This window comes from Convolutriloba macropyga, chromosome 1 (genome assembly GCF_964194025.1).
Source record: "Convolutriloba macropyga chromosome 1, txConMacr16.3, whole genome shotgun sequence".
Lineage (NCBI taxonomy): Eukaryota > Metazoa > Xenacoelomorpha > Acoela > Convolutidae > Convolutriloba > Convolutriloba macropyga.
In genome coordinates, this window is record NC_134468.1 from 54,886,022 (window position 1) to 55,030,200 (window position 144,179).

The 144,179-nt window shown below is 36.2% G+C and overlaps 1 protein-coding gene and 1 long non-coding RNA gene across 4 annotated transcripts; one reads left to right on the top strand and one right to left on the bottom strand.

Annotated features, from left to right (window-relative positions):
* Positions 1-43,610: 43,610 nt before the first annotated feature.
* On the bottom strand, positions 43,611-108,840 carry LOC142340425 (uncharacterized). 2 transcript variants are annotated; one of them, XM_075391010.1, is made up of 20 exons: positions 108,607-108,840; positions 106,348-106,642; positions 105,798-105,944; positions 100,065-100,811; positions 99,834-99,935; positions 99,479-99,736; positions 98,575-98,802; positions 90,719-91,180; positions 90,352-90,423; positions 89,783-90,283; positions 89,396-89,591; positions 89,035-89,200; positions 81,958-82,067; positions 79,212-79,394; positions 78,713-78,847; positions 78,426-78,626; positions 53,562-53,700; positions 52,893-53,178; positions 45,314-45,363; positions 43,611-45,082 (listed from the first exon to the last, which is right to left on the bottom strand). In XM_075391010.1, the coding sequence occupies exons 2-20, from the start codon at positions 106,549-106,551 to the stop codon at positions 44,914-44,916; spliced, it is 4,356 nt and encodes a 1,451-aa protein (XP_075247125.1). In that variant the 5' UTR covers positions 106,552-106,642; positions 108,607-108,840; the 3' UTR covers positions 43,611-44,913. The 2 variants fall into 2 exon arrangements, with proteins under 2 accessions (XP_075247125.1, XP_075247119.1); XM_075391004.1 differs by lacking the exon at positions 108,607-108,840 and adding an exon at positions 108,349-108,493.
* Positions 57,883-67,170, top strand: LOC142340441 (uncharacterized). 2 transcript variants are annotated; one of them, XR_012759070.1, is made up of 3 exons: positions 57,883-59,582; positions 64,578-64,969; positions 65,837-67,170. It is a non-coding gene; the product is annotated as an uncharacterized LOC142340441 (long non-coding RNA). The 2 variants fall into 2 exon arrangements; XR_012759069.1 differs by having other exon boundaries at positions 64,578-64,623; positions 65,689-67,168.
* Positions 108,841-144,179: the final 35,339 nt, after the last annotated feature.

A 144,179-nucleotide genomic window follows, 5' to 3' on the forward strand; every position in this document is an offset into this window, starting at 1 on the left:
CAAATTTTTACCCTTCTCGCTGCAAGTTTTCTCAATCGTTCGGCTTAGTTAAAAACCATTAAACACTTAAATTTTAAGTGCGGCAATGACATTTAAATCATTTTTTAAAAAAACACTCAAAAACAATCCATCAAAAGAACATAGCCCAAGGAGTTCCGGAACTAACTCTGCTAATTAGGAGCAAAAATAATCGCCGTCACTGACATGAAGGTCAACCTGCTGAGCAAAACTAATCATTAATAATCAAACCAGGAAATTGAACTATAGAAATGTATACATATGTATATATATATATATATATATATATATATATATATATATATATATATATATATATATATTTAAATATATATATATATATATATATATATATGACAAAAAATAAGCAATAAAAATTAGAAACCGTCAGATAAAAATTATCTTTAAGTTGTGATTCCGGAACAACCACTTGTATTTGCAACAGACAGGCCGATATAATTAGTTTTTATTCATTAACCAACTATCGATTGGCAGAAAAACCGACAGAAAAGTTTTTTATAGAGAAAATGATGGGAAGGGAAAGGAATTTGAGCACTATATCAAGAACTCTCAAAAATATCTCCAAAAAAACTTAGGCACAAAATTTGAAACGCTAATTCTCGGCCATTTTTTTTGTAAAAGTAGTGTTAAATGTTTCTGCTCAAGAATTGAAGAAATCCAACGCTTGGTAGAATTGAATTAAACAACAATAAAAGGAGCAAAAACGGAAAAACCTGAAGATTATTGAGGATTGACAGAGTTTGTTTCAACGAAAAGTGCCCTCTGTAGCCTCTATTGAAAATACGTAGGTGCAACACCTATAGAATATGTCTAAATATTTTCTGAACTCGAAAAACTAAAGCACGAAGGGGAAAAATAGGCAACAATATTGAAAAACAGAGGCCAAAAATGGCCAAAATTTGCAAAAAATTAATCAATTATCTTTTAAAAAAATAAAAATTAATTCAATCAAATGGCAACTAGAAAAAGTAGAAAAACAAATTGGAATGATAGAGCTCCCCAAGAGCTATAAAATTTTGAAGAAAAAAACACGGTTTAAATGGTGTTCGAAGTGGCAAAAATGCTGAAAATAGCTCTATTTTGAATCAATGAAATTAGTTTTTGCTTCAGATGGACAGAAATGCGTCCAAACGCACTAATGTTTGTAAAAACAACTGATACCATCACCTGCACCTGAAAAAAATGGATTCAAGATTTTCGATGTGCAAGAAGTTTCGGAAACGCTGCACGTGATGAAAAATCTTTGCTCATATAGAATTTGTTTCAGTTACTTTTCTCGTGTTCTCTCAAAATTGGACATGGATGGAAATCCACTTTCTCTTCTCTTCGGGTTTCTTTATCAATCGGGCCTAAATTCTTTGTTTTAACCGGCCGTTTTAATTACAATCCAAAAAAATAACCGATATAAAAGTCAAATTCCGGCTTGGACCTACTAAAAGCACTCATGCGAATAAACAAATTATTTGATGTCAATTCATGTAAAAATAAGCTCGTAACAACCTGAAAAAAACTCGAAAAAATTATGAAATTTTTGTTGAATAAAAGGGACACGTATAGCCAAAGAAAAGTTCCTTTGAGCAAATAAGAGTATTTGAACGCTTGCAATCTAATCGACGAGCCACAATATGATGAGAAATTATCTAAGATTTTCGAGAAAAAAACGAAGAACTGCATAAAATATTTTTAAAAAGTTAAAAACCAACAAAACTCTAATCAGTTGGTATCTAATCAATCCATATGTATTTGGAGTCTTCTGAAATCCCACTTAAAGATGTAAAACAAAACAATAGGCAAAAAATTTGCCTAAAAGTGAGTAACAATAGCTGCAAAACATCCAAATTAGCATAAATCTCATACTATTTACCAGAAACCTGCAGACCTCTATCAAAAGCGAGCCTAAAACTAATACAATGTCATATTAAAACTATTTAACAAAAAAAGTTAAAAAGCATTAAAAGCCGTACGCGAACAAAAACAAAAAAATTTTGGTCGCTTACGGAAATTTTTGTTCACAACTCATTTTTTGCTTGCTCGAAAACAACGATATGAACAAAAAATCCGCTCTTTTTTCGCTCCATTTTTCAGTTTTCTTCAGCAAACAAAGCAGTCCAAATGTTTTCACGATTTTGATTTACTGCTTCAGAATTCATTCCAATAAAATTGATGAAAAAAGACACTTCTCCAACAGTCTTTTTCGAGTCGTGAAAAGGCAGTGCCCAAATACATATTTGAACTGCCAAAAACCCATTGAAAAACCCTTGAATTATTATAAAAAAGTTGAGCAAATAGTTCCTCCTTCCCTTGCAGAAGTAGGGTCGGAGCAAATGCGACTCCAAAATTGGCTTCAAACTTCGATGAATGACATGTTCGAAGTCAGCTCTCATGCACAACATAGAACAATGAAACCATCACGAGCGTGCGCTATCACAAATAGGGAAGGAAACCAAAACTTTGGTAAGGTTTAGCGCAGCAATCCCTATACGACTGTTTGTTGTTAACTGCCACTAACATGATCATTCCAACCTTTTCTTTTCTTTAAAAAACGGGGTATCGATATGCGAGGCAGGCTTTCACTTTTGACTACGCATTGCGACGAAGAAGCAAAACGCAGTATTTTACCTATTAGATTAGATTGAAAAATATGTTTTATATTTTAAACAATTGAAGGAAAATTTTAACGGGAAAAGGACAACATATATTGAGGAATTAATTATTAAAATTTCCAAAGAATTCAACAACCAATTTGCTTTCTTTTTTGAAAAAGGAAAAAGGAAGTCAATGTTTAATAGCGAAGCAATAACGAGGGTATTACATGTCTCTTTGATTTTTACGAAGATGCGTGTTGAAATTTCTGTGCAACAGGATCAAAAAGTCAATTTCGCAAGTGATAACAAGTGTTCAGTCCAATCTACCGAACAGAAGTCAACAAGAGAAAAGTAGTAAAAAGAGTGACTTTTGACTCCTGCATTACTCTGAGATAGAGCAAGAAAGCTGTGTGAAAAAATCCGCTTAACTAGCATTTTTTTAACAATTTTTTTGTAGTTCAAGGAGAGTTCTCATATTTAAATTCGGTTTTAATGGATTTAATTCTTTTTCTTCTTGAGTGGTTTCAAGATAAGATTGTTTCTGTCGAAGAAAAGTTATTGAATCAAATTATTTTTCTTTGATTTTTCGAATTTATGATATTTCATGTAACAAGTCAGTAGTAGGGAGACAGTTTCTATTGATTTTAATGAGCAAACAAATGTCATTAATTATTTCTCCCTGGTCGATTTTGATAACCAAAATTAACTCAATGCAGATTAGTTTGGGTGCGGTCAACTAATTTTTGAAAAAAAAATTGTTCTCGCCCACTTTAGTGGGAGAACTATATACTCGACTGAGGTTTCGTTGTCAAATTTCTTGATCGATATATATATATTTGTCGTGCAGAGCTTTGAGTGATATCAATAGAAAGCGAATCCAACGTAGAATATCAAACTATTTTTTTTTTGAATTTTGCCCTTTACGAGGAGTAACGGTGGTCGAAAATTCTGTTAACAGTAGGCTCACTTCCGTTGTTTTGTTCACTTTCGTCGTATTTTTGTTAAAATTTTGATCTGGTGGGCTAGAAATATGTTGAATTTGCTAACAATAGTATCAATCGTTTTACGTTTATAAGAAAAACAGAGTTGAGTGTTAATGAATGGTTTGAACGAAATCTTTTAGCTAAAATTTTGACAAAATCTTTGAAAAATTAGCATAATTCTCAATTTTCATGATCAACGGAACCAAACATGCTTCTTTAGATCTCTTTGTCCAAATTGACCCATACTGCAGTCAAAAAACCAAACGATCTTCTTTTATTCTCAACAGGGCTAATTTAACAAAAATGCTTAATTTATTTCTGATATATCAACTTTTATCACCAAAACAGTTAGTACGCAATTAGTTGGAACAAAAACATTTTACAGCTGCCGAGTCACAGCAAAGCCAGTTTTGGTCTCACTCTTAATTCTTGCAATGCAGAAATAATTAGATTGTATTTTGCTCTGTCCCTTTCAAAAAACTTGTTACTTCATTCAAAATCCAAATTCCAGACAAGGTTGCTTTCATTTAGTGAATTTCCGTTGATGACAGGTTCCATCTAATTTAAAATGAAACCAAGTAAAAAATTTTTACAATTTTTGAGCAAAACTCATTGTATTTTTGGCTCCGACGAAGTGTTTTTTAAACTTTTAATAAGTTCGAGTTTTACCAACATTTGTTGTTATCATTGTAGTCTTATGGTTGAGTCTAATTTTTAATACTCTTAACTGCTATCCCTGCTATCTAGGAAAGCAACTATCTATTGCTCTCAGTTGATAACTAATGGTTGTTTCGCTAAAATAGCTGGATAAATATCCAAAATTTTTCATTTATATTTTGATATCGTGACTTTGTTTTTCAATTTAGCTATTTCGGTAAAATTTGAAACCTTTATCTATTCTAATGAATGGGCAAGAACAGCAAGAGTTTTGTGCTCTAATTGTTTTTCTGGTGTTGTGTCTACATGTTATTTATTCTCAATAAAGACGCTTCCCATATCTTTTCTGGTGAAATGCAAGTCAAGTTGCATAGTTTTTTTTATCTGATGCTTTTACTTTGTTATCAAGTTTTTTATAAATAGGTATACGTTGAGTTTTGGTAGTAATTAAAGCTTGCTGTTTTATTTGATTATGTTGTTTGTCTTATCGCCTACTCTCCTTAATAGCAGGTATCATCGCCCTTTAACGAGTAATTATTGTCTCTGATGGAGATATATAAAAATCTATCTAGTATTTGTAGTTGAAGCTGATGGTTGTTATGACTTTGCTTCTTTTTTGTTGTTTTTCTTAACTTGTTACCGAGACTCATTAAGGACATGCCCCATCTGTTTTCGAAGTGATGTACAAGTTGATTTTATCGAATGCTATTTTAAGTTTGTTAGTGATTTTTCTTCTTTCTCTTCCTTATTTGTTAGACCACTAAGTCTAAAATGTGCTTGAGCGGGCTGGGGACATTATGTGCGAACGCCCATCACCCAGCATCGTTGTTTTTTTTTCACTTTCTTTTCCTCATATTTTTAAGAGTTTCTGCTGTCTTGCCTTCTTTCATTTGAACAGTTGCAGTTCTAATTGTTCTTATTGTTCTAATTGAATTATTCTAGTTGGCACATTTTGTTTAACTATTTTCCAACTTCAGCTTGCCTTTGTTTAGTTGTTCAAAAAATATCACTAAATTTTTTGGAAAAATTTAGTCAAACTAACGGTTCCTGTAGCCAAAAATTTTTGTTTTCTTCATGTCAATAGATTAAATCAGTAGAAATGGTACAGACAATTTAGCATTCTGGTCTGGGTAATTCTTTTTCTCTGTAGCAAAGGCCTTTAATTTAACAAGCCTTATCAAAATTTATCAAGGTTTTCTTTCTGTTTGTATTGGACATCTTTCTATAAGTTTCCTCGTCACGCTACTGTCTCCATTTTATATTTTGTAAGTTCAATAGGTTTGTTTGAAAAAGCTATCAACTGTTTTGGCAGTATTTTGAAGTTCTATCCACGGGGCGTGCGTTGTCAGTCAATGATTTGTGTTGTCAGCAAATTAATTTACTTTTATTTCCCTCGAGTTAGTTCTTCTCAATTCGACCAAGTTGAAGTGGTTTAAGGATTGCAAAAGCAACCAGAAATTAGAAAGCAGTCCCCTTTTCACCCTTCTCAATAAGTACAAGCTCGCTCGCCATTAAGTTTCTAACATTGTGACTTAATTAGCAGATATATTCTGTCTGAATTTGATTTTGCCTAGTCATAAAATTCAAGTTAAAAGTTTGGATGTTGGCGGAATTTATGAAACAGATATGGGAACATGTTTCAGAGATCTGTTACCTCCCAAACATTTTCTCGGATTTGCTTTTTCTCAATTTTCACGCTGAACAGATACAGAAATCAGGTCAAACACTGTATAACTTCTGTCGGTGTGATCATAGAACTTTGTATCTTATACGAACTTCAACCAATTCTTTAACTCCTTTGATAAAATTTCAATCTTCATATGATGATTTTTATTTTCGTCGAACACGAGTCGAACACTATAGGATTGACAATCTTCTTGATAAGTTTTGAGACGTGAAGAATTTTCTTAAATTATCCCAGCTGTTCTTAATTTGTTCTTCTATTTTTGTTGCAACCTATTGATCATGGGCCAGGAAGCCAAAAATGGACTTTCTTCCTGGCACTACTTTTCTACAGCTTTAACCTGAGATTCTCAATTTCGTTGCCTTACTAACGATTACTATTTTGTACTCATTTTATGAACATTGATCAACACTGAAAACTTTAAAATGCAACGGAAATCGAGAAATAGCCACCAGAAAACGGTAATTGTAAAACTTTATGAAAGGCTTTGATGTATAATATTTGGTTTTAATAAAAAGATGGAATTGTTTCTCCAAATTATGGCAAAGGATTTTTTAACTCATCAGAATTTGATTTAACTAGGAAAAAAACACAGGAATAAACCTTCACCCGGGTCGAGGTGTCACAATCATTAAATGGAAAATTATGTAATATGAGCGGTGAATGTGGAAAACTTTGAAAGATAAGCGGTGAATGCGGTGAAATTACATAAATCAGGCGGTAAATGAGGTGAAAAACAACTTTATCGCTGGTAGTGGTGAAGTTACATATTTTCACCGCTCTGAAGAAAAGTGTCCAAATTATGTGAGATAAGCGTTGAATGCGGTGAAATTACATAAATTCACCGCTTAACTTAGTTGTGAAATGACATTAATTCACCGCTTGGAAAACGCTCCGAATTGTTTTTGTCCAACGATGTTAAGATAAATTTAAAAAAATACGCACGGAAAATTTACCACCAATAATAATACATTTTTGAAACTTTTTTATGCGGTCAATTTATGTAATTTAACCACCAGAGCAAGCGGCGAAGTTACAAAAAGCACCTTATTTTACCGCTAAAATTTGTAATTTCACCGCTAGTCTTACAACAATTCAACGCGCATGTTTTACAGAAAATAGAGTGGATTTGATTTAAATTCAGAACAAACATCATTGTTTTTTGTGAAGTGAGAGGTCCGAATCCGTGTAAGGCCGGTAATTTGTACTAAGTGTTGAAATGTGGTGACCTTTTGTAAGTTAACCACTTACTCTAGCGGTAAAAATACATAACTTCACCGCATTTCAACTCAAAATTATGTACGAAATTTGCGTTGAAAAAAAAAACAACTTTTCACCGATTATCTTATATATTTTTCCGCTATTTGATCGGGCACTTTTTTGCAACAATTCACCTTATCGAGTATTGTTAGGAAAACTGTCTGATTTCATTTATTTCAAAAATGTTTTTACCATCCGAGAATTAGAATGTATTGGTGCTCTTGGTTTGGTTTTTTTTAAGAAGTTTAAAGCTCAGTGGGCCTCATGTTTCATTAAAGGCCCTTAGCTGGCTTTAGTGGTCTTTCATTTGCTTAGAGTGATGCAGCTGTTGAGAAAGTTGTGTTTCAAGGTTCAAATGTCATTTTTAGGAGCATTTGAGCCAAAGCTGTGCAATTTTTCACGTTCACCTGTCTTAAATAAAGATTTCTGAAAACTGATAAAAGTCTTTTGCAAGACATAATTACTTTTCATGATCCTTTTGTGATCTATGTGTTTTGGTACTGCAAAAATAAACCGGCGTTTCTCTAGCCCCATTAACCAAAAAACTTTTTCTAGGGATTCGAAATAGGCTAATGTTTTTTCCTATTGCCAACAGAATGGTTTTCGACCTTTTTATATCACTAAATTTTTTTTACAAAACTGTGATAACATTTAATTTTTGAGTTTTTTCGAGCCCCCTGGGCAAAGCAATCTCCAATATTTTTATTATTTCATGCAGCTCAGTTTCTTTTGGTAATGGAATGGTTTTCAACATTTAAAAATTAAAACTTTAGGCAATTTCTTTAGGCGATTTCTTGCAGTTTTCAACAATTTTGTAGAAATGTTCGTCTTTTTGGTTTTTCCTGCCCCGTGGGCCAAAAAAACTTCCTCTGGACTTTGATAAGAGGCTACCGCATAATTTTTGGTGGCGAAAGAATAAAATTTTGATATAGCTATTATTAAAAGACATTTGAAGTTTTTTCCAATTCTCTTAAGCCTTATTAAAATTTATCAAGGTTTTCTTTCTGTTTGTATCGGAAATCTTTCTATAAGTTTCCTCGTCACGCTACTGTCTCCATTTTATATTTTGTAAGTTCAATAGGTTTGTTTGAAAAAGCTATCAACTGTTTTGGCTGTATTTTGAAGTTCTATCCACGGGGCGTGCGTTGTCAGTCAAGTATTTGTGTTGTCAGCAAATTAATTTAATTTACTTTTATTTCCCTCTAGTTAGTTCTTCTCAATTCGACCAAGTTGAAGTGGTTTAAGGATTGCAAAAGCAACCAGAAATTAGAAAGCAGTCCTCTTTTCACCCTTCTCAATAAGTACAAGCTCGCTCGCCATTAAGTTTCTAACATTGTGACTTAATAAGCAGATATATTCTGTCTGAATTTGATTTTGCCTAGTCATAAAATTCAAGTTAAAAGTTGGGATGTTGGCGGAATTTATGAAACAGATAAGGGAACATGTTTCAGAGATCTGTTACCTCCCAAACATTTTCTCGGATTTGCTTTTTCTCAATTTTCACGCTGAACAGATACAGAAATCAGGTCAAACACTGTATAACTTCTGTCGGTGTGATCATAGAACTTTGTATCTTATACGAATTTCAACCAATTCTTTAACTCTTTTGATAAAATTTCAATCTTCATATGATCAGATTTTTATTTTCGTCGAACACGAGTCGAACACTATAGGATTGACAATCTTCTTGATAAGTTTTGAGACGTGAAGAATTTTCTTAAATTATCCCAGCTGTTCTTAATTTGTTCTTCTATTTTTGTTGCAACCTATTGATCATGGGCCAGGAAGCCAAAAATGGACTTTATTCCTGGCACTACTTTTCTACAGCTTTAACCTGAGATTCTCAATTTCGTTGCCTTACTAACGATTACTATTTTGTACTCATTTTATGAACATTGATCAACACTGAAAACTTTAAAATGCAACGGAAATCAAGAAATAGCCACCAGAAAACGGTAATTGTAAAACTTTATGAAAGGCTTTGATGTATAATATTTGGTTTTAATAAAAAGATGGAATTGTTTCTCCAAATTATGGCAAAGGATTTTTTAGCTCATCAGAATTTGATTTAACTAGGAAAAAATACAGGAATAAACCTTCACCCGGGTCGAGGTGTCACAATCATTAAATGGAAAATTATGTAATATGAGCGGTGAATGTAGAAAACTTTGAAAGATAAGCGGTGAATGCGGTGAAATTACATAAATCAGGCGGTAAATGAGGTGAAAAACAACTTTATCGCTGGTAGTGGTGAAGTTACATAATTTCACCGCTCTGAAGAAAAGTGTCCAAATTATGTGAGATAAGCGTTGAATGCGGTGAAATTACATAAATTCACCGCTTAACTTAGTTGTGAAATGACATTAATTCACCGCTTGGAAAACGCTCCGAATTGTTTTTGTCCAACGATGTTAAGATAAATTTAAAAAAAATACGCACGGAAAATTTACCACCAATAATAATACATTTTTGAAACTTTTTTATGCGGTCAATTTATGTAATTTAACCACCAGAGCAAGCGGCGAAGTTACAAAAAGCACCTTATTTTACCGCTAAAATTTGTAATTTCACCGCTAGGCTTACAACAATTCAACGCGCATGTTTTACAGAAAATAGAGTGGATTTGATTTAAATTCAGAACAAACATCATTGTTTTTTGTGAAGTTAGAGGTCCGAATCCGTGTAAGGCCGGTAATTTGTACTAAGTGTTGAAATGTGGTGACCTTTTGTAAGTTAACCACTTACTCTAGCGGTAAAAATACATAACTTCACCGCATTTCAACTCAAAATTATGTACGAAATTTGCGTTGAAAAAAAAACAACTGTTCACCAATTATCTTATATATTTGTCCGCTATTTGACCGGGCATTTTTTTGCAACAATTCACCTTATCTAGTATTGTTAGGAAAACTGTCCGATTTCATTTATTTCAAAAATGTTTTTACCATCCGAGAATTAGAATGTATTGATGCTCTTGGTTTGGTTTTTTTTAAGAAGTTTAAAGCTCAGCGGGCCTCATGTTTCATTAAAGGCCCTTAGCTGGCGTTAGTGGTCTTTCATTTGCTTAGAGTGATGCAGCTGTTGAGAGAGTTGTGTTTCAAGGTTCAAATGTCATTTTTAGGAGTATTTGAGCCAAAGATGTTCAATTTTTCACGTTCACCTGTCTTAAATAAAGATTTCTGAAAACTGATAAAAGTCTTTTCAAGACATAATTACTTTTCATGATCCTTTTGTGATCTATGTGTTTTGGTACTGCAAAAATAAACCGGCGTTTCTCTAGCCCCACTAGCCAAAAAACTTCTCCTAGGGATTCGAAATAGGCTAATGTTTTTTCCTATTGCCAACAGAATGGTTTTCGACTTTTTTATATCACTAAATTTTTTTTTTACAAAACTGTGATAACATTTAATTTTTGAGTTTTTTTGAGCCCCCTGGGCAAAGCAATCTCCAATATTTTTATTATTTCATGCAGCTCAGTTTCTTTTGGTAATGGAATGGTTTTCAACATTTAAAAATTAAAACTTTAGGCAGTTTCTTTAGGCGATTTCTTGCAGTTTTCAACAATTTTGTAGAAATGTTCGTCTTTTTGGTTTTTCCTGCCCCGTGGGCCAAAAACACTTCCTCTGGAGTTTGATAAGAGGCTACCGCATAATTTTTGGTGGCGAAAGGATAAAATTTTGATATAGCTATTTTTAAAAAACATTCGAAGTTTTTTCTAATTCTCTGAAATTTGTCATCACGTTCCGAGTTTATCGATGTTTATTGCCCCATGAAACTTTTCTTAGGCTTAAAATTGGGTTATTGAATGGTGTTTGAGGACAGTGAAATGGTTCTGGAGATACTATTATTGCAAATTAGAGCAACCTTATTAAAAAAAAATTTCAATAATTAATAACATCTTTGTAATTTTCGGAGTTTATCTATTTTCAGGGGTAAATAACTTTCTATAGTATTGCCGATATAGGTACTTTGAAACGAGTTTGCAATTTTCAACTTCCTGTATTTGGCACATTTCTTGAGCTCTTGTCTCCTTAGTGGCCAATTAACTCCTTTCAAGATTTGTATCTCGGATAAAGAGTATAATTAAGTGGATGTAAATTGAACAGGACGGTAAAAGCAGTGATTATGTTTTTGTTTAATTTGTTTAATTGTTCTAGTTCCTCCAATTGATAAGCCCTACTAGTTTTCATTAGTTTGTTTGATTGGTTTGGTGTCTCCGATTTTGGGACTGTTTGTCTTTTTGGCTACCATTGTTCATTTGATCTGCTGTTCAGATGCAGTAAGTTAGCATTTACTTTTTTGGATTGTATTTCAGGTCTTGTCCTGTTATTTTTTTCTATTGAAAGCAAACATGTGTTCACTTCTTTGCATACAGAAATTGGATTCACGGACTGAATCAAAAAGTCAGAGCGAATGCTTTCTTGCAAGAGAGCCTAAGAAGTATGCTTTGAAATTCAATTTTCTGATTTTTTGACCCTCCATCATGCTTAAATTGAACTATGCAAACACAAACAATAGTACTAGAGAAATATGTATTTATTTCATTTTGTGAAGAAATCCAAACAAAAACAATTGTTTAGCTCAAGAAAGACTTATGTTAGGTTTGAATTGGCAAAATTGTAGCTCAGTGCCATAAATTACGAGTAGCACGATACTTCGCAAATAGGGATTACGGTTTAAATACTAGAACGGATTTGGCTCGGCAGAAGACTAAATTACTTCAGACCTTCTTTTTGCGGCGTCAGAATCAAAACAAGAAATGATTAACTGAATTCAAGCAGAGAATTGTAAATGAATGGAATTTTAAGTAGTTATCAACAAACCACATATATGAACAAACATTTAATCATATGCGAAATATTATTTGTAAAGAGACATTTGATCAGAAATCAAGAACTTAGACAACAAGGAATAAGATCAACAATTTTCAAAATGAGGATCAAATGAATTTTACCTAAACAATACATCAAACTAATTTTACAGCCATAAATTATGATTCATCGATACGTATGACAGACCACTTATTTCTTTTTTTATTAAAATTGCACAGACAGGAATTTCTCATTTTAACATTTTTACAAGATTATAGTTTTTACCGCTGTTAAATATGCCATAACAATATATTTACTGGTTATGAATAGTAGTGAAGATTACTAAAATAAAAATTGAAAACCTAATTTCGTAGTTTTTTTAGATTGAGTTATCATTTAGTTCTGCCTCATAAACAGTCATTGAGATGACATCACCGGATGTACGGATCCTATTTTCAGTCTAACAGCGCACTCGCAGTTCAGTAGGCGAAACTTTGCCAATGAGTGGCGAAATATTTCTTTCCTCAAAAACCTGCTCTGCGGCTGCTTGCACTGTTTCGACGACCAAAGTAGATGGGGGTTGCACGTTCTCTATATTCACTGCTCAACGTTTCATTTGTGGCTGGATGCCGGTCTTTAAAATGGAGGTTTTATCGAAATTACTGAAGTACGGGATTTCTTCTAACGCGTCAACTCCCTCTGGCTTGTTCGTTTCTATCTTCAGAGCGTGGAGCTGATACTTGTTGTAGGGCAGATGAGGGGCGGATGTTGTTGATGGAAGTACTAATCCGCCTGGCGGTTGCTCAGTCAAAGAGTACTCCGTTCTCGAAGGACAGAGAAATTGGTTATCTTTGAAACCGAAACCGCATTGCGCGTGTAATATTTGAACTCCACTGCTGTGTTCTTTATTTCATGGTTAAACTTCTTGACCCACTTATTTTCCTTGTAATTTTTTCGAGATGACTCTGAATAATTTTTCGCATAAATTTTTTTTATTTCGTGGTTCTCGTCTATCTGCATTTACTTTCAGGGGGGTCTGTTGTTCAAGTTGTGTACCAAATTTAACAATATCGTTGTTACAGACTGTCAAATCTGTTTTTCGAGGTTTCTTGGGTTTTTATGTAGTTGGGTTGACTTTGATATTGTTTGATCCTGGAGCCAGTACTTCGTAGCAACCTTCAAAAATATTTTGGATCTCCTTTTTCTGTGAACCTTTCTAGCCGGTTTTAATTGCACTGCCTAATTGATGCGGCATAATTTCTTTGGTAATGGAATGTTTTTCAACAATTAAAAATCAATACTTTTAGCAAATTCTTTAAGCAATTTCATGCAGTTTTCAACAATTTCTATAGAACTGTTTTTCTTTTTTGGTTTTGCCAGTCCCAGGGGCCAAAACACTTCCTCTAGAGTTTGATAAGAGCTTACCGCATAAATTTTGTTGGCCAAAGAATAAGTTTTTGATATTGCAAATATTAGCTAATTTTACATAATATTTGACGTTTTTTCTAATTCTCTGATATTTATCATCATTGTCCGATTTTATCGATGTTTATGGCCCCCTGAAATTTTTCTTAGGCTTGAAATTGGGTTATTGAATGGTGTTTGAGGACAGTGAAATGGTTCTGGAGATACTATTATCGCAAATTATGCAAACTTATAAAAAAATTTAAATAATTAATGACATTTTTGTAATTTTCGAGTTTATCGATTTTCAGTGGTCAATTTAACTTTTTAAAGTATTGCAGATTTAGGTATTTTGAACCAATTTTGCAATTTTCAACCTCTTGTATTTGGCATTTTTCTTGAGCTCATGTGTCTTCAGGGGCCAATTAACTCCTTTCAGTGTTTGCATGCGGGATAAAGTGTATAATTAAGTGGGTGTAAATTGACCAGGAGGATAAAAGCAGTGACAAATTTAATTGACTGTTTTAGTTTCTCCAATTGATATGCCCTGTATTTTTGTTTTGTTTGTTTGATTGGTTTTGTTTCTCCAACTTTGGGATTGTTTGCCTTTTTGGCTATCATTTTTCATTTGATCTGCTTTTCAGATGAATTAAATTTGCATTTTTTTGGGTTGTATTTCAAGTCTTGTCCTGCTACGTTTTTCTATTGGAAGCAAACATGTGTTCACTTCTTTGCATACAGAAATTGGATTCACGGACTGAATCAAAAAGTCAGAGTGAATGCTTTCTTTCAAGAGAGCCTAAGAAGTATGCTCTGAAATTCAATTTTCTGATTTTTTGACCCTCCATCAAGCTTAAATTGAACTATGCAAACACAAACAATAGTACTAAAGATATATGTTTTTATTTCATTTTGTGAAGTAATCCAAACAAAAACAATTGTTTAGCTCAAGAAAGACTTATGTTAGGTTTGAATTGGCAAAATTGTAGCTCACTGCCATAAAATACGAGTAGCACGATACTTCCAAATAGGGATTACGGTTTAATTACTAGAACGGATTTGGCTCGGCAGAAGACTAAATTACTTCAGACCTTATTTTTGCGGCGCCAGAATCAAAACCAGAAATGATTAACTGAATTCAAGCAGAGAATTGTAAATGAATGGAATTTTAAGTAGTTATCAACAAACCACATACATGAACAAACATTTAATCATTTGCGAAGTATTATTTGTAAAGAGACATTTGATCAGAAATCAAGAACTTAGACAACAAGGAATAAGATCAACAATTTTCAAAATGAGGGTCAAATGAATTTTACCTAAATAATACATCAAATTAATTTTACAGCCGTAAATTATGATTCATCGATACGTATGACAGACCACTTAGTTTTTTTCTATTGAAATTGCAGAGACAGGAATTTCTCATTTTAACATTAATACAAGATTATAGTTTTTACCGCTGTTAAATATGCCATAACAATACATTTACTGGTTATGAATAGTAGTGAAGAAACTTTGTAGAAAAGTTCGTCTTTTTGGTTTTTCCTGCCCCGTGGGCCAAAAACACTTCCTCTGGAGTTTGATAAGAGGCTACCGCATAATTTTTGGTGGCGAGAGAATAAAATTTTGATATAGCTATTTTTAAAAAACATTTGAAGTTTTTTCTAATTCTCTGAAATTTGTCATCACGTTCCGATTTTATCGATATTTATTGCCCCATGAAACTTTTTTTAGGCTTGAAATTGGGTTATTGAATGGTGTTTGAGGACAGTGAAATGGTTCTGGAGATACTATTATTGCAAATTAGAGCAACCTTATAAAAAAATTTCAATAAATAATAACATCTTTGTAATTTTCGGAGTTTATCTATTTTCAGGGGTCAATTTAACTTTCTATAGTATTGCCGATATAGGTACTTTGAAACGAGTTTGCAATTTTCAATTTCTTGTATTTGGCACATTTCTTGAGCTCTTGTCTCCTTAGTGGCCAATTAGCTCCTTTCAAGGTTTGTATCTCGGATAAAGAGTATAATTAAGTGGATGTAAATTGACCAGCACGGTAAAAGCAGTGATTATGTTTTTGTTTAATTTGTTTAATTGTTCTAGTTCCTCCAATTGATGAGCCCTACTAATTTTCATTAGTTTGTTTGATTGTTTTGGTTTCTCCGATTTTGGGACTGTTTGTCTTTTTGGCTACCATTGTTCATTTGATCTGCAGTTCAGATGCAGTAAGTTAGCATTTACTTTTTTGGATTGTATTTCAGGTCTTGTCCTGTTATTTTTTTCTTTTGAAAGCAAACATGTGTTCACTTCTTTGCATACAGAAATTGGATTCACGGACTGAATCAAAAAGTCAGAGCGAATGCTTTCTTTCAAGAAAGACCTTATTTTTACCGCGCCAGAATCAAAACAAGAAATGATTAACCGAATTCAAGCAGAGAATTGTAAATGAATGGAATTTTAAGTAGTTATCAACAAACCACATATATGAACAAACATTTAATCATATGCGAAGTATTATTTGTAAAGAGACATTTGATCAGAAATCAAGAACTTAGACAACAAGGAATAAGATCAACAATTTTCAAAATGAGGGTCAAATGAATTTTACCTAAATAATACATCAAATTAATTTTACAGCCTTAAGTTATGATTCATCGATACGTATGACAGACCACTTAGTTCTTTTTTATTGAAAATGCACAGACAGGAATTTCTCATTTTAACTTTAATACAAGATTACAGTTTTTACCCCTGTTAAATATGCCATAACAATATATTTACTGGTTATGAATAGAAGTGATGATTACTAAAATAAAAATTGAAAAGTTAATTGCGTAGTATTTATAGACTGAGTTATCATTTAAATCCGCCTCATATACGGTCATTGAGATGACATCACCGCATGTAGGGAGCTAGTGTCAGTATAACAGCGCACTCGCGGTCCAGTAGGCGAAATTTGGCCAAAGACTGGCGAAATGTTTCTTTCCTCAAAAACCTGCTCTGCTGCTGCCTGCACTGTTTTGACTACCAAAGTGGATGCGGGTTGCACGTTCTCTATATTGACTGCTCAACGTTTCTTTTGTGGCTGGATGCCGGTCTTTGAATTGGAGGTTTTATCGAAATTACTGAAGTACGGGATTTCTTCCAACGCGTCCACTCCCTCTGGCTTGTTCGCTTCTATCTTCAGAGTGTGGAGCTGATACTTGTTGTAGGGCAGATGAGGGGCGGATGTTGTTGGTGGAAGTATTAATTCGCCTGGAGGTTGCTCAGTCAAAGTGGATTTCGTTCTCGAATGGCAGAGAAGTTGGTTATCTTTGGAAACCGAAACCGAATTGCGCGTGTAATATTTGGTCGGGATGAGGAAACTTCACTGCTGTGTTCTTTTTTAATGTTTATATTTTTTGACCCACTTTTTTTCTGGTAAACGTTTCGAGATGACTCTGAATATTTTCAGTCATAAATTTTCGTTAATTCATTATTCTCGTCTATCTGCCTATACATTTAGGGTGGTCTGTTGTTGAAGTTGTGTACCAATTTTAACGATATCGTTGTTACAGACTGTCACAATTAGTTTTCGAGGTTTTTCGGTTTTTTTTTGGAGTTGGGCCGACGTTGATAGTTATTGATCCTGGAGCCAATACTTCGTTGCAACCTTCAAAACTCTTTTTGGATCTCCATTTTCCGTGAACCTTCCTAGCCGCTTTTAATTGCACTGCTTGCCCAGACAATGGGATCGGGCGGCAGAGATTGATTACTAGATAGAAAGAATCGTGGTTTGCTATCCTCACTGTTCTTTTCTCTCGCTCGCCTCGCGGTCTCTTTGTCTTCAGGAAGAATAGATTGTGGGGTGACTGTGTATTCACCTAAATAAGGTTTCATAAAACCCTTGTTGGCGACATTCGAAAGTTTAGGATTAGTACACATTAATTTTGCGTGGTATTAGGTTTTCTACCAAAGAGTGCTTCGAATTACAAAATTTTTTATAATATTTAATTACAAGCTTGCAATTGAAGTATTGTGGTCTCTAGCGTTTGATTCATGTTAAACAAATTGGTTGCTGACTTTTGATGCTTTCAAGTTTAACTTTTACAGTTTCTGTTAGTTTTTCTACTAGACCAGTTGCCCGATGATCGTTAACTGGTGCTTCAATGACTTCTGCTCTATTTTGTTAAACAATTTCTTACCTGATTTCCAACAAGGCATTTCGCTTCATCTAGACGGGTTGCTCGAGGTACCCAATCATTTTCAGTGCACATCTCCAAACATTTTGTTACATTTGGGCTATTTGCTTTACCAAATATACAAGCAGTAGTTCTTTTAGAAAATTTTAAAATTTTTCTACTTGCTAATAAATATATCACATTACCCCTTTCGTCCAAAATAGGCCCACCAAAATTTATTTGTAATTTTTTATTCGGTTCGGAATATTGTACCTGCGATGAGAACTGCTTGGCGGGAACAACTGATTTAGGATTCTTACTTTTTGTCGATTTACATTCCATTGATTTGACTATCAACTCTCTTTTCGTGTACGCCCATCCGCAATGCACAGACATACACATAGTTCCTCAGGTTCCGGGGGATAGTGTAAGTATCATCAATTAGAGCTTCTCGCAACACACTTGGAATGTATATCTTCTTTTCGATACAGAGATAACTGGAACGTACGTGGAGATCCCGTCAGTAAAAGAATGTATTTAAAGATTAATCTCCTTCAGTCGCTTTTCACTGTTAGTTGGTATGCAATCGTGTACCTCATTTAGAACAAAGTCTTTGCTTTTTAACGGAGCTATTAAAATTTTCCTAAACAATTTCACCACTGCATTATCAAACGATGGGATTAGTAGTTTGTTAATGCTTGGGATAAGCTGTTTGCAGGTGGATTTCCTATATTAGATGTTGCGCTCGGCGAATTGATTATTGGAGTTCAGGGAGAAAATGTGTTGTCTGTTGATTCCCCAAATCTGATTCTTGAAGTTCTTTTCCTGTTGGGTTTTGAAGTCATAGTGATTTTGTTGGTTGAAGTTATTTTAATTATAGAAGGCAAATGATCTGATCAACGAAATAGACAATACACTGAATTTTCTTTGGCTCTTTGACTTTTGCAAATATTTTTGGTATGTTTATCAATTTGCAGGTTTTTTTTCTGAGTTATTCGAGTTTCTCGGTTAGCGAAAGTACTAATTTTCTCCTTACGGAACATATTTTTATATTGGGATTTAATTCTCCGAGCGAGTGCTGCTTGAATTGTTTAATTTTCATTGGTATTTGAGACATGAATTTGCTGGGCGGGTGATAGTTTAATGTTATGCAAGTGTGAATGGGTAGCAACTGTATTGATTGTTTTGACTTAATTTAGTCCCGCTTTATTAAATATGTTGTCTTGCTGTTCGGGACCATATGTTTTAATTAATGAAAGAAGTTGATGTGCAGATTTTACTTAGTTCAAATCTAATTACTTTGCATATTCAGATAGTAATTCTAGTTGAGCAGTTAGGAACTCAAGCTGGTGCTTTTTAGTTTTTTGATTTGGATGCCTTGAATTATAATCCTCAAAACCCAATTTTGCGCCTGTCATTTTTTCAAAAGAATGTCGATCAACTCAACGTGTTAGACGCCTAATTTTTGACTTATTAAAAAATTTCTTCTTGAGTACCATGGCTCTATGATCAGTAATTACGTTAACTTTTTTTCCGTATAAATCAGGTTTAAAACAGACTACTCCTAGCAATTCCGACTCATTTACACTGTAGCCTTTTTTATATGACTTTAGAAATCTAGATAGAGAAAATGATGGAATTCCAACTGTCAGCTGTAATTTGCTCCAAAGCAGCTACAAGACCAGCTTTAGAGGCATCACATTTACTCGCGATTTTTATTTTTTTTCAAAGCAGTTTTAGTGTGTTTTACTCCAAGCAAACTTTAATGATCTGCATAGAAGGGGTCTTAGCGGGTAACTTATTTGAGCTGATTAAATATTTCCGTGTTCCTTTATTTAGAATCAGGTCAAATCATCACCATTTGAACAAATTACCCCGTCTGTTAATTCATGTTGCGAATTAAGACGGTGCAGCAAAATCTGAGAGCAAATTTGAACTAAATCATAAAAGCAAAGCTTTAGCGTTAGGTTTGGAATGAGTTTACAAATATCAGGTACTGCGCCAAGGAACAAACGAAGCTTCTTTAAATTTTTTGACGCTTCGAGTGATAAAATTGCAAATGATTTGCTTTCTATTGGCAGAATTACTGTCTGTGAAATGTGATTGCTAAGCTTGTCAATTTCTGATTTCTTAAAATGTCATTTAGGCATATAAAATCTGAAGTTTTCTTCATCTAGTCGACGCAATAAAAGAGGTATTTTTTGAGTTCTTCTCCTATGCCTTTGATGACTACCATTATGTCATCTAAGGAGCAGTAAGTATTTTTGGTCCGGTTAAAGTAGAGTCCATGGCCTTTCAAAATTCCTCCAGCATATCAGTAAGACCATAGAATCCAATTTGGAATATGTTTGCACCTGACATATCGCCGCCTTTTGCTGTGAATTTACAGTGTTTTTTTTTCAGTTTCTGTATGTAGTTTTAATGGACTGTGTGCATAATTTAGACCTATATTCAAGTTTATGTATGTAGTTTTAATGGACTATGTGCATAATTTAGGCCTATAGTTGAAAAGTAAGAATTCCTTTGCGGTGCGGGATCACTAATTTGTTGAGATATTGATTCTTTCAGCGTTTCTGTGTTCTGCAATTGATATTTTTTGTGAACAGCTTTCATAGGAATTTTTGAAACTAGTGCTACTTTTAGCGAAAAGTCTTTTTCAACGTTGACTGCAATAAGGGAAATAACTTATTGATCTGGACAACTGGTTAGTTCTACGATATGTTTTTCATCAGTTAATTTTGTAAGTTCTAGACCTAAATTTTGTTGTAATTTGATCGGAATTATTCTGGCTTTCTAAGGTCATGGTTGGAAATGTAAGTTGAATTTTGTTTTAGCTCCATAATTTTTGATTTTCCAATGCGAGAAACAAAATTAGGAAATTGCATTGCTAACTGTTCTTTGACTGGAGTTCTCTAATTGATTTGTAACATTGTTTATTTGATTACCTTTAGAAGATGGTAATTGCGTAATTGCTAGCCCTAGTTGTTAAAACAGACGGGTTCGATCAGTGGTTTCAGACCATCTTGGGACTTCTGTTTCTACCGTGTCCACACCAGGCCCCAGTTTAGACAATTGAAGGCAGGAAAATGGAGGCTGTTTTTTGGGTGTAATTCGTGGTTGACCATTCCGCGGAGCAAGTGATTGATGGGTATTGAATTGATTTTACGCTTGCCAGTACAAGTGTTTTGTTATGAGCTGAAATTTGGTGATGATTTCGCATGCCACGTTCCATGCTGATTGCGAGTTCGCGGGCCATTTTGGATCTATTAAATTTGTTACAATTACATTCATGATGAGGATCTTTTCATTGTTTCCGAAATTGCAGTTTTCTGCTAGTTCTTTTGGTAAACTGTAGAAAAGTTCAACAGTATTACCTATCAACATTTTTGTTATTTGAAAACATGTCTACCGAAAGTTATGTTTCGTGGCCTCATAAACGTTTCCTCGAGCAGAGGCCAAAAATCTGTTGTAGATAGTGTAATCACCAAGGTGTGCTTTACAGTGTTTTTTTTCAGTTTCTATGTGTAGTTTTAATTGACTGTGTGCGTAATTTAGGCCTATAGTTGAAAAGTAAGTATTGCTTTGCGGTGCGGGATCACTAAATTGTTGAAATATTGATTCTTTCAGCGTTTCTGTGTTCTGCAATTGATATTTTTTTTGCGAACACCTTTCATAGGAATTTTCGGAACTAGTGCTACCTTTAGCGAAAAGTCTTTTTCAACGTTGACTGCAATAAGGGAAATAATTTATTGATCTGGACAACTGGTTAGGTCTACGATATGTTTTTCAACAGGTAATTTTGTAAGTTCTAGACCTAATTTTTGTTGTAATTTGATCGGAATTATTCTTGCTTTCTAAGTTCGTTTTAGGAAATGTTTGTTCAATTTTGTTTTAGCCCCATAGTTTTTTTGATTTTCCAATGCGAGAAACAAAATTAGGTAATTGTATTTCTAACTGTTTTTTGATTGGAGTTCTTTAAATGAGTTGTAATATTGTTTATTTGATTACATTTAGAAGATGGTAAGATGGTAAGATGGTTCCAACCGTTGCTTGACACAGGTGTCCGGCTTTTTCCATCGTTTAAAATGAGTTCATTGGAGAATGTTAGCAAGTGTGGTTGGTCCGTTTCCTTCTTCTAAAATGCTATTGGATTGTTTTCTACAACTCGAGTTGCGAGTGACTTGTCCAAAATACTGCATGCACTTCCTTAGTCAATTAGTAGTGAAAAGACTTTTTGCCAATTTCTATTGCCATGTTGAATTTTTTAATTTTTCGACCCCATCAACAATCGCAGCAACCATATTGTCATCAACAATGCTGTAATATGATTCATACAATTTGTGCGTGGTAAAGATTGCATAAATTTTACAGAATCATCCATTGGGACTTCTGTTTCTACCGTGTACCGTGTTAATCGGTTATTTTTTTCTTGTTTTGCTTCGGGCCATTTCTTTGTTTGCGAGGTCTTCTGCAACTTTTTGCGAGGTGATTTCATAATCTTCAGTTATTGCATTGTTTGCCACGTCGAATAAATTTTTCTCTGTAAGCTGGTGTCCACGCCAGGCCCCAGTTTAGACAATTGAAGGCAGGAAATTGGGACGCTGGTTTTTGGATGTAATTCGTGGTTGACCATTCCGCGGAGGAAGTGAATGATGGGTATTGAATTGAGTTTACGCTTGCCAGTACAAGTGTTTTGTTATGAGCTGAAATTTGGTGATGACTTAGCATGCCACGTTCCATGCTGATTGCGAGTTCGCGGGCCATTTTGGATCTATTAAATTTGTTACAATTACATTCATGATGAGGATCTTTTCTTTGTTTCCGAAATTGCAGTTTTCTGCTCGTTCTTTTGGTAAATTGTAGAAAAGTTCAACAGTTTCACCTATCAACATTTTTGTTATTTGAAAACATATCTACCGAATGTTATGTTTCGTGGCCTCATAAACGTTTCCTCGAGCAGAGTCGAGAAATCTGTTGTAGATAGTGTAATCACCAAGGTGTGCTTGCTCTTGCGATTAAATAATTGCCAGCAATCCACTCCAAAACTTAAGTACAAGATGGAGACTGTCTTCTGTCTGCGTGATATATTTTGCCGGTTCCTCGTATGCTGTGCACTCCAGTAGTTTCTTTATCGTTCAGGTTGGGCTGTTGATCCAACAGTTGTTTCCTCATAGATTCAAATCCATTATTTCGTGTATAGGGCCCCGTAGAGTTTCCAATACTTTGTTTTCACTTGTTAACAAACATATTTTGTGTTGAAACCTCCCTTTTTCCCAATTTAGAGAAGACTCTGAATATTTTCATGCATAAATTTTCGTTAATTCAAGGTTCTCGTCTGTCTGCCTATACATTTAGGGTGGTCTGTTGTTGAAGTTGTGTATCAAGTTTAACGATATCGTTGTTACAGACTGTCACAATTAGTTTTCGAGGTTTTTCGGCTTTTTTTATGTAGTTGGGCCGACGTTGATAGTTATTGATCCTGGAGCCAATACTTCGTTGCAACCTTCAAAATTCTTTTTGGATCTCCATTTTCCGTGAAACTTCCTTGCCGCTTTTAATTGCACTGCTTGCCCAGAGAATGGGATCGGGAGGTAGAGACTGATTACTAGATAGAAAGAATCGTGGTTTGCTATCCTCACTGTTCTTCTCTCTCGTTCGCCTCGCGGGTCCCTTTGTCTTCAGGAGGAACAGATTTTGGGGTGACTGTGTATTCACCTAAATAATGTTTCATAAAACCCTTGTTCGCGAATTCGAAAGTTTAGGATTAGTACACATTAAATTTGCGTGGTATTAGGTTTTCTACCAAAGAGTGCTTCGAATTACAAAATGTTTATAATTTTTAATTACAAGTTTGCAATTGAAGTATTGTGGTCTTTAGCGTTTGATTCAAGTTAAACAAATTGGTTGCTGACTTTTGACGCATTCAAGTCTAATTTTTACGGTTTCTGTTAATTTTTCTACTAGTCCAGTTGCCCGAATTATCGTTAACTGGTGCTTAAATGACTTCTATCCTATTCTGTTAAACAATTTCTTACCTGATTTCCAACAAGGCATTTCGCTTCATCTAGTCGGGTTGCTCGAGGTACCCAATGATTTTTAGTACACATCTCCAAACATTTTGTTACATTTGGGCCGTTTGCTTTACCAAATATACAATCAGTAGTTTAAGAAAATCTTTCTACCTGCTAATAAATATATCACATTACCCCTTTCGTCAAAAATAGGCCCACCAAAATCTATTTTTAATTTTTTATTCGGTTCGGAATATTGTACCTGCGATGAGAACTGCTTGGCGGGAACAACTGATTTAGGATTCTTACTTTTTGTCGATTTACATTCCATTGATTTGACTATCAACTCTCTTTTCGTGTACGCCCATCCGCAATGCACAGACATACACATAGTTCCTCAGGTTCCGGGGGATAGTGTAAGTATCATCAATTAGAGCTTCTCGCAACACACTTGGAATGTATATCTTCTTTTCGATACAGAGATAACTGGAACGTACGTGGAGATCCCGTCAGTAAAAGAATGTATTTAAAGATTAATCTCCTTCAGTCGCTTTTCACTGTTAGTTGGTATGCAATCGTGTACCTCTTTTAGAACAAAGTCTTTGCTTTTTAACGGATCTGTTAAAATTTTCCTAAACAATTTCACCACTGCATTATCAAATGTTGGGATTAGTGGTTTGTTGGTGATTGGGATTAGCTGTTTGCAGGTGGAGTTCCTATATTAGATGATGCGCTCGGCGAATTGATTATTGGAGTTCAGGGAGAAAATGTGTTGTCTGTTGATTCCCCAAATCTGATTCTTGAAGTTCTTTTCCTGTTGGGTTTTGAAGTCATAGTGATTTTGTTGGTTGAAGTTATTTTATTTATAGAAGGCAAATGATTTGATCAACGAAATAGACAATACACTGAATTTTCTTTGGCTCTTTGACTTTCGCAAATGTTTTTGGAAGGTTTATCAATTTGCGGGAATTTTTTCCTGAGTTCTTCGAGTTTCTCGGTTAGCGAAAGTGCTAATAATCTCCTTCCGGAACATATTTTTATATTGAGATTTATTTTGCCGAGCGAGTGCTGCTTGAATTGTTTAATTTTCATTGGTATTTGAGGCATGAATTTGCTGGGCGGGTGATAGTTTAATGTTATGCAAGTGTGAATGGGCAGCAACAGTATTGATTGTTTTGACTTAATTTAGTCCGGTTTTATTGAATATGTTGTCTTGCTGTTCGGGACCATATGTTTTAATTAATGAAAGAAGTTGATGTGCAGATTTTACTTAGTTCAAATCTAATTACTTTGCGTATTCAGATAGTAATTCTAGTTGAGCAGTTAGGAACTCAAGCTGGTGCTTTTTAGCTTTTTGATTTGGATGTTTTGAATTATAATCCTCAAAACCCAATTTTGGCCCTGTCATTTTTTCAAAAGAATGTCGATCAACTCAACGTGTTAGAAGCCTAATTTTTGACTTATTAAAAAATTTCTTCTTGAGGACCATGGGCTCTATGATCAGTAATTACGTTAACTTTTTTTCCGTATAAATCAGGTTTAAAACAGACTACTCCTAGCAAATCCGATTCATTTACACTGTAGCCTTTTTATATGACTTTAGAAATCTAGATAGAGAAAATGATGGAATTCCAACTGTCAGCTGTATTTTGCTCCAAAGCAGCTACAAGACCAGCTTTAGAGGCATCACATTTACTCGCGATTTTTAATTTTTTAAAGCAGTTTTAGTGTGTTTTACTCCAAGCAAACTTTATTGATTTGCGTAGAAGGGGTCTTAGTGGGTAATTTAATTGAGCTGATTAAATATTTCCGTGTTCCTTTAATTAGAATCAGGTCAAATCATCACCATTTGAACAAATTACCCCGTCTGTTAATTCATGTTGCGAATTAAGACGGTGCAGCAAAATCTGAGAGCAAATTTGAACTAAATCATAAAAGCAAAGCTTTAGCGTTAGGTTTGGAATGAGTTTACAAATATCAGGTACTGCGCCAAGGAACAAACGAAGCTTCTTTAAATTTTTTGACGCTTCGAGTGATAAAATTGCAAATGATTTGCTTTCTATTGGCAGAATTACTGTCTGTGAAATGTGATTGCTAAGCTTGTCAATTTCTGATTTCTTAAAATGTCATTTAGGCATATAAAATCTGAAGTTTTCTTCATCTAGTCGACGCAATAAAAGAGGTATTTTTTGAGTTCTTCTCCTATGCCTTTGATGACTACCATTATGTCATCTAAGGAGCAGTAAGTATTTTTGGTCCGGTTAAAGTAGAGTCCATGGCCTTTCAAAATTCCTCCAGCATATCAGTAAGACCATAGAATCCAATTTGGAATATGTTTGCACCTGACATATCGCCGCCTTTTGCTGTGAATTTACAGTGTTTTTTTTCAGTTTCTGTATGTAGTTTTAATGGACTGTGTGCATAATTTAGACCTATATTCAAGTTTATGTATGTAGTTTTAATGGACTATGTGCATAATTTAGGCCTATAGTTGAAAAGTAAGAATTCCTTTGCGGTGCGGGATCACTAATTTGTTGAGATATTGATTCTTTCAGCGTTTCTGTGTTCTGCAATTGATATTTTTTGTGAACAGCTTTCATAGGAATTTTTGAAACTAGTGCTACTTTTAGCGAAAAGTCTTTTTCAACGTTGACTGCAATAAGGGAAATAACTTATTGATCTGGACAACTGGTTAGTTCTTCGATATGTTTTTCATCAGTTAATTTTGTAAGTTCTAGACCTAAATTTTGTTGTAATTTGATCGGAATTATTCTGGCTTTCTAAGGTCATGGTTGGAAATGTAAGTTGAATTTTGTTTTAGCTCCATAATTTTTGATTTTCCAATGCGAGAAACAAAATTAGGAAATTGCATTGCTAACTGTTCTTTGACTGGAGTTCTCTAATTGATTTGTAACATTGTTTATTTGATTACCTTTAGAAGATGGTAATTGCGTAATTGCTAGCCCTAGTTGTTAAAACAGACGGGTTCGATCAGTGGTTTCAGACCATCTTGGGACTTCTGTTTCTACCGTGTCCACACCAGGCCCCAGTTTAGACAATTGAAGGCAGGAAAATGGAGGCTGTTTTTTGGGTGTAATTCGTGGTTGACCATTCCGCGGAGCAAGTGATTGATGGGTATTGAATTGATTTTACGCTTGCCAGTACAAGTGTTTTGTTATGAGCTGAAATTTGGTGATGATTTCGCATGCCACGTTCCATGCTGATTGCGAGTTCGCGGGCCATTTTGGATCTATTAAATTTGTTACAATTACATTCATGATGAGGATCTTTTCATTGTTTCCGAAATTGCAGTTTTCTGCTAGTTCTTTTGGTAAACTGTAGAAAAGTTCAACAGTATTACCTATCAACATTTTTGTTATTTGAAAACATGTCTACCGAAAGTTATGTTTCGTGGCCTCATAAACGTTTCCTCGAGCAGAGGCCAAAAATCTGTTGTAGATAGTGTAATCACCAAGGTGTGCTTGCTCTTGCGATTGAAACATCGCCAGCAATCCACCCAAAACTTAAGTACAAGAGGGAGACTGTCTTCTGTCTGCGTGATATGTTTTCCGGTTCATCGTATGCTGTGCATTCCGGACGTTTCTTTATCGTTCAGGTTGGGCTGTTGATCCAACAGTTGTTTACTCATAGATTCAAATCCATTATTTCGTGTATAGGGCCCAGTAGAGTTTCCAATATTTTGTTTTCACTTGTTAAAAACTTATTTTGTGTTGAAACCTCCCTTTTTCCCAATTTAGAGATGACTCTGAATATTTTCATGCATAAATTTTCGTTAATTCGTGATTCTCGTTTATCTGCCTATACATTTAGGGTAGTCTGTTGTTCAAGTTGCGTACCAAGTTCAGCGATATCGTTGTTACAGACTGCCACAATTAGTTTTCGATGTTTTTGGGGTTTTTTATGTACTTGGGCCGGCGTTGACAGTATTTGATCCTAGAGCCAATACTTCGTTGCAACCTTCAAAATTCTTTTTGGATCTCCATTTTCCGTGAACCTTCCTTGCCGCTTTTAATTGCACTGCTTGCCCCGAGAATGGGATCGGGAGGCAGAGATTGATTACTTGATAGAAAGAATCGTGGTTTGCTATCCTCACTGTTCTTCTCTCTCGGTCACCTCGCGGGTCCCTTTGTCTTCAGGAGGAACAGATTTTGGGGTGACTGTGTATTCACCTAAGTAATGTTTCATAAAACCCTTGTTCGCGAATTCGAAAGTTTAGGATTAGTACACATTAACTTTGCTTGGTATTAGGTTTTCTACCAAAGAGTGCTTCGAATTACAAAATATTTATAATTTTTAATTACAAGTTTGCAATTGAAGTATTGTGGTCTTTAGCGTTTGATTCAAGTTAAACAAATTGGTTGCTGACTTTTGATGCATTCAAGTCTAATTTTTACGGTTTCTGTTAATTTTTCTACTAGTCCAGTTGCCCGATGATCGTTAACTGGTGCTTCAATGACTTCTATCCTATTCTGTTAAACAATTTCTTACCTGATTTCCAACAAAGCATTTCGCTTCATCTAGTCGGGTTGTTCGAGGTAGCCAATGATTTTCAGTACACATTTCGAAACATTTTGTTACATTTGAGCCATTTGTTTTATCAAATATATAAGCAGTAGTTTTCTTTGAACATTTTTCTACTTGCTAATGAATATACCTCATTACCCCTTCCGTCAAAAATAGGCCCACCAAAATCTATTTGTAATTTTTTATTCGGTTCGGAACATGGTACATGCGATGAGAACTGCTTTGCGGGAACAACTGCATTAGGATTCTTACTTATTGTCGATAGTTCCTCAGGTTCCGGGGGATAGTATAAGTATCATCAATTAGAGCTTCTCGCAACACATTTGGAATGTATATCTTCTCTTCGATACAGAGATAACTGGAACGTACGTGGAGATCCCGCCGGTAAAAAAATGTATGTAAAGATTAATCTACTTCAGTCGCTTCTCACTGTTAGTTCGTGTACCTCTTTTAGAACAAAGTCTTTGCTTTTTAACGGATCTGTTAAAATTTTCCTAAACAATTTCACCACTGCATTATAAAATGTTGGGATTAGTGGTTTGTTGGTGATTGGGATTAGCTGTTTGCAGGTGGAGTTCCTATATTAGATGATGCGCTCGGCGAATTGATTATTGGAGTTCAGGGAGAAAATGTGTTGTCTGTTGATTCCCCAAATCTGACTCTTGAAGTTATTTTACTGTTGGGTTTTGAAGTCATAGTGATTTTGTTGGTTGAATTTATTTTAGTTATAGAATGCAAATGATTTGATCAACGAAATAGACAATACACTGGATTTGCTTTGGCTCTTTGACTTTCGCAAATGTTTTTGGAAGGTTTATCAATTTGCGGGAATTTTTTCTGAATTATTTGAATTTCTCGTTTAGCGAAAGTGCTAATATTCTCCTTACTGAACATATTTTTGAATTGGGATTGATTTCGCCTAGCGAGTGCTGCTTGAATTGTTTAATTTTCATTGGTTTTTGAGGCATGAATTTGCTGGGCGGTTGATAGTTTAATGTTATGCAAGTGTGAATGGGGAGCAACAGTGTTGATTGTTTTGACTTAATTTGGTCCGGCTTTATTAAATATGTTGTCTTGCTGTTCGGGACCATATGTTTTAATTAATGAAAGAAGTTGATGTGCAGATTTTAATTAGTTCAAATCTAATATTTTGCGTATTCAGATAGTAATTCTAGTTGAGCAGTTAGGAGCTCTGCTGATCACAAGCTGGTACTTTTTAGCTTTTTGATTTGGATGCCTTGAAATCTAATCCTCAAAACCCATTTTTGAGTCTTGCATTTTTTCAATAGAAGGTCGATCAACTCAACGTGTTAGACGCCTAATTGTTGACCTATTAAAAAATTTCTTCTTGAGTACCATGGGCTTTATGATCAGTAATTACGTTAACTATTTTTCCGTATAAATCAGGTTTAAAACAGACTACTCCTAGCAATTCCGATTCATTTACACTGTAGCCTTTTTTATATGACTTTAGAAATCTAGATAGAGAAAATGACTGGCTTCGAACTGTCAGCTGTAAATTGCTCTAAAGCAGCTACCAGACCAGCTTTAGAGGCATCACTTTTTACTCGAGTTTCGGGGGACGGATTTTACGCGATTTTTCATTTCATTAAAGCAGTTTTAGTGTGCTTTACTCCAAGCAAACTTTATTGATTTGCGTAGAAGGGGTCTTAGTGGGTAACTTAATTGAGCTGATTAAATATTTCCGTGTTCCTTTAATTAGAATCAGGTCAAATCATCACCAATTGAACTAATTACCCCGTCTGTTAATTCATGTTGCGATTTAAGACGGTGCAACAAAATCTGAGAGCAAATTTGAAATAAATCATAAAAGCAAAGCTTTAGCGTTAGGTTTGGAATGAGTTTACAAATATCAGGTACTGCGCCAAGGCACAAACGAAGAATCTTGAAATTTTTTGACGCTTCGAGTGATAAAATTGCAAATGATTTGCTTTCTATTGGCAGAAATCCTGTCTGTGAAAAGTGATTGCAAAGCTTGTCAACTTCTGAGTTCTCAAAATGTCATTTAGGTATATAAAGTCTGAAGTTTTCTTCATCTAGTCGACGCAATAAAAAAGGTATTTTTTTAGTTCTTTTCCTATGCCTTTTATAACTACCATTATGTCATCTAAGGAGCAGTAAGTTTTTTTGGTCCGGTTAAAGTAGAGTCCATTGCCTTTCAAAATTCTGCCAGCATATCAGTAAGACCATAGAATCAAATTTGGAATATGTATGCGCCTGACATATCGCCGCCTTTTGTTGTAAATTTACAGTGTTTTTTTCAGTTTCTATGTGTAGTTTTAATTGACTGTGTGCGTAATTTAGGCCTATAGTTGAAAAGTAAGTATTGCTTTGCGGTGCGGGATCACTAAATTGTTGAAATATTGATTCTTTCAGCGTTTCTGTGTTCTGCAATTGATATTTTTTTTGCGAACACCTTTCATAGGAATTTTCGAAACTAGTGCTACCTTTAGCGAAAAGTCTTTTTCAACGTTGACTGCAATAAGGGAAATAATTTATTGATCTGGACAACTGGTTAGATCTACGATATGTTTTTCAACAGGTAATTTTGTAAGTTCTAGACCTAATTTTTGTTGTAATTTGATCGGAATTATTCTTGCTTTCTAAGTTCGTTGTAGGAAATGTTTGTTCAATTTTGTTTTAGCCCCATAGTTTTTTTGATTTTCCAATGCGAGAAACAAAATTAGGTAATTGTATTTCTAACTGTTTTTTGATTGGAGTTCTTTAAATGAGTTGTAATTTTGTTTATTTGATTACCTTTAGAAGATGGAAATTGCGTAATCGCTAGCCCTAGTTGTTAAAACAGACGGGTTCGATCAGTGGTTTCAGACCATCTGCAACTAGCGTGAATTCTGCATTTGGGATGTTCCAACCGTTGCTTGACACATGTGGCCGGCTTTTTCCTTCGTTTAAAATCAGTTCATTGGAGAATATTAGCAACTGTGGTTCGTCCGTTTCGTTCTTCCAAAATGCGATTAGAGTGTTTCCTACAACTCGAGTTGCGAGTGACTTGTTCAAAATACTGCATGCACTTCCTTAGTCAATTAGTAGTGAAAAGACATTTTGCCAATTTCTATTGCCAAGTTGAATTTTTTAATTTTTCAACCCCATCAACAATCGCAGCCTTCATATTGTCATCAACAATGCTGTAATATGATTCATACAATTTGTCGTGGTAAAGATTGCATATATTTTACGGAATCATCCATTGGGACTTCTGTTTCTACCGTGTTAATCGGTTATTTTTTTCTTGTTTTGCTTTGGGCCATTTCTTTGTTTGCGAGGTCTTCTGCAACCTTTTGCGAGGTGATTTCATAATCTTCAGTTATTGCATTGTTTGCAACGTGGAATACATTTTTCTCTGGAACCCTCATTGGTTTCTGAGGCATGAATTTGCTGGGCGGTTGATAGTTTAATGTTATGCAAGTGTGAATGGGGAGCAACAGTGTTGATTCTTTTGACTTAATTTGGTCCGGCTTTATTAAATATGTTGTCTTGCTGTTCGGGACCATATGTTTTAATTAATGAAAGAAGTTGATGTGCAGATTTTAATTAGTTCAAATCTAATATTTTGCGTATTCAGATAGTAATTCTAGTTGAGCAGTTAGGAGCTCTGCTGATCACAAGCTGGTACTTTTTAGCTTTTTGATTTGGATGCCTTGAAATCTAATCCTCAAAACCCATTTTTGAGTCTTGCATTTTTTCAATAGAAGGTCGATCAACTCAACGTGTTAGACGCCTAATTGTTGACCTATTAAAAAATTTCTTCTTGAGTACCATGGGCTTTATGATCAGTAATTACGTTAACTATTTTTCCGTATAAATCAGGTTTAAAACAGACTACTCCTAGCAATTCCGATTCATTTACACTGTAGCCTTTTTTATATGACTTTAGAAATCTAGATAGAGAAAATGACTGGCTTCGAACTGTCAGCTGTAAATTGCTCTAAAGCAGCTACCAGACCAGCTTTAGAGGCATCACTTTTTACTCGAGTTTCGGGGGACGGATTTTACGCGATTTTTCATTTCATTAAAGCAGTTTTAGTGTGCTTTACTCCAAGCAAACTTTATTGATTTGCGTAGAAGGGGTCTTAGTGGGTAACTTAATTGAGCTGATTAAATATTTCCGTGTTCCTTTAATTAGAATCAGGTCAAATCATCACCAATTGAACTAATTACCCCGTCTGTTAATTCATGTTGCGATTTAAGACGGTGCAACAAAATCTGAGAGCAAATTTGAAATAAATCATAAAAGCAAAGCTTTAGCGTTAGGTTTGGAATGAGTTTACAAATATCAGGTACTGCGCCAAGGCACAAACGAAGAATCTTGAAATTTTTTGAAGCTTCGAGTGATAAAATTGCAAATGATTTGCTTTCTATTGGCAGAAATCCTGTCTGTGAAATGTGATTGCAAAGCTTGTCAACTTCTGAGTTCTCAAAATGTCATTTAGGTATATAAAGTCTGAAGTTTTCTTCATCTAGTCGACGCAATAAAAAAGGTATTTTTTTAGTTCTTTTCCTATGCCTTTTATAACTACCATTATGTCATCTAAGGAGCAGTAAGTTTTTTTGGTCCGGTTAAAGTAGAGTCCATTGCCTTTCAAAATTCTGCCAGCATATCAGTAAGACCATAGAATCAAATTTGGAATATGTATGCGCCTGACATATCGCCGCCTTTTGTTGTAAATTTACAGTGTTTTTTTTTCAGTTTCTATGTGTAGTTTTAATTGACTGTGTGCGTAATTTAGGCCTATAGTTGAAAAGTAAGTATTGCTTTGCGGTGCGGGATCACTAATTTGTTGAAATATTGATTCTTTCAGCGTTTCTGTGTTCTGCAATTGATATTTTTTTTGCGAACACCTTTCATAGGAATTTTCGGAACTAGTGCTACCTTTAGCGAAAAGTCTTTTTCAACGTTGACTGCAATAAGGGAAATAATTTATTGATCTGGACAACTGGTTAGGTCTACGATATGTTTTTCAACAGGTAATTTTGTAAGTTCTAGACCTAATTTTTGTTGTAATTTGATCGGAATTATTCTTGCTTTCTAAGTTCGTTTTAGGAAATGTTTGTTCAATTTTGTTTTAGCCCCATAGTTTTTTTGATTTTCCAATGCGAGAAACAAAATTAGGTAATTGTATTTCTAACTGTTTTTTGATTGGAGTTCTTTAAATGAGTTGTAATTTTGTTTATTTGATTACCTTTAGAAGATGGAAATTGCGTAATCGCTAGCCCTAGTTGTTAAAACAGACTGGTTCGATCAGTGGTTTCAGACCATCTGCAACTAGCGTGAATTCTGCATTTGGGATGTTCCAACCGTTGCTTGACACATGTGGCCGGCTTTTTCCTTCGTTTAAAATCAGTTCATTGGAGAATATTAGCAACTGTGGTTCGTCCGTTTCGTTTTTCCAAAATGCGATTAGAGTGTTTCCTACAACTCGAGTTGCGAGTGACTTGTTCAAAATACTGCATGCACTTCCTTAGTCAATTAGTAGTGAAAAGACATTTTGCCAATTTCTATTGCCAAGTTGAATTTTTTAATTTTTCAACCCCATCAACAATCGCAGCCTTCATATTGTCATCAACAATGCTGTAATATGATTCATACAATTTGTCGTGGTAAAGATTGCATATATTTTACGGAATCATCCATTGGGACTTCTGTTTCTACCGTGTTAATCGGTTATTTTTTTCTTGTTTTGCCTTGGGCCATTTCTTTGTTTGCGAGGTCTTCTGCAACCTTTTGCGAGGTGATTTCATAATCTTCAGTTATTGCATTGTTTGCAACGTGGAATACATTTTTCTCTGGATTCTGGTGTCCACACCAGGCCCCAGTTTAGACAATTGAAGGCAGGAAATTGGGAGGCTGTTTTTTGGATGTAATTCGTGGTAGACCATTCCGCGGAGCAAGTGATTGATGGGTATTGAATTGATTTTACGCTTGCCAGTACAAGTGTTTTGTTATGAGCTGAAATTTGGTGATGATTTCGCATGCCACGTTCCATGCTGATTGCGAGTTCGCGGGCCATTTTGGATCTATTAAATTTGTTACAATTACATTCATGATGAGGATCTTTTCTTTGTTTCCGAAATTGCAGTTTTCTGCTAGTTCTTTTGATAAACTGTAGAAGAGTTCAACAGTTCCACTTATCAGCATTTTTGTTATTTGAAAACATGCCGACCGAATGTTTTGTTTCGTGGCCTCATAAACGTTTCCTCGAGCAGAGTCCATAAATCTGTTGTAGATAGTGTAATCATCAGGTTGTGCTTGCTCTTGCGATTAAATAATCGCCAGCAATCCACTCCAAAACTTAGGTACAAGAGGGAGACTGTCTTCTGTCTGCGTGATATATTTTGCCGGTTCATCGTATGCTGTGCATTCCGGACGATTCTTTATCGTTCAGGTTGGGCTGTTGATCCAACAGTTGTTTCCTCATAGATTCAAATCCATTATTCCGTGTATAGGGCCCAGTAGAGTTTCCAATATTTTGTTTTCACTTGTTATCCAACATATTTTGTTCGCTTTCATTTCATCAAACAAACGTAATTTGGCCTCTTTCATTATTGTCTATATTATTGATCTCATTCCTCGATAAGAAAAAAAATAACACTTAGATGATTCTTCTGCAAATGTTTCGATTGCAAACTTCAAATTGATGTTAAACAGGAATTTAAACTGAAATTGTTTCTACATATTCACTTAGACTTTCAAGAGAAAATTGTGACATTAGCATCCAATTTTAGTAAAGGTAAGTTTTGGTTGGCACATCTGGATTTAAATGTGTCCTTGAATTTCAATCAATTTTTTCTTACATTTCTCTCATGACGTTTAGAATGTATTTCTAAACAATTTTTTTACTAAAAAAAGTTCAACGAGCAGAAGACTTTTTTTATCAGCAAGACCTTTCCATATGAAAATCTCGAATGTGTATTAAATACGTTCAAAAAAATTTGACTTTTGTATCAGAAACTCTGAGAGAGTTTCGCACTCCGTTTCTCAAAATTTCATGAAAGAAGTGTCCGTTTTCGCATCGTGTTCACTACTCTCATAATAACTTTTATTTGGTTTGTTTTTTTGTTTCATGATAGTTTGCAAAGCGGAAAAACATAACGCATAGGTGATTAGGAGATCTAGAAAGAAATAAAAAATTGAGAACTGCACAAATTTTAGTAAGAGAGCACAAAATAAAAGTTGCAGTCAAATTTAGACGCTACTAATAAAGTCTGAGATCAAATCACGTCTGTTTGAAGTTCCCTTTTTTGGTTTTCCTCACTAAAATGTTCAACTTTTTATCTCTCTCCTCGTTAACTACAGAACGCTTTTGTTTCAACAATTTTTTTTGAAAAATTTTTGGATTTATTCATTCTTCGTACCTACAATAATTAGTTATCAATTCTCCAGAGCAATTTCAGAGCAAGCAAACAAGAGCATTTTTGCCCTTCAAACAGGTGGAAAAAGAACATCTGTTTACAAAGGATTCTTTGAGGGTTTCATTATTCAGGTTGGAAAATCTATATTCAGTTGCAAAACGCGTAGTATTATATTATTTGCTTGACGTTCTCACTGCATGTCAAGATCGCATAGTAGACTAAATAGACTGCTGCTAGTCTGACAGCTCTAACAATTCTCCCAATTTGTATTAGAAAGATTAAGTATGTTACCCACGTGATTTATCCTTAATATTATACTTTTAAGCCAACCGAGATTCCGACAAATTTGCTACGTTTTCCTTAGGGTAAATGAGAAAACTTTCAAAGTGCTTGAAATCAGACAAATACCATCCATATGGGCTGTTTGTTTGAATTTTTGCCGATTCACTAATAAAGCCCCAAGCTGTGTTAGATTTAGCTGGCTAAGGGTTTCCAATTTTGTAAATCTGTGTGCAACAAAAATGGATTGTCTAAGTTTGTGCAAAAGCTAAATTTTACTTTTCCTGTATTAATATTATGCACAAATGGAACAAAATTTTCAGTTAAGTCTGGATCTTTCGTTGATCTGACTTGATCTTTCCTGGACTATGTCCAATTTTATTGACTCTATCCGATTTTTTAGAAAGCTCCAGCTGGTTTTGGTGTAAAGTTACTGCGTAATTTGTAATGATAAATCATATCTTTTTTGAAGAAAAAAAGTTGAGATAACTTAAGAAGAAAACAATGCAGAAATGAATATCTTGAATGAAGTGTCAGTTATTGCAACTAGTTCTGCTTCTCGCGTATTTTTTAGGTTTGATTTCTTGGTTTCATGATTGTTTCTGGAACGGAACAGTAAAACGAGATATCAGTGTCTTGAAAATCTAAGAAAAAGCTGTTCTGTTTGAACGTTCCCTTTTTGATTTCCTTCAGATTAATTTTCATCTTATATCTCTCTCCTCGGCCACTAAGAAACCTTTTTACTCAAACGTCTTTTCGTGACAACTGTTTGGATGTATTCACTTTTGGTGCCTACATCAAATAGTTGAAAGTTATTCCCAAGAGTTTCGGAGCAGGTAAAAAATGACATTTTCCCCCTTTGTGTCGAACCTGTGGAAACAAAAATCTTGTTGGCAAAAGATTCTCTGAAGTTTTCATGTTTCAGGTTGACAATTCTAGATTGTTGAAGAAAACGTAGTAATTTATCATTTGGGTGGCGTTCTCACTGCAGGTCAAGATCGCATAGTAGATTAAAAAGACTGCTGCTTGCCTTTCAGCTCTAACTTTTCTCCCAACTTGTATTAATAAGATTAAGTATCTTATCCACGCGATTTATTCTCAATTTTAATATCTTAAGCCAACATCGATTCCGACAAATTTGCTACTTTTTCCATCGGGTAAATGTGGAAACTTACAATGCGCTTGCAATGAGTCAAACACCATCAATGTAGGCTGTTTGTTTCATTTTTCGCCGATTCACTAATAAAGCCCCAAGCTGTGTTAGGTTTGGCTGGCTAAGGATTTCCAAATTTGTATATCTGTGTGCAAAAATAATGGATTATCTAAGTTTGTGCGAAAGCTAAATTTTACTTTTCCTGTATTAATATTTTGCACAATTGGAATCAAATTTTCAGTTAAGTCTGGATCTTTCGTTGATCTGACTTGATCTTTCCTGGACTATATCCAATTTTATTGACTCTATCCGATTTTTTAAAAGGCTCCAGCTGGTATTGGTGTAAATTTACTGCGTAATGTGTTACAATAAATCATATCTTTTTTGAAAAAAAAGTTGAGATAACTTTAGAAAACAATGCATAAATGAAAATTTCAAATGTATTAAAAAATTCAAAATAGCTGAATTTTGTTTTGGAAATGCTCAGAGACCTTTGCACTCCATTATCCCTAAACATCTTGAATGAAATGTCAGTTATTGCAACTGGTTTCGCTTCTCTCGTATTTTTTGGTTTGATCTCTTGGCTTCATGATTGTTTGTAGAACGGAACAGTAAAACTAGATATAAGAGTCTTGAAAATCTAAGACACTTTTTTATTCCAACGTCTTTTTGTGAAAAATGTTTGGATGTATTGATTTTTGGTACCTACATCAAATAGTTGACAATTCCCCCCAGAGTTTCAGAACAGGTAATCAACGACAATTTTAGCCTTTGTGTCAAACCTGTGGAAACAGAAATCCCGTTTGCAAATGATTCTTTGAAGGTTTCATATTTCAGGTTTACAATTCTAGATTGTTGTAGAACACGTAGTAATTCATCATTTACATGGCGTTCTCCTGCACGTTAAGATCGCATAGTAGACTAATTAGACTGCTGTTTGCCTGTCAGCTCTAAAATTTCTCCCAACTTGTATTAGAAAGATTAAGTATCTTATCCACGTGATTTATCCTCACTATTTTTCTCTTAAACCAACCTCGATTCCGACAAGTTTCCTACCTTTTCCTTAGGGTAAATGTGAAAGCTTACAAAGTGCTTGAAATCAGACAAATACCATCCATATGGGCGGTTTGTTCGAATTTTCGCCGATTCTCTAATAAAGCCCCCAGCTGTGTTAGATTTAGCTGGCTAACGGTTTCCAATTTTGTAAATCTGTGTGCAACGATAATGGATTATCTACTTTTGTGGGAAAACTAGATTTTATTTTTCATGTACTAATATTTTGCACAAATGGAATAAAATTTTCAGTTAAGTCTGGATCTTTCGTTGATCTGACTTGATCTTTCCTGGACTGTATCCAGTTTTATTGACTCTATCCGATTTTTTAAAAGGCTCCAGCTGGTATTGGTGTAAATTTACTGCGTAATGTGTTACGATAAATCATATTTTTTTGAAAAAAAAGTTGAGATAACTTTAGAAAACAATGCATAAATAAAAATTTCAAAAGTATTAAAAAATTCAAAATAGATAAATTTTGATTTTGAAATGCTCAGAGACCTTTGCACTCCATTATCCCTAAACATATTGAATGAAATGTCAGTTATTGCAACTAGTTTTGCTTCTCTCGTATTTTTTTTGGTTTGATTTCTTGGCTTCATGATTGTTTGTAGAACAGAACAGTAAATTTAGATATAAGAGTCTTGAAAATCTAAGAAAAAGCAGGTCTGTTTGAACGTTTCTTTTTTGATTTCCTTCAGTTTAACGTTCATGCAACTTTTATTTCTATCCTTGGCCACTAAGAAACTTCTTTATTCCAACGTCTTTTTGTGAAAAATGTTTGGATGTATTGATTTTTGGTACCTACATCAAATAGTTGACAATTCCCCCCAGAGTTTCAGAACAGGTAATCAACGACAATTTTAGCCTTTGTGTCAAACCTGTGGAAACAGAAATCCCGTTTGCAAATGATTCTTTGAAGGTTTCATATTTCAGGTTTACAATTCTAGATTGTTGTAGAACACGTAGTAATTCATCATTTGCATGGCGTTCTCCTGCACGTTAAGATCGCATAGTAGACTAATTAGACTGCTGTTTGCCTGTCAGCTCTAAAATTTCTCCCAACTTGTATTAGAAAGATTAAGTATCTTATCCACGTGATTTATCCTCACTATTTTTCTCTTAAACCAACCTCGATTCCGACAAGTTTCCTACCTTTTCCTTAGGGTAAATGTGAAAGATTACAAAGTGCTTGAAATCAGACAAATACCATCCATATGGGCGGTTTGTTCGAATTTTCGCCGATTCTCTAATAAAGCCCCCAGCTGTGTTAGATTTAGCTGGCTAACGGTTTCCAATTTTGTAAATCTGTGTGCAACGATAATGGATTATCAACTTTTGTGGGAAAACTAGATTTTATTTTTCATGTACTAATATTTTGCACAAATGGAATAAAATTTTCAGTTAAGTCTGGATCTTTCGTTGATCTGACTTGATCGTTCCTGGACTGTATCCAGTTTTATTGACTCTATCCGATTTTTTAAAAGGCTCCAGCTGGTATTGGTGTAAATTTACTGCGTAATGTGTTACGATAAATCATATTTTTTTGAAAAAAAAGTTGAGATAACTTTAGAAAACAATGCATAAATGAAAATTTCAAAAGTATTAAAAAATTCAAAATAGATAAATTTTGATTTTGAAATGCTCAGAGACCTTTGCACACCATTATCCCTAAACATATTGAATGAAATGTCAGTTATTGCAACTAGTTTTGCTTCTCTCGTATTTTTTTGGTTTGATTTCTTGGCTTCATGATTGTTTGTAGAACAGAACAGTAAATTTAGATATAAGAGTCTTGAAAATCTAAAAAAAAGCAGGTCTGTTTGAACGTTTCCTTTTTGATTTCCTTCAGTTTAACGTTCATGCAACTTTTATTTCTCTCCTTGGCCACTAAGAAACTTCTTTATTCCAACGTCTTTTTGTGAAAAATGTTTGGATGTATTCATTTTTGGTACCTACATCAAATAGTTGACAATTCTGCCCCAGAGTTCGAGAACAGGTAATCAACGACATTTTTAGCCTTTGTGTCAAACCTGTGGAAACAGAAATCCCGTTTGCAAATGATTCTTTGAAGGTTTCATATTTCAGGTTTAGAATTCTAGATTGTTGTAGAACACGTAGTAATTCATCATTTGCATGGCGTTCTCCTGCACGTTAAGATCGCATAGTAGACTAATTAGACTGCTGTTTGCCTGTCAGCTCTAAAATTTCTCCCAACTTGTATTAGAAAGATTAAGTATCTTATCCACGTGATTTATCCTCACTATTTTTCTCTTAAACCAACCTCGATTCCGACAAGTTTCCTACCTTTTCCTTAGGGTAAATGTGAAAGCTTACAAAGTGCTTGAAATCAGACAAATACCATCCATATGGGCGGTTTGTTCGAATTTTCGTCGATTCTCTAATAAAGCCCCCAGCTGTGTTAGATTTAGCTGGCTAACGGTTTCCAATTTTGTAAATCTGTGTGCAACGATAATGGATTATCAACTTTTGTGGGAAAACTAGATTTTATTTTTCATGTACTAATATTTTGCACAAATGGAATAAAATTTTCAGTTAAGTCTGGATCTTTCGTTGATCTGACTTGATCTTTCCTGGACTGTATCCAGTTTTATTGACTCTATCCGATTTTTTAAAAGGCTCCAGCTGGTATTGGTGTAAATTTACTGCGTAATGTGTTACGATAAATCATATTTTTTTGAAAAAAAAGTTGAGATAACTTTAGAAAACAATGCATAAATGAAAATTTCAAAAGTATTAAAAAATTCAAAATAGATAAATTTTGATTTTGAAATGCTCAGAGACCTCTGCACTCCATTATCCCTAAACATATTGAATGAAATGTCAGTTATTGCAACTAGTTTTGCTTCTCTCGTATTTTTTTGGTTTGATTTCTTGGCTTCATGATTGTTTGTAGAACAGAACAGTAAATTTAGATATAAGAGTCTTGAAAATCTAAGAAAAAGCAGGTCTGTTTGAACGTTTCCTTTTTGATTTCCTTCAGTTTAACGTTCATGCAACTTTTATTTCTCTCCTTGGCCACTAAGAAACTTCTTTATTCCAACGTCTTTTTGTGAAAAATGTTTGGATGTATTCATTTTTGGTACCAACATCAAATAGTTGACAATTCTGCCCCAGAGTTCGAGAACAGGTAATCAACGACATTTTTAGCCTCTGTGTCAAACCTGTGGAAACAGAAATCCCGTTTGCAAATGATTCTTTGAACGTTTCATATTTCAGGTTTACAATTCTAGATTGTTGTAGAACACGTAGTATTTCATCATTTGCATGGCGTTCTCACTGTACGTTAAGATCCCATAGTAGACTAATTAGTCTGCTGTTTGCCTATCAGCTCTAAAATTTCTCCCAACTTGTATTAGAAAGATTAAGTAACTTATCCACGTGATTTATCCTCACTATTTTTCTCTTAAACCAACCTCGATTCCGACAAGTTTCCTACCTTTTCCTTAGGGTAAATGTGAAAGCTTACAAAGTGCTTGAAATTAGACAAATACCATCCATATGGGCGGTTTGTTCGAATTTTCGCCGATTCTCTAATAAAGCCCCCAGCTGTGTTAGATTTAGCTGGCTAAGGTTTTGCAAATTTGTAAATCTGTGTGCAACAATAATGCATTATCAAAGCTGTGCGAAAGCTAGATTTTACTTTTCCTGTATTAATATTTTGCACAAATGGAATAAAATTTTCAGTTAAGTCTGGATCTTTCGTTGATCTGAATTGATCTTTCCTGGACCATATCCGATTTTATTGTTTATATCCGATTTTTTAAAAGGCTCCAGCTGGTATTGTTGTAAAGTTACTGCGTAATTTGTTACGATAAATTATATCTTTTTTGAAAAAAAAAATTGAGATAACTTTAGAAAACGATGCATAAATGAAAATTTAAAATTTAGTAAAAAATTCAAAATAGCTAAGTTTTGTTTTGGAAATGCACAGAGACCTTTGCACTCCATTATCCCCTCAACATCTTGAATGAAGTGTCAGTTATTGCAACTAGTTTTGCTTCTTTCGTATTTTTTTTTTGGTTTGATTTCTTGTTTTCATGATTGTTTATAGAACGGAACAGTAAAACTAGATATACGTGTCTTGAAAATCTAAGAAAAAGCAGGTCTGTTTGAACGTTTCCTTTTGATTTTCTTCAGTTTAATATTCATCCATATTTTTTCTCTCCTCGGCCACTAAGAAACTTTTTTATTCCAACGTCTTTACTGAAAAATGTTTGGATGTATTCATTTTTTGTACCTACATCAAATAGTTGCCAATTCTCCCCAAGAGTTTCAGAGCAGGTAAACAACGACATTTTTCCCCTTTGTGTCGAACCTGTGGAAACAGAAATCCCGTTTGCAACTGATTCTTTGCATGTTTCAGGTTTACAATTCTATATTGTTGTAGAACACGTAGTAATTAACCATTTGCGTGGCGTTCTCACTGCACGTCAAGATCGCATAGTAGACTAAAAAGACTGCTGCTTGCCTGTCAGCTCTAACGTCTCTCCCAATTTCATCAGAAAAATACAGTATCTTATCATCCACTGGATTTATCAATAACTTAATTCTTTTAAGCCATCCTCGATTTCGACAGTTTTGGTAGACCGTTCTTCAGGGTAAAGGTGAAAACTTAATACTGGTAATCAAACAAATACCATACATATGCGCTAACTTGTTTGAATTTTTGTCGATTCAATAAAAAAGCCCCATCTGTCTAAAATTTAGCTGGCAAAAAGTATTGTAAATTTGTAGGCCTGTGGTCGGACTATTATAGCTCGTGGAAAGTTTTTCACGTTTCCTGGAATAATGACGCGTTTAACCAAATGGAATAGCTTTTCCATCATGTCTTAATCATTCATTACTGTGTTGCTCCTTCATTAAGTATTGACTGACTATACCAGATCTTTCAAAATTCACCAGCCTGTAGTGGTTGAAGGTTATTGAGTGTTTTAAGATAAATCATATCACAAAACACGCGTTTGTAAAAAAAAACTGAGCAAAATTATTGTCTACAAGAAACAAAGTACTCTGGCAAGAGCTCCTTTTTGTTCTGAGCATGTATTTCATCAACCTTACTTTGTCTTTAGAGCTCATTTTTTTGATAATTTTTATGTCCAGGGGTCTCGGGCATCTGTTAATATCTCTTGTTAGACTCGCGATTCCCAGATATTAGATCCATTATAAAGTACTGAGAGCTTGCAACTTTCAATTGAAGTGGCTTCAAAACGAACGGATGAGACTTGCGGTGTGGCTCTTTTGAGACGGGCAAGTTTCTGGTACGTTTTTCAATTAGCAAGGTTTTGGTATTCCCACAATCATGCGACAAAATTAATCCAACTTCTTTTGTACGTTCTTATAAGTACTTCCATTTTTGGCATCCTTTTATAAAAAAAGTTTATCTATTTCTCCCTATCACTACGGTGTACTTTCTACCAGTTAATTAAGAAAAGAATCCAAGAAATATTCGGCAAGTCAAACGGACATAACCTTGTGTCGAAGGCTTTTGCTATATCAAAGTAGACTAACCTTTGAGTGCCCCCTTTGAGATACAAAATCGACAACCACTCGCTCAAGTGAAAAGTGAGAATTTTAATTTTAATTTCTGAATTTATGTTTAAGGTATGTAGGTAGGTATGTACGTATCAGTATAAGTCACTTCATCAATAACAAACGGGAACTCACACTCTTGTTCAAACTGTCAAATAAACAACTAATGCTTTCTTTCATTAACCAACACATATAATCAACAGAAACAGAAAATAATTTGCACCAGTCGAGTATCATTCAAAAAGAAATCACTTTTGTTTATTCACTTTATCGCTTGCATTGAGGAATTTAAATTCACGGGTAGAAAAGAACAGAAATTAACATTACGTCTATCTCGACAAATTACTATGAACAAAATAAAATTAGTTCATAGCAATGTAGTATTTGCAGTGATATCAAAACGTCATTAACTTTATCAAATGCTCGATTCAAAAAGACTTAGCGATAGTACGCACATGCTCCAATTGCAATGTAAAGTAGTAGCACCTCTAAAATTTGCATCCAAATCATTGATCATTTTCAGGAGGGGGGGGGGGGGGGGGGGGGTGGGGGTATGAGAGAAAGGGGGAAGGGTTTGCATAACTAGACAATGATTCTTCAAGTTTTCCTGGTAATATACCTATAGCACAAAAAGATGTTTCGATAGGGTGGTTCTATTTTAAGGGTATTAATTGTTACTTTTAAGCTAATAATTGTACAGGACTCTACGTTAAGCTATTCGTTACACGAGCTATCCAAAACCAAAAGTAAAGGTTTTTCTAGTTGGTTGGTCGTTAACGTATTGTATTCTATGTTAGAAACTAATATGTTACATGAAAATCAAATCCTGAATAACAAATAGAGAGATTTATCATTTACAGTGGTATGTATGAATATAAAGGTAAGTGTTCCACAAGTTCTATTACATTTATAATAAGTAATATAAGCAAGTGTTTTAGGTTTTATCTTTTTAAAGCGGACAAAACACGGATATAATCTGTCCTCAATTTGAGATAAGATTGCACTGGCATTGAGACGAGAAATAGTTGAACAACGCTTTAGGTCATGGATGCCCTTTGTGTATCACTAGCGGCGGTTCCTGTGGGCACAACTGCAGTTACAGTATTTAATAGCCCCTCTGATTTGGAGAGAAAGGTTGAGCACCGAAAATAGGAAAGATTATAATTACAAGACCGTTTTTCCAACAGTCTGAAATGGTTTGAATTCATCAGCAAAGTTGGTAGTAAGCTCCTCTGACCAATTCCGCAATTGAATAGATGCTTTCAGTTCGCGCCTCCATCAGCTATTTTCAGAATGCCGCGAATAGACATATCTGACATTTGAGTTGAAAAGGGTGATATTATGATGTGGTGGAGCTTTCAAAGGAGTTGATCAGATTCATCTGTTCATTCAGGTCCACTACGTGTCCATGAGTAGGTCCAAATCTTTTAACTCCACCTCCTATCGTCACGTCATCCATTTCATCTTCACTCTCTGATAAATTAGGGGCGTTGGAACATTTTAGGTTGCTGAAACAACTTCACTACTTCAATATCACTATTTGCATTTTGATTTTGTGCAACTCTGAAGAACATTTATACTCCGATGTACAATGCAATGAACACTCAGTTGTTTTGCGACCCACTTGGAACTCCCAAATCCTAGCTGCTATTTTTTAAAAATCCGCTTATCGGAACCTAAACTCTAACCAGGATTGTGGTCAGACTTATTTCGGGGTAGTTGCCAAGAATTCTACTCACTTGGTGGCAGCAGTTGAGTCAGATTGGACCTTGTTCTTCAGTTGTTGCTCCTGAAACAGACACTACAATCGACAAAGTGCCCTTCTCTGCAAAAAGAGGGTGTCCCACTTTCAGATCAACAAAAAATAATAGTTGTTGATTATCTATGAGATTCAACGGACAATTGACAGTTCCCAAGGTTACCGCATGAAAAATAACAATTGCAAATCTCGAAAAGCGTTCGAAAATCATTCAACAGCCGGCAGATCGCTCTAATAGAAGGGAAAGAACCATCAACATCGACATGATATTTAATAGTCCCACTGAGCTGGAGAAGAAGAGGTAGAGCTCCAAAAAATAAGAAAATACTCTTTTTTAATAGTTTTTTCCCAACAGTCTGAACTCCAGTTGGCAACACGTTTGGTAGTAAACTTATCAGGCCAATGCCGTTATGGAATAGATACAGCAAAACTCAATTACTTATTACACTTAGAGATAATAATAAAAAACAAAAATAACAAGAAGTAAACATTAGTTACGACCAAAACTCGATGTAAATAATTAAAAAAAAATACTAAACAAAACAAAAATGGAATCAGATAAATCTTGAACTAAACAATTTAACCTTTTCTTCATTACTCAGGTATGAGACCTGTCCATAATGAGACTCGGTAACAGGTCGACACAGAGCAAAAAGGGGCAACATTCAAAAACACGTTATTACCAATTTCAAACAACCAATATCAAACCGAATAAATTCAAAACGTATCACCTCAACAAATTACAAAGGTTAATTTAAACCTCACAGGAAAGACTTGAGACCGCTCATTATCCTATATGTCAGACTATTACAAAAAAGGCAAACGTTAAAAAAAATCAACTAATTTAAAGAAAATGATATCGCAACCGTTTAAAACATAGGCTATTCATGGAGAACGCTAAATCGTCAATGGCGCTTTTTTCAACGCCAACTGGGCCACCCCATTGTTGTTATAGGAGAGCAAGGAAACAAAAATCTCAGAAATAAGCAAATATTAAAAAAAAAACACTTATGAAAATGCGTAGTATCAAAGCCAAGAAACCATTAGTTGAGAAAACCCATACACTGATTGGATTTTGGTTCTGGAGAACAAGGATGCAATCTGTCCTTACAGAAACCAAACTACAAAACAGACCGAACTATGATCTATGATAGAAGTGACAAAGCTCATAAATCCACCAATTTTTTTTAAAAACAAATTTTCAAAACAATCCAACAAAGCAAGTTTTCAAATCAAAACAAAAAAACGGATCAACTTGCAACTTCTCAGGAAAAGAGTTGTGCTTGGTATTAGTGAGAATGAATCATAAGAAGACGAAAAGCAACAAGTAAGGACAGAACTCAAAATTTCAACAATAATTTATCGAAGCCACAGTTTTGACGCCATTACAGCTATAAGACATTGAAAACATTTAAAATCTACGTATTGACAAAAAGGGTTTGAACTCTTCACCTTGGTCTCCTTTGATTTCAGTTGGCTTTTCTTTGTAACGGTTCTTTGCGAATAAAGGAAAGGAACCACAAATTTGACCAGTATCGAAAACTCACGAAACTCTTATGAAAAGACATTGCTAAGCCCAAAAGACATCAGTAAAAACTTAACCAACACCAAAATTATTGTTTGGAGCAGCAGCAAGTTGATGAAATCTGACAGTATTGAGATTAAGTTACTTGTTGACGTTAATGAGATCAAATATTGGGAAGTTGAAAAATAATTGCTCTTTGAAAAAACTTTATTTGAAAGTCATTAAAACCGTTAGCAATAAACTGAGATCATTAATTCGATTAATTTCAACATCTACAGGAAGCAATTAAAAGCCCTCATTGTCAAGAATATCCCGTCAACAACAAAAGGAACGACAATTAGGTAAAAACAAAAATTCCATTAAACTTTGCGTTATCCACTAAAATCTTTAAAGTTCTTTTCCGCATTCTTTCAATGCCCATTCGTCCTGTCGTTAATGTAATAGATTGAAAAGGGAGCAAATAACAACGTAAATTATACGCATGTATGCAAAAATCAAAAAACTTTTATGAAACTTTGTAGTAAGAAAGCCAGGAACCCATTAGTTAAAAATAAAACCAATATAAACAGTAATTATTTCTACTTCACTTGGAATATTTTTTTACCCTGTATTTATTGAGACCAGGCTACATGCGGTTCAAACTCATAAAGCATATAACAACACAGGATTCACGTAAACGGGATTAGTTATAAATCTTCAAGAAAAAAATTGGTTCTATGATTAATAAGACGAAGTCACCCGGCTGCAAAAAGAATAACAAATTAAGGCAAAACAAAAGAAATCAGGTAAAGATTACGAGAACACATTGTCAAAGCCAAAAGAATCATGATCGTTTCACTGAAGACATAAAATATATTCATTTGTCCTCATTTTGTTGTAAATAGGATCTATAATTAATTGGGCCTTGATTTGAAATCATTCATCAGAAATCCCACCATTCGTTTTTCACATTGCCAGTGTTGATTTGCGGGTTTCACAAATCTCAAAAAATATTAAATGTGAAAACGATTTCTCGCCTTTTCTGTTTTGCTTGATGAAGAAGTGATCCCACCAAGCTGCTGTATAATCTCTGATTCATTTCTTCATCCCATTCTGTGCTGATTGAAGTTCAAGTCGGCTTGAGTTTTTGGGGTTTTGTAATCAATCATTTGAAATTGCGCAACATTTTCTATGTAGCGCTCATGCTCAACTGTGACCAAAACCTCTCTTCGGATCTGTACTCCTGGAAACCAGTGAAGCCTTCCTCTATAATCCACAAGACGTAGATTCTAGCTCCATGGTGTCGGAGATCACTGTAGTGTTTCTCGAGTCCACAATGATGTCGTCAACACAGAAGAAAGTGAAAAGTTCAAGCATCCGTTTCTGCTCGTGCAAACACAAACAATGGTCGTTCCTGCTTCTGGTGAATCTGTCAGTATAAAGTTCGCCAGTTCCTTGTACCGTTTGCTAGCTGCCTGCTTTAAATCAAAACTGAATTATACAATCAGCTTAATAACGTTTCCCATCTTGTTCTTGCTTCACAATCCGTTGAGGTTGATCAAGGTGCATTTCTGCAATATGTTAAGTGCACGAAAGTCGCCTTGAAATCTATTTGTTGCATCACATGGCCTTGCTTCAAAGAAAGCTGAAACCAAACCGAGAATGTACCCGGCTTGCCTAATGGAGCAAGTCTGAAAGTAGTCCAGTTATAGAACAGTTTGAAGCCATTTGCCACGAATCTTCGTGCTTTGTACTTGCAATCTTGACTACTGGGTCCCAGTTTCAAGTTGTAGACCCATTAGCTCAATAACGTCCCTATCTGTAGATAATCTCATTAGGCTCTAATGCTCGTTGTCTTGAAGGGCCCCGACCTCGTCCTTCGTTGCCCGGTACCATTGGTCCATCTCATCATTTCACTTGGCGTCACAGAGTCAATCTCAGTCATAGCAAGATGAGTTTTGACCTCTCCATGAAATTGCGGAATAATCCCTGGTCAGGCAATTGTGCGCTCAGCTCTGTCCCCTTGATCTGAGCATCATCACTGAAGCCTACGGTCTCTGCGGTTGATAAGTCCTCTATTACTCAAGTGATCTTGAGTCCCGTCGATTCATGAAAGCGAAAGGTTCTTCCTCATATGTTTCCTCTTCAGAATCTGAGCTCTGTCTCTCCCCTCGATGTTGCAATCTATGAGTGTCTACACTATCCGCGTCATGCTATTTTTTGATTGCTGTAAATATAGCCTGCCTTGCTGGTACACATCGTGCTCGTACACATCTGTTTGGCAGGTTTCCAGATGCTATGCACCCTCTTCTCGTGGGTCAGTTCCCTTCTCAGGGATTGCGCCTACTTCAGACTCTCAAAGATCACATCTTGAACAGCCCATTACTTTGCGTGTGATGGGTATATACACCAGGTATCTCGTGTCCCAGTATAATCACTTTCTGTTCCCTTTCAATTCCCTTTCCGTTCAAGTTTGCTCACTTCTCTATCTCTTCCTGATCGATACTATGCAACCAAAAAACAGGTTTCGGAACTCTCATCATCTCTCCTGGGCATCTTTTCGTCTCAAACAAATTGGGAAGTCCGTATTCAATGAGCAAGCATCTCCTGCCATGTCTTATTGTACCTCTCAGTTAACCCATTATGTTGTGGCGTCTCCTGTAGAATGGCTGCGTCTAAACAATGCCTCTTGAATTGTTCTGAGATAAACACCTTTGCACTGCCTTGTCTCAGCTTCTTGGGCGTCCCCAAATTGAGAACAAAAAACTTCAGATTGGCAAGTACATCACTCGTTGCTTCCAGCAAGTCTAAAAACAAACTTTGTGTATTGGTCTGTGAACACAAGGCAAAATGGGAAGCCTGAAAAAGACAACTCTGAAAGGTCCCATTACATCTGTTAACACTGTCCAGCTTACCGTCTGCATGAGTTTCTGCAATTGGAACTGGAGTCTGTGATCTTGGCCAATGAACACATATCGCATATTTATTTGAGTTCCCCAACTGTCACTGGTGCATTCCTGACTATTCTGTGCTACTTCTGCACTGTCCAGCGTCAAGCTGTTGGAACTCGTCTCTAATTAAAGAATGCAGCAGTGAAAGTGAAACAAAACAACCGACTAAAGTTTTTCATCAGAGGACTTCCAACCGCGCGGTGTTGCTGGTGCAACGATTTACAGGGGGTAGGGACTGGCGGACGGCTTGAAGTGAGAGGGTTTAAGTCTGTGGATCAAATCCTAAGAACCGCCCTTCAAACCATCAATTTGTCTTGTTGAATCGCATACTTATAGAACAGAAAGGCGTAATGATCTAGGACAGCTGCTCAGCCACTTGCTACCCTACGGGGTTTACCTGTATATCTAATGTTAATCTGTCTTTGAGCGGAAAAAATTCAGACGGAGAAAGGGTCAGACAAAAAAGTCGGTCAAGCAGAAAATCGCATTGAACATCACAGGACAAAGATTGCTAAAAAATTCGTTTGAAAGCATTTAACTGTTCTCTCGTAATATTTTTTGTCCGAGTTCCCTTGCGGAGTTTCATGCAGCTGTTTCCTCTCTCCCTCTCTCTCTCTCTCTCTCTCTCTCTCTCTCTCTCTCTCTCTCGAAAGCAAAGCAATATCTCCATTCTTCGCATCTTGAGACCGGGATTAGCTCTACCCGAGACCCTTTGTTGAGTTGCATGCAGCTGTTTTCTCATTTGAGCGTGAAGCTGTCCCAACTTAGAGCAACTTGAAATCGAGAGAAGGTTTGAAGATTAGTCAGGCACACAGAACATTCGAGTTCGCATTGGATGTCCCCTCTGCTCATAGGTATGATGATCCTCATACAACATCTGCCTTCCAATTCACAGGCTTCTCTGTTTGCGTTGCTGAACACGATTCAATGGGTACAAAACCCAAGAACGCATCAAGAATCGTCAATAAGTGATCTGTGAACACAATTTCAATTAGCATGCCTGGTGGCCTGACTGGGTAAGAGCCACCAGGTAATCTTTGACTGTTGTAGTCAATCTTGGACCCATTGCAACTAACTCACGCTTGTTCGCTTCTTTCTTTTGCATGCCTTTTGCTCAACTCTTAAGGTTAAGCAAGCCTTCCGCTCAACTCTGTGAAGCTCTCTTGTTTGACCAAAATTTCATACCTCAATGGCAGACAATTGAGGAGCAACGCATTGAAGAGTTCCTGTGATAATGGTTCTCCTGGTTCTTGTTTTCTTGTGAGTAGCTTCTATCCTCTGATTAATACGCTGCCAATATCTTCAGATTCCTCAAAGTTGCAGTCGAGCCAGGTATACCACCAAAGTCACCACTGTTGGGGTCTCCGCTGCGAATTCTCTAGCAAAAACTTTCAAGCCTCTGGTCCATCTCCAGCGCCATCATCACCAACATGTCTCCTAAGCATGAGGGTTGTTGCATCAAAGATTTAGTGCCAAATGGCACCACACATTGTTTTCCTTGCCCTTGAATTCTGCTGCATTCTCATATCTATCCTGTCTCACTTCGTGGGCCTTCTCATCTTCGTTGCTGGCTCCCTCGGGCAACGGCTTGGGCGGCTCTTCTGTCTCCAGTGATGATTTTTAGAGCTTCTTCGTCTGCATCACTGCGTGCTCGAACACGCTAAGTTAGAAGAATGAAATACTCAAGAATGAGAGATTAACAAAATAATTTTTAAAGCAAACTAAGAGATTTACAGGATCGATCTAAGGAAAAAGGCTCAACAATTGTCCGTATATATTCCCCTTATCAACGAGAAAAATTAAGATAGATTTTGACCCAACAGGGTCAGTTAATTAGAAATTTCCGGAGGTGTTTGGAACCAATAAGCACTCAAAAACGGGGATGGGGAAGTTCAACATCAGATAACTTACAGCTATTTAAAAATATCTAAATCAGAGCGCATCAAAATCAACAAGATATTGATCTTGTCAGCTAAACTTAGCTTGGTTCATTTCAACAACTTTCTTACTTTGAATCAACTGCGCCTGGCATTTGTTAAGTAAAAAAGAAAAGTAAGTAAACGTTGCCTGGCATTTGCTTTGGTAAGTTAAGCTTTACAATTTCTTAAGTTTAAGTTAAGTTTCGAGTTAGATTTGTAACCCAAATAGATTCATAATCACGTGGAACGGACTCCTCCGACACTCAGCTCATTGCTGCGTACCAAAAACAGGCAATATATTGAGATTTTCTGTAAGCCTGATGTTAATTTTAAAGAATTAGAGATTAAAACTACCTAAAAATCTGTCAATTCATGTAAAACAAGCGAAAGCTGGAATTTAGCACCATTCGCCGAGTTAAGCCTTTTTGCCAATAAATGCAGATAGGTCGATAAAAAGAGCGATGACGAGTGAATAATGAATTTAACCGCTAATTTGTTATCGCTATTGAGAAGTTGTAGAATAACTAGTACGATTACAACCTTGTGGTTATTTTTTCAATCACTTCTCTCTGCGATCACAAGTTCCTTGACTTACGTAGCTGCATAGATGATGAGACTACTTATTCGCACATCTGCATATAGCAACAGAGTGGAGAAAAGAGTGGCGGAAAACGGTAGTCTAAATCCCTTATAAGAGCTTTGCCTTTGTATTCGCTAGATTTTGTTAGATTTTCGTACTATTTTCGGCTACGGGTGTATTCTGTTACGGGTGCTAGCAACTTATTTCGTCGGTACGTTATGCTGTTATCGCACGGAGAGTTTATTAAAACAATCCCATACTATTTTCCTCAGATGATTTGCACGGGCCAGGTGTGGGAGAGAGTTAGGGGTTTTGCGTTCTATATACAAGGACAATACCAGCAAAAATTCTTTCACTTGGACGTAGAATTCACAAAACAAAGTAGCTGCTTTGAGCCTTTTGAGGTGTAAAAAATACTCAAGAAAATTTAATGGAGAACCCAAGCTACAAGAAAGTACACGATCAACAATACCCCTACCGCAACACAGAGAATGTAGTTAGTGCAAACATTGCCGACTGAAACGCTATGGAATTGAATTCCGTACTAATTGAGTTCCGAGCATAAAAGTGTGCGTTTAAAAAGGTGCGATTGTTTGTTAACTAACAAATTGGCTTCGCTCTCTGGCCTGCTTCTGAAACTGTTGGAACATGGAGTTGACAGAAGAGGCAGATGATGAGGTGACACTTGTGGTTGAGAGGGCACTAGCCCACGTGCTCAACACTTTATTCCCGCTGCCCGCACCACCACCACCCCCCACTGACATGCTTGTCCCATCCATAGCTGGGAAGCCATTCTTCCCTTTCAGACTGGTACCAGTGACTGTGGCTGTTGTCATGCTACTTGACCCAGCAGAAAAACTAGCGGATGTTGCCTCAGTTGTCTTGATAACTCTGCAAATTCAATAAACAATTATTGAGTCACGTCTGGACAAAAATCGACCATTATTTATATTTTTATTTACTCCACCTTTATTTTTCCATACGACAGCAGAGCTGCATGTATATCTGTAATATATGCAGCATATCGTAGTGCATGGTTCGGGGTTGTAAAAAATTGATACTGATGTCATTTCTCAGTAACAAAATTACTCAAGCTTAAACATGAAATACTGGTGGTTGATGCTTTGATTCAATACAGAGCCAAAACTTTTATTTTAAATAATCAACATAACTCTTATACCGTCAGCGAATAGAAACAAAAAACTTGGGCATAAAATTTTCTGACTGTTGCCTGTTTTATGTACTGCTACATTAGGATAACTAAAAAAACATACTGGGCGAAGTTAGAGAAGGCCGAAGTTGTGGGCATGACTGAAGTGGGAGGATGGTGCACTCTTTTTCCTCCATTTACCATCATCGATCCACCACCACCTCCACCCTTTGGAGACTGGCGCCTCTTGGCTGATCCACCTCCTGTCAATAAACAAAGCAATCAATAGAAATACAAACACTGCAATGCCAAGAGCACATGGATCTACACAATATAACAAAAAGTAATAAAAAAAATTTGGCCCTGAAATTGAATTTCACAAAAACTTTTTTGTTCCACATTTTTGAAAAAAAAAAATGGGAGAACTTTAAGCTAGCCCCACTTTTTTTTTGTTCAGACAGTTTTCAAATTTTTTCGAGGGCATCCCATGATAGCATATGTATCATCAATTTGGAGCACTATGGGTCTAGAATTTCACTATAAGAAATTTCAGGATTTTTAATTTTTTGGATTAAAATGTTGAGCCTTTTCTACCCTAAATTTCAGGCAATTTAGCCTAATTTTTGATCAAATTTAGCAAAAAATTGGGTCCAATTTAATCATATACGGCAACTAACTGCTATTTCAAGGAAATCTTTGAAAAACAGGTATCTAATTGTTTTTTCAGGGTCTCCATATAGTACAAAAATGCAAAAAGGTTGCTTTTTTAAGAAGCCAATTTTTAGACATTTTGAATTCTTAACTCGTCCCTAACATGTGTTAACCTCACTTTTCATCCAATGTTCAGTTCGTTTAAAATTTTTCTTTAAATCTTGATAAGCAGGGAAGACAACAATTGAGATCGGTCTATAAATTGCTAATTGTTTAAGAAGATCTTAAAAAATAACTATACAAATATTTTTCATATCGCACCTCAAAAACCAAGAGAAATTTTAATGATAGCATGCACTTTTTCCGCATGCACAACTTAACTTAACATCAATTAACAATCACACATTTTGCATTTTAATTTTTTTGGACTACACTGAGATCTTAACAATTTCAACGTAGTTTTTTTCACGAAACAATTTACAGAATTAAATCTTTAAAAACTTATTTTTAAAAAGCATCATCGATGAACGTTTCGTCTCTCTCAAAACCCAAAAACCATTAAAGGGTGTAAAATGCTCTCTATCAAATTATATCGTCGTCCTTTTGACCCTTGTACATTGCTAAAGGTTCTATCAAAATTGATATTTTAAGAGCTTCAATTTTTTAAATTTGATGCTCATATATTAACAATACTCGTTCTCAGAATATTAAAGTCAAAACTACAGCCAAATCCTGTTGCTATTTTTACAAGCGCCTCAAAGAGTTATTTGAACTTCACAGTCATATAAGCTACCAAAACTTTATCAATAAGTCAGTGTTGTCACATAGAAAAACATTTCTCACGATTTGAAGAAAACTGAGCTCTTTATTGCTTGAATCACATGTTTTTTACTGTAACTTTGGCATAAATTAGTATCATATGCCTTTTCAAGGCTTATTTTTTTTTAATTTAAAGCTATCAAAATTAGCATGTTTTAGAATAATTGAGACTCCAACCGTTTTGAATGCCAAATTTGCGCACACTTCAGCTTTGCATAGTAATTTTTGTTGTAACGACTTTACCGTGTGGTGTGGGTGCGTCACTAAACTTCTTACCTCAATCTGTGTATTAACATGAGTTTTGATTACTTTGAAACCAGAGTTTCGAAATAGCATCTTAAATCCTTATCACAATTACGTAAACCCACTTCCTTTGTCGTTAACAAACACGTCAGTCCTAATGAAATCAATCAGTCAGTCAGAATAGCATGTTTTGTTGTTTTTCTTTCTTTGAATTCTATTCCAGGACTTCCTGCTATGTTTATGAATTAATCAAACAGATATGATAACCGAAAGAATTATGAAAACTATCGTGCTGAAAAATTAGAGAGTATTTAAAACAGATAGCTAATTTCGAATCAGAAGTCATTGAAGTCTTTGAATTGTTAAAAAATTTAATTTCTCAAAGGGTTATAGGGAAAGACTGATCAAACCAAATCAAAATCGTCGATAATGCAAAAGTATTCAAACTTAAACGGCCCGTGTTTATTACAACACGTTTTAAGAAAACTCTCTTGAGAAAATTTATCATATTTTAAGAGCAACTAAATATTTCGTAATTGAAGGTTACTCAGGTTTTTAGCTTCCTCTAAAAACTAAACTATTTTCCCTGTTGTTTCTGTTTCATATTCAGCTAAACTTTAGCGTTTGTCGTGGCACCTTGATCAAAACAATGTTTGCTGCGAAAACAAACGTTTCTGAAATATCAATTTCGATATGTTATGCTTTCAAAAGTGAATGTGGGAATATGTTATATTTATTCCCTTCTTGCTATATTTCATTAAGTTTTTTCCGATTTAGATTGATGTTTTTAAAAGAGTGTAGCCGACTGACGACGGAGGAATTACTGACACGTGCGTGTGGGGGCGATTACAGCAAGTTTGAAAGAGGAGGGCTCTAATCTCAATAGGGGGCTTCCGACGAAGGAATTAGAGTTCAATATTCCACTAAAATTAATTAAATTGAAAACTAAAACTGTTAGAATGAGAAAGGTCTAAAATATTAAACTCTGTTTCAGAGAAATTTGGCTTTGAAGGGTTAATTAAAAGAGTTAACCGGGCCATGGTACTTGGCTGAAATTTGATTTTACCAAAAAACAAACATTTTTTTAAAAACGCTGCTCAGCTTAGAATGGCGATCCGAAAGGGCTTTAAAAGGCGATCCGAAAATAAAAAGTTCATTTGAAAAGTTCAAAATCTTGTTGTTGTGGAACAATGAGCGATTGTTTACAATCATTTAGGTGGTTCTAGGGCACTATAGTGCTGCAAGCAGACGTCAGCCAAAGAGATTTGGGGCTTCATTTTAGCGGAACAATAATTATTCAAAATTGAGGTCAAATTTAAATACCTCAAATACACCTACGCACCATTTGCTATTTTATATCGATGTCTAACAGCACAAAATAATAGCCGAATATTTAAACACTAAATTTTCTCTCTGCTATCACTAGATAACATTTAAACTCGGCTCAATAAATAGCAATAGACAAGATTTAACAGAAGTGCATTCATTGCATTTAGTGGCATCGGATTTGAGGCAAGCTGAGAATGATGAATAGCATTGAAAATTTGTTCCAATTCAACTCCCTCAACTAATCATTTTACGTCAGTCGAGTTACATCAGCAACAAACATCACATCACGCTCTTTCCATTCAAAAGTCACTTTATTATTGAATAACGGCACAAAATAGCGTCACGCATCTTGCACTTTCTTTCTTTATTCTTTTGTTTCCGCAAATGTTGCGCACCGTTTGGAAACAAAATCAAACATTAAAATTGCAAAACGTCTCACTTCAGCATGATAGTGTTCATTTGGTAAACATGAGGCTTGAAAGAGTCGCGCAAATTGTGTTTTAAGTATTCGAGGGGCTCTTCAGGCGTAGAGGAAATTTGAGCCGCAATTTTCATTGCCTCAGCTACTTAATGAAAATTTATTCAAATTAAAAAATGCAAATGACAAAAATCAGTGGAAAGCTTTACCATTAATAATTAGGACTATAAATACAAATTGGGCATAAATCTTCGGAATAATTAACATGAAAATCAGAACCGAACCCTATTTGATCAATAACCGATCTTTTTTGTTCACGCTTCATATTAGCTTATGGAATGACAACTTTTCGTTTTCCTTTTGGTGAAACTAAGGAATTCAACACATGATAATAACATGAGCCCCCTCCCCTTTGACAAACACAGCGCCAGATTTGTTCAGCTATTTTTCAAACCATTTCCCACCATGTGTTCCTTTTCTATTCAATGCCATAAAAAGAAATTCATCTCAAAATAGAACAGCACAAAAACAGGATGTGGAGCAGCAGTACAAAGATATCTTTCACCACGCCACGTCGTGGTGCCTTAAGCTCTACTAACGTCACAAGACCACGATTTAAAAATTCTCCTTTCGAAAGGTCGTCCGTAGTTTTTAGATTTTAGACCAGTTCTAGGCACACGCGCACAAACATCGATTACTACTGTATTACGTAGATTAATTTCAACAGTCAAAATGCATAAAAACTGAGAACGCGCGCGCTTTCCTTCAAAATTTGATTGGTCTACTGCATTTGTAGTAAAAAATCGCGCAGTAGCAATAATTGAAAGCCTTGCTCGGCGACTACATCTTATTTTGTACTGCTTAAAAGACAACCAACAGTCAAAGCAACCACTAAGCAAATATTGGTAAGTCAGTTGAACCATAATTTTGAGAACAAAATTAAATATTAAGCGCTCTAGTGGTGCATTTGAGAGCTCAACGACACCAAGTACGTTTAACATTGTGCCATTTAGTTGATAGATGCTCTGCCGATCGTTGCATGAAAACAATAATGATAAAGAGTAGTTGCGTGGTATTTGGAGTGGTATTGATAGAATGGTAGCAGTGAAGCAAAACTGCCTGGAAAATTATTACGCCTCAATTGTGAACTAAAGAGTTTACAACACATTACACTCTTGTTGACCTCCAGTATTGAGCAAACTTCAAATTTGATGATTAATTTGAGAATATTTCACAGAAGTGGCCTTCGAGCTGTTAAGAATTCTCGCTCGCGTTGCATTTATTGAGCTAAAGATTGGCTCAAATGAACTACTTTGTTGCAGCGTGTATTAACTTATACCAAGGAGGCATTTACCCACCAAATCTTAATTCACAATTCGAAACTTCAAGGTTGCTTTGCAGCAGTAACCCGAAGACCCTCGAGTATTCATTTCAAACTACAAATAACATTGCTGGGACTATTTGAATGCTATTTGACTGAGAGAAAAGATTGTGTGGAGGATATTGATGGCAGAGCAGTTCAGATAATTGGTTGGTTGTTGGCTTAGAAGAGGCGAACTAGTTCAGTGCGACCAGCAAACGCGGACGACAGGCGACCGGGATATTTATTATTATGGAAGTGGAATAGCAGGCATTTAATTACAACTTAGGGAATAAAGGGAAAACGAGGCCTGCTTTTGTTCAACTCGGCGCCAACATTGGGAGCGCGTGATATTTAGAGAGAATAGCTGAGTGGACAAATGCAATAGGGATTTGTCTACAATACACTCCTATTGTACAACCACCACCACCACCACCACCACCACCACCACCACCACCATCAACTGAAAACTTGAAGAAATTCACAATACCAAAATCGGCAAATCGAAGCGAGCGGTGGAAAGAGAACGGAGGAACAAGCTATAGAGGTGAAGAAAATTGAGCGAGCTAGCTAAGAAACAGCTAGAGAAACTAACTAAGAGAACGAAGGAATATTTGCTCTAATAGAGAACTGAATCGCTTACCTACTAGCTCATTTCCTCACTTGTTCTTACGCGGCGCATGCACTGTATTGCAAGCATGTGTGCATGGAAAGAAAATAAATAGGGGAATACAAAATGAAAAGAAGAGACAACATTTTAACCGGACTAACCAGAGTGCAGTGAGCAAATGGAGAGAGAGAGAGCCCATTTGTAATAAATACAAATCACACGTACAATTACAACAATGGCCAGCAACCGAGAGAGAGAGAGAGAGAGAGAGAGAGAGAGAGAGAGAGAGAGAGAACGAGGAAAGGGAATGATTGTCTAGGTGATTGGCCCCCGAAATCATATGAACTGAGCCCCCGAAATCATGTGAACTGAGACGTTATCAGACACACACACATACATAGAAAGGCATTATGGCGCTTTGTTATCATTACTCTTAATTACAGCTTCGTACTCAGTCAGCGGTTATCTAATTTCAAAAACAGCGGCGAGGAGCGACAGCGGATACTCTGCAAATTCGATATTCAACTGCCACCACTCCACTCACTACATTGCAGCGAACATAAACTGGAGAGCAATTATTCCAGCGAGATAGCGCAAGACAAAATGATTACTCTACCTGGATAGGAACGCAGACACAAGATGCTCAAGTCAAATATGGACACAGACAACAGATTGCAACTCATTGCGAGAGAGCGACAGGGCAATTAAACGAAAGGTCAGCCAAAAACTTACGCTTTTACTACTACATGTTCATTTTCATTGTACCTTTTTCTTCACGTGTTCATTCTCTCGCATTACAATACATGCCTGCACATAGTTTTTTCTAACTAAAGACATTTAAACTAAAAGCAATGACTCTTTTCGCGAGTTTTATTGCTTAAAGCCTTTTTGTTTTTTTTTGTCTGCAAAATTGGCAAATTTTAAGTACAAAAACCAGTTCGTTGAGCATTACTAAGTTCAAAAATAGCTTATTTAGCAATCAATTGTTTTCCAAGCAAGGAAGAAAGTGATATTTCCACTATCAATTCTCCAATTTTGAGTTGCGCCTTCTTAGAAGCTTAAAGTACCTAGTGCAACACTGTGGCTTCAGTTTGTCTTTAATCCGCGAACAAATCAACTTCAAAACTACAATTTACGCAGTTTCCTACGAGTGAAACTTTTGTACCGTCTTTGGTGGCATGTTCGGAAAGTCAGGCAACTTTTTGCGAAGCCACTTAGTAAATTGAAACTTCATCAACTAAAACCAAATTTTTGACTTTTAAAATTCTAAATGAAACTTTTGTCGAATAAAACTAAAAAACTCTCTAGAACAAATCTATCTTTCATTTTATACATGAAAATTTTATACAGGAACAATTAATCGCTTTATATTTCTTTCAAATTCAACACCAAAACATCTGTTTTTGAATAGAAGCATTATGAGATATAATATAAAATGATGCACTGATCTAAAAAAAAAGCACTGAATTCAGATTTTGATAGTGTTTTTACCAATCATATTATTACAACTAACAAAAAAAACAGTTTAAGATTACATGCATCGATAAATATTATGCAAAATTTTAATATTAAATCAACAGCTAATATTGAACCTCAAATCAATCCAGGACACATTGGAGTACATGGCGACTGTGGGATCCTTTTTGAAAGCAATTAAGAAAAAATGTTTTAAGCAATTAAGAGAAAGCAAATAAGAAAATCAATTAAGAAGAAATTAGGAAAATTCTTTGCGTTGATGTGATTTTTCATTGCTAAAAGTTTTCTATTGTCCTCCAAAATCTGACTTGTGAATTAGATTCCAAGTTTGCAACCCCGATTAAAGAAACCATCTTCAAGTAATGAAGTTTTATAGTTGAGGTTGCAGAACTAGGTTTTGTTCTTCTGATTCACCTGTAGTTTCATAGTGGGATAGCTGTTGTCTATATATACTGGTAGCCTATTATTTTAAAGTTTCCAAAGAAGAAAGTTAATTTGTTGTCTAGGACGAGTTTGATTGGAAGGATGTTATAATTAGTTATTTTGTTTACAAGAGCTGAAGAGTAGTGCAGGTGGCTAATTACTAGAGCATTGAGTAACAGCAGTTTTGATTTATCGGGAATAGGAGTTATAATTGAATACAGTTTTCATACCACAGGCCATTTCTCAAAATATTTTTGATCTCCTTTTCTGCATAGAATTTTGTCAGTAAACTCAAATTTACTTGACTGAACGTTTAGCACAGATATTAAGCGACCTTATTTAAAAAATCTCCTTTAGTTTTTTATTAGATGCTTTTTACAGCAAATTATATACTGTTTTAGCTTCATTAAGCGTGAGTGAGTGCTGTTCATAATGAGTTATCTCCGTTAAACAAATTTGAAGTAATTGATTTGCTTCTGATGGGCTGGTACTAGCGCAAAACAAAGAAGTGTCATGTGCGTACTGCACTAGTGTGCAGTTTTCGGAGATTGTTTTTTTTATTAATGACATAGATGTTAAAAACTAGAGAACCTAAAGTGGTACCTTGTGGAACTCCCCTCTTAAGTTGGATCCACTCAGATTCCGTATTTTCTACTATTCTTTTCTTTAGCCGATCAGTGAGAAAATTCAATATAAGTGCGGTGCTTACGAAAAAAAGATTTCTATTCATCAGGTATCGAAAATCTACTGTGCATCAGGTATTGAAAATGTTCTCTTATTCTTATAGCTCAATCTTTCCCCATTATTAAACGAAGTTCAGAACATTAACGAAACATATTTTTGGTAATCGAATTTGTTAGATTTCTTTTCCAAACGGCAGGATCAAAGACGTTCATTGAAGTTGGTACTGCATAGGTTAAGGCTTGTCTCATCACTATTTAAAGCTTGTTCATGGTTGTCTCATTGCAACTCAAAACCTAACAACTAATTTAACTGCATCTAATGCTTTAAGATATTAATTTGGCTTGCTAGAACTCACTTTTCTTACACTTTAACGCGATGTCTTGAACACTTCAATGAAAACAGGCAAACAAACTTATTAGCAGCCTGATGTGGTGTCCAAACTTCTCAAAATTGCCTCCAAATCATGAAAATTTACCTCAACAGTTTTGGCGAATTGTATACTTTGAGAAATGGAGCTCAAAGAGCTGTGAGCACACTTAATGCCCTCAGGTTTTTTAAGCAGTTTATCCCACTCTTGAGGTTAAAATGTTAAATGGTCAGAGGATAAATCGATCAAAAAAATCAAAATAATTGCTGGAAACTTTGCTTAAGAGCAATTTAACAATATTTGTTGAGAATTACTTCAACAAAATAGCCGGTATCACCAACTTCATGATCTACTTCAAACAATTCTTAGAGCTTATCTGAAACGTGCATTTTAACCAGTTTTGTCATTCACTAAAATCCATGTCATTTTTTTGTCAGCTTCATGTACAGCATGCATGAGCCTGAGAGTCTCTTCAACACATTTTTACCAATATTTTGCGCCGAAACAAAGATGCATCACGAAAAAAAACCTGACGAGAACCAACTGTAGAAAAATGTTTATGGAAAAACCGTGGCAAACTTTTGTCGTTTTGTATTTAAGTATACCGAAAAAGTGTTACAAATTTGACTACATGTCAAAACACAATCGAGTAACGTCGGGCGAATTGATCTAACACAACCGTTGAGCGGTTGCCTAGAAGGGGGTGAGCAGATGAGCCCAAGCGTTGGGAGGGGCGGAGAGGGAGAACTGGACTCGAGGGTGGTCCAAATCGCCAGGTGGAGGAGGGTGCACGGGTGATTGTTGGGGGGGGGGGGGGGGGGGACTGAGGGGGTGGGAGGGTTTGGTAAAAACATTCAAGATTGGGAACCACCCTTTACACCTTAAAATTGTCTCCTCAAAACCGTTTCGTGAATCACATACTTAGAGACTAGTAAGGCCCTAAGAGAGCTGCTCAGCCACTTAATGCCCTTCGTGATTTACCTGTTTATTTCGTTTTAGGGGACGAAAAGTTAAAAGGGTCCGACGAGAATTCGGTCGACAGAAAAATCTCACAAAGACCACAGGACTAATACAATTTCCACAAATTTTGTTGAGAGCAAATAAAAACAATTTTAAAAATCAAAGAAAAGGCAAGTGAAATGAATAAATGTTGAGCAGTTCAACTATTATAACAACGATTATGTAAAATAACATTTATAATAAAAATTGGAGTACGATGTATAATAAAAACCCCTTAAATTACTCGCAAGACAATTTGCAGCAATCAATTATTTATTGCAGTTTCAAAACTGCGGACTTTTTAAAACGAATTTTCCAGGTACTCAGTTAACAAACAATAAATGCTTTTCATTGACGCAAAATTATGCACGCAAAATTCAGTTATTTGAAGTCAAGAAAAAAGCCAAGGCAAAGCAGATACGAGTTTATTCTACATCTTTCTAAGCGTTATATCTGTCGCCGTCAAGTATTTTCACAGTAACGCCCACATATGGTACTTTGCTCAAGTACTTTTAAGGCCAAGTTGTCCTTTTCGCTTGATTGTTTCTTTGTCTAACCGAATTCACTAATCGTCCTCAAAGAAGTGACAACGGGGAAATTGCTGTAGAGTTTTCTAGGAGCCTTACAAGGCTTTAAGGAGTACACGATTCCCCTGAACAGCTGAGGTTAAATTTCTGGTGCGCAGTTGGCAACTATAAATTTGGACAACGCCCACATTTTTTTCCTCATTAACTCAAGACAGGTTATTACCACTTCGCTTAAGTTAGCAAACACCAAAGCCAAACTCGCCAGCAATTTGAGAGCAAGCAGACCAATAATAGGGTCTGCCATTGTTTGATTAATATGTTCTAAGCGTCAATAGTCTGTAGGTTATCTTTTTTCTGGTCGCGTTTTCCTCTGACTGTTTGCCGAGAGACCCGCGCAGAGCCATACAGCGCTAAATTGCTGTGCAGGGCTGTTAACACTTTAATTAGTCTCCTAGAGGACGGTTCACAACAACTGCAGAGAAAATGTTTATTGTCCTAACTTTTTGTACTACTTAAAAATTGTACGTAACAAAACAATCAAACCAAAACAATTAGGGCAAATATGCAAGCTTATTTGAAGAGTCAATTTGAAGGCAGTTGAGACATCTTTTCTCACGACCAAATTTAATGATATTTTGCAGAACAACTAAATAGATTAAAAACAAACCAGATAGTGGACGCTATTTCGATTGAAAATTGTAGGTAGCCAGACTGCTATTTCTTAATGGGATTATACATGGATTACTAATATTAGCAAAATTTTTGTTTTGCTTTTAAATGCATTTTGCTTTTCCATATATATTTTTCTGTTTAATGGACAGTCACTGACCAAACAAACAGAGTTGCAAGATCTTGAAAGAACATATAATACGACTTCTTGAAAAATGTAAATGATTTTTGATTCTGCTTTTCTATTGCGGATATTTTTCAATAATTCACGATGTATTATATGTTCCTTCAAGACCTTGCAACTCTTGTTTGTTTGGCCAGTGACTGTCCAACAAACAGAAGAAAACTAAATATGGATAAGCAAACAGACAAAGTGCATTTAAAAGTAAAAAAAAATAAACTTAAGTTAGACCTGGCCCATCAAACATTGCACTGCCTCCTCTTAATAACAATAAATATTCCTAAATAACCTGGTAATCAGAAAACTTAACTCAAAAAAGAAGAGGAAAAAAGGGATCAATTTTCGATCAAATTAAATCAATTTTTGCACTTAAAATTATTTCAGAAATGATATATGCTGCACGAAGTGATCAGCCTATCAGCGAGAACCAGTAAGTGCAACCAATAAACACTTAACGTAAATTGCACAAAATTTGAACAGTTCAAACAAAGCGTCTGAGAACGCGAAATGATTACAAAAAAAACAGCTCGATATTGTATCGTAAAGTCTTATAAATGGCTAAAATTGTCAAAAATCCCCGAGGTGAAATTCTAATGATAACTATTTGGACAGAAATGTTTTAAGCTGAAAGAAAAATACTGCTTAGAAAATGCCACAGACGAACAGCAAAATCTGCTCGCTTAGCAAAAATTTTCTTCACACTTTATTCTTCGCTCAAAAATGTGGCATGAACATTCTCTTATCTCTCAAATTCTTTCAGCAATTAGACCAAAACAGTTACACCAATTAACAAAAGTAAATGTTGAAAAAGCAAAATTACTTAGTTATCTGACTGCTTTCGAAGCGTATTTTCAGTAAGATTCCGAAATGCGTTTGTGTTCAATTTGGTATGAATACACTTCAGATCGATAAAATGTTCACTGAACTAAATTATAGCAAAAATAACAAAACATAACCTACTAACGTCGGGCAAATTGCTCTTGAACGACTGGCGAGAGGTTGGCTTTGCTTTGGTAGTATGTGTGTGGTGTGTGGGGGGAGGGGGGCAAGCGTTGTGGGGAGGGGGCTGGGGTAAAGCAATGGGGGTAGGTTTGGGAAGGCTAGATGAAAGGGGGTTCAAATCGACAGGTGGCGAAGGGTGAACAATGGAAGTATTGAGGGGGAAAGGGTGGGGTGACTGAGGGGCCTAATTTTTAAGATTAAGAACAACGCTTCAAACTACAAAATTTTCTCAAAACAGTTTTGGTGAATCGCATTCTGAGCGCAAAGTAAGGCTTAGGGCTCTAAGAGAACTTAATGCCCTCCGAGCGCTAACTGTTAATCCCTCTTTTGAAGACGAAAAGTCAAATGAGTCCGACGCAAAATCGCTACAAATTTCGTTTGAGAGCAATTAAACAACTCACAGAAAAAATCCAGATAGATCTCAACATTTTACATAAGACGGGGGAAACTTCTATCTGGATTTTCTCCGTAAGTATGTTTGTTATTTTTCTAGAATTTAGAGCAATTGAAATTCTATCGATTTGCAGTTTATATAAAACAGAGACAACGAGTTCAGAATGTTACTGAAAATGCCCTTCAAAAACAGCCATATTTCTACGTAATTTTGCTAATTGAACGTCTACCTTTGTTAACGGGTGTAGTTTTCACTTACGCCATTGACTTTTATATCCTGGCTTCAAATACACCGAAATAATATCGATCAAAAAGAAGATACGCCAATTAGGAGTGTCACCGAACCGTGACTTCTAGAAGTTATAGGGCTCAAAATTGGTGGGAGAAACAGCACCACACCGAACAAAATTGACTGTATGGAGAAATCGGATGGAAGTCAGCTTTACACAAAAGCAGGAAAGAGATATTTACAGAATGAGAGATTTAAAAAACCTATCCATAAAGCTGTAAATAGAATGATATCGATGATCATACAAATGCCGAATTATCTACCTTTAAATTCAAATTGCCAATGACACGCACATATAATTCACCATTCGAGAACAGTGTACCCGCTTTCAGTACAAGGATGGTAATGTTAGCCCGCTCAGATTAGGACTGCTACTAATAAATACCATTTGTGTTCAGCGAATTGATAAAAAATATTGCAGGTCACCCTTTCTCCACGGCGATTTTTTAAAACTTTGTAAGTGAATTATCCATCTATTTCGAAAATGAAGAACACTTTGATCAGTTTTAATACGCTTTAATAATCCAAGTTTTTTAGCATTCAAGTTTACAATGTCCTAGCCTTGTACAACACTTTTACGAGTAGCAACTTGTTACCGGTATCAAAAACCCAGACGAAAACTTGCCAAATAGATAATGCAGCTATTGCATTTGAAAATGCCCCCAATTATATGTGGCGTTGAGCTAGGTGAAATAAATACTATGCAACGCGAAAAAGCTAGATAAAATGATATCCAGAACAAACCTACGAGTCGAGCCTTATCATACTAAACACCTGAGTGTGGCTTTATTATTTAAACTAGGCCTTCTGAAGACAAGATCGGGCCAATTACCTAGTCATCTTTTGAACACCCGATTGTTTGGGCCTATTCTCGCGTTTTATTTTGAAGATCTGATTGGTTCGCCAATTATTCAAATATTTTGTTTATGGAGATAGGCTCTTAGGACTTAAATGGATAATAATACTGTCAATAGCCCAATTGCCGACAATTAGATGAAGATCAGCTGAATACTAAATAGGAAAATAACGCTTAGCTTATAGAAAGGCTTTCTTATTTTGGAGAAATGCTGACTTTTAACAATGCCAGGCTAGGTCAACTATAACCGTTTAAAAAATTGCCACAGCAATGTCGCAAAATAGAACGTGGAGTTCTACAAACTTAGTTCAACAAACTATAGACAAAAAAGTTGCAAACCAAAATTCTGATTTTAAATTCTATATCTTATAAAAATTTTAAATAAGTCCTGTAACATTTTAGTGAATCGGAGGGGGAGGGGGCAACGATGGGAGGGTGTCTTTGCTGACGGGCCTTTACGGCCTGAACGATGCGCAGGGGTGTGGATTGGGATGGGAAGTGAGGGGGGTGTGGTGGTTGTGTGTGTGAGGGGGGGGGGGGCAATTTCTAAGAACCACCCTTCACACTAAGTATTAGTCTCCAAAACAGTTTCTGTGAATCTATTACTTGGAGACTAGTAAGCTGAAAGGCTCTAAGAGCACTTAATGCACGCTCAAAAATCAAGAAGTCAAGCGTGAAAAAGTCACCCAAGTAAAAACGGTCCAAAGAGAATTTTGCAAACGAAAGACACATGTTTACAACAATTGCTTCCAACAACGCTCGGGAGCAATTAAAGACAAAAAAACGATAGGAAACCCAATCTTTACCTTTGGTTAGTACAAACCTATGAAGAAACTCGGATCTATTCCGTTTTGCCCCCCCCCCCCCCCCCCCCCCGGCGCACGTGCTTTTTCACATCGTAAAGTGCTATATAAAAACATATAATATGTAACTGGGCGCGTACAAAACAGAAGAGATCCAGATTCCAATCACAACCCCCCTATGATTTCGGGGCCAATAAAACATTAAACAAAAGCATAGCTGGCAGATTGCCAGAAAATAGCCGCAATAGCTTCGTAGATCTGCAGTCTAAAAAAACAGTAAAAAAAGACCGAAAATTCGTCTTTTCATTGAAGGCTGATATTTTATATTTTGATTAAAAATCTGTTTAAGCTTTTGCTGCTTCTACTAGCTGCTCTCAAATAACCTTCATTTAGAGTGACACACACACCCATTTGATCTTATCTCTTTGAATTAAAGTAAATAAAAGTGAATTTCAAAGTGAGAAGTCATTTTTGAGAGTGAGGTAAGTCAAGTGTGACCAAAAATTTAATCCCGCGAATGAAAAAACTCGCTCCACTAAGAGCGAAAAATGACGTCACGCACGCACTCTAGTTGAAATTCCATGAACGAAGGAACAAAAAGCAGATTTGAAGTGGTTGTGACGTCATATGGTCGTAACAAAAATCGCGACAACGAAATAAAAAAAAACCAAGAGAAGGCCAATTATAGCCCCAGCTATCGCTGTCCGGCTATTAATAAAAACTATTTTTCATTTGTTCCGGTCATTCGCAAATTTTGACAATGGTCCAAAGTTTTAATGAGCACGGCGATTTCAAAAATTTTCACGGCTATTAGATTGCAGCATTAGCATGTCAAATGTTGTGAAACGCTAAAAACAAAAAAAAACTAGGAGAAAAAACTAAAGTAAATACGCTCTAAACCAAACTATCTTCTTTGACATGAAAAAGAGGTGACATCTTAAATAGACGTACCAAAATGTAGAAATCTTAACGAATGTGATTGGCTGCAATTTAAAACACTGTACCTTTATGCTTTCAATTAGTCTCAATTTGATATAGCCTAATGCCAGATTATAGATTTTTTACAGCATCTGACCATGCCTAGCGGGCCATGGCCATGCCTCAGCGGCCCGTGGGACTTGATATGAATCTATCACAACCGAACGTGAGACCAATTTCCTTCCAACAAATATAATTTTTATCTTTCAGCTTATCGCAATTTCTGAGCACATGGAGAACTTGCTGACCAATCAGAAAACAATATTCCCATTTTCTCAATTGTGATTTGCTAGCAATAAAATTTTTATATTTTGGTACGTCAGCCATTTTCACTAGCGCCGAAAAAGAACAGTGTTTGTGTTATTAAAGAAATCCCATTCAACTCTATAGATGTTGTCCAAAAAATTGAAATTTGCCAAAACTTAATAAAAAAAATTACCTCCATAATACGAAACGTACTCCATTGTTACTAAGAATTGGGTTGCTAAAACCCGAAGTCAAAGCATCTATCCATTCTCTCGCGTTTCCATTGATGCTTACCCATTTCCTTCAAAAGTAATTATCGGGATCCCTAACGAGTTTCTATTTAGTCCATGCAGCGACAGAAGTTTTCCCCCGTAATTTGCAATTTCAATCGCAATTGCAACGATTTGAGTGGAATTTGGTTGGATCTAAAAGATGCAAAAAATTTGTAAATATTATGTTAAACCTGAATCGTATCTGTTAGTTTGGTTAAGCCGAATAAAAAGCCTTAAAAACACGCTTTCCATCGCTAAGTTCCGGTAATCATTTTTTCATAAAAAGTATTTTCCATTCAGGTTTGATAAAAAATATATATATCAAGTAGATGAGATTAGCTTAGGAAGCGATTGACCCATCGCGACATAAATGGCTTTGTTTGAGAAGCCGATCATTTTCAGGCTGATTATTGTTTCTGTCTGTTAATTTTAATGTCCCCGTGGTTCTGTAAAAATTAAAATATCTGCGAAGTCGAGCTTTAAAACCTTCTATGATTTTTTTAATCAAAAGAAATGATATAAACTGCTTTTCTTTATCAAAATAATTGAAACAGTTGGTTGTCAATTTTTTTCACCTAAGCTTATCATTAATACTAGCAGGCCCGCAGAAAAAAATAACAAGCAAATCATTTACACGAATAAAAGGTTTAAAAGAAGTTAAAGTTTCTGCACCGACTCGGCTCGAACCCATGCCCCTCGTTTAACAACCATAGGTCACACCACTTGAGCTAACCATGCGTATTTCTATAGCAAATTTCTGGACGATGGCGTTTGCCACTCTCTTGTTTTTGTTATACCGCATGCCTAAAGAGGGTAAAAAAGTGCATATTAGAAGCTTAAATATGATGGCAAAGCGGGTCACCAAACCCAATTATGCTAGGCTGCATGATTAAGGACCCCTAAAACATGTTACGATATGAGCAATGTTAAGCATTGTGCTCAATTGCGACTGATATTTAATATCATAGACGGAGATTAGACAATACGACAAACTGCTGAAAACTTAGTTTCATAGCAATTTTATGGTTAAAGGTAATAAAGCCGCAAGTCAACAGCTATAATAAAATTCAACTGTTGGCATCCTGTGGAGGACCGAGACAGCTGTTTGACTTTTCCAATTCAGTCGGTTTGAAGCTACTGGTATATTCTGTTTTGGGTGGGACTATATGCTCAACTGGTTTTCTCTATACTTAAATTTGAGAGAAAAACAGAGGAACCAAAGTGAAAGAGAGAGAGAGAGAGAGAGAGAAACGGAAAGAAGGAAAGAGAAGAGAGAGAGAGAGAGAGAGAGAGAGAGAGAGAGAGAGAGAGAGGGAGAAAGAGAGAGGGAGAGAGCGAGAGGAAAAAGAGTGAGGAAAAAAGAGTGAGATAGAGAGAGAACGGAAGAAAGAAACGAAAGATGAACAATAACGGGAAAGTGAGAAAGACACAAGAAAAAGAGAGAAAGCACAGGGAGAACTAAGGAAAGGAAAAAGAAACGATACAAAAAGAAACGAAAAAAAGAAAGAAAAGTAAGGAAATAAAGTGCGAAAAAGGATTGCTCTATAATTCGTTTGGGGCCAACAATACTAACGGAGGAAATCCACCGGTTTTAGGGAAAATCACCATTCAAAAATTTGAAATAAAAAACAAAAAGAACAACCAAGAGAAAGGAAAGAAGAATCGCTACAAAGAGAAAAGAATTACCATTTTTCTTCTTCATCCCCCAAACACACACAGGAACATTAACGGACTCGTGTCACAAGAATTGCTCTCGAACGCCAAGCGGCATGATGTTGGTTAGAAATTTTCATGTCTACAAAAGGGAAGGGACTCGACACGTGTTCGAACCCTCGACCCTGAATAGCGGTCCTCCATCGTACCAATTGAGCTATAGCCACTACAAATCACCCTTTCTCACAATCGCGTTTATTTTATCAATAAAAATATTTCAGAGTGAGAGCATTTGAGATCACGCAAAAATCAAAGAGAAAACCGTGAAAAAATTAGTTGAAAGCTAAGAGTGTTCTAGAATTGCGCAAAATCTGTTAAGCTAAAACTTTGCACAAAAAACACGTCTAAAATAAATACTTCAAACTCCATTAGGGAGCAATTAAAAAACATGTACCACCCAAGACAGTAAATACTCCCTCTGGGCGAGCATACTTTCAAGCCATCATAGCCTCGGGGTAACTGCACCTGACAAACAGCCTTCCTTTTGTCCCAGGCTCTGTTCTCACCCCTTTACTTTGAGTGAGCCTTTTAGATCATCGATCTGTCTTGATATGTTCGCTTAACCATGCTGCCCAATGCGGCTCTTAAACATGCTATTCGAGACGCCCCTTAAACATGCAAAAATTTTGTCCCATTTTCGAGCTTACGCGTTTAATATATAGGATGAAGAGATATCATTATTACCAGGACATCTTAGAAGCAAACATCAACTCTGATTGCAGAACTAATTTCAGAACAGTTGAAATTACGAAAGTATAAACCTCGGAGGAATTGCTCTCGAACGACTAGTGGGAGCTCTAGCCAATTGCAGCCTGCTTCAGTCGCGGAGGGGGAAGGGGGGAGGGAGGACGGAGGGGAGTCTAAATGGGACTAAGAAGTTCAGTAGTGGTCTTCAAATAACCACATTAGAGGTTAACATATACCACTATTAAGATTTAAAGTGAAGAATGGCACCAGTTTCTGCGCAATTTTTTAACTATTAGTATTAAATTGCCGCCCATTGAGTTCAGCTGCTTGATATTGTGATTGAGATAAAATTTTAGATCGCGCGAAATGCAAAAAGTCAAGGGCGTAAAAGTCATTCGAAAAGTCAAAATGGTCAAGCCAAAATTTTGCATAAAAAAGACACACGTTTACAATAATTGCAATGAACTTCGTTCAAGAGCAATTAAAAAGCAGAATAGAAAAAATACTCCTCGTATAAAGTGGCCTTCATTTCAATTATTTAAAAAATTTCTGCGTTTGTTTCTGATTAATGGATTTATCTGACTGATGGGTAACTGCCTGGTTGTGCTTTTTCAAATTAATGCAAATTTTTCACCCATGTTCGACGTTTTTGAACATCACAATGCAAAAATAGCAAAATGTGACCAAAATTTCTAGACAACAAAAATAAAAATACCAAAAAAAATGTATAGCATAGAAAGGCAGATAACGCACCGAACTTCAATTCAAAGCAAATGGTCAACAGCATACCAATCTTACATAGTCACAATGTTTTACAGCGCTTATTATTTTTGGAAAATTTCTGTATATCTACGAAATGCAAATATTACGGATTCCGTCAAATAGTAATCAAAAAGCTTCATTCTCCTTGTTAACCCTCAAACGCGACGAAAACTGTTATGCGGCTTGTTAGCCCATTAGTGTATTCTGATTTGCAATTTAAAATATTCACCTGAGGGCAATTGACAATTTTTACCTGAAAAAGTATTTAAATTACATAGAAATTCATAAATTTTAAGAGAAGGGAGGGAGGCTGACAGATGGACGTGGCCACAGATATCTATGCAATGAGTGGAACGAATCAATAGAGGAGAGATCCTGCTACAGTATTCAACAAATCTCGAGACGACAAAATCGAGATCGAGACAATAAAACTTTGGTGAAAGATCTCACGAGGGGAGACGTTCAAGTCAAGTTTTAGGAATATTCCAGCAGAAACAGCTAAGCCCAGACTCAACACAAAACGAAATTAACTCCGAATCTGCCATACGTTTAAGAGAAGGCATTTAAATGAATGGGCTCAGATAATAACTCAAACTTTTGATTATGACAATTTAGAACTAATTAACGATTTTTAGCCACGATTTGATTGGGGCACAAATCTACGATGGCGAGACTCCATTAATAAATGTAACTAAACAATTGACATATTCAATTGTAATGAAAAGATAATTAAGGAAAGAGCCAATGGACAATTTGTAGTCGCATTTTGAAACAAAAAATTGACTAATACAGAAGTGGCAAGGTTACACGACATTTAATCCCAATGCCAACTCACCCAATGCTCTTTGAACTTTTCGTTCAATTATCCGATGTTCGGTTGTGATAGTTTCATATCAGGTCCCACGTGCTATTTAATTATATAGTTGGCTAAATAGTCGTTCTGGTAATTAGCAATAGGGTATTGGGTAAAAATGGCAGGTTGGGTATCATGGCATTGGGTAAAATGGAATTGTTGTTAGATTGCCCAAACAGCAAGTTGCAAATATAGAAATGGGACTGTAACTGAACTAATAAACGTTCCAAAATAGCATTACCATAATTCATCCACATTTCTACTTTTGCATTTCCTTGGGTAAAATGGCAGGTTGGGTATCATGGCATTGGGTAAAATGGAATTGTTGTTAGATTGCCCAAACACCAAGTTGCAAATATAGAAATGGGACTGTAACTGAACTAATAAACGTTCCAAAATAGCATTACCATAATTCATCCACATTTCTACTTTTGCATTTCCTTGAGTGGTGGTACATTGCCACATATTACGCAAAATTAATTACCAATGGCAAATAAGTTCCTGCAGCAACTGATTCGAGCTTATTCCTTATTTAGAACAGACGCTGACTGCCTGCTGCTTCCACTACATTTCATTAAATTATACGTTGAATCGACTGAATAAACGTTTTGATCAACTTAATAACATCTGTATAACTTATCCATTAATCAATAAATACCCCGCGCATTCAACTAAAATAAAAAAACAGTGGCATAACAACTGGGTGGTAATATAAAATATTTCAACCCCCCCCCCCCCCCCCATATGCTCACCTTGTTTTTTGTTCACTCAATTTTGACCGATCAATATTAATTGTAGAGAGTTGGGTATCGAAGAGAGCAAAGGGATCATTTGAGAGCCCATCAAGCGTAGATCAAGAAGTTCTTTGAATTTTGTTTTTATTCCTAAGACTCAGCGAGGCTTAAAGTTTTGTGAACATTTGGCTGATATCAGTTTCATCGATAGGGATTTAAAAAAAGTTTAAATTGTTTACTAGATTAATGGTTTTACCTTAGGGGATGATTGCTGAATTGTTTGATTCAACAGTTTGGCGAATATTTTTTTGAAACACTTTTTTCATGATAAACGGCACCAAATAATGCTCATGGGCCCACTCCGTCCAAATTTGACGAAGAACACACCGAGAAATTGTCAACTCTTTGTAAGCTCAGATCACGCTATTTTTACTTCCGGTTCCTAAGAGATCTGGATTAAAACTTTTCCGGCTTATCATGTCGACACTTCTCATTTGAATTCTATTAGTGAACTGCAACTTCAGTTAAGCTGCTTACACGTGTGAATGAGAGAAAATTAAATCACGCAATACGAAAAGGTCAGGGGTGCAAAAGTCACTACGAATGTCAAAACGGTCAAGCAAAAAATTTGCAAAAAGACCAACAGGTTTAAAACCACAAGCGTCTAACGTCGGGCGAATTGCTCTCAAACAACCCGCACGCCGTTGGCTTCGGCAGCAGCCAACTGGGGCTTGGGGATGATCGAATTTGGGGGCGGGGTCAAGCGTGGGTGGATCAAGCGATAGTGAAGTATTAAAACAAACCCAACAGATTGCCGGAATAGCTTCGAAATAGTCTGGCCGTATAATATAGAAACAGATACATAGATAATTTGGAAAAATTTCTGGCCCCACTCAATAAGCTATGTACAAAACATTCAGCGATATATTAATAAAGCTTATTCAAATTAATTCCGCAGCAGCCTTTTCATTAGTGACCTTTATTACACATATGACTTCTTTTGACCGTAAACTAATTCAAATTAAACTTAAGTTTAAAGAGCAAAAATCATTTTATTGAGCGAATTAAGTCAAGAATGATCAAAATCTAATCATTCAAATGACCTTATATCTTTGACTAAATAGAGTGAGAATATGACGTCACGCGCGCAATCCCGCTAGTGAGAGGAAGAAGTCATTCAGAAAACTTTGACTTTTCAGCTTTGCTGTGTGAACAAAGGCTGAACAAAACAACAGCGTCAGACGACAAAACAAAAACCAAGATCCCCATATAATAGATCCAATCAGCTTACAGCTTCGCAGCTATATAAGACCACAGGACTAATATAACTGTTTCGTTCGAGAGCAATTAAAAACTTAACCGACTACCGTCGGGCCAATTGCTCTCAATCGACCCTCGAGCCGTTGTCTTCGTCAGTAGCTAGCCACGGTTTAGTGAGGCTAGCGATAGCTTAATAGAAGGGGCGTGAGGTGGGCTCGCGTGGATGGGGGGAGGGGTGATCCGGAGGGGGAGGAGGGACCGATGAGAGGGAGGTCTTTGCTGACGAGCCCTTATGGCCTGAACGATGTGCAGGCGTGGGGATTGGGGAAGTGAGGTGGGGGGGGGGGGGGGGTGGCTGTGTGTGTGTGTGTGGGGGGGCAATTTCTCAGGCAATACTACGTAATAGCTAGTCAAGCGTAGAGAAAACCACATTACCATTAATTTAAATTTTCATTATTTTTAGAAGTTAGTATAGTGTCTTAAAAGATGGCCAGGCAAATCATCTCGAATAAAAATTAAAAAAGGCGGACATAGCGAAAGTTCTTGGATGACAAAAATCAGCTTTCAAGTAGGCTTTAAAGAGAATGAGATTGAAATAGGAAAAAAGACTTCGCTTTTAGAAAGGCTTTCTTATTTTGGAGAAATGCTGACTTTTAACAATGCATGCTATGCAAGGCTAGGCCAACTAAAACCGTCTGAAAAAATTGCCACAACAATGTTGCAAAAAAGACCGTGGAGGCCCTTAGTTCAACAAACTACAGACAAAAAAGTTACAAACAGCAAACAAAATATCAGATTTTAAACTATATCTTGGCGTGGGGATTGCGGGAAGTGAGGGGCGTGGTTGTGTGTGTGGTGGATGGCAATTTCTAAGAACCGCCCGCCCTTCACACCAATAATTCCCGCTGGGCGCTACCTGTTTATCCCCTTTTTGACGACGAAAGGTCAAATGCATCAGACGAAAAATTGGTCAAGCAAAAAATCGCATTAAAGACCGACAGGAATTAGTTAATTGATACAAACTTCGTTCAAGAGCAATTAAACAACTCACAGAAAGAATCCAGAAAGATCTAACATTTTACAGAAGACAGGCAAACTTCTATCTGGATTTTCTCCGTTTGAGAGCAATTAATCAAGGCTAAAGAAACCTGAAAAATGACCTAAAAACTTGTCAGTGACTTGTTATCAAACCCTAGAGGAGGTTCCTTGAAACTTTGGGCTGAAAGAACTCATGAAATGACAAAAAAAATGAAAAAATTAAAAATAGTGAATGTCAAACAAAATTGAAAAAATTGCAAGTCTTGTCAGAAAAATGCTGAACATTCGTGATGTTAAAATATTGAAAACCATTGCATTGCCACAAAAAAATATGCAGTAGCCTGTTATCAAACCCTAGAGGAGGTTCCTTGACACCTAGGGCTCAAAACCCTCATAAAATAACAAAGGTTTTCAAAAAACTTAAAATAGTAAAAATTAGTGTAAATTTGCGTGATTTTGTTTGGAGTACCAAAACATACAGCTGTTAAAATGGTCATTAAAAAATTATGTGTTGCAAAGGACCTTTATCAACTTTAACCAGCCTCAATTTGAGATGAGGGCAGGGCGGCTATTAATCATAAAAACTGAAGTGCAAAATTTAAAATACATATTTCCAGACTTTGCAGTGAAGAAAAAATTCCAAACTATTTTTTGTTTCTGGAGTTGTCATAGAACCCATCTGCAAAAAGTTTCGTTGGCCAGTAATGATCGTTAAACTCAGAAATGAACAAAAAAACTCAAAAATTTTAAAAACAATTGCAAAAACAAAATCCTGCTAAAATTCGTGATATAACTTCTGAACCATTTCATTGTCTTAAGAGACTATCTATCCAGTATCCCTATTTCAAGCCTTCAATACCCTCACTGGCTGAACTTAGAACATGATAATATTTTTCGAAAAAATTAACTTTTATCAGAAAATTTCTTAAACTCGAGTTATTAAAATATTGATATTCATTCCATTATTTCTAGAAACTATGCAGCAGCCTATTATCAAACAATGGAGGAGCTCCCTGGGAACCTGGTGCCAGAAAAAAAATAAAAAAAATCAAAACAATTCAAAGAATTTGAAAAAAATTGCAAATCTATAATTTTTCTCAAATGTGTCAATTTTTCTCAAATGTGTCAATTTTTCTCATAATGTCAAACAAAATTGAAAAAATTGCAATTCTTGTCAGAAGAATGCTGAAAATTCGTGATGTTAAAACATTGAAAACCATTGCATTGCCACAAAAAAACTATGCAGTAGCCTGTTATCACACCCTAGAGGAGGTTCCTTGACACCTAGGGCTCAAAACCCTCATAAAATGACAAAGGTTTTCAAAAAACTTAAAAAAATAGTAAAAATTATTGTAAATTTGCGTCGTCAATAACCCGCCTCTATTGTAGACGGGTCCAAAAAAAATCGAAAAATAACAAAACACGAAAAATTGCAACATTTTGGTCTCGAAAATTACCTTTTAACCTTAAACTACGGCCTTCCCAGCAGCTTCGCCACACTAAGCACTTGAAGGCTTATTGAACGCGGCTAAGGGCCTCTAATGAAACTTAAGGCCCACTGCGCGCTACCTCTCACCCCTTTTTAAGGATGAAAAGTCAAATGGGTCAGACGAAAAATCGGTTAAGCTAAAAATTGCATTAAAAAGACCAACAGGACTAATATAATTGCTACAAACTTCGTTTGAGTGCAATTAATCAAATTATCAAATTAATGGAGAACTCACCAACTACATTTTTGCTCAGCTTACAGCTATTACAAAAGTGCCCTTAATAATTTCTTGCAAAAATTTTGGTGAGTAGCTTTCGTCACGCCTTCATAAAATTCAGAATCCATCAACACGGTCTATCATTATCAATTCATACGACTTGATCCATTGATGAGCAAAACATCATAGTAGAGCTACGTCTTGTTATTTATCGTCGTTTAAATTGGAAAGGGACTAAGTTTTCGATGCTTCGGTAGCATGACTCAACCAATTTCTCCTTGCCTGAAACTGATTACCTCATTGTCATAGTTCCACAAGACAACACATGACGAAGAAATCAGTCAATAAAAAGAGTTTATTATACTTTTGTTCAATTGATTATCCAATAGAGTGCAAAAAAATTGTTTGAATAACAAGTTAACTAACTGAATACTACACATAAACAAAATTTAGGATGCCGCACTTTTGGATTTCAGAAAACACGATTCCCAATTAGAAAAGCGCTTCTGGCAAGACTGAAATCCAGAACATTTTTTCTTAGGCAAGTACAAATTCAATTAATTTAAAACCACAGAACACGTGATACATTGCAACTGGGGATCTCAGGAGACCCGTAGCTTTCCTGTTTTTGGCTTTTTACCTGCTGAACTTTGGCTATTAGCAGCATTTTTCAAGGCACCTTTCTGCGGACTATCGTCGTCTGAATTTGAGTCAGAATCACTGCTGCCGTCTGAATCACTGCTTGAATCGCCTGAGTCGTCGCTGGAACTGGCATCACTCAGGCGACTGACTCCGTGGTTGACAGGGTCCAAATTGATGCCCTCACTCAGTTCCTTCTCATCTGAGAAGCAAAGGTTCCATTTAACTTTTGCGAGCTCCAGATTAGCTCAACAATAGATGACCTACTAGATGCAGGAGGACACTTACAGGTTTTAGCAACTTTTTTCCCTCCTAGCTCCTCGATCTTTCTGACCAATTCCTCCTTCCGACTGTGGTACTCCTCAAGAGGCAGCGTTTCTTGGCCAGTAGGTGGAGGCGGCGGTGGTGCTTGCGTTTGTTTCTCTGTAAAAATTTTATGTGTTCACTAATTAGCAGACCACTAAACTCAGCTACATTAAATTTTCAGAGAGAGCACTTCAAGTTTCGCAAACATTGAGACATGCGACAGAAAATACCGCCAGCAAAAAGTGGGTAAAAAGACCAGCGAGACAAATAAAAAAAACGTTTGTTGAGCAGCTAAAAAACTACACACTGCAATCGCGGTATAACAATAATTTTTAAATACTTTCGAGAAACTACGTTTTTAAGTTCTCAAGTTTTTAAAAACTGAATTTGGTTCAACAAGAAAAAAAAGGCAAAGAACAATTTCTTTCCCGGTTAACTAAAGTAGGAACAGTTACATAACGTAACGCAACAGAAAACGTACTAGCAGCTGGTCCAGTTCCACGTGGCTTTTTGGACTTGAGACACTGATTGACGAACTTCTCCAGCGCCCGTAATGTCACAGCCCTCACAGTTTCTAGATCCAGCGTGATCTCGGCGACATCTGCGTCCTGCAGCTGAGGCTCATGTGCACGCAGTATGTGTACAACCCGATAAAGCTGGGGTTCTAAGCATACAACGTTTGGTTAAATTTTTCATATATACCTTCGGTTTTTTTTTAATTGAATAACATAGTCGGCAGATTGCTGAAATAGCTGCACACTAGACTTACGTGTCGTATAATACAAAAACAGATACAAATATAAGTTGAAAAAATTATGTAAACCCCTCAAAAAACTATGTAAAAAATATTCAAAGGCTTGTTAAAATTCACTCCTCAAAAACATTTTAGGGACATTTATTACACACGTGAGCTCCTTTGACCTTAAACTTATTTCTATTAGTTTTAAAGAGCAAAAGCCATTTTATTGAGTGATTAGGTCACATACGATCAAAACCTAATCACTTTAATGACCTTAAATTTTATTACAAGAGAGAGTGAGAAATGACGTCACTCGAACAAATGAGAAAAAAGACTCTGAGCTTTTTCAGCTTTGCTGTATGAAATGTAAAACAAAAAAAGAGGGTCAGAAGCAGGAACAAAAAAACGCCAGGACAAGACCTGACCTACAAATCTATAGAATGTGCATTGAATAACCCAAAAACAAACCTAGAATGGACAACGCTTGCATTGCAAAAACCATCTAGAAAAAAATCCTACCATGAAAATCGAAAAAAACAGCAAAACACAAATTGTCGCATAAAAGCAAAAATTCCACTACCGAGATTTCAAACAGTTTCTCACTCAACTTACGTTGCGAAAACACCCCTTTTTCGCTCTTCCTGTTTCGGAATACCAAAATCATCACTTCAATTTGACTTAACATTGACAAAAAAGAGCGCACCAACACAATTAAAATTTGTGCCGTTGACAGAATGACGGCGGCTATTAATCACTACTCCAATTCGACTTCAAAAAACATGGAAAAGTGTGAACAGATCCTTGAAAACAGACAACGCCCCAATACAATTCAAAGTCTTTGAATTGTAAAAACCATAGCCGAAGACTCCGGAACCAACTCGAACAATTTCACTCACACAATAACCAATCAATATCTGACAATAATAACTTCATAACCCTATTCAATTGGAACCAAATTATCAGCGAAAAGACAAATATGAAAATATTTTCTCAAATAATTTCTCAAAAGTTGCACCTTCAAAAGCATTGTTTATAATAGATTGTCTAGTGAGAATATCAAATGTTCGGAAAACAAAAACATAGCCAGCAGATTGCCGGAAAATAGCCGCGATAGACGCTTGTGGCCTTCCATGAATTGAAACAACTAGACACAAGATAGACAGCTTGAACAACAGTGCTTTAGTAGACCACTAGATTTTTTGGGTTAGATACCTACTGTCATTTTTATGATACACATACGGTCTATAAGGAAAAAACCCTAAAAGAGCGTTTTCAAAATTGATCATCGAAATCAAAAATTTAAGACTAATACTCAAGAATTAGGGCATATAAGTTCGGCACTACTTAGAAGCACACTATTGATCTTTAACTAGTAAATGTTCATAGAATAAAGTTCAATAAGTGAGTTCAGTAGTCATTTTTTTGAGTGAGGTAAGTCACGCAATCGACCTAAAAGCAAAAATGACGTCACGCAGACAAATTTTAACTGCAAAGCAGTAGAAGACACTGAAGTCATTGAAAAAGTCAGGGTAAAACGAAACAAAAACCTGTTAGACGAAGTAAAAAAATTAAGAGCGCAATAATAGCCGCCTGGAATTGCTGACGCGTCTATTAACCAACTATTTATCTCAAAAAAGGAGAAAACCGAGCAAAAAGAATAGAATTAAAGAAGACAAAATCCAAAAAAAACTTAAATATTTTAATATTCTCTAAAAGTACAAAATCCCATCAACCGTTTCCGACACACCTTAAGAAGCAGTTACTGCTGATTGCGTGAGCAACCACACGACACTTAAACGCACTAAAAATATGCGCAAGAATTTAAAAGCTAGAAAAACTTATGAAATTATTAACTTAATTCATGAAAACGTGATCAAACCTTCAATTGTTTTCACTTAGTAATGATAACCCTTAAAACAACCCTAATTTAAAAAACTGCTCAAAAAAACCCTGATAGCCAAAAAACCGCACAATTAGGCAAAAAGGGCATAAAAGTAGCCCATTTTCTTGAAATAAAACAAACAAAATATTAACGAATTCAGAAGGCCTCGAAAACCAACATAAAGACAAATTTCAGCCAAAACATGAGGAAACGAAAACCACCAAAAAGCGTCTAAATCGGCAAAATTACAAAAATGGCTCAAGTTTGCATATAAAACTCTAATATAAGGCAGAGATTAAAAGGTCCCAAACATACAGTTACTTGTTGATAACATTTAGAATAGCTAGCTACTTTACCCGAAAAATTTCAGCCATTTGACCTAAACACTTAGTTTTCACGTGTGGCATTGACTTTCACATCATGTTTTAAATACACTCCAAAAAAATTATCCATTAAGACGATTTTTGTACACCAATTCTCCTCTTCGAGTCATAAAAACCAAGAACACCGCAATATAGCTACGCTCAGCTTGCAACTTAGCAGCTATACTACCTCAAAAATAGCGCTTAAGGAACACTCGGATTCATGTTACTTGGATTGACTTACTTGTGAGTCGATCAATATTACTACTCAATTGGCGTTTTTCTTCATACGTCATGTCAGTGGCATTATCCTCTTCGTCACTGTCAAGCACAAAATCTGACGGTCTAGGCATTCTGAAAACATTCAATAGTTTACTATTTATTTTGACATGAAATTCGCCTCAAAATCGCCCAGTCTGTACTTCAATTACTTAAGTGTTTACCCTGTAAAGTTCATAGTTTTTGGCGTGTTTCAACCGTTCTCATTATTTTTGCTACTCATCAACTGCATCTTTCAATTCGATCAATTAGATGGCATTTCATCTAATGCCAAAATAGATGCCCGATTAAATCCGCGATCTAAACGTTCAAGATTGAAAATTAGCAAACCACATAACAAGCGGTTTTATCTGAGCTGGTCAATTAGCAGGTCAATTTTATCTGAGCTTCATTGAATAATTTGATTGATAGTTTCGTTGAATAATTTGACAACCCAATTTCTTTTAGCGTTAACGCTCCTCACGTCATATTTTTCGTCTCCTCAACAGTTTCGTTTAATCTCATAATTAGAGACTAGTAAGGTTCTTAGAGAGCAACCTAATTCTCTCCTGCTTTACCAGTCAATCCCGTTTATCAAGACAAAAATTAACAACATTTTTTGGGCACAGGAAAATCGGTATACGAAAAATTGGCAGTACAAACATTACCGACTAACATCTGAAGAATTGCTCTCGAATCAATAGTGGGAGCTCGATTCTATTACAGTCGGATTCATTCGGGTGTGGGGTGGATACTAAATTCACTGAGGGGGGCTTCAAATGACGTCATTAGAAGTTATTATATACCACTAATTAAAATTAAAGTGAAAAAGTACATCAACTTCGGTGCACGTAGGGCGAACTGCTCTCAAACGACCGGCGAGCGGTTGGCTTCTCCAGCAGCTAGCCACGGGGGTGTACCGGGGGCTGATGGTGGGGTGGGGCAACAGCGGGGGTGGGGGCGACAGTGAGGGGGGGTTCTTCAACATCTAAGAACCGCCCTTCACACCATAAGTATTAAACCGACCTTAACACCATGAAAATTAAAGTTTCAGAATGAAGTTCATGCAAGACCGGAAATGGCTTTCATTGTCGGAGCAAGCTGCATCACCAATCTGAAGAACAGTTGCGGACAAAAGACGAGGAAACGACTAGAGACGATTTCATACTCCAAGCCTGGACTCTCAGTTAACCCAAACACAAAGAATCCTACAAAAATTGTACAGTATTTGTTTAAAAACAAATTTGTCCTCAAAAATAGAAACAAACTAATAATCTGGCACGACGTTATCAATAACAGCATTACTGAACGCAGAAGCAACTACTGCTCTATCATAAAAGCACCGCCCCCTCACCCCCGACCAGCTGGTAGCAACCCTAAAGAAACTTAACATCAACAATCGCATCATCGCAATTGTCTACACCCGTAGAGGGGGTACCCCCGATCTGTCCTCCAAGCTGCGCGAAACGGGCATTCTGGTCCATGAGTGTCTAAAGAACCTAATCCCCCGAAGACGAACGATTTAAACTTGCTAGCAGAATCTAAAAAAGTGCACCAGGATTCTATCCTCGAGAGCCGCTTTGTTTCTTGTGTACTACGTAATGGTGGAAACCTACGCCGTCTAATAAAGAAGAAACGACCGTAGAAACCAAAGAAAAAGCCAAACAAGAAACAGAAGGACAGGATAAAGAAAAGAAAGCTTCAACAATCATAAGTGAGTTCCCTCTTCTACTTCCTGTCCTTTCTCTTCGTGAATCCGGAGGCTCTTCGGAATATCGAAATTGCATCACAACAAAGTAGTAGTAGTAAGAGGAACCCCCTCCCAGTATCTTCTCGTGAATCCAGAAGCTCCACGGAGTTTCGGAATAGCATTAGATAAATCAAACCTAAGAAGCTTTTTCTCCCCTCTTTCTACCTCTATCTTTTTCGTTTCGTGAATCCGGAGGTTCCTCGGAGCATCGGAATTGCATCCGAAACTGATAGTTGTAGAATTTTTATTCCCACCATCAAAGCTATCTAAGCTTTTTCTCCCCTCTTTCTACCTCTATCTTTTTCGTTTCGTGAATCCGGAGGCTCCTCGGAGTATCGGAATTGCATCCGAAACTGATAGTTGTAAAATTTTATTCCCACCACCAAAGCTGTCTATTCGCGAATCCGAAGGCTCCCCGGAGTATCGGAATCGCAATAGATAGTCAAAATGACCCGTGTCCGTAGTGAAAGCAACTGCAAAACATGCAAAGCCCCATCAGCAACCGCGAAGCTGTCTTCACTGTCTCTTGCGGTGACTCGATGCATCTCACACCCAGCTGCACTGGAATGAGCGAAAAGGCTATGTATGGCATCCAAAAGATTAGCCAGAATGTTCTCCTTGTGTGCAACACTTGCGTACAAAACAATCAGCTCGATCGCGTGCTCGACCAAATAGCAAGTACCAGAGAAAGGGCAGATATTGAAGCAATCACCCAGTGTTTAGAAGTCAAATAAGAACTGGCCCAAATCAAAAATGAAGTTAAGGCAAAACCACCACCAGAGCCAACAAAGGCCCATATCCCTGCTTGGGTAAAACCGCAAAACCAGTCGATATCCGAAAGAAACAACGGAGTCAAAGAGAACTACGACGGCATCCGCTTCCGTGGCATCACTGAATCTAAGGCGAGAACCGGAGGAGAACAATATGACGAAGACGTAGAACAAGTGGAGCGAATATTTATCTTCCGAGCAGTCAAAAACTGCCCAATTGATGATGTCAAACGTATTAGAACATATGATCAAAACAAAAGCCGAACAATTCTAGTGAAGGTCAGCAACGAACAACAACGACGGAAAATTCTCCTGTCTGCACACAAAATGGCAACCTACGAAAAAAGAGTCTACATCTCCCGGGAACTCAACTCCAAAGAGAAACAGACTGAAAACGAAATTCTCCAACTCCGCAGGAGCATACTGGACTACAGAGTCAGCCGCAGAGAACTACGCATCCGACAACTGCGGCTACAACAGAGAATTGATAACAAATGGGTCTTTATAGACAACAAAGAAGATTCGAAACATAACGATTTGTCACTCGAGTTCGATTGACTAGAAAACACAAAGCCAAAAATCAAAACGCTATTCCTCAACTTTAGAAGCCTCCTCGACTTCAACAGACGACAAGCCTTCGCAAATGAAACTGCCAAATTGGGATATGACATCCTTTGCCTAACCGAAATCTGGCTGACCGATTACAAACCGGATGAAGCCCTCTTCCTCCGCGGATACGAAAACCAAAACAACAATACTTTTGTATATACAGCCCATTAAAAAACAGTCCATACAGAGCCAGCAAAAACAATCTCGAAGTCTTTCTAAACGAACTAAAAAGAACAGCAGCAGAACATGAATCCACGATTGTCATCACTAATGATCTGAACCGTGACACAGCTGATTGGGAGAGCATGAAGTCCAAGGACAAGTACGAGAAAAATGTGATCCGCAAACGACGAAATGAACTTACAACAAACCCTACCACATGGAGACAAACCACCCTTAGACGTATTGCTCACGCAGTCACCTGAAAGCATCGAAATCGCCCAAATAGATACAAAACTCGAAGCAGGGTATTCTGTTATCGGAAAACGATGCTCCGACCACCGACCATTCCAAATCACCATATCGACAGCCATACCCACCAAGCCACCGCCACCCAAAATTCAACATGCATATCAAAAAACCGACTGGCAAAAAAATGAACACTTACATTGTTGAACATCTAATCACGCCATACTGTTATAGCAACAATGATGAACTAGTGACTCAATGGTACAATTGGCTCCAAGAGATCATCGACACCCACATCCCTCGTGTTACATATCACCGCGCCCAACTTCCACCCTGGGTAACCCCTCCCACTAAATCAAAACGTTGAACACCATGAAAAGGAAATATGAACGAAAACCGAATCCATCTCTCCTCTTGAAAATGAAAAGGAATGAAAAAGACATCAAAGACCGGATGTTAAGTGACCAAACTGTATACGAAGAAAAACTCTTCAAAGGAAAACGTATGCCCGACTTGCAAAAATACCTCAAATTCCTCCACAAGACAAAACAATTCCCTGACGGAATGTACTACACCATCACTGCAAACGGACAATCCCAGAAAAAAATAGCACATACCAACACCGAGAAATGGAATTTGTTCAACGCCTTCTTCTCCGATGTGTTCATCGACAAAGGGCAAATACAGCAAGAACAAGCATACCCAAAATCAAAGCTCAATTATTTTACCATCTCCGAAAACGAAATCGAAGAAACCCTACGTGACCTCCAGATAAACAAAGCATGTGGACCAGATGACAATGGTAACATCATTTTAAAGATCACTCCAACGTTAGCGAAATCATTTAAACTAGTCTTCCAGACCAGCCAAAACAAAGGAAAATTTGTGATCACACCAATATACGCAGAAAACGACCGCGCTGATATATCACAATACCGTCCAATCAGCTTACTCAAAAACTTGTCCAAGGTCTCTGAGAAGATTCTCTTTGCCAGGATGTACCCCCTGGTCAAACGCCAGTTCAAGAGACGAACAATACGGCTTTCGACAGGCACGATCAGTAGACCTGCAACTAGTAGTCTTTCTAGATGAGATTTTGCGAAGAAATCCTTGCCCTATATATCGACTTCCGCAAAGCTTTCGATAAGGTTACCCACCAAAAACTCATATCCAAGCTGGGAGACATGGGAATTGGTGGGAATTTGCTAAAACTGCTCGTAAGCTACCTGACAGACCGACAACAAAGGGTTAAAATTGGACAACAGAAGTCTGAAACGTCCAAGGTCACCAGTGGAGTACCACAGAGCTCAATCTTGGGGCCTTTAATGTTCATCGTGTACATCAACACCTTACTCAACTGCGTACAAATAACACAGCCATTTGGATACGCTGATGACTTCAAAGTTAGAACATCAAGTCTCCAAGAAGCTGATCAAGCAACCAAATCCATTCAACAATGGAGCAGCGAAAACGATATGATCCTTAACCTGAACAAGGGCAAAATCCTGTCAATCAGTGGCGAAACCCCAACCACTGAAGAAAATCAAAGTCTCGAAATCGTGAAAAAAACCTTGGGGTAACCATGTCTTAAAACTTATCCTGGGCTGAAAACTACCGAAAACGAGTTAGCAAGGGCTGGAGATCCTTCTATGCACTAAAGAGAAACATTTCATCCATCGCAAACCTGCCAACCAAGCTATATGCTTTTATTGGTTATGTTGTACCAGTACTCACGTATGCATCTCAGGGGTGGTACCCCTCCAAACTTGAGTCCAAGGCACCCGAGAGAGTACAAAAAACAGCCACAACATGGATATGCAGTTCAAGGGACGACTACAGAACACGACTGACCCGACTCAATATACTGCACAGCTCTATGTACATGGAACAACATGATCTCCTGTTTCTTCTATCTGTCATACAACATCAATAGTTTGACGATACCCAATTTTAAATCAACAGAAACGAGACAAAGCAAAGAATTCGAAGTTCGGAAACACAGACTGAGAAAATGCGAAAAAAAATTCTGGACCCGAGCAACGAGACTATACATAGTGAGAAAAACCACTGAGCAAGAAGCTTCTGACGCAAATGCACATGACCTTTTTTCACAGACGCTACAATGAACTTGACAGCTGCAGCTGGAGAGTCTTGTGCAACTGTGGAAACTGCAACCCCCTTTAAAAACTTGTGCTAGATGATAAAAGGGTTAAACACCCAAGGGCGAGACCCTAAAGCCTCTCCTACTAGATAAGTCTCCAAAACAGTTTCTGTTAATCACATACTTGGAGACTAGTGAGCTGAAAGGCTCTATGAGCACTTAATGCCCGCTGGGCACTACCTGTTTATGCCGTTTTTGAGGACGAAATGTCAAATGTGTCAGAGGAAAAATCGGTCAAACGAAAAATCGCATTAAACATAGCCGGCAGATTGCCGGAATAGCTGCGAAATAGACTTGCGTGCCGTAAAATACAGATGGAAAAAGATACAGAAGTAAGTTGATAATAGTTATCGCCGCCGCCTATAAAACTTACAAGTTTATTTCAAAGGAGGTTGTTTTTGGGTGCAAAAAAGTTTCCCTGACGCGTCTCGAACCGGCGATCTCCGGATTAACAGCCAGTCGCCTTAACCACTCGGCTGTCGGACCATACAATCTGTTTTCTTACAATCAACTTTGTTTTAGGAACAGATTCTGTTTCTGAATAACCGCAATTTAGGTCACGCAGAAAGCTTGAAATTAAGCGCGACAAAGCCATTTAAGCAGTGACGAGACAGAATGTTCCAGAACAAATGTAAAACGAAAATAAAGCGTCAGACGACGAAACAAAAAAAAAACCAAGAGCACCGCAATATAGCTACGCTCAGCTTACAGCTTCGCAGCTATAAAAAAGACCGACAGGACAAATATAATTGCTACAAACTTCGTTTGAGAGCAATTAATAAATTTTGTTTTCGAGCTATTATTAAATCAGTCGCCAAATTTTTCCATAGCATTTACAAACATAAACCGGCATATGTCGGAAGAATTGCTCTTGAACGACAGGCGAGGCAATTTAATTCATGGTCTTTAGTCTGAATCAATTTTTCTTTACGGGTGCAAAAATCTTTGACCCCAACGGGATTCGAACCACACACCTCCCGATCCATGACCACCCGCACTAACCACTGCGCTACAAATCACTTAATTATGTTTTGCTGCAACCGACTGTATATTAGCAACAAGTTTTACTTCGGAGCACTAGAGATCACTCAAAAATGATCAACGAAAGCGTGAAAAAGTCACTTGAAAAATCAAGGAATGTTCTAGAAGAAAAGCGCAAAATTGTCATGCGAAAAATTTGCATAAAAAAGACACACGTTTACAATAATTGCTATGAACTTTGTTCAAGAGCAATTAATCATTACATCTTTCAGAAACCAAATAATGAGAGTTCGGTCCACGGTCACCCATTAATTGACGACAAAACAGCAAAATATCCTATACCTATCATCAATTTTGTACCAATTCTTTCCAAAAATTACTTACTTAGTGACTTTCTTCAGGTTCGACTTTTTAGCAGGTGGCGAGTACGAGGAAGGGTCACTATTGGCTGCTACCTTCTTTCTTCCAGGTCCTCCCTTCACTGTGGTGGTGGTGGTAGCCACCGATGATGATGCAATTAAAGATTGAGTATCGGATTTGGCATTGTTGGCTGCAAATGAGAAAGCCATTTAATAACACATAGATTTCATATATGGCTCAAGCAGTTGATCTCTAGATCGCACAAAGTCTTTCTCTGATGTAGATTGCTTAGCGAAGGCAAAGTATACCAAGTATGATTTACAGAAGCTCCTGATTAAACAATTACTAATAACTGTACTAGTTACTCTTTAGTTAGCCAACTAACTTTTGCTGACTGAGGTTGACCAATAGCTGTTAACTGTGGTGGTGGCGGTGTTAGACACGGCTAATTGTGAGCTACCGGTGTTATGAGAAGCTGGTAGTCCATTAGTCAATGGCAACTGACCCGGACCCAAGTCAGTTGCACAAACTTCTGTAGGTGGTCGCGACAGCGGAGGCGAAGTTGTCCGTGACGAAGGAATCTGTACACATTATTCAATAACTAAGTTTGACCGAAGCAACCCTCCTTCACCTTATTTTTTTAATGAGAGGATGAAGATTTAAGAGCACATTTACAACTCACTATCATTGTTTCTGTTTGAGGCCCAAAATAACTAACTACACATAAGCGCATGTGGGATGCTTTTTCTAATCGTACTTTAAGCTGACTAACCACTGCTGCAGATTTGCTGTGATCGTTTGCGGAGACAACAGCGACCGTTGCAGCAGAACCAGAGGATGAATTGATGACATCTGTGGACGGAAGAGAATTAGGTTGAGAGGTTTGCGTAGATAGAGGATACCGCTGTTGTTGTAGACTGTTTGGCTCTGACTTAACACGGTCAGTTGTTGTAGAATAGGAAGTAAGATGAGGAGAAGCAAAACTGCTCTCGGTAGCACCAATATCGTTTTTTTTATTATTGTTTGAGGCGACCATAGACACAGTCGTGGCAAATGCTTCCGCTGTGGAAACGGATGTCGTAGTTGTGATCACAGTTTGATTGCTATTGCTCGAAGAGGCTGCTGCTGCTGAGGCATGCACTGACCCTGTTTTTGCGGAATCCACTGCTTCTGAAGCAATAGTAGCAGCTCCTTTTGTTTTTCTCGGTCTTTTGGGAGCACGCTGCTTCTTCGGCGTAGTCAAACTATCAATCTGGCTCTGAATGTTGCTTGCCTGTAAAAATATTATCAAAATGTGCATATCAAAATTCACAGAAAAATCACTGTATCAGTATAACTTACGTCGCGAGACTTGGCGTCGTGCTGAAATCCGCCCTGTTGCATCTGTGTTAGCTGCTGCATCACAGCTTGCAACTGAAATATACATATTAGACTTCTTAAACTTGATTAAAGACTTGGACATCCATGTACAGAGACAGAATGCATAAGAAACAGTCCACCAGCCAGGGCTACCCCAATGTTTTGCACTCTCGGAAAAAGTTTTAAATATTGCGCCATTGAAAAATTTTAATGTTTACGAGACAATAGCTTGAGGGTATTCACTGCTCACCAATGGGCTGATTTTCATTCCTCCGATCCTAATTACAAATCTTGAGTGTTATCTCTACATAATCAAACAGCTATCTATATTTAATCTGTCTTAACAAACCTGTTTCTGCAGAGCGGCAATTGTATTGGCGTCTGGCATCTCAGGTTGAGGTGGATTAACAGGTAATGGAGGAGGTGCCGGCTGAGGTGATACGTTTTTAGATTGCGGACTGTGCTCAGCCGATTTAGATGACGATGATGAGTTACTGTGACTTTTAACTGAATATTTTGCGGATTTCTTTGAGTCATGTGCACCTCTTACTTCGCCATTTGCCTTTTTATATTTATTAGGCGACGCTTGTTTGGCAGCTGCAACTTTTGAGGCAACTATATTGGACTGGTAGCTTTTGCTGAAGTTAGACACAGGCGCTGTAGCAGTTGCTGTTGAGTTCCGCGTGTGATGGTTGTTGGTTGTTTGAGTTATACTACTTCTGTCTGAATTGCTGTTTGATGTTGACAATTCACCTGAGCTTGGAGAGGACATTTTGGCGGGAAGCCTGGCCATTTTGTTTTCAAACAAATTCTAAACATTGACGATTCAATTTTTCCCTGCGCCAGAAATTTTTCCCTGCGCCGTTAATGAAACCCTCAATACAAGTTTACAACTACATCTAAAAAGGATGGGTATATTCAAGCACTAGAGCCATGCTATACTTAAGGGCGTACTCGTATGCACTCTATTGGCATTGAAATAGAGCTGCGTGTTAGACTCGCCTAAATTTTAATTTACAAGTGTACAAGCTAGTTGTTTCCGTAAATTATAACCCGTTTCCTCCACCCTCCCCATCGGTAAAATGCAACAACCTATGGACAATTTTACACCTTTATAATGGTATACAATAAGTGTAATGCCTAATTTCCCAATTTCGCCTCCTATTAGGCCATTCAAACAATTTAGTTATTCAACCAACTTATGAAAACATTTCATTTCCACCGAGGAAATAACTCCAATAGTACGAGCACAACTATCTATTATTTAAATATCCATTAACATAGCCCGCAGATCGCCAATATTTAGCAGCGTTGAGCGTAGTGAGGGTGGGTCTCAAGTGGGTTGAGCTTCCGGGGCAAGTGGGGTCTAAAAGGTCCCTCAGACCAATATTTCATAACTTCTCAGCCGTTTCGGTGACTTAAAAAGTAAATGACTAGAAAAGCTCTAAGAAAACTGATGCACCAGGAGTTGATATGGGGGGCAACAGCGCGGTGGGGGTGGAGGTAATAGTGGGGGTGGGGTGTCTCAACCTCTAAGAACCGCCCTTCACACCATAAGTATAAGTCTCCAAACAGTTTGAGCTGAAATAGAGCTGAAAGGCTCTAAGAGCACTTAATGCCTGCTGGGCGCTACCTGTTTATCCCGTTTTTGAGGACGAAAAGTCAAAAGCGTCAGACGAAAAATCGGTCAAGCAAAAAATCGCATAAAAAAGACCGACAAGACTAATATAATTGCTACAAACTTCGTTTGAGAGCAATTATTCAAAAGGTAGTACGAAAAAGCGCATAAAAAGACCAGCAGGACTAAATACAATTGCTACAAACTTTATTTGAGGGCAACTATACACAACTTATAATAACTGAACAACAGTTCAAAACTGCAGTAACAAGCAACTCACCAAGCAACCCTCGAAAATTATTAGAAAACAAAGGTACTTTCATAAAAAGACATAAAAATTTGCTGGGATCACTGATGCTGGGGGTGAGCGGATTGGCAAGGGGGTCAAGCGTGGGGGGGGGGGGGGGGTAATTGATGATGGGCCGGTAGGGTTTGGAGGCTATACGAGAGGGGTGTTCGAAATGCCAGGCGGAGGATAGTGGATGTTGGGTGTACTGTGTGTGGTGCCCTCCAAACTATGAAATGGTCTAACAAGTTTTCGTGAATCGCATATTCAGACATTAGTAAGCCCTAAGGCTCTAAGAGAGAAGCTCAGCCACTTAACGCCCACCCAGCTTTATTTGTTCATCCTGTTTTTGAGGACGAAAACTTTAAAAGGATCAGAACATTCGTCCTAGCAAAAAAAACAACGTAAAAAGAGCGCAGGACTAGAAGAAATACTAAGACTTTGTTTGAAAGCAATTAAAAATAGCAGGTAAAGTCCGTAACTGCAGTTCAAACCATTTCAAACAATTTTTCGTTAAATTTTAAATAAAAAACTAAAGCTAGAAATCACTAGTAATTGATTCAAAAAACTCGACAAGAAAAACCGACAAAAAACTCGAAGAATAGATATCACTTTGCCGCACGAGACCAAAAAATCACAACCGACAAAGCGGATTTTGATTCGAATATTGTTTTCTCGCTCAGCTTAAAAAAGAAGTGAAAAAATCTACTTCCTTTTTTCAAGTCGCTTTCTCGATCAACTTCCTTTTCCCTCGTAATTAAAAACATAGCCGCACATTGAATTGCAATTCCGGAGTTGTCGTCGTCGTGCTATGTTTTCTTTTAGTTCGCTTTACCTTTTGATCCCGTTTCACTAGGTCATAAATATCACGTTTGACTCCTGACTTACCTCACACACTGGTTCAAGGGATAAAGAGATAGCGCCTGTTCATTAAAGCTTAGTGTATTAGGTTATCAATTTTTATTGGAGCGAGTTCTAGCTGACGTTAGTTTTATACTCAATAGCTTTCAGTTAAGTATAAATTAGAATTTAAACAAAACTGCGCCAAATTAGGACACTTGTTGATACATAGAAAAACGAGCGTCAATTTCTATCCCCTAAGTGTCAACAAGTGTCCTCATTTGGCGCAGTTTTGGTTAAATTCCAAAATTATACTTCTTAACTGAAAGCTATTTTGAAAAACTAACGTCAGCTAGAAATCGCACCAATGAAAATTGATAACCTAATACACTAAACTTTAATGAACAGGCGCTATCTCTTTATCCCTTGAACCAGTAAGTGAGGTCAGTCAGGAGTCAAACGTGATATTTATGACCTTGTGAAACGGGATCAAGAGGTAACGCGAACTAAAAAAACATAGCACGACCACTCCGGAATTGCAATTCCAAGAATTGAACAAACGGATGACAACAATATCAAACTCTTCCAAAGAACAGCTCTGCTAATGAACAAATCATATACCAAGATTTCCACGGAAGTAAATAGAGCGCAACGAAATTTTAAGCGATTCCCTTCCCTTTTAAATAAGTCAAGCTCTAATTAAGGTTATTGTGTGAAACAACGTCAAAATCGAAAGACCTTTACACAATGAGAGTTCAGACAGAAAACTTTGTAGAGAACCACCGAAAGAACAAAATTAAGCAAAAACTTGTATTACGGTTTCAATAAACATAAGTGGCATCAAAAACAGTGAAACACGCAACTAAAACTTGCACTCCTAAACACCCATAGCACTACTCATACATAGAACGCAAATATCAATTTCAATTAAAATAATTGGAGAACCACGCAAAAAAAGTAGCAATAACTGTATGCAGCAATCAAATACAAGCAATCAACAATTCCATCTAAGTCAATGAAGTTGCTAACAATAAAAGCAAACGTTTAAGAGGATACATTTATGCCCATTTAGAGAGCAATATAGTTTTGAATTGAGTAAGTTGATTAGCTCAAAAATGATTAATAAAGGGCCAAACAAATCTATCATTAATAAGACGAAAAAACAGAAAAAAACAGCAAAAACGGAAAAAACTAATCTTTCAGAGCAAGTCGTGTCAAGGTCGAGCAAACGTTTAGATATGAATAACATAGTCGGCAAATTGCCGAAATATGTGCATTATTGCGTCCCGTATAATACAGATAAAAACGGATAAAGATATAAGTCGATGTTATTGGCGCCGCTCAATAAACTATGTACGAGTCATTCAGCAATTAATTAATAGAACTTGTTTAAATTCATTCGTCAGAAGCCTTTTTTATGAATATTTATAACAAAAATGAGTTCCTTTGACCTTAAACAAATTCAAATTAAACTAAGTTTAATAAGAGCAGAAGTCATTTTTTAGTGATAAGTCACCTATGAACTAAATACGCAAATGACCTTAATTTTTTGGCTAGAAAGAGTGAGAAATTTGGTCACTTGCGCAAATGCCGTTAGTGAGAGGAGGAAGTCAATCAGAAAATTTGATTTCCAGTTTTGCTGTTAGAACAAATGTAAAATGAAAAGAGCGTCAGACAACGAAAAAAACCATAACAGGACAAGTCCTGAGGTACAATTCAAAATATTTTCATTTACTTAACAAAACACTAAAACTAGTAGGGACTATGAGTGAACTGGGAAAACCATTTCTAAAGAAATCAGATCACAAATTTTTTTAAAAAAACAACCAGAAAATCAAAGTTAAAATGCCACATGTGAACAAAAAAATCACTACCGAAAAAAGGAAATCTGGTTTAAACAAAAAAAACAAGGCTGGAATGAACTATGAATGGATTCGGAAAACCATTAAGAAAAAATCCGATCCAAAAAATTAAAAAATTAAAAATTAAAAATTAAAAAAACAGTTAAAATCGAAGAAAAATTGCCACATATGAACAAAAAATCACTAGCGGAAAATCAAGTAGTCCTAAGGTAATGTAGAGTTTTGGTTTTCGAATGAGTGTTTGTCACTCTTGAAACAGTTTAACTTCTATTATCACTTATTGCTATTGGAAGGTAACACATTTGGTCCAATGGTGCCAAGGTGAATTTTATTGAATCCCTTAACAATCAGCTAATAGCTTCAATAAATTAAACATAGCTGGCAGACAGCCAGAAAATAGCCGCAATAGCTTTGTAGATCTGCAGTCTCAAAAAAACAGTATGACAGACAAAAAAATCCTCTTTCCATTGAAGGCTGATATGTTATATTTTGATTAAGCATCTGTATAAGTTTTCGCTGCCTCTATTAGCTGCTCTCAAATAACCTTCATTTACAGTGACACAAATTCACTTCACCTTCTATATCTCTTTGGATTAAAGTAAATAAAAGTCAATTTCAAAGTGAGGAAGTCATTTTTGAGAGTGAGGTAAGTGAGAGTGAGGTGTGACCAAAAACTTAATCACGCGAATGAACAACATTAACTGAGAGCCACTGCAATGGTAGGCAAAAAATTTATCAAAAACAAATAAGCAGATACTTGGAACATTTGTATTTCACTAATTTTTTACCATCTAAAAACGAATTTAGCTATTTTATTCCATACTCAATCAGCTCTCCAACTGTAAATTTATTTCGCGATGAGATCAAAAATATTTATCGTCGCACATCGCAAGTGTAACATGAGTCTAATCAACACACTATTGTAACAAATTGGGCTACTGTTGTAATCGCAACACTTAAAACATAGCTGGCAGATTGCAAGAAAACAGACGCAATAGCTTCGTAGATCTGGTCTAAAACAGTAAAAGACAGATCAAAAATTTTTTCTTTTCATTGTATAAATTATTGGTGCCACTATTCGCTGCTCTCAAATAACATTCATTTAGAGTAACACGTTCAGATGACTATCTCTTTGAATTAAAGTAAACAAAAGTCAATTTCATAGGGAGGATGTCATTTTTGAGAGTGAGGTAAGCCACCTGTGACCAAAAATTTAATGACGCGAGTGAACAAAAAAAACTTGCTCCACTGAGAGTGAAAACGACGTCACCCACGCAATGCAGATAAAATTGCATGAACGAATGAACAAAAAGCAGATTTGAAGTGGTTGCGACGTCATATGGTCGAAACAAAAATCTACGAAAAAAAAATAGCCGGAAGAATTCCGGAAGCGACTCGAAGCTTCAAAACTTCACAAAGAAACCAAAACTGCAGCTGAAACCGTTAACTTCGTATCAAACCATTACCTCAATATCTCCCCGGGTCTTATCTAAAAATTGGTGAAATTTAAACCAATCACCAAGAGAAACAAAATGCAGCAAAATCTTATACTATTGAAAACGTTTGGAAACGTTAAAAAGTCCAAATTAATTACGATGGTCAAAATACCCATGGGTTGAAAAACTGAGAGGGCTATCAATTGCCCTCAAAAAATTCATAATTTTAATCTCAAAAAGATCGCGAAAGCAAACGGCAGATAATAATCTTGGAAACTAAATTAATTTTTTCAAAAAAGAATGCTTTAATTCAAGAATCAAAAACCACTACAATTAGATTCCTAATCACTGCAATTGAGACAAAACAACTCATACTTCTTCCCTTTGTGTGTATTCTAGACATGCTTTCATACTAATTCAAAAATTAAATTAATCATAGAAGACATAAGCAACAGAAAAAAGTCAAGAAATTGTTTAAACTCTGAGAAAATTGCAATAAAAATGTATTAACTGGCAATTTTGAAAGTCTTTCTAACAAACTCTCAGTACTCTGAGTGCTAGCATTATGTTGATTAAAATTAATTGCAAATCAAAGAAATGACGAAAATCTAAAAAGCTGATATCATTCAATTTTTAACAACTGAAAAAATAAATATAACGAATATAAATGTAGGTGCTAGGATAAAGCTGAAATGACACAAACTAGGATGTTAAGAATACGGACAGTGTAAGGAACACCGTAACAAAAAGACTAATTCTCGATTTTTGAAAGTTTAAAAGCAGATTGAATAATCAAGAAAAACGAATACATTTCATTGTTCAGCTTTCAAGATAGAAAAGACGACGAGTCATCCGAGACAAAGATCCATCTGAAAGGAAAGGAAAAAATAACATAATTCAAACAAGAAACATTCAAACATTTTGCAAAAAATTGGTCAAAAAAATTTTTGAGACTGCATTTGAGAAAAAAATTTTAACTGTTTTTCAAAACTTGTTGATTTTTATTGAAACAAAATTAAAGTCCTTCATGTTGCACAAAAAGGCTATTTCTAGTAATTCAAACCAAAACTCGAATAAAAAAACAGAAAAATTGGAAAAAAACTAACAAAATCGGATTAGCAGATGTACAATTTTTTTAAACAAAATTACATCAAGGTAGAAAGAGGCGTTGAGTACATGAATTATCAAAGGGAAGTTGCCATATTAACTGATTTTTGATCAAAAGCCGGCTCAAAGATTCAGAAATTAATAGAAAAAAGTCAAAAATTAACTAAAAAATCAAGAAATATGAGCCAATTTTGCACTTTAAACGAATTTTCAGGCTCTGCAGAGCACTGTGGTAACAATTTCTGAGGTTTACATTTCACATATCATCGATTAAAAATTATTTCTATAAAAAATCAAATTACAAGCAAAAAAATTAGGCTACTTAGACGAAAAAACGGCTATCTATATGTGCCATTCAGTTAAAAACTACCTTTCAAAAGTCAACAAGTCATTCACTAAACGCAGCGCATGATCAAAAAATCTTCTCTCGCTCAGAAAATTATTTCACACTGCAATTTTACTTGCTTTCACTTTTAGATCAAAACGGCGTCTGAACGAATAGTACTTCCGTTTAAAAAACCTTAAGAAAACCAATACTCCTCTTCGAGTCGTAAAAAAACTATGTATACAGAAAATGATGCGAAAAACAGTGAAACAAGAAGTCAGATTGCAGCACGTAAAAGTAAATTCTTTCTGGAAAATCTGTTAATATACCATTTTCTCAGTTCACTTGAAAAGCAGTTTGCAAAAATGCCACGCCATAAAACTTTTCTCTTTTCGCTCTTCTTAATACTCAAGCGTGATTAAAATCATTACTCCAATTTGACTTCCCATTGAAAAAAAGAGGGGACCAACTCAATTCAAATTCTTTGAACTGTAAAAAAGGAGAGCGCCTAAATAATAGCTGTTGAAAGACTGAGAGCTGCTATTAATCACTACTCCAATTCGACTTCAAAAATCATGGAAAAGTTATACAGATCTTTAAAAGACGACCCACAAATTCAACTAAATTAAAAATCAAGGGAGGCCAGTAATATCCTCAACTATCGCTTCGCTTCTATTAAAGAATACAAGCTCCGCTCACCTATTGATATCGTCGCAATTATAAACACTTACATGGAGCTTTTGTGCCATTATGTAAATAGGATTGTCACTTGGATTGTAGAGATAACAGTTGCTGAATATTAGTCGGACATCGTCAGCAAATTCACGTGCACTTTTATATTCACGTGCTTCGAGTTTCTTTTTCACTGTTCCCAAATCCATTGGATGTTTTATCTTGTCCAGATAGTCAGGAAGATTCCACTTCTCATAAGCTGGCTGATAGAATGGCCAAGCGTATTCCTGGAAATTGTACAGCTCATAACATAATTGACTAACTTCAAGCGAATTGCTCTCTAACGACCGGTGAGCAAGTTGGCTTCGGTAGTAGCCAGCCGGGACTTAGTGATGCTAGCATTGGGGGGGGGGGGGGGGTTGGAGGAAGGAGATGGGGAGGGGGGGGGGGGGGGGGGTGGTTCATCAAGCCATGGGCTGTTGGGTTTGGTGGGCTGGACTCGAGGGGGGTTCAAATCGCCATGTGCAGGACTGTGGACGGGAGGGGGTGAGTTGGGGTGTTTGACTGGGGGGGTCTAGCGATCGGCGAGGGGAGTCAAGTGATGGGGGGAGGGTAGGGTTTGAAGAACTATACGAGAGGGGTGTTCAAATCGCCAGGTAGAGGAGGGAGTATGGGGGGGGGGGGGTTTCCTTCACATCATGAAATTGTCTCAAAAATTTTGGTGAATCCCATACTTAGAGACTAGTAAGGCGTACGGCTCTAAGAGAGCTGCTCAGCCACTTAAATAAACTGTTCATCCCGTTTTTGAGGACGAAAAGATAATAAAAGGGTCAGGCGATAAATCGCATGAAAAAGACTAGAGGACTAATATAATTGCTACGAATTTCGTTCGAGAGCAATAAATAATAGTACGTACTAATTAAAAGTGAAATTAATTTCAATGTACGCAATTATTGAAATTACCGCATGAGTTTTCCCAAGCAGTTCCTTAATCAACTTTTCACAGAAACGCATTTGATTGGAAAGAGGTGATTTTTTGAAAGCCTTCCCAAATGGTTCGTCTTCTCCAGGAAGCTCTTTATTGGGTGGCTTTATTTTGCGGGTGCTTGTCCTGGCTGAATTGCTATCATCAGCGTAAAGAGAGGTGGCCCCACTTGATTTGTTATACGACGGGGTATGTGGCGTGGTTGTATCTGCTTTTCTTTTAACTCCCTTTTTAGTCTAAACAAAAGAGAGAACGCCAATAAAACATTCGCTTTCATTCACCAAAAGGAGAGATGATGAGAAAGGAAATCAATTTGGAATTAATCGGATGAACCTTAGATGGCTGCACTGCAAACGGTCGCACACTTGATGTAACCATGTGTACATTTGTATCCCCATTATCTTGCCCGTCAAAGGGAGCACTCGCATCACTCGCCTGAAAACAGAAGCCAATTCAAGCTAACTTAGACAACATCAACAGTATTAGAGCTCAGTCAAGTATCATTCAGGATATAAAGAGAAATACATATAAAGGGAAATTCAAGAATGTCGAAGAGTGACTAACGGAGCAATCATCTTCTTTGGTGTCCTCGATTGATATATTTAGAGGGTTGGTCACATTTGTAGATGTGTCCCCGCCGAAGTCTAAGTTGTCATCTTCTTGTGTAGAATGGACGACTGCATTGTCATCAACTGCACTGCTCACGGCATCGTCGGGGCTCAACTGAGGTCTGTTTATGGCACATTCTAGAATTGGCAAGCCGCTTTGTGTAACAGTCTGTGAGGACAGATCCGCGGTCGGAGATATGTTCAGTTCTTCTGTGACAGGTGCTGGCGTTAAAGGGGGAGGAGGTAGCGAAGTGACATCCGTCTCTTCTTCCCTTTCATTCTCCACCAGAGGTGTCCTGACGTCTTCTAGAGGTGGCGGCGAGGGCGCTTTGTCACTACACGAGGACGTAGGTAACAAATCAGGTTGAGTACTTTCGACTAAAGGTTCCGACTTCAGTTCGGGAGATGGTTCTGACTCCAGAACACAAGATTCAGGTTGGACAGGTTGAGGAGGTTCTACTGATTCAAGAGGAGCTTCTGGCTTAATAGCCGGAGGAGGTGTGATTGCTGATGGAGGTGGCTCAACGTCAATAGACGTTGAATGTACAACAGGGTGAGGGATACTACCTCCCGGGACCTTCTTTTTCGGACTAGAGATGTTGGGGGTTTTGGAGGTGAAAGGGATTTCAATCTCATCAAACGGCATTTTTCCTATCCTCTTTTTGAACTGCTCTTCCAGTTGTCTCCCTTCCATGTACACACACTAAACAAAATAACTCCTTTATGCACAAAGTCCGAGCCAATCCAATCAATCTGAGCTCTTTATTCTGCGTCGAGCACATCTTTGACAGTCAATCTTTTCCGTAGCAACTTTGAGTGCTACTCTTATATGAAAAACAATTTTTAGAAAACTCATGTTGATCTAATTTTACTAGAAAAATTGCTTTCTCAATTATTTTCCAAAGCAAAACTAAAGTTTTTCACCAAGTTCAAAGAGAGCACCAATTGACAGTTTTTAGTTAAAGAAAAAATGAAATAAAAAATGGATTTGAAGATTATGTCTACAAGTTTTATTTTTTAACCAGTTTACAATTAATTCATGTATTATTTTGATTTTTGTGCAATATAAAGCAAACAAAAAAAATTGTATCTTCAAGGTTTACGTTAATCGACGAGAAAAAAATTATATAAATTAACCCACGCTCGGTTGTGGTGAACGGTGATCTGAGCTGGTGGAGTTTTAACTAATTTTTTGCATCGATAGGAGAAAGCTGAGTTTCAACTAATTTGCATTAATAGGAGAAAGTATGTTCAAAAGTCAACCAAGAACCAGATGAGAAGATCGCAGTAGTGTCGATAAAAATTTAAAACGTCTGTTCTCTAATTATTTTCTCTGATGCTGTAACAAAGTTTCCATATGTGATCAATTCAACTAACAGTCAAATTGTACACTTAGTTACCTGAAGTACATGGTTGTGGAAAGTATTTTGCAGCAATAAAAACTGTTCTGCTTCGCCAATAATGTTTTTTTTTACTATTCTAATAATTGAATTAATTACATTGAAAGCAATCCTATAGAATTACTGTTCAATTGGATATGAGACCAAAATCAGTCTAACTAGACAACGAAAACATCCATGAGAATTTATGTATCAAAAGTCGAAGAAACACAATTCTTTTTTCGTTCTCTCCAAGGGGTTTTTCTCTTTTGTTTTTGAAAAACTAATTCAGCGACATTGATGACCAACTAGACGCCGTAAAACCAATGGTGCAAGGTTATAAGGAATAGACTAATTTTATGGACATTGAAAAGAAAACTTAGATTTCCAAAAGTTTTCTGATTTGAATTATTTGTTTCTTAATGAAAGCAAAATGTACTAGTGACTGCCTCACATTTTCAGTTTAGCGAAAAAACAAGTCAACTGTAACCACGTTGAAGGCTCAAAACCGAAATTGATTTCAAGGCTGAGAAATAATCCACAGAAAAACCAGAATGAAAAATAGCCTGTTCCTTTGTTTCTCAAAAATAAACGTACTCTTGTTCGGTTCCGAAGTATTCCGTATTTCTGCCACTATGTGAAATTTCTCTCGTTTCAATTTTCAAAAACGAATTGTGGGAAGTGCGCTCAACGCTAGCCATTTAGAATTTGGTAAAAATTTAGTCAAAATAACAATTGTTTGATCTTCCTCTCAAATCGGAACGTTCAAACACTTCTTTAATCAAACGAATGAACAAACAGCAGATTTGAAGTGATTGTGACGTCTTATGGTCGTAAGGAAAATTTTGAAAAAAAACCAAGAGAAGGCCAATAGCAGCCTCAACTTCCGCTTCACGGCTATTAAAAATGTAAAGCAAGATTTTTCATTTCAAAAATTATAAAACGCCGCACCAAAAATGCTAGTTAGATTCTAAAATTAAACTTAATTCATCTTTTTAACTGAACACTATTAGGCTCAATACTAATGCCAGCTAGCAATCGCTTTAATAAACTTTGATAACCTAATGCACTATGACTTAATGACTGACAGGATTTTGTTTGCTTATCCTGTTGCTTTTGATCTTTTGATTTTGCTATTTTGACTTTGACCGTATTCATTACATTGCGTAATTCAATACGTGAAAGAACTTTAAATCCATTCAGTTGAAAAAGTGAGTGAAGTAAGTCAGAAGTAATGCATGAAAATCTTGACTCATGTAAAACGAAAAACGTGATCAAAAGATAAAGCGACTTTAAAAAAGGAGAGCGCCTAAACAATAGCCGTTGAGAGGCTGGCGGCGGCTATTAACAAAAACAAAAATTTATATGTTACGAAAAGATAAAACATAACCGACTAACGTCGGGCGAATTGCTCTCAAACGACCGGCGAGCGGTTGGCTTCGTCAGTAGCTAGCCACGGGGGGAGGTGCACCGGGGGCTGATGGGGGCAACAGCGCGGTGGGGGTGGAGGCAATAGTGGGGGGTCAACAGGGGGGGGGGGGGGGGGGGGGGGGAGGTGTCTCAATCTCTAAGAACCGCCCTTGACACCATAAGTATAAGTCTCCAAAACAGTTTGAGCAGAAACAGAGCTGAAAGGCTCTAAGAGCACTTAATGCCCACTGGGTGCTACCTGTTTATCCCGTTTTTGAGGACGAAAAGTCAGAAGCGTCAGACGAAAAATCGGTCAAGCGAAAAATCGCATAAAAAAAAGACCGACAGGACTAATATAATTGCTACAAACTTCGTTTGAGAGCAATTAATCAATTAACAATTATCAAGTACAAAAAATACGTTATAGGCATTTGCAGGTACTAAAACTGCACAATCCGAGTAGCTGAAGAGGAAATCTCAATTCCTGTAATACCACTAAGGGTATAGTAGCGTCTACAAAAAGTTTTATTATAAGCAAAAAATATACTGAGCTAGCTGGTGTTTAGGTGACAGCAAATTTAGAACATAGAGTAAACTTCACTAACTAAAACCATTAGGAATTTAGTGTCTCCAAACCTTAATTCGAGGGTTATTAGTTTGGTACCAAAAACTACTTGAAAACATTTTAACTAATTTTTGTTGATCAATATTTTTTTAACTTTCTTGCATTCTGAGTCAAGAATATACAGCCAATTTTTCAACCGCTGAAAAAAAGTGTTTTATTTTTAACTGAAGCATTGGCCAAACTTTCATATGCACCTAAAAAAGGTCCTTAAAATTAGCTATTAAGTTAAAACCGAGAAATTGGTTGAAATTCAACGTTATAAAATTTGTCAGCATATTGATGCCGAGCAAAAGTGCAAATGAAACGCATCTGATGAGTTGAGCGGTGTCCAAACAAGGAATTGTCCTTTTTACCATGAATTTACGCAAAAACCATGTTTTTTACCAGAGTTGGATTGCTGCAAAAAAATAAACCACATAACCTCAGATTAATTTCTCTCTAATAAAAAGCGGGTCAATTTTATTTACAGGGGGTATAGCTTAGAAATGTTTTACGGGTTTTATTTACGCTAAAACATTAGAGTTTTGTACGAGTTGGATTGCTGCCCAGGATATTGGGCGCCAAGGTGACACAAGAGCAAAATGAACCGAATAACCTCAGATTAATATCTCTCGAACAACAGGCGAGGGCAATTTAATTTACAAGGGGTATAGCTTAGAAATGTTTTACGGGTTTTATTTACGCCAAAACAGTAGAGTTTTGTACAAGAGTTGGATGCTGCTCAGGTTATAGGGCGCCGAGGTTCCAAAGGATCAACCAACGAAAGTCGAATGATTTGCTCTCGAACGACAAGCGCGGACAATTTAATTTGGAGGGGGGTGTAGCGCAGATATATTTTATGGGTGCAAAAAAAACGAACCCAGAGCGGTTCGAACACCAGATCTCAAGGTTGGAAGTCTGACATGTTAACCAGTCAGATATAACGGCTTTGCTTTCCTTTCGCTAAAAATCGCTTCAAGATCCGCGGTAATCGGATACTTAACCACTGGTAGGGATCTAAGAGAAATAATGCCACCGGGCCGTAGCTGGTTATTACCCTTCTTTGCAAAAAATCGGTGGAGCAATAACTTTTTGGTCAGACAACAAAACCAACAACAGACAAATAATTGCTACAAACTTCATTTGAGAACCATTGATATGAACATGATATATTGTACAATGTAGAGTAAAACACAGCCAACAGATTGCCGAAAATAGCAGCTATTACTTGCCATGTTCCAGATTGTGATTGAAAGAACAGAAAAAAATGGAAAATGATTTTTGAACAAAAAAATTCAAAGTGCGATCTATCTTGATGTCATTTCATGAATGGACATACTCCTATTTGTTAATGACAGGATATAGGGACTAATATCAATACCAATAAAGATTGAAGATGACAACTAAGCCTCAAGAGCTAAGAACAAATTTTAGGTACCGGACATCTGAAATTGGGCATTATGGTTTTATCCTGTATACTTTTGATTTGATCTTTGATACTGACTCTGTTAATTCTAGATTAGTTTGCTATGCAGTTGCTTAGAAAACTGAACCTAGAAATGACCAGGATTGGTAGAAAACCATTTAGAAAAAACCAATAAAAAACTCTAGAAAAAGTCAAATAGCCGCCCGTGAACAAAACATAACAATCGAGAAAGCGGATTTTTTTGTTCAAACACCCTTTTCTCACTCTATTTTAAATTAGAGTGAAAAATTTCGTGTCGCAAAACCACTCGCTTTTCGCTCCAGTCCTTGTTTCGGCGTGACCGAAACCACTACTACTTGACTTCAAAAATGAAAATGTGTGACGAGAAGTCAAATAACTTTGTTCCTTTCGTCGGGAAGTCAAATAACTCCGACAAAAAGTAGCAAAACGCAAATATTTTCAAATTGTTTGAGGCCAATGAAAAAATTCCGGCAGAAATTCACTTACCACACCGTTGAATAGATAGGATCTGATGCCAGGATAGACTATCCCTATTTTTGATTTTCAGAATTTCTTTGCATAAATTTTTTTATAGGCCAATATATATTAAGCTACAAAACCTTACCCATATATTTTGACAACGCCTTTTCGCTAATATTTACTACAATGTCATCACGCACAACCAAACATACATCTTGCTCTCACCAAAGTTTAAAAAAACCGACTTTGATTCTTAAAATTTTATAACGAAACCAGCAGGCAATTTTAATCCGTAAAATCGATTGACGCCAGGAAAATTTATTTACATCTCCAATATTTGATCTGGAGATTTGTGATCATCATGGAAGATTCGCCAATGAATTAACTTACATGCTCAGGTTTGTTGAAAGTATAGCAGTTTCTCAATACAAGGTTGACGTCATCAATGCACTCTTGAGCGTTCACGTAATAGTTATTATCCAGGCGTTTTTTGATGCTACCTAAATCCATGGGATTCGTGATTATGTCGTAGTAGCTCTGAAACAGAAACGTTGCGTAGCTGTCACTGTGACAACAAAACTTTTTTCGTTCTAAAACCAAGCAGGCATATTCTCTTCACTTCATTTCTGCATAGCCATGAAGCCGGGGAGAGGGCTATAATGGTAAAAAACCAAGGGGGTCAGTTTTTAGATTTAAAAGACAAAGCAAAAACAATTTCCACGCGCTTTTCATTTGAGTTTCTCTGCTTAACTGCCACCACTCGAGTTCAGCTGCTTAAAATTGCGAATGCGATCGTCATTTAAATCACTGTGACCACAATAATGCTGCAAACTTCGTTCGAGAACAATTAATGAAGTTTTATTTCTAAACATCTACTGACTGAGCCAAAAGCGACTTCAGCGATTGATACTGATTGCTAGACAATAGAAGAAAAACATACCGGAACTCTAAGAGCGATCGGATCCACGGGGGCTTTGAAGTATCGAGCGCACTTCAGATTCAATATGGGTCTTATAACTGTCATCAGCAGGTATTTAAGTTGGTTTGTCCAACGTCCTCGGCCTGGATATCGGTATACTGGGGGTGGTAAAATTGTCACATCCTTAGGGTCAATAGGCACCAAAGAATTACTGTTATCACTCATGTTATCGCTGGATTCTGAATTATTCTTGCTGGAAGCAGATGCTGCTCCCTCCGGTATCTTGAAATCTTTCGAATCATCTGTAGTACCCGAACTAAAACACCACATTCAATTCCACAACAGACAACGTTAATTGAAAGCGACTGCAATGGTAGGCAATACATTTTTTAAATACAAATAAGCAGATACTTTATTTTTATTTTACCAATTTTTCTTACCAATCTAAAAACATATTTAGCTATTTTATTCCATGCTCATTAAGCTCTCCAAATGTAGAATTTAATTCGAGATAGGATCAAAAATGTCTATCGTCGCATATTGCAAGTGTAACATGAGTCTAATCAACACACCATTGTCGCAAATTGGGCAACTGTTGTAATCGCAACAGTTAAAACATAGCTGGCAGATTGCCAGAAAATAGCCGCAATAGCTTCGTAGATCTGGTCTCAAAAAAACAGTAAAAGACAGACCAAAAAATTCTCTTTTCATGTTATACGTTATTGCTGTTGTTGTTGGGGATTTACAGTTTTCACTGAGGGGATTTTCGTCCCAGTCGTCGTCTTAGAAAATTGTCCTATTATTTCTGCAGATCTGACAGTCACAGCATAGCTGCCCGTTAGCTGCTCTCAAATAACCAAATTTGAGGGAGAGCTTGACACCTAGTTTATCCGTTTGTAAAAAAAATGCCATGATGCTATCGATTTATGGGGTCTTTCCCATTATAGCCCCCCCCCCCCCCCCCCATGAAATTATAGCCCCCCATTATGGTATATTTACCATTATTGGGGGGGCTATAATGGGAAAGAACCGATTTATGATGCTATCGGAAAAGCGCCTCCTTCTGTAGCTTCAAATTCATGAGACTTGAGTAGAGCGAGATATTTTGGCGTGCAAATAGTTTAACAGGGTGCCTCTCCACTTTTTCTATCATCTCTTGGTGGTGTTGTTATTTATCAACATACGGAACGTTGTATTAACCCGCTTTATGAGCCAAACCCTACTACGTTGGGTTATCTTTTTTGGTCTTTCCCATTATACCCCCCCACGAAACTATAGACCCCCTCAATATGGTATAATTACCATGATTAGGGAGTGGGGGCTATAAGTTATCTGACCATTAAGCTAGGGGACTATAATGGTAGAGCCCATTTATAGCAATAGCTTTTCCGAATTCAAGGGGGAACTTATGTAGCATGGTAATAGAACCGAATCAAAACATTGAACTTATTATATGAAGCTGACCATTGTATATTCTGTACGCATCCGAGTTGGTTTAACTTCTGGTGTTTTAACTGGACTTAGCTCGAGGCATCTCTATATCCATAATCATTATAACCAATACTAATTTCTCACTTCTCTTTTGTATTGTTGAAGTATTAAGCAAATTACTAGTACAGCAGAAAACAAACTTCAACGGCAATTCGTGCTCGAGCCATTTGCATTGTACTGTTATGTCGAAGTCCTCCGATATGAAATCTGTTAGCCAAATCGCTAATTTTTTGAACTAGCATCCTTACCGAAATGTTTATTTTCAATTTTCCCGACTTCAAGCTCATTGACACAAAAGTTAACTAATAAGACTAAAACAGGCGAAGTCGTTCTTTGGTCTAAAACTGCTAAACAATTCTGCTATTACGCTTTCAGTTCTATGTCAGAAAATTGAAGAACACATCTTCAACTTATCAAAATTTGTCATTTTTAAAACCTTCAAGTTTATATCCATTGCAGTCGCCAATGACCTAAAAAATATACATTTAACACCTTGATCTGTTCCCAAGTACTAGATTAATTCGTTATTACCTCGCAAAAGCAGGTTTTGGAAGCCTCGAGTCTTCCATTTTCATAATTTAAAGAAAAATTGCTGTTTTTCTAACAGCATTCTAACATGCTCAAGTGCGCGGCCATGTTGATAATGAAATTTGTAAAGTTCACCGTGTACATGAAATTTCGAGAACTCTGATTGGCTGCAATTTTCACGTGACGCGTAACTACAAAGTAGGCCTTTAGAAATATCGAACTGGATATCCTTTAATTCAAAATTGGGCAATTTCTGCTTACCCGATGTCCTATTTTTGATGAAAGTTTCCATAGAGGTGGGATATACACTTTTGGAGCACTATGCCAAGAATCAGTTATTATTTTCCTCTGGTTTTTAAGTTTCAGAGCAAAAATCGGCAAAATTTGAATAAAAATTTGAGATAAAGTAGTAATAATAACGCAAATGTAGTATATATGCTACAACAGAAAAGCAGCAAAGCAATTGAACGCCTTGAAGCAAGCTTTACATTCAATTCAAGTTCCAATATCGGAGCTCCGACAGATGGCTTCGAGTTCTCGTAGCCTTTTGCTAGAAAAGCCGATGAATACAATTATTCAACTGCATGTATGAATTTTGCTTTTATATATTCACACAATTTTAACCGAACAGTAATAAATTGAAGCGCAGTAGCGTAACGTGCGTGAAGTATGAAAAGGAGTAAGCAGTATGAATCCTGCTTTGCCTAGCTTGTTCAATTCCTTACTTTTGCTTGTGCCAGGAAAAGAAAGCAACATTGACTATTTAGCGCTTTTCCGTTCCCTGTAATCTATTAAACTGAAATAATAGGAATACTGCCTAAATTTTCCTTGGAAATCAATAGTTTCAAGTCAAGTGAAACAGTAACTGCCTTTGATACAGTTTCTTACTAGCAGATGATAAAAAGTAGGTCAATACGGCGGCCTAAATGCCAGTGCATAATTTTAGCCCTCTTGTAAAAATTAAAATAGCAACCGAAATATGCCATCTGAAAATAAATACTTTCAACAAAGATCTTGCTCCCTCAAAAATGCCTATGAAGACAAGTTCGACCGAAAAAACTCTCATAGAATTTTTTGGATCTTTTCCGTTTTGCCCCCCCCCCCCCCCCCCCCGCTTAGCGGGTGCAAATTATTTGCAACCTCCAAACGCACACGCACGTGCCATATTTGTACATAATGTTTTACTGTGTAATGACACGTGCTCTGTAACTGGGGGTTGCATAACGTATTGGGGGGGGGGGGGGGGGGGGGGGCAAGCGTAAAAGACCTAACGGAAACAAAAATTTATCAGTATTGAAAGCTGTCAAATTGTTCAATTGATCAATAGAATCGTTCATAAATATCATATTAGAACCAAATTTACTGATGACCAGACCCACCCGAGTACTGCTGCGCTAGAAATTACAATTGCTGGGTCTGACCCTCAAAAACTCAAGTCTGGCCAGAAGCGGATTCGAGTGCAATTGATTCTGAAGAGAGTCAGTTTAGAGCGCCTCCCGGGTCAACGATCATACAACTTTCTTTGATTTCGTACTAGGTCATATATGATTCTTAGTAATCATACTAGGTCATATATGATTTGTATGAATTCTTGGTAGTCATACAAGGACCATATATGATTTCCTAGAAATCATACAAGGATCATACAAAAAAATTCAAAGACTAAAAACTGTATAATTTTGATTTTACATTGAAATTAAAAAAATTTCTTGGATTTCATACAAGGTCATATATGACACATAATACATTGACTGGTGCCACAAATTCTCGTATAATGTAGTCAGAGGACTTATTAAATTATTATATTGCATTTGCAATCCACATTTGGTTCTTTGTATGCGCTAAAAGAACAACTTTGTGGTTTAAACGTATTCAGAAAACGAATATGACGTGATATGCATTTTTTTCTTGATTAATTTTTTTTTATAAATGAGCATTTATATGTATAAACTGGCTTGAGAGTATGTCAAAAATTTTGTTATTTGTTTGGACTTACTCTTTTATTTTGTGCCTAACTTGCAATTGATATTGTACGTTAGGGTCTTTTGGCGGATCACAATGTGATGCCGGTGTATCATATATGTGCTGCCCTACCCAATAAAAACAAACAAAACACAAATGGTTAAATATTTTCAAAAAATAGATGTATGATTCTTGGTATTCGTACTAGGATCATATATGATTTCTTGGTAATCATACAAGGATCATATATGATTTCTTTGGTTTCATACAAGGATCGTACTAAGAAACCAAATATGGACAGTATGAAATCATATATGATCCTTGTATGAAATCAAAGAAACTTCAACCCGGGCTATCAGAAAAATTTGAGCGAAAAGTGACCAAATGTTTGCTCGCTCAATTTTTGCTCAAAAGTTTCTGATAGGCTCTCTAAAATCTAATCAGAATCAAGTACACTCGAGTTTGTTTGTTCCGGCCTATACCCAGTCTTCTGTCTGTTTGGTCCCTACCATACCCGATTGACTGTCTGACCATATCCATACTTCGGTCTATTTGGTCTGGCCCGTACGAATACTTCGGTCTGTTCTTACCCGGGGGGAGGATTTTCCCGGAAAATAACGGGGAAAAGAGTGTAAAAATAAAAAAATTACCCCCCTATTTCTCCACTTAATTAGCGGCGTAAGAGTGTAATTTTAAGAGTGTAATTTTAAATAATAAGAGTGTAATTTCAAATAATAATTCCACTTTCAAATTTCTTTTACACTTTTTCTTTTAAACCTTTAAATTTTTACACTCTTTATATTCCACCTTTACATTATTTTTACACTCTTATATTCCACCTTTAAATTATTTTTACACTCTTCCACTCTTAATTTTAAAATTACACTCTTCATAATTACACTCTTACACCGCTAATTAAGCGGAGAAATAGGGGGGTAATTTTTTTATTTTTACACTCTTTACACTCTTTTCCCCGGTCATTATAATTGGAATAAAAGTGTATTTTTTTATTATTACACTCTTCCACTCTTTATTTCTAATTAGACTTTTCATAATTACACTCTTACACCACTATTTACACTCTTTACACTCTTTTCCCCGTTATTTTCCGGGAAAATCTTCCTCTTTACAGCTGAAAATTACCAATAAATTTTGAGAGCTGAAATAGGTTAAATACTGTCTGAAAAAATCTACAGTTGAACTAACGAACAACTTTTTTTTTGAGATTTTCCAGTATGTTCTGGGTGTGTTTCCCTCCTCCTTCTCTCAACCGGGCTGGGGACCGGCTACGGCGGAGTTACAAACAAACAACTATAGGAGATTTTGAGCAGAGCATTCGGTAAAAAACCGGGCTCAAACTCCATCTCCAAACAAAATAATACAAATTAAATTGGATTTAACAGCAGAAATTTAAACACTATACATAAATCATCCAATAGATACATAGAAATGCATACAAATCCGATAAAACTTAAATATTTTTTAAAACAAAGTCAGCGAAAAAGTCGAAATTTCCGTGTCAGAAATCTACTTTTTTTGTAGGGCAGTTAGGCGAACCATTCTTTTGGCACTACAACTTAAATACTACTGGTAGTCTGGGATATCAACTTGGTTCGCTTTGAACAACTCCTTGACCCGATGAAAAAGACCTATTTTAAAATTCGTTATTTGCGAAATTCGCAAATTTCCGTATGAAACATTAACTTTTTTCCTGGGCAAGCTATGCCAAAAATTCTTTTTGTTTTACAATTTAGTTACCCATGGGATACTCGGTACCGAGTTTGGTTCGATTGGGACAACTCCTTGACCCGATCAAAAATACTATATTTCAAAATTAAATATTTGAAATAATAGCAAATTTCCGTATGATAAACTAACCTTTTTCCTAGGCAAGCTATACCAAAAATTCTTTTTGCACTACAACCTACATACTACTGGTAGTCTGGGATATCAATTTGGTTCGCTTTGAACAACTCCTTGACCGGATGAAAAAGACCTATTTTTAAAATTCGTTATTTGCGAAATTCGCAAATTTTCGTATAAAAAACTAAGTTTTTTCCTAGGCAAGCTATACCAAACTTTTTTTTGCACTACAACCAACATACTACTGGTAGTCTGGGATATCAATTTGATTCGCTTTGAACAACTCCTTTACCCGATGAAAAAGACCTATTTTTAAATTTCGTTATTTGCGAAATTCGCAAATTTTCGTATGAAAAACTAACTTTTTTCCTAGGCAAGCTCTACCAAAAATTCTTTTTGCACTACAACCTACATACTACTGGTAGTCTGGGATGTCAATTTGGTTCGCTTTGAACAACTCCTTGACCCGATGAAAAAGACCTATTTTTAAAATTCCTTATTAGCGAAATTCGCAAATTACCGTATGAAAAACTAACTTTTTTTCCTAGGCAAGCTATGCAAAAAATTCTTTTTCTTTTACAATCTAGTTACCCATGGTATACTCGACACCGAGTTTGGTTTGATTTGAACAACTCCTTGACCCGATCAAAAATACTATATTTCAAAACTAAATATTTGAAATAATAGCAAATTTCCGTATGAAAAACTAACTTTTTTCCTAGGCAAGCTATACCAAAAATTCTTTTTGCACTACAACCTACATACTACTGGTAGTCTGGGATATCAATTTGGTTCGCTTTGAACAACTCCTTGACCCGATGAAAAAGACCTGTTTTTAAAATTCGTTATTTGCGAAATTCGCAAATTTTCGTATAAAAAACTAAGTTTTTTCCTAGGCAAGCTATACCAAACTTTTTTTTGCACTACAACCAACATACTACTGGTAGTCTGGGATATCAATTTGGTTCGCTTTGAACAACTCCTTGACCGGATGAAAAAGACCTATTTTTAAAATTCGTTATTTGCGAAATTCGCAAATTTTCGTATAAAAAACTAAGTTTTTTCCTAGGCAAGCTATACCAAACTTTTTTTTGCACTACAACCAACATACTACTGGTAGTCTGGGATATCAATTTGGTTCGCTTTGAACAACTCCTTTACCCGATGAAAAAGACCTATTTTTAAATTTCGTTATTTGCGAAGTTCGCAAATTTTCGTATGAAAAACTAACTTTTTTCCTAGGCAAGCTCTACCAAAAATTCTTTTTGCACTACAACCTACATACTACTGGTAGTCTGGGATATCAATTTGGTTCGCTTTGAACAACTCCTTGACCCGATGAAAAAGACCTAATTTTAAAATTCCTTATTAGCGAAATTCGCAAATTACCGTATGAAAAACTAAATTTTTTTCTAGGCAAGCTATGCAAAAAATTCTTTTTGTTTTACAATCTAGTTACCCATGGGATACTCGACCCCGAGTTTGGTTCGATTTGAACAACTCCTTGACCCGATCAAAAATACTATATTTCAAAACTAAATATTTGAAATAATAGCAAATTTCCGTATGAAAAACTAACTTTTTTCCTAGGCAAGCTATACCAAAAATTCTTTTTGCACTACAACCTACATACTACTGGTAGTCTGGGATATCAATTTGGTTCGCTTTGAACAACTCCTTGACCCGATGAAAAAGACCTCTTTTTAAAATTCGTTATTTGCGAAATTCGCAAATTTTCGTATAAAAAACTAAGTTTTTTCCTAGGCAAGCTATACCAAACTTTTTTTTTGCACTACAACCAACATACTACTGGTAGTCTGGGATATCAATTTGATTCGCTTTGAACAACTCCTTTACCCGATGAAAAAGACCTATTTTTAAGTTTCGTTATTTGCGAAATTCGCAAATTTTCGTATGAAAAACTAACTTTTTTCCTAGGCAAGCTCTACCAAAAATTCTTTTTGCACTACAACCTACATACTACTGGTAGTCTGGGATATCAATTTGGTTCGCTTTGAACAACTCCTTGACCCGATGAAAAAGACCTAATTTTAAAATTCCTTATTAGCGAAATTCGCAAATTACCGTATGAAAAACTAAATTTTTTTCTAGGCAAGCTATGCAAAAAATTCTTTTCGTTTTACAATCTAGTTACCCATGGGATACTCGACACCGAGTTTGGTTCGATTTGAACAACTCCTTGACCCGATCAAAAATACTATATTTCAAAACTAAATAATTGAAATAATAGCAAATTTCCGTATGAAAAACTAACTTTTTTCCTAGGCAAGCTATACCAAAAATTCTTTCTGCACTACAACCTACATACTACTGGTAGTCTGGGATATCAATTTGGTTCGCGTTGAACAACTCCTTGACCCGATGAAAAAGAGCCATTTTTAAAATTCGTTATTTGCGAAATTCGCAAACTTTCGTATGAAAAACTAACTTTTTTCCTAGGCAAGCTATAACAAAAATTTTTTTTGCACTACAACCAACATACTACTGGTAGTCTGGGATATCAATTTGGTTTGCTTTGAACAACTCCTTGACCCGATGAAGGAGACCTATTTTTAAAATTCGTTATTTGCGAAATTCGCCAATTTTCATATGAAAAACTTACTTTTTTCCTAGGCAAGCTATACCAAAAATTCTTTTTGCACTACAACCTACATACTACTGGTAGTCTGGGATATCAATTTGGTTCTCTTTAAACAACTCCTTGACCCGATGAAAAAGACCTATTTTTAAAATTCCTTATTAGCGAAATTCGCAAATTACCGTATGAAAAACTAACTTTTTTCCTAGGCAAGCTATGCAAAAATTCTTTTTGTTTTACAATCTAGTTACCCATGGGATACTCGACATCGAGTTTGGTTTGATTTGAACAACTCCTTGACCCGATCAAAAATACTATATTTCAAAATTAAATATTTGAAATAATAGCAAATTTCCGTATGAAAAACTAACTTTTTTCCTAGGCAAGCTATACCAAAAACTATGTTTGCACTACAGCCTACATACTACTGGTAGTCTGGGATATCAATTTGGTTCGCGTTGAACAACTCCTTGACCCGATGAGATGAAAAAGAGCCATTTTTAGAATTCGTTATTTGCGAAATTCGCAAATTTCCGAATGAAAAACTAACTTTTTTCTTAGGCAATCTATGCCAAAAATTCTTTTTGTTTTACAATCTAGTTACCCATGGGATACTCGATACCGAGTTTGGTTCCATTTGAACAACTCTTTGACCCGATGAAAAAGACCTATTTTTAAAATTCGTTATTTGCGAAATTCGCAAATTTCCGTCTGAAAAACTAACTTTTTTCCTAGGCAAGCTATACCAAAAATTTTTTTTGCACTACAACCAACATACTACTGGTAGTCTGGGATATCAATTTGGTTCGCTTTGAACAACTCCTTGACCCGATGAAAAAGACCTATTTTTAAAATTCCTTATTAGCGAAATTCGCAAATTACCGTATGAAAAACTAACTTTTTTCCTAGGCAAGCTATGCAAAAAATTCTTTTTGTTTTACAATCTAGTTACCCATGGGATACTCGACACCGAGTTTGGTTTGATTTGAACAATTCCTTGACCCGATCAAAAATACTATTTTTCAAAATTAAATATTTGAAATAATAGCAAATTTCCGTATGAAAAAATAACTTTTTTCTTAGGCAATCTATGCCAAAAATTCTTTTTGTTTTACAATCTAGTTACCCTAGGATACTCGACACCGAGTTTGGTTTGATTTGAACAATTCCTTGACCCGATCAGAAATACTATATTTCAAAATTAAATATTTGAAATAATAGCAAATTTCCGTATGAAAAAATAACTTTTTTCCTAGGCAAGCTATACCAAAAACTATGTTAGCACTACAGCCTACATACTACTGGTAGTATGGGATATCAATTTGGTTCGCGTTGAACAACTCCTTGACCCGATGAAAAAGAGCCATTTTTAAAATTCGTTATTTGCGAAATTCGCAAATTTCCGAATGAAAAACTAACTTTTTTCTTAGGCAATCTATGCCAAAAATTCTTTTTGTTTTACAATCTAGTTACCCATGGGATACTCGATACCGAGTTTGGTTCCATTTGAACAACTCCTTGACCCGATGAAAAAGACCTATTTTTAAAATTCGTTATTTGCGAAATTCGCAAATTTCCGTCTGAAAAACTAACTTTTTTCCTAGGCAAGCTATACCAAAAATTTTTTTTGCACTACAACCAACATACTACTGGTAGTCTGGGATATCAATTTGGTTTGCTTTGAGAAACTCCTTGACCCGATGAAAAAGACCTATTTTTAAAATTCGTTATTTGCGAAATTCGCAAATTTTCGTATGAAAAACTTACTTTTTTCCTAGGCAAGCTATACCAAAAAATTTTTTTGCACTACAACCTACATACTACTGGTAGTCTGGGATGTCAATTTGGTTCGCTTTGAACAACTCCTTGACCCGATGAAAAAGACCTATTTTTAAAATTCCTTATTAGCGAAATTCGCAAATTACCGTATGAAAAACTAACTTTTTTTCCTAGGCAAGCTATGCAAAAAATTCTTTTTGTTTTACAATCTAGTTACCCATGGTATACTCGACACCGAGTTTGGTTTGATTTGAACAACTCCTTGACCCGATCAAAAATAATATATTTCAAAATTAAATATTTGAACTAATAGCAAATTTCCGTATGAAAAACTAACTTTTTTCTTAGGCAAGCTCAACCAAAAACTCTTTTTGCACTACAGCCTACATACTACTGGTAGTGTGGGATATCAATTTGGTTCGCGTTGAACAACTCCTTGACCCGATGAAAAAGAGCCATTTTTAAAATTCGTTATTTGCTAAGTTCGCAAATTTCCGAATGAAAAACTAACTTTTTTCTTAGGCAAGCTATGCCAAAAATTCTTTTTGTTTTACAATCTAGATACCAATGGGATACTCGATACCGAGTTTGGTTAGATTTAGACAACTCCTTGACCCCATGAGAAAGACCTATTTTCAAATATACTTATTTAAAATTAATCGGAAATAATAGCAAATTTCCGTATGAGATACTAACTTTTTTCCTAGGCAAACTATACAAAAAATTCTTTTTGTTTTACAGCCGAGTCTGTTTCGTTTTGGACAACTTCTTGACCCGATAAAATTTAACTGTTTTTTTAAAATAAAGTCAGCGAAAAAGTCGAAATTTCCGTGTGAAATATCTACTTTTTTGTAGGACAGTTAGGCGAACCATTCTTTTTGCACTACAACCTAATTACTACTGGTAGTCTGGGATATCAATTTGGTTTGCTTTGAACAACTCCTTGACCCGATGAAAGGACCTATTTTTAAAATTCGTTATTCGCGAAATTCGCAAATTTTCGTATGAAAAACTAACTTTTTTCCTAGTCAAGCTATACCAAGAACTCTTTTTGCACTACAACCTACACACTACTGGTAGTCTGCGATATCAATTTGGTTCGCTTTGAACAACTCCTTGACCCGATGAAAAAGACCTATTTTTGAAATTCCTTATTAGCGATATTCGCAAATTACCGTATGAAAAACTAACTTTTTTCCTAGGCAAGCTGTGCAAAAAAATTCTTTTTGTTTTACATTTTAGTTACCCATGGGATACCCGGTACCGAAATTGGTTAGATTTGGACAACTCCTTGACCCGATGAAAAAGACCTATTTTCAAATATACTTATTTAAAATTATTCGGAAATATTAGCAAATTTCCGTATGAGATAATAACTTTTTTTCTAGGCAAGCTAAGCAAAAAATTTTTTTTGTTTTACAATCTAGTTACCCATGGGATACTCGATACCGAGTTGGGTTAGATTTGGACAACTCCTTGACCCGATGAAAAAGACCTATTTTTGAAATTCCTTATTAGCGATATTCGCAAACTACCGTATGAAAAACTAACTTTTTTCCTAGGCAAGGTGTGCAAAAAAATTCTTTTTGTTTTACAATTTAGTTACCCGTGGGATACCCGGTACCGAAATTGGTTAGATTTGGACAACTCCTTGACCCGATGAAAAAGACCTATTTTCAAATATACTTATTTAAAATTATTCGGAAATATTAGCAAATTTCCGTATGAGATAATAACTTTTTTCCTAGGCAAGCTATGCAAAAAATTTTTTTTGTTTTACAATCTAGTTACCCATGGAATACTCGATACCGAGTTTGGTTAGATTTGGACAACTCCGTGACCCGATCAAAAACACTATATTTCGAAATTAAATATTTGAATTAATAGCAAATTTCCGTATGAAACACTAATTTTTTCCTAGACAATTTATACCAAAAATTCTTTTTGTTTTACATTCTGGGTGCACAGGGGATACTCCATGCCGAGTTTGGTTAGATTTGGACAACTCCTTGACCCGATGAAAAAGACCTATTTTCAAATATACTTATTTAAAATTATTCGGAAATATTAGCAAATTTCTGTATGAGATACTAACTTTTTTCCTAGGCAAGCTATGCAAAAAGTTCTTTTTGTTTTACAATCTAGTTAGCCATGGGATACCCGATACCGAGTTTGGTTAGATTTGGACAACTCCTTGATCCGATCAAAAATACTATATTTCAAAATTAAATATTTGAATTAATAGCAAATTTCCGTATGAAACACTAACTTTTTTCCTAGGCAAGTTATACCGAAAATTCTCTTTGTTTTACATTCTACGTGCACAGGGGATACTCCATACCGGTATTGGTTAGATTTTGACAACTCCTTGACCCGATGAAAAAGACCTATTTTTAAAATTCGTTATTTGCGAAATTCGCAAATTTCCGTATGAAAAACTAACTTTTTCCTAGGCAATCTATGCCAAAAATTCTTTTTGTTTTACAATCTAGTTACCCATGGGATACTCGATACCGAGTTTGGTTCGATTTGAACAACTCCTTGACCCGATCAAAAATACTATATTTCAAAATTAAATATTTGAATTGATAGCAAATTTCCGTATGAAACACTAACTTTTTTCCTAGGCAAGCTATACCAAAAATTCTTTTTGCACTACAACATACATACTACTGGTAGTCTGGGATATCAATTTGGTTCGCTTTGAACAACTCCTTGACCCGACGAAAAAGACCTATTTTTAAAATTAATTATCTGAATTAATCGCAAATTCCGTACGAAAAACTAACTTCTTTTCTATGCAAGCTATAGTAAAAATTCTTTTTGTTTGAGACTCTATATATACAGGGGATACTCCATACCAAGTTTGGATTGATTTCAACAACTTTTTGACCTAATCAAAAAGACCTTTTTTTAAAAAATTATTTAAAATTAATTACTCGAATTAATCGAAATTTCCGTACGAAAAACTAACTTTTTTCTACGGAAGCTATAGCAAAAACTCTTTTTGTTTTACAATTTAGTTACCCATGGGATACTCGATACCGAATTTGGTTAGATTTGGACAACTCCTTGACCCGATCAAAAATACTATACTTCGAAATTAAATATTTGAATTAATAGCAAATTTCCGTATGAAACACTAACTTTTTTCCTGGGCAAGCTATACCAAAAATTCTTTTTGCACTACAACATACATACTACTGGTAGTCTGGGATATCAATTTGGTTCGCTTTGAACAACTCCTTGACCCGACGAAAAAGACCTATTTTTAAAATTAATTATCTGAATTAATCGCAAATTTCCGTACGAAAAACTAACTTCTTTTCTATGCAAGCTATAGTAAAAATTCTTTTTGTTTGAGACTCTATATATACAGGGGATACTCCATACCAAGTTTGGATTGATTTCAACGACTTTTTGACCTAATCAAAAAGACCTCTTTTTAAAAAATTATTTAAAATTAATTACTCGAATTAATCGAAATTTCCGTACGAAAAACTAACTTTTTTCTACAGAAGCTATAGCAAAAACTCTTCTTGTTTTACAATTTAGTTACCCATGGGATACCCGATACCGAGTTTGGTTAGATTTGGACAACTCCTTGATCCGATCAAAAATACTATATTTCAAAATTAAATATTTGAATTAATAGCAAATTTCCGTATGAAACACTAACTTTTTTCCTAGGCAAGTTATACCAAAAATTCTTTTTGTTTTACATTCTACGTGCACAGGGGATACTCCATACCGGTATTGGTTAGATTTTGACAACTCCTTGACCCGATGAAAAAGGCCTATTTTTAAAATTCGTTATTTGCGAAATTCGCAAATTTCCGTATGAAAAACTAACTTTTTCCTAGGCAATCTATGCCAAAAATTCTTTTTGTTTTACAATCTAGTTACCCATGGGATACTCGATACCGAGTTTGGTTCGGTTTGAACAACTCCTTGACCCGATCAAAAATACTATATTTCAAAATTAAATATTTGAATTGATAGCAAATTTCCGTATGAAACACTAACTTTTTTCCTAGGCAAGCTATACCAAAAATTCTTTTTGCACTACAACATACATACTACTGGTAGTCTGGGATATCAATTTGGTTCGCTTTGAACAACTCCTTGACCCGATGAAAAAGACCTGTTTTTAAAATTCGTTATTTGCGAAATTCGCAAATTTTCGTATAAAAAACTAAGTTTTTTCCTAGGCAAGCTATACCAAACTTTTTTTTTGCACTACAACATACATACTACTGGTAGTCTGGGATATCAATTTGGTTCGCTTTGAACAACTCCTTGACCCGATGAAAAAGACCTATTTTTAAAATTCGTTATTTGCGAAATTCGCAAATTTCCGTATGAAAAACTAACTTTTTCCTAGGCAATCTATGCCAAAAATTCTTTTTGTTTTACAATCTAGTTACCCATGGGATACTCGATACCGAGTTTGGTTCGGTTTGAACAACTCCTTGACCCGATCAAAAATACTATATTTCAAAATTAAATATTTGAATTGATAGCAAATTTCCGTATGAAACACTAACTTTTTTCCTAGGCAAGCTATACCAAAAATTCTTTTTGCACTACAACATACATACTACTGGTAGTCTGGGATATCAATTTGGTTCGCTTTGAACAACTCCTTGACCCGATGAAAAAGACCTATTTTTAAAATTCGTTATTTGCGAAATTCGCAAATTTCCGTATGAAAAACTAACTTTTTCCTAGGCAATCTATGCCAAAAATTCTTTTTGTTTTACAATCTAGTTACCCATGGGATACTCGATACCGAGTTTGGTTCGGTTTGAACAACTCCTTGACCCGATCAAAAATACTATATTTCAAAATTAAATATTTGAATTGATAGCAAATTTCCGTATGAAACACTAACTTTTTTCCTAGGCAAGCTATACCAAAAATTCTTTTTGCACTACAACATACATACTACTGGTAGTCTGGGATATCAATTTGGTTCGCTTTGAACAACTCCTTGACCCGACGAAAAAGACCTATTTTTAAAATTAATTATCTGAATTAATCGCAAATTTCCGTACGAAAAACTAACTTCTTTTCTATGCAAGCTATAGTAAAAATTCTTTTTGTTTGAGACTCTATATATACAGGGGATACTCCATACCAAGTTTGGATTGATTTCAACAACTTTTTGACCTAATCAAAAAGACCTCTTTTTAAAAAACTATTTAAAATTAATTACTCGAATTAATCGAAATTTCCGTACGAAAAACTAACTTTTTTCTACAGAAGCTATAGCAAAAACTCTTCTTGTTTTACAATTTAGTTACCCATGGGATACCCGATACCGAGTTTGGTTAGATTTGGACAACTCCTTGATCCGATCAAAAATACTATATTTCAAAATTAAATATTTGAATTAATAGCAAATTTCCGTATGAAACACTAACTTTTTTCCTAGGCAAGTTATACCAAAAATTCTCTTTGTTTTACATTCTACGTGCACAGGGTATACTCCATACCGGTATTGGTTAGATTTTGACAACTCCTTGACCCGATGAAAAAGACCTATTTTTAAAATTCGTTATTTGCGAAATTCGCAAATTTCCGTATGAAAAACTAACTTTTTCCTAGGCAATCTATGCCAAAAATTCTTTTTGTTTTACAATCTAGTTACCCATGGGATACTCGATACCGAGTTTGGTTCGGTTTGAACAACTCCTTGACCCGATCAAAAATACTATATTTCAAAATTAAATATTTGAATTGATAGCAAATTTCCGTATGAAACACTAACTTTTTTCCTAGGCAAGCTATACCAAAAATTCTTTTTGCACTACAACATACATACTACTGGTAGTCTGGGATATCAATTTGGTTCGCTTTGAACAACTCCTTGACCCGACGAAAAAGACCTATTTTTAAAATTAATTATCTGAATTAATCGCAAATTTCCGTACGAAAAACTAACTTCTTTTCTAAGCAAGCTATAGTAAAAATTCTTTTTGTTTGAGACTCTATATATACAGGGGATACTCCATACCAAGTTTGGATTGATTTCAACAACTTTTTGACCTAATCAAAAAGACCTTTTTTTAAAAAATTATTTAAAATTAATTACTCGAATTAATCGAAATTTCCGTACGAAAAACTAACTTTTTTCTACAGAAGCTATAGCAAAAACTCTTTTTGTTTTACAATTTAGTTACCCATGGGATACTCGATACCGAATTTGGTTAGATTTGGACAACTCCTTGACCCGATCAAAAATACTATACTTCGAAATTAAATATTTGAATTAATAGCAAATTTCCGTATGAAACACTAACTTTTTTCCTAGGCAAGCTATACCAAAAATTCTTTTTAACATTCTAGTTGCACAGCGGATACTCCAATCCGGTTTTGGTTAGATTTGGACAACTCCTTGACCCGATGAAAAAGACCTATTTTCAAATATACTTATTTAAAATTATTCGGAAATATTAGCAAATTTCCCTATGAGATAATAACTTTTTTCCTAGGCAAGCTATGCAAAAAAATTTTTTTGTTTTACAATCTAGTTACCCATGGAATACTCGATACCGAGTTTGGTTAGATTTGGACATCTCCGTGACCCGATCAAAAACACTATATTTCGAAATTAAATATTTGAATTAATAGCAAATTTCTGTATGAAACACTAATTTTTTCCTAGACAATTTATACCAAAAATTCTTTTTGTTTTACATTCTGGGTGCACAGGGGATACTCCATACCGAGTTTGGTTAGATTTGGACAACTCCTTGACCCGATGAAAAAGACCTATTTTCAAATATACTTATTTAAAATTATTCGGAAATATTAGCAAATTTCCGTATGAGATACTAACTTTTTTCCTAGGCAAGCTATGCAAAAATCTTTTTTTGTTTTACAATCTAATTACCCATGGGATACTCGATACCGAGTTTGGTTAGATTTGGACAACTCCTTGATCCGATCAAAAATACTATATTTCAAAATTAAATATTTGAATTAATAGCAAATTTCCGTATGAAACACTAACTTTTTTCCTAGGCAAGTTATACCAAAAATTCTCTTTGTTTTACATTCTACGTGCACAGGGGATACTCCATGCCGGTATTGGTTAGATTTTGACAACTCCTTGACCCGATGAAAAAGACCTATTTTTAAAATTCGTTATTTGCGAAATTCGCAAATTTCCGTATGAAGACTAACTTTTTCCTAGGCAATCTATGCCAAAAATTCTTTTTGTTTTACAATCTAGTTACCCATGGGATACTCGATACCGAGTTTGGTTCGATTTGAACAACTCCTTGACCCGATCAAAAATACTATATTTCAAAATTAAATATTTGAATTGATAGCAAATTTCCGTATGAAACACTAACTTTTTTCCTAGGCAAGCTATACCAAAAATTCTTTTTGCACTACAACATACATACTACTGGTAGTCTGGGATATCAATTTGGTTCGCTTTGAACAACTCCTTGACCCGACGAAAAAGACCTATTTTTAAAATTAATTATCTGAATTAATCGCAAATTTCCGTACGAAAAACTAACTTCTTTTCTATGCAAGCTATAGTAAAAATTCTTTTTGTTTGAGACTCTATATATACAGGGGATACTCCATACCAAGTTTGGATTGATTTCAACAACTTTTTGACCTAATCAAAAAGACCTTTTTTAAAAAAATTATTTAAAATTAATTACTCGAATTAATCGAAATTTCCGTACGAAAAACTAACTTTTTTCTACGGAAGCTATAGCAAAAACTCTTTTTTTTTTACAATTTAGTTACCCATGGGATACTCGATACCGAATTTGGTTAGATTTGGACAACTCCTTGACCCGATCAAAAATACTATACTTCGAAATTAAATATTTGATTTAATAGCAAATTTCCGTATGAAACACTAACTTTTTTCCTAGGCAAGCTAAACCAAAAATTCTTTTTAACATTCTAGGTGCACAGCGGATACTCCAATCCGGTTTTGGTTAGATTTGGACAACTCCTTGACCCGATGAAAAAGACCTATTTTTAAAATTCGTTATTTACGAAATTCGCAAATTTCCGTATGAAAAACTAACTTCTTTTCTATGCAAGCTATAGTAAAAATTCTTTTTGTTTGAGACTTTATATATACAGGGGATACTCCATACCAAGTTTGGATTGATTTCAACAACTTTTTGACCTAATCAAAAAGACCTTTTTTTTAAAAAAATTATTTAAAATTAATTACTCGAATTAATCGAAATTTCCGTACGAAAAACTAACTTTTTTCCTAGGCAAGCTATGCCAAAATCTTTTTTTGTTTTACAATCTAATTACCCATGGGATACTCGATACCGAGTTTGGTTCGATTTGGACAAATTCTTGATCCGATCAAAAATACTATATTTCAAAATTAAATATTTGAAATAATAGCAAATTTCCGTATGAAAAACTAACCTTTTTCCTAGGCAAGCTATACCAAAAACTTATTTCGTTTTACATTCTAGGTGCACAGCGGATACTCCATAACGAGTTTGGTTAGATTTGGACAACTCCTTGGCCCGATGAAAAAGACCTTTTTTCAAATATACTTATTCAAAATTATTTGAAATAATCGCAAACATCCGTATGAAATACTAACTTTTTTCCTAGGCAAGCTATACCAAAAATTCTTTTTGCACTACAACATACATACTACTGGTAGTCTGGGATATCAATTTGGTTCGCTTTGAACAACTCCTTGACCCGATGAAAAAGACCTGTTTTTAAAATTCGTTATTTGCGAAATTCGCAAATTTTCGTATAAAAAACTAAGTTTTTTCCTAGGCAAGCTATACCAAACTTTTTTTTTTGCACTACAACATACATACTACTGGTAGTCTGGGATATCAATTTGGTTCGCTTTGAACAACTCCTTGACCCGACGAAAATGACCTATTTTTAAAATTAATTATCTGAATTAATCGCAAATTTCCGTACGAAAAACTAACTTCTTTTCTATGCAAGCTATAGTAAAAATTCTTTTTGTTTGAGACTCTATATATACAGGGGATACTCCATACCAAGTTTGGATTGATTTCAACAACTTTTTGACCTAATCAAAAAGACCTCTTTTTAAAAAATTATTTAAAATTAATTACTCGAATTAATCGATATTTCCGTACGAAAAACTAACTTTTTTCTACAGAAGCTATAGCAAAAACTCTTCTTGTTTTACAATTTAGTTACCCATGGGATACCCGATACCGAGTTTGGTTAGATTTGGACAACTCCTTGATCCGATCAAAAATACTATATTTCAAAATTAAATATTTGAATTAATAGCAAATTTCCGTATGAAACACTAACTTTTTTCCTAGGCAAGTTATACCAAAAATTCTCTTTGTTTTACATTCTACGTGCACAGGGGATACTCCATACCGGTATTGGTTAGATTTTGACAACTCCTTGACCCGATGAAAAAGACCTATTTTTAAAATTCGTTATTTGCGAAATTCGCAAATTTCCGTATGAAAAACTAACTTTTTCCTAGGCAATCTATGCCAAAAATTCTTTTTGTTTTACAATCTAGTTACCCATGGGATACTCGATACCGAGTTTGGTTCGGTTTGAACAACTCCTTGACCCGATCAAAAATACTATATTTCAAAATTAAATATTTGAATTGATAGCAAATTTCCGTATGAAACACTAACTTTTTTCCTAGGCAAGCTATACCAAAAATTCTTTTTGCACTACAACATACATACTACTGGTAGTCTGGGATATCAATTTGGTTCGCTTTGAACAACTCCTTGACCCGACGAAAAAGACCTATTTTTAAAATTAATTATCTGAATTAATCGCAAATTTCCGTACGAAAAACTAACTTCTTTTCTAAGCAAGCTATAGTAAAAATTCTTTTTGTTTGAGACTCTATATATACAGGGGATACTCCATACCAAGTTTCGATTGATTTCAACAACTTTTTGACCTAATCAAAAAGACCTTTTTTTAAAAAATTATTTAAAATTAATTACTCGAATTAATCGAAATTTCCGTACGAAAAACTAACTTTTTTCTACAGAAGCTATAGCAAAAACTCTTTTTGTTTTACAATTTAGTTACCCATGGGATACTCGATACCGAATTTGGTTAGATTTGGACAACTCCTTGACCCGATCAAAAATACTATACTTCGAAATTAAATATTTGAATTAATAGCAAATTTCCGTATGAAACACTAACTTTTTTCCTAGGCAAGCTATACCAAAAATTCTTTTTAACATTCTAGTTGCACAGCGGATACTCCAATCCGGTTTTGGTTAGATTTGGACAACTCCTTGACCCGATGAAAAAGACCTATTTTCAAATATACTTATTTAAAATTATTCGGAAATATTAGCAAATTTCCCTATGAGATAATAACTTTTTTCCTAGGCAAGCTATGCAAAAAAATTTTTTTGTTTTACAATCTAGTTACCCATGGAATACTCGATACCGAGTTTGGTTAGATTTGGACAACTCCGTGACCCGATCAAAAACACTATATTTCGAAATTAAATATTTGAATTAATAGCAAATTTCTGTATGAAACACTAATTTTTTCCTAGACAATTTATACCAAAAATTCTTTTTGTTTTACATTCTGGGTGCACAGGGGATACTCCATACCGAGTTTGGTTAGATTTGGACAACTCCTTGACCCGATGAAAAAGACCTATTTTCAAATATACTTATTTAAAATTATTCGGAAATATTAGCAAATTTCCGTATGAGATACTAACTTTTTTCCTAGGCAAGCTATGCAAAAAGTTCTTTTTGTTTTACAATCTAGTTACCCATGGGATACCCGATACCGAGTTTGGTTAGATTTGGACAACTCCTTGATCCGATCAAAAATACTATATTTCAAAATTAAATATTTGAATTAATAGCAAATTTCCGTATGAAACACTAACTTTTTTCCTAGGCAAGTTATACCAAAAATTCTCTTTGTTTTACATTCTACGTGCACAGGGGATACTCCATGCCGGTATTGGTTAGATTTTGACAACTCCTTGACCCGATGAAAAAGACCTATTTTTAAAATTCGTTATTTGCGAAATTCGCAAATTTCCGTATGAAGACTAACTTTTTCCTAGGCAATCTATGCCAAAAATTCTTTTTGTTTTACAATCTAGTTACCCATGGGATACTCGATACCGAGTTTGGTTCGATTTGAACAACTCCTTGACCCGATCAAAAATACTATATTTCAAAATTAAATATTTGAATTGATAGCAAATTTCCGTATGAAACACTAACTTTTTTCCTAGGCAAGCTATACCAAAAATTCTTTTTGCACTACAACATACATACTACTGGTAGTCTGGGATATCAATTTGGTTCGCTTTGAACAACTCCTTGACCCGACGAAAAAGACCTATTTTTAAAATTAATTATCTGAATTAATCGCAAATTTCCGTACGAAAAACTAACTTCTTTTCTATGCAAGCTATAGTAAAAAATTCTTTTTGTTTGAGACTCTATATATACAGGGGTACTCCATACCAAGTTTGGATTGATTTCAACAACTTTTTGACCTAATCAAAAAGACCTTTTTTATAAAAATTTTTTAAAATTAATTACTCGAATTAATCGAAATTTCCGTACGAAAAACTAACTTTTTTCTACGGAAGCTATAGCAAAAACTCTTTTTGTTTTACAATTTAGTTACCCATGGGATACTCGATACCGAATTTGGTTAGATTTGGACAACTCCTTGACCCGATCAAAAATACTATACTTCGAAATTAAATATTTGAATTAATAGCAAATTTCCGTATGAAACACTAACGTTTTTCCTAGGCAAGCTATACCAAAAATTCTTTTTAACATTCTAGGTGCACAGCGGATACTCCAATCCGGTTTTGGTTAGATTTGGACAACTCCTTGACCCGATGAAAAAGACCTATTTTTAAAATTCGTTATTTACGAAATTCGCAAATTTCCGTATGAAAAACTAACTTCTTTTCTATGCAAGCTATAGTAAAAATTCTTTTTGTTTGAGACTTTATATATAGAGGGGATACTCCATACCAAGTTTGGATTGATTTCAACAACTTTTTGACCTAATCAAAAAGACCTTTTTTTTAAAAAAATTATTTAAAATTAATTACTCGAATTAATCGAAATTTCCGTACGAAAAACTAACTTTTTTCCTAGGCAAGCTATGCCAAAATCTTTTTTTGTTTTACAATCTAATTACCCATGGGATACTCGATACCGAGTTTGGTTCGATTCGGACAAATTCTTGATCCGATCAAAAATACTATATTTCAAAATTAAATATTTGAAATAATAGCAAATTTCCGTATGAAAAACTAACCTTTTTCCTAGGCAAGCTATACCAAAAACTTATTTCGTTTTACATTCTAGGTGCACAGCGGATACTCCATAACGAGTTTGGTTAGATTTGGACAACTCCTTGGCCCGATGAAAAAGACCTTTTTTCAAATATACTTATTCAAAATTATTTGAAATAATCGCAAACTTCCGTATGAAATACTAACTTTTTTCCTAGGCAACCTATACCAAAATTTCTTTTTGCACTACAACATACATACTACTGGTAGTCTGGGATATCAATTTGGTTCGCTTTGAAAACCTCCTTGACCCAATGAAAAAGACCTATTTTTAAAATTCGTTATTTGCGAAATTCGCAAATTTTATCATGAAAAACTAAATTTTTTCCTAGGCAAGCTATGCCAAAAATTCTTTTGTTTTACAATTTAAGTACCCATGGAATACTCGATACCGAGTTTAGTTCGATTTGAACAACTCCTTGACCCGATGAAATTTAACTATTTTTAAAACATAAATCAGCGAAAAAGTCGAAATTTCCGTGTGAGATACCTACTTTTTTTTATAGGGCAGTTAGGCAAACCATTCTTTTTGCACTACAACCTACATACTACTGGTAGTCTGGGATATCAATTTGGTTCGCTTTGAACACCTCCTTGACCCAATGAAAAAGACCTATTTTTAAAATTCGTTATTTGCAAAATTCGCAAATTTTCGTATGAAAAACTAACTTTTTTCTTAGGCAAGCTATACCAAAAATTTTTTTTGCACTACAACGAACATACTACTGGTAGTCTGGGATATCAATTTGGTTCGCTTTGAACAACTCCTTGACCCGACTAAAAAGACTTATTTTTAAAATTCGTTATTTGCAAAATTAGCAATTTTCCGTATGAAAAACTAAATTTTTCCTAGCCAAGCTCTGCCAAAAATTCTTTTGTTTTAGACTCTAGGTACACAAGGGATACTCCATACCAAAATTGGTTCGATTTGGACAACTCTAAGACCTAATCAAAATGACCTATTTTTTAAATTGCTTACTTGAATTAATAGCAAATTCCCGTATGAAATACTAACTTTTTTCCTAGGCAACCTATTCCGTGTGAATATCTACTTTCTTTGTAGGACAGTTAAGCGAAGCAATCTTTTTGCACTGCTACCTACATACTACTGGTAGTCTGGGATATCTGTTTGGTTCACTTTCAACAATTCCTTGAACCATTAAAAACTTTTTAAAATCTAAGTTTTAACAAAATCAATGATCGAAGTCTAGATTCAATAACGTCTAATTCAATATCAATCTGACATAACGGAGGAATACTTTTGCACTAAATGGCAACTAAAGCATTAATATCAATTCAATCTATAAAGAAATTAAACAATTTGCTCTAGTAGAGTTTTAGGAAAATTACTGGAAGAGAATTTTAGGAAAATTACAGAGCTTTAGGAAAATTACAAAGGAGTCTGGATTGCTTCAAGTCCAATTCGACCTTAATCGTGCTCGAAATGGGTGAGCACATTAATAAAGTAAAGGTTGTTGAGAAAATGGAAGAGAATAAGTTTGTTGCTTATTGAACAGCACTTGAAAACTCGAACTTCGGTCGACTTTTCTACACGATAGCCAAGAGGCTTAAGTTTGTTGTCTTGTCCGTGAAACTCAGTTGACGACCTGTCTAACGCAAGCTTGTCAAGAATGTTGTAGAGCTGAACAGCACACAAAATCACCGACTCTTTCTCAATGAACAACAAAATCTGGCCGACTAAAATTTCGTTCTCCTCAGAAAGTGAAAAAAAAACAGTTTGCTTCAGATCTTGTATACAATTGGCTGTCCAGGTATAATTTTCCTCGGTGTCTGCAAAACAAATGAGCCTCAGCAAATTGCTTTTGAAAATTTGAAAACACATTGTTTCGCTTCATTGAGAAATCGTCTTTAAAGCCGCTTGGTTTATTCCTCAAAGCTTCAAGGAACTCGGTAAGATTATCGTTCTTCACCTCCATGCTATCCAACTGTCTATTGCGAATGTATCGCTTAAATATAAGGCTGCAGGTATTAACAGTACCAGTTAAAGTCTTTATGAGGTGATTATTGGCACTTTCAAACATAGTTGCAGACGTAGTTCACAAGGGCCAGAAGAATTTGCACTGCCATGCTAGATGTCGGAGCAGATGGAAATTAATTGAGTCGAATTTTTTTAAGGGATAGCGCATGGAGATGTTGTAGCAGAAAGCTTCTAACAGGTAACCACAAAGTTTGGCCTCGTCAACACTTTCGTACATAGCGGAGTGCGAAGATTGAGTATTTGAGATTTTGTAAATTGGATTCATGCGCCAAAGAGTTTTCTGGAAAATTTTGGAACACTAATGGGGCAAAATACAGCAAAAAAGTTTTGAGTTCGTTGGCTTTGAAGTGCTCAAGGGATCACAATGACCTGACTGATTGCTTGAATTCGCTGGGCAAAATAACTTGTTTTGTTGCGTCATCAATTTTCTGTACCTCATCGTAGCTCAGTTGCTCAGCAAAAAAGTTGATAATGTCATTTGCAACTCCTTTAAGACACTGGTGCATTGTGTCAACGGGACAAGTTAATGGAAGATTAGGAATAACTTTAAATAAATATGATCGCCCCTTAACTCCGAGTGTATCAATCTCTGGGTGCTTCTCCTTTCTAGCTTTTCTTTCTTCAACAATCCCACTCTCAAACTGCCTTACTAGGTACTCGTGCATCCCAGGATCACGCAATGTGAACGATTGATTATTTGGATACGATTGACCGCCTGGATATCCTTGCACACCTCGCATGGTACACAAACCGCATCCATAAAATCCATTAAATTTTTTCTTTTGCAGGACATCGTGCTTGCACACAAGATCTAGTATTACAAAAACAGTTCGAAATTTCAGCTCGTAGTCAACCCCATTCACTTTAATTTTCCTGTCTTTTGATACTTCAGACAGGTAGTGCTCAAATATTGAATCCCAATCTAACCTTCCTTTGCCATACCACAACGAACATAGATGGATGTTATCAAAGGAAGAACGCAATTTCGGTGGCAAGTCAGCCAGAGCTACCCAAACAGGATACGCTGAGCAATCACTAGACTCTTGCACCCTAACTCCATCCGTATTGAGGATAAGTTTCACATTAAGCGCTTTTCCATCAAAAAAGTCTGTGATCTTTAGATCTGTTTTCGTATCAGGATTAGCATAAGCTAAAATTTCTGTTAAGTATTTTTCAACATTTTCTTGACGTTTGTCAGCAAAACTCAAGAAAATTACTTCTCCCGTGCCATTAGTTGCTGTCCCTGCAAAGTATCGCTCTGTTAAATTGTTGGTTTCATTTTTAATGTAATTTAGGGCTGGTAAAATGTCTCGCGGGTGAACAATTCTTTGCCATGCCAGAAGGTCAATTAAGGCTTTGTCAGCAAACAATGTCGCGCAGCAATTCCATACAATGCCATTGATGCTTTATGAGCAGTAACATTCGTGTTACAACTCAAGGGGAACTGCGAGAACACAAACTGGTCTTCCTCGGTTTCAGAATCTTTGCTTGAGTCTTCGTCGGACTCCGATTTAGAAACTGAAGATGTATCTTCACAAGATGCATCTTTACAAATCTTAAGGCTCATTTTCAATGCTATCTGGAGTTGCATGGTCTGTGGTATTCATTTCAGTTTCATCAAGCGCACTTTCCAACTCCGAGGACTGGCTGGAATCTACCTGATGGTTAAATGTCCGTATTTGTCGACTCGCTGTATCGACTAATCGTCTTTGCACTTTCCTTTTTCTTTGAGTTACAATTGCTCTTTTTTTCTCCACTTCCAACAGGTTAGGGGTTCCAACACTTGATTGACTGGCTGAATATTGTGTCTGGAAACTTTCGCTTTGAGTTGAGCTTCGAAACAAATCAATTGGTGTAGCCGGTAACTCGGTGCATTTTGGAAAAGGGCTTGCAACTGGGGGCGTAAAAGACTCCTGAAGATTTCCCGGGGACACAATATGTTTATCTTTATGTGGACATCTACACTTCAGTCGACCGTCTTTGAAATAGTTTGAACCATAACTTACAGTGATTTCTTCAAAGGGATGTATCGAGCTAATTACTTTAAGAAAAACGCATTTATTATGCTGAAGCAAGGGGCTGGTGTAACCGAGGAAGAATTGAGTATTAGGCGAGCATGAGTGATTGGCAAAAGGAATTGGGCCAAGCAAAACTAATTCATCGGTACCCAACTCACCACGCATAACCGAGAGTTCCGACGTTTCATTTTGAAGCTCGCAAGGGACGTTTTTGACCAGACCCACAGTAAAAGGTCGAAGGGGTTCGATCGATGGCTTGAGAACTCTCCCTGTGTGATTAAATAACCCGAAGCCATCAAAGTTGTCTGGTAGGATTTTGAAACCGGCTGCAACAGACTGCTGATAAAGTTCTTTCAAATTACCATAGGTTTTCGCAAGATTTTTGTCATACTGAAGACGCTTTTCAAACTCATCGAAACTATTCAAAGGCAGCATTGACTCGGGAGATACATTGAAGTTTTTAAGCAGCTGACGACCAAGTTGACCATCCGCAATCACTAACTCTTCGCAACTTGTCATCACACTGGATAAACTTGAACGAGATTTGAAAACGAGTGGTTTTAAAAAAAACTTAAGCTCAAAATTGAGTCAGATAAAAAAACCTCTTATTAATCAAACATTGCCTCACAAGAAGTGCCTCACCAAGTCTAATTTAATTTTGTCAGCGTAAAACTCTTTAGGAAATGTGAAGACGAGCTAAATGAACCTGGAGAAAAATGAACTGCAAGGGCAAATTTCTGAGTCTGCAATTATGCAATGAAACAAAGTTCACAAATCTCAAAATCATTTTTAAAATTACTGCATTAGCTATAAATTAACGTATAAAGTTGTATAAAAAACGTAAATAAACACTGAGACGGAGCGAGAGTTAATCAGTTTATCTTATCGAAACAGAACTGAATGAACTCGAAGGGTAAACTTCTAAGTTAAATCAGGAATCTCTGTTTAGTTTCTGCAATTAATCAATGAATCAAAATCAAAAAAAAATGTTTAGTTGTTTGCGCTGGCATTCTTTTTACGACAATCTTTGCTGTACTGATTCGCAGCCTTCCTTGCTTCTTCACACGCTAGCTTTGGGGTGTCAGGATACTTCTGCCTCACCACTTCTGAACGAAAAAAAACTGCTGAATGAACTTTATTAATCATGCTTTTTCAAAACTTTCAAATCGTTACGTATCTTTTTTTCAATTTCAAAATTTAGCGACTTATAATGAACGTTGCGGGAAATCCTAAAAAAAGAAAAAAAAGTCTACAAGACCTAATTAATTACAAAAATTCTTACTGTGAAATTTTTCAAGAAGGTATTCCGGAGCTTCTGTTCGGCCGTCAGCTTCTTTTCGTCTGGGTGCAAGGATGAAATTACCGCGATCGCTTTCTGCAAATAACTTATTGAACAGTGCTCTGGTGAGTTTCCCAACACCGGTTCCCGCGTAAATGGACATTAAATCCTCGTTCTCATGCAGAACTACTTCAGTGCCTCTGGCTCGCGAAGGATGTTCGTCCACACTCCGGAAACCGTGGACGTCCAACAAACGCAGTTCTTTCAACTCGATAGTCTGAACAAAAAAGATGTAATTTTTAATGTAATTTAGGGCTGGTAAAATGTCTCGCGGGTGAACAATTCTTTGCCATGCCAGAAGGTCAATTAAGGCTTTGTCAGCAAACAATGTCGCGCAGCAATTCCATACAATGCCATTGATGCTTTATGAGCAGTAACATTCGTGTTACAACTCAAGGGGTACTGCGAGAACACAAACTGGTCTTCCTCGGTTTCAGAATCTTTGCTTGAGTCTTCGTCGGACTCCGATTTAGAAACTGAAGATGCATCTTCACAAGATGCATCTTTACAAATCTTCAGGCTCATTTTCAATGCTATCTGGAGTTGCATGATCTGTGGTATTCATTTCAGTTTCATCAAGCGCACTTTCCAACTCCGAGGACTGGCTGGAATCTACCTGATGGATAAATGTCCGTATTTGTCGACTCGCTGTATCGACTAATCGTCTTTGCACTTTCCTTTTTCTTTGAGTTACAATTGCTCTTTTTCTCTCCACTTCCAACAGGTTAGGGGTTCCAACACTTGATTGACTGGCTGAATATTGTGTCTGGAAACTTTCGCTTTGAGTTGAGCTTCGAAACAAATCAATTGGTGTAGCCGGTAACTCGGTGAATTTTGGAAAAGGGCTTGCAACTGGGGGCGTAAAAGACTCCTGAAGATTTCCCGGGGACACAATATGTTTATCTTTATGTGGACATCTACACTTCAGTCGACCGTCTTTGAAATAATTTGAACCATAACTTACAGTGATTTCTTCAAAGGGATGTATCGAGCTAATTACTTTAAGAAAAACGCATTTATTATGCTGAAGCAAGGGGCTGGTGTAACCGAGGAAGAATTGAGTATTAGGCGAGCATGAGTGATTGGCAAAACGAATTGGGCCAAGCAAAACTAACTCATCGGTATCCAACTCACCACGCATAACCGAGAGTTCCGACATTTCATTTTGAAGCTCGCAAGGGACGTTTTTGACCAGACCCACAGTAAAAGGTCGAAGGGGTTCGATCGATGGCTTGAGAACTCTCCCTGTGTGATTAAATAACCCGAAGCCATCAAAGTTGTCTGGTAGGATTTTGAAACCGGCTGCAACAGACTGCTGATAAAGTTCTTTCAAATTACCATAGGTTTTCGCAAGATTTTTGTCATACTGAAGGCGCTTTTCAAACTCATCGAATCTATTCAAAGGCAGCATTGACTCGGGAGATACATTGAAGTTTTTAAGCAGCTGACGACCAAGTTGACCATCCGCAATCACTAACTCTTCGCAACTTATCATCACACTGGATAAACTTGAACGAGATTTGAAAACGAGTGGTTTTAAAAAAAACTTAAGCTCAAAATTGAGTCAGATAAAAAAACCTCTTATTAATCAAACATTGCCTCACAAGAAGTGCCTCACCAAGTCTAATTTAATTTTGTCAGCGTAAAACTCTTTAGGAAATGTGAAGACGAGCTAAATGAACCTGGAGAAAAATGAACTGCAAGGGCAAATTTCTGAGTCTGCAATTATGCAATGAAACAAAGTTCACAAATCTCAAAATCATTTTTAAAATTACTGCATTAGCTATAAATTAACGTATAAAGTTGTATAAAAAACGTAAATAAACACTGAGACGGAGCGAGAGTTAATCAGTTTATCTTATCGAAACAGAACTGAATGAACTCGAAGGGTAAACTTCTAAGTTAAATCAGGAATCTCTGTTTAGTTTCTGCAATTAATCAATGAATCAAAATCAAAATAAAATGTTTAGTTGTTTGCGCTGGCATTCTTTTTACGACAATCTTTGCTGTACTGATTCGCAGCCTTCCTTGCTTCTTCACACGCTAGCTTTGGGGTGTCAGGATACTTCTGCCTCACCACTTCTGAACGAAAAAAAACTGCTGAATGAACTTTATTAATCATGCTTTTTCAAAACTTTCAAATCGTTACGTATCTTTTTTTCAATTTCAAAATTTAGCGACTTATAATGAACGTTGCGGGAAATCCTAAAAAAAGAAAAAAAAGTCTACAAGACCTAATTAATTACAAAAATTCTTACTGTGAAATTTTTCAAGAAGGTATTCCGGAGCTTCTGTTCGGCCGTCAGCTTCTTTTCGTCTGGGTGCAAGGATGAAATTACCGCGATCGCTTTCTGCAAATAACTTATTGAACAGTGCTCTGGTGAGTTTCCCAACACCGGTTCCCGCGTAAATGGACATTAAATCCTCGTTCTCATGCAGAACTACTTCAGTGCCTCTGGCTCGCGAAGGATGTTCGTCCACACTCCGGAAACCGTGGACGTCCAACAAACGCAGTTCTTTCAACTCGATAGTCTGAACAAAAAAGATGTTACCTAGGTTAATGCAAGGTCTATTGTCAAAGCACGATAAATCTACTAGATAGGGTGAAGTGAAATAAAACATTCCCTTGCATGGAGTAAACTTGCAGACCGAACTCACTTTCTGCTCAATTCGGGAGCACAGATTTGTTCGTCTTGTCTCATCTCTTTTTTTTGTTCTTCGAAGGCCTTTCTCAGCTCATTCATTTCTAGAACATGCTGATCTAGAAATTCTTCGAGGAGCGGGCAATCTGGTCCACAGTCATTGTCGTCTTGTGCAATACTGCCTGCACTGTTACCAGGGAGAGCGGCTGATGGGCAGGGTTGAGATAAAGCAACTACTTCTTGTTCCTACAGGCAGTGAGTCATCAGATCGGACTATTCCTTAATTGAACTAGGATAGTTAGCCAGTACACCGTGCACAATTTTAAGTATTTTGTGGCCTAAAACGTTTGTTTTTCTTCATTGAAAAAATTACCTGGTCACAAATGTTGCTTTGTACGACAACTGGTTGCTGACTTGCACTCGACTTCGATTTTTTTGACGTCTGTCCACTGTCTTTTCCGAGACTTAACTCCGCGCTCGTCATTATTGGAGGACGAGAAGAACTCAGCAAATCAACTTCAACCATTGGAGCTTTCGATGATGTGAACACTTTCTTTCTCAAGTCCGATGGCCGTTTTCCTTCTTCAACCTCCGCCTTGTAATATGCCATATCCTGTTCCACTTTCTTCGCAGGACCTTTTATGAGCAAGCGACAGCGGTACTCGTTATCCTTTATCTTCAGATTGTAGCACTCTCCCTCAATCATGCTTAGCTTTTGAGATGCCTTGGGTTTTGAGGGCCACTTTGTACTACTCAAACTCAAAAGCATGAGTTCTTTGTCAACAAACAACCAGGCCATATTAGTCGACACGAGGTGAGCTTTGACAACGTTTTCCCTTTCAGCTTCAGAATCCGTATTGAAGCTTTTTTTTGCTTGATCATGACAAGATCTTTTCATTTTCAACAATCTGAAAGAACTCAGCTAAACTACGTGACTGAAAAAACTTCTTGAAATGATAACAAGCTCCAACAATTCTGCCCAATGATTTTTCTCGAAAGCTCTTCCAAAGAACCAAGAAAATGTCACTCAAAACGGGGCACCTTTTCATGAAAACTAAGTACTGAAAATCTAGACTTAATAAGTCATTGTAATTGTAATAAATTGAAACAATTTGGAAAAAGAGCACCTTGTAAAGAAAACTGAGTTAAACAAATCTTGACAAAATAAAAAATTCTCAGAAAACAACTGTCACTGCAAAAAGCACCTTTCAAAGGAAAATCAGTATTCTAAATCAAATCTTTCAAACAAATCTTCCAAACAAGCTCGTTACTCATTCATCGCAGTTGCAGAACCTTCATGGTCATCACTATTTTCCTCATCCTGACACTCCCTGTTGGTGTCTTCAGTATTTGGTGATACTTCGTCAGACATGCCTTGATTTTTCTTCAACTTCTTAGCTGCCCTCTTTTTCTGTTGATCACACCAAAATGGATCACTCTTCCTCTTTCTATACCTCAACGAGTCCATGCCTGATCAGTTGCTGATATCCGAGCTTCTGAGTATGCTTCTGGCCAAATACGAGCGGGAAAGTTTTTCTTCACCAGGCCTTAAAAAATTTCAAGTGAGGTTTGTAATACATATTACACTACATATTAAAAGCAAAAAATTGTTCATCTTAACAGTTCATTATTCCATCGATTTTTTAAATAAGATCCGCCCCATTATTATCTCTTTTAAGTCAATATTTTAAGACAAACTCAACCTTTGAAAATTTTTGTTCTCTTTGCCGAGACAGGCTTTCTCACTTGGGTGAAATAATTTCTCTCTGCGTGTGTGAAATAATTTCGCGTGGGTGAAATAATTTCTCTCTGCAGGCCGTTTTCAACCCACAGTGCCACTCGCAAGATTTTACTATGCTGCTCAGGTCTGTCAGCCTTTGGTAAACTTTCCAGATCAATATCGTAAAAGCTCGGAAGGTCTTTTATCTTTTGTCTGATCATCCCTTGCGTCATCCTGAATCTTTTCGCGTGCACGTCTTTCTAAAAAAAATTGACAACCTCAACTATTTTCAATCAACTAACATACTCTATCGATAGGTCTTGAAACTTAAGTGGCTACAATCTATAATGAACTTTCCTAAATCCAGTATATAACGAGATTATTTTAAAGATTCGAAAATAATCACAATCGCTTTCAAACTCTGCAACTGTTGCTCCAATTGCTTGTTGCAATCAGCGACAGCCTTCTGGTTACTCTGTATCAAATCAGAGATCAATTGCTTGTCCTCCTTCAGAATTGCTTCAATTTTGGCATGGTTACTGCATTTCTAAACAACCAATTCATGCATTGAGTCTGCAATTATGCAATGAAACAAAGTTCACAAATCTCAAAATCATTTTTAAAATTACTGCATTAGCTATAAATTAACGTATAAAGTTGTATAAAAAACGTAAATAAACACTGAGACGGAGCGAGAGTTAATCAGTTTATCTTATCGAAACAGAACTGAATGAACTCGAAGGGTAAAGTTCTAAGTTAAATCAGGAATCTCTGTTTAGTTTCTGCAATTAATCAATGAATCAAAATCAAAATAAAATGTTTAGTTGTTTGCGCTGGCATTCTTTTTACGACAATCTTTGCTGTACTGATTCGCAGCCTTCCTTGCTTCTTCACACGCTAGCTTTGGGGTGTCAGGATACTTCTGCCTCACCACTTCTGAACGAAAAAAAACTGCTGAATGAACTTTATTAATCATGCTTTTTCAAAACTTTCAAATCGTTACGTATCTTTTTTTCAATTTCAAAATTTAGCGACTTATAATGAACGTTGCGGGAAATCCTAAAAAAAGAAAAAAAAGTCTACAAGACCTAATTAATTACAAAAATTCTTACTGTGAAATTTTTCAAGAAGGTATTCCGGAGCTTCTGTTCGGCCGTCAGCTTCTTTTCGTCTGGGTGCAAGGATGAAATTACCGCGATCGCTTTCTGCAAATAACTTATTGAACAGTGCTCTGGTGAGTTTCCCAACACCGGTTCCCGCGTAAATGGACATTAAATCCTCGTTCTCATGCAGAACTACTTCAGTGCCTCTGGCTCGCGAAGGATGTTCGTCCACACTCCGGAAACCGTGGACGTCCAACAAACGCAGTTCTTTCAACTCGATAGTCTGAACAAAAAAGATGTTACCTAGGTTAATGCAAGGTCTATTGTCAAAGCACGATAAATCTACTAGATAGGGTGAAGTGAAATAAAACATTCCCTTGCATGGAGTAAACTTGCAGACCAAACTTACTTTCTGCTCAATTCGGGAGCACAGATTTGTTCGTCTTGTCTCATCTCTTTTTTTTGTTCTTCGAAGGCCTTTCTCAGCTCATTCATTTCTAGAACATGCTGATCTAGAAATTCTTCGAGGAGCGGGCAATCTGGTCCACAGTCATTGTCGTCTTGTGCAATACTGCCTGCACTGTTACCAGGGAGAGCGGCTGATGGGCAGGGTTGAGATAAAGCAACTACTTCTTGTTCCTACAGGCAGTGAGTCATCAGATCGGACTATTCCTTAATTGAACTAGGATAGTTAGCCAGTACACCGTGCACAATTTTAAGTATTTTGTGGCCTAAAACGTTTGTTTTTCTTCATTGAAAAAATTACCTGGTCACAAATGTTGCTTTGTACGACAACTGGTTGCTGACTTGCACTCGACTTCGATTTTTTTGACGTCTGTCCACTGTCTTTTCCGAGACTTAACTCCGCGCTCGTCATTATTGGAGGACGAGAAGAACTCAGCAAATCAACTTCAACCATTGGAGCTTTCGATGATGTGAACACTTTCTTTCTCAAGTCCGATGGCCGTTTTCCTTCTTCAACCTCCGCCTTGTAATATGCCATATCCTGTTCCACTTTCTTCGCAGGACCTTTTATGAGCAAGCGACAGCGGTACTCGTTATCCTTTATCTTCAGATTGTAGCACTCTCCCTCAATCATGCTTAGCTTTTGAGATGCCTTGGGTTTTGAGGGCCACTTTGTACTACTCAAACTCAAAAGCATGAGTTCTTTGTCAACAAACAACCAGGCCATATTAGTCGACACGAGGTGAGCTTTGACAACGTTTTCCCTTTCAGCTTCAGAATCCGTATTGAAGCTTTTTTTTGCTTGATCATGACAAGATCTTTTCATTTTCAACAATCTGAAAGAACTCAGCTAAACTACGTGACTGAAAAAACTTCTTGAAATGATAACAAGCTCCAACAATTCTGCCCAATGATTTTTCTCGAAAGCTCTTCCAAAGAACCAAGAAAATGTCACTCAAAACGGGGCACCTTTTCATGAAAACTAAGTACTGAAAATCTAGACTTAATAAGTCATTGTAATTGTAATAAATTGAAACAATTTGGAAAAAGAGCACCTTGTAAAGAAAACTGAGTTAAACAAATCTTGACAAAATAAAAAATTCTCAGAAAACAACTGTCACTGCAAAAAGCACCTTTCAAAGGAAAATCAGTATTCTAAATCAAATCTTTCAAACAAATCTTCCAAACAAGCTCGTTACTCATTCATCGCAGTTGCAGAACCTTCATGGTCATCACTATTTTCCTCATCCTGACACTCCCTATTGGTGTCTTCAGTATTTGGTGATACTTCGTCAGACATGCCTTGATTTTTCTTCAACTTCTTAGCTGCCCTCTTTTTCTGTTGATCACGCCAAAATGGATCACTCTTCCTCTTTCTATACCTCAACGAGTCCATGCCTGATCGGTTGCTGATATCCGAGCTTCTGAGTATGCTTCTGGCCAAATACGAGCGGGAAAGTTTTTCTTCACCAGGCCTTAAAAAATTTCAAGTGAGGTTTGTAATACATATTACACTACATATTAAAAGCAAAAAGTTGTTCATCTTAACAGTTCATTATTCCATCGATTTTTTAAATAAGATCCGCCCCATTATTATCTCTTTTAAGTCAATATTTTAAGACAAACTCAACCTTTGAAAATTTTTGTTCTCTTTGCCGAGACAGGCTTTCTCACTTGGGTGAAATAATTTCTCTCTGCGTGTGTGAAATAATTTCGCGTGGGTGAAATAATTTCTCTCTGCAGGCCGTTTTCAACCCACAGTGCCACTCGCAAGATTTTACTATGCTGCTCAGGTCTGTCAGCCTTTGGTAAACTTTCCAGATCAATATCGTAAAAGCTCGGAAGGTCTTTTATCTTTTGTCTGATCATCCCTTGCGTCATCCTGAATCTTTTCGCGTGCACGTCTTTCTAAAAAAAATTGACAACCTCAACTATTTTCAATCAACTAACATACTCTATCGATAGGTCTTGAAACTTAAGTGGCTACAATCTATAATGAACTTTCCTAAATCGAGTATATAACGAGATTATTTTAAAGATTCGAAAATACTCACAATCGCTTTCAAACTCTGCAACTGTTGCTCCAATTGCTTGTTGCAATCAGCGACAGCCTTCTGGTTACTCTGTATCAAATCAGAGATCAATTGCTTGTCCTCCTTCAGAATTGCTTCAATTTTGGCATGGTTACTGCATTTCTAAACAACCAATTCATGCATTGACAGCTTCTATTAAAATTACACTATAAGTTTGAAAAAACTATGGAGAAAAAATTTTGCAAACTCTCAGAGCAAAAATGCATTTGATCAATTAAGTTTTCTCCTACTTTATTACTCTCAGCAACCCATCATACCTAATCTGACTACTCTAAACCAGTAGAAACACTATTCTAACCAAATTCTCCGGCGTTTGAGACATGTTGTTTGGAGTCGGAGTTCCAGTTGCATTGTGCGTCCACCTCGCACCCCTCTTTGGCGTTGCAACCACGTCTCTCTCCGTTACATTGGTCGGACAATGACGAATAGAGCTCTCTCAACGACTCGTATTCAACCAACATTGCAGCTGGTGTTCCATGCTTCAAAAGGACGCATTCTGTGTCCACATTATCAATCTTCAGGGTTACTTTTTCATCTATTTCCAACTGCATTCGCTGGCTCACTTGAAATTCCTTCCGCCATCAAGGGTCAAATAATGATAATTTCAAGACCTGGCACGCTTCAGTAAGAAAAACAAATTCAATTTTGAAAGGCATCTTGCACCTGAAAATAAGAGAATTATTGAGAACCTTTTAAACTACTACAGCCGAACTGATATCAAGATTAGAGGGCCAGATAAGAACACATATAGCATTGCCGAAACTTTTTGAATTTGAAAGTATGTATCAATAAACTGAACCTAAAAGTAGCAACAAGAAAACACAAGTTTCTGCTAGCATGAGACCGATTAACAATTGCCATTCAAACTAAACCTCAGTCTATCAAAATCTATGGTCGTTTTAAATGCCATTTGGAATTTCTCCGCTCATGTCACTTGAATGAACGGACACCGTCGAATCAAAGCTCACATCTCCGGTTAGATCAACAACTTCCGAATTAGCTCTCTCTAAAGTTTGTACCCTTTCTTCGAGTTGTCTGATCTTTTCCTTAAGCGCATTTATCTCAGCGAGCAAGCTGCGGAGACTAACCGTGGAAGCAGGAACATTTGGAACAGAAGACGAGCGACGCTTTTCATAAATAAGGCCAGTTTCATTCAAAAGGAGATCTGTTTGTTCCATTGTCAAAGCTGAAAAACTAACCCTATTTTTAATATAATAAGCAAAAAAGCCGAAATTTCCGTGTGAAATATCTACTATTTTGCAGGGTATTAAGGCAAACCATTCGTTTTGCACTACAACCTACCTACAACTAGTAGTCTGGGATATCAATTTGGTCGATTTGGACAACTCTAAGACCTAATTAAAAAGACCATTTTTTGAATTACTTATTCGAAATAATCGCAAATTTCCGTATGAAAAACTAACTCTTTTCCTAGGCAAGCTATACCAAAAACTATTTTTACCTTACACTCTCATTACTGGTTTACTCTCATTATTGGTTCACTTTGAACAACTCTATGACCTAATCAAAAAGACCTATTTTTAAAAATTATTTAAAATTAATTATTCGAATTAATCGAAATTTCCGTACGAAAAACTAACTTTTTTCCTAGGCAAGTTATACCAAAAATTCTTTTTGTTTTACAATTTAGTTACCCATGGGATACTCGATACCGAGTTTGGTTTGGTTTGGACAACTCCTTGACCCGATCAAAAAGACCTATTTTTAAAATTATTTATTTGAAATAATAGCAAATTTCCGTACGAAAAACTAACTTTTTTCCTAGGCAAGCTATACCAAAAATTTTTTTGTTTTACAATCTAGTTACCCATGGATACTAGATACGAAGTTTGGTTCGATTTGAACAACTCCTAGACCCGATGAAAAAGACCTATT

Excerpts from the sequence above, each read along its gene's own strand:
- LOC142340425 (XM_075391004.1), bottom strand. The coding sequence starts at position 108,392 with ATGAAAATGGAAGACTCGAGGCTTCCAAAACCTGCTTTTGCGAG. Across the intron at positions 91,181-98,574 it reads TAATGGCACAAAAGCTCCAT|AATTTGTTTGAAAACAAAAT; the intron begins GTAAGTGTTTAT and ends GTCAATGTTTAG. Across the intron at positions 78,627-78,712 it reads GAAAAAAGTTGCTAAAACCT|ATGAGAAGGAACTGAGTGAG; the intron begins GTAAGTGTCCTC and ends TTTGCTTCTCAG.